The following is a 144179-nucleotide window of genomic DNA, read 5'->3' as shown; positions in this document are numbered from 1 at the left end:
TTGTCCCATATTGCGTCACTTACCGCATTAGTCTGGGAGCTGACCTTGGAATGAAATGTTGTTGTTCTTATTGTATGAGTAAAGGGCAGGAGAACTGAACTTAACCTGTACTGATTGAGAGCATCAAAAGAAGGGGACGGAAATGTGTTTTGCTTGATCGTCTCTGAGTCACAAGTACTGTTTGACCTGCCCCTCTCCTCTGTTTAAAGATAGAGCTGATTAGGCTCCATATATAGTCTTTTGTTAAGTGACCACTACATCTGAAATCACTGATAATCAGGTCTAAGTGCTTAGTTCTGCTGTGGGGACAATGTTCCTGTGGGTACAGTGTTTTTGTGTAAGAGACAGCACAGACTGCACTAGCAGCGAGGTTCCCCACTGAGAGCTCAGCTGAAATCACTGAGAGCTGGGTGGAACCTCAAGAGACCAAATCACAGAGGTCACAGTGGCAGATGGCAGCAGAAGGTGATGGCAAAGGGCCATTGGCAACAGAGCGATGGAGTGAACAGTGGCACAATGAACAACAGTGGCCAGAGCGAACAGTGAGCAGCTGGAGGAACAAGCCCCCTACCTGGGAGGTGTACGCATGTGATAGCACCTCTGAACTTTGAGTCTTCACTGACCAAGGACAACACCGGTGAGTGGGGTGAGGTGGAGGGAAAAATGAGGGGCACATTAAATAAACATGTGTTGGACTATATTTTAGTGACTTTGCTCCAGAATGCTAGATTTGTGACTGGGAATGGAAACTTATATAAATGTGTTTCCTAGTAAGCCAAGATTTTTAAAATGTATTATTTGCCAAGGTTGTTATCTCACATCGTTGATATCTTGAGAGGTCATTGTGTTGTGGAGTTTCTGTACTAAGCATTTTTATTATTATAATAATTTTTACATAAGAATGGTCCTACTGGGTCAGACCAGTGGTCCATATAGTCTGGTATCCTGTCTTCCAACAGTGGTGAAGGCCAGGTGCTTCAGAGGGAATGAACAGAATAAGTAATCAAGAGATCCATCCCCTCTTGCCCATTCCCAGCTTCTGGCAACAGGCTCGGGACACTCAGAGCATGGTATTGCATCCCTCCCCATCCTGGCTAAGAGCCACTGATGGACCTATTCTCCAGGAATTTATCTAGTTCTTTTTTTAATCCTGTTTTGGTCTTCACAGCATCCTCTGGCAAAGAGTTCCACGGGTTGATTTTGTTGTATGAAGAAGTTCTTCCTTTTGTTTTTGTTTTTTAAAACCTGCTGCCTATTAATTTCATTGGGTGACTGCTAGTTCGGGTATGTCTACACTACCCCGCTAGTTCGAACTAGCGGGGTAATGTAGGCATACCGCACTTGCAAATGAAGCCCAGGATTTGAATTTCCCGGGCTTCATTTGCATAAGCGGGGCGCCGCCATTTTTAAAACCCCGCTCGTTCGAACCTCGTGCAGCGCGGCTACACGGGGCACGAACTAGGTAGTTCGAACTAGGCTTCCTAGTTCCAACTACCGTTACTCCTCATTCCATGAGGAGTACACAGAAAAGTACACAGATTTGATTCTTAACAACCGACAACAGCGACTACTAGGTTCTACTCAACCTCTGCGTAGCTTTTACAGATGCCTGTCCTATAAAGCACCAACAGTTGAGTGGAGTGAGGCACTACCAGCAGTGGGGCTGCCATGTGCTCAGGACAGAATAGAGAACTTGAACACAGAGTGGAATATCATACGACAAATGAATGAAGATTTGACTTCAACTTCTTTTTTTATCATCACTAGTGGCTTGACTGGATCTTTGTGCTATGTTTCCTGGGATGAAAGAAGTAGGAATTCATCTCTTGCTACTCCCAGTTACAACAGCTACAGTTGAGCGCTCTTTTTCATCATTGAATAGAATTTTGTATTCTGAAAGAAGTCACCTTCTGTCTGATTATGTGAATGAACCAATGAGCATATCAGTTGAAGGAATGGAAGTACCGTACACACGAGATGCCACCGAAGATGAACGCATTGCATTCAAGAAGTTCATTAACAGAGTTGTGCAAAATTATAACAAGAAACCAAGAAGGATGTAGACTTAGTGATTCATAGAAGGCTTGAGTAGCCTTCTTTAATTTGTGTGATTTTAAAACATGAGTTAAATCTAATAAAATGGTCATGAACCATTTTTCAGTTTTTACTATGGTGCCATACAGCCCACCTTCACCCTCATTGGCCCTGACACCCTCCCTCCCAATTTCAATTCCTGGGGAAAACACTGACAGCACCTCTCAGACCACATTTTGCTTTCACACAACTTCTTTGCATGGAGAGATGACATTCACACGTTCTTCAGCAGAGGGAGCCTTCTCAAAACACTGCAGGCCAGATGAAGAATTTGTACTTGATTAAGCAGTTCATAAAATGCTGGGGTGCCTTTTGGGGATTGGCAGCCATGGCATGTTAATGCGTCTCCCTGCCTACAAACGCTGCTGCTGGAGTTCCCTGGGGGTGGAGAAAAGAGCTGAGTTGACCAGGACGTGTTTGTACCTTTCTAAAATTTCACTCAGCTTGAGTCAATGAAAATAGTTAGCTCAACTGTAAATCCTAGTGAGTCATTAGCTGGTGCTCCTATAGTATTAGCAATACTATTTGGGTTTGGATTTAAAGAGAACATGCAGTAGTGAAAACCTAAGAACCCTCCCCGTCTTTGTAATTAAAAGAATAATTTTGTTTATAGATCATGTTTTGTAAGCAGCCAGACACCCCTTCCCCCCTTCTGCTTTTCAACTGACCGAAACTTCTAATTTTTTCAAGACTTCTGTGATGCAGAAAATTTGTCATCTCTGCAAAATGAATGATAGGAAACAAGTCAAAGACAAAGCCAGGTTACAACTGCAGCTGTCTTCTTTATATACCTGCTGCAATCAAGTTGCTGACACATGCTAGGGATGTGCAGCACCAGGAACCGGCCTAGTACAGGGCTGGGGGCAGGAGTCCCCCGGGCGGGGGGCTGATCCAGCCATACTGGAACTGTCCTCAGCCCAGATCCCACTTTAGTCAGTTAACTAATTCAAAGTTAGCTTGACCTAACATTTAACCAGTTAACTGATGCATCAGGATTTTACATCCCTGCCACATACTCGGGCAGATGATGCCTTGTCTGCTTTCAATATTGTAGCAAACAGAAAGGCCAAGAGTTGCAAACCTCTTCTCTAAGGGGACTGACAAGAAAACCCCGGTTGTTTGCAAATGCTAGAGATTGAGAGAACCCTTAACCTTTCCCCTCTAAATTAATCATTCATGTCTTTGTCCAGGGCTTGTTGGCACAAACGGGATTCTTGGCCAGGCTCAGGAAGATGGAATGGTCCATTTCTGAAGTATTTGGGAAAGAAAATGCGCCAGAAATAAAATGCCATCTCTGGTTTTCTCTTCGCCAGTGCCTAGAGATCTATGCTGCAATCAGTGTTCACCCCCAGCCCATGCCTTTCCTTCTTGTAAGTGCGCACACAAGTTTCATTGGGTCGCAGTGGGAGCAGACATCATGCGAGGATCACTCTTGTGGCTGGGATAGACTCCCTCTGCTTCTTCAAGCACCCTAAAGTGGTGGATATTGTCACAGGGCAGGGATGCTCCCCAGCTGCCAAGCATTCAGTGCCATGCCTGGTCTCCTGGAGGAAGGTTTATCATCCAAAAATGGTGCCTGACCCCACCCTTTGTCCTAGGGTTTCACAGCCTGCCCTCCCAAGGGAGGGAGGGAGGAGGGGTTCTGGTGATCCTGCTTCTTTCCAACCTGCTGGGCTCCCTTTCTGGAACACCAGCCCCAGGGATGCCTTTCCTGGCTGCTTGCTTCAGGGACCCAGCCCAGGAGCTGGCTCCATTCCCCAGGCACAGACTTTCCCTAGTAACGCCACCTCTCCCTGCTCTCTGAGGCTATGTCTAGACTGCAAGCCTCTTTCGAAAGAGAGCGTCTAAACTGCACGTTGAACTTTCGAAAAAGCGGCTTGCTTTTTCGAAAGAAAGCATCCAGTGAGTCTGGATGCTCTCTTTCGAAGAAGCCCTATTTACATTGAAGAACGCCTTCTTTCGAAAGAGGAACTTTCGAAAGAAGGCGTTCTTCCTCGTGAAATGAGGTTTACCGCCATCGAAAGAAAAGCCGCGTTCTTTCGATTTAATTTCGAAAGAACGCGGCTTGAGTCTGGACGCAGGGGAAGTTTTTTCGGAAAAAGGCTACTTTTCCCGAAAAAAAACCCCTGAGTCTGGACACAGCCTGACAGACCTATATAGCACCAGGCGCAGCCCTGCCTCTCTTAATTAGCTCCATGAGGCTGGCCTACCCTGACAGAGGGGAGTTGAGTGTGGTCTACTCTCAGGGACCAATGTGATATTTTTAGGACCACAGGTATTGCAGACAGAAAAGCCTTTGGCATTAGATCACTGAATTGTTCCCCTGCCCTGCCATGATGGCATTCAGGAGAAGGATACAGCCTATCAGGGTGATGCCATCTGTGATCTTAACCCAAGGGCCAGGCGTGGAATACTGTACTATGAAAGCTTCCTCTCCATTCTTTTCCTGTTTGCCTCCATGTTTCATTGCCTGTCTCTTTCTCTATCACATTACATGCTCTTCTTCCTTGCTCACCTTGGAACTCGGTCGCCTCTTCCTCAAGGCCAGGTCTATGCCATGTGATAAATTTGATTAAGATGCACAACTCCAGCTATGGGAATTGTGCAGCTGGAGTCGATGTACCTTAATCAAATTTCTTCAGTGTCCCTGCTGCGGGAGGCTAATGGGAGAAACTCTCACTGACCCCATGGCATACTGGGGTCCACAGCAGTGTTCCTTCTAAATTGTGGGATAGCATAGATTAATCAGCTCCACCCAGGGACATAGGGCTCCATGCAGGGAGCTGACTGACTGGGTGGGGCTGATTAAATCACCTGTGAAGCTGTGCTGCCCACAGTTTAGAGGGAACAGTGGTCAGCAGGTGCCACAAGAGTTTGATTTAGTTGGTCCTTACTAGATCCGCTAAATGGAACCCTGGGAGATCAATCTCCAGAGCCTCAGCCTTCCTGTAAGGATCGAGCAGGCCTGCTGCACTAACTCTGTGCAGACCAGGCCTGACTCTGCTGCTCTAGGAAGTGTTTCCCCTTACCTGGCTTTTTTCTTACTTAGCCATGTTGGGAAAGAAGCTGGAAAGGAGGCAATTATGGAGGCTGTTGAGAGCCCTTCTGCCTCTGTGCACCAGCACGTTCAGCCAGAGGCCAAGGCTACGCTACAGTTGACCTAAGGTATGTCAATGTGCAGTCACTGCAGTAATTAAATCATTTTGCTTGTCCACACTCCTCTCCTTGCTTTGGCTATGCATCCTCACTTGGCACACCCCCACTGTCAGTGGGGGGGCCGCTTCTGAGAGGCAGCAGCAGTTGTAAGCATGACATGACTATGAGTTTGCACTGACATGACTATGCAGACTTAAGCACTATGCCTTCACAGAAGTTATTAGGTAAGTGTAGCAGGCAACCTGCATCAGCAGGAGCAATGTTGTCATGTAGACCGGTGGTTCTCAAACTATGGTTGTGACCCCATTTTAATGGGGTTGCCACGGCTGGCTTAGACTTGATGGGGCTGAAGCCCAAGTTTCACCATCTGGGCCTAGAGCTGCAGCCCCAAGTGGTGAGGTTACAGACCTCTGTCCAAGGTGGTGTGGCTCAGGCTTTGCCCTCATCCAGGTGGCAGGGCTCAGGCTTCAGTGCCATCTCCTGGAGTCACATAGAAATGCTTGTCGCCAGAGGGGGTTGCAGTGCAGTAACGTTTGAGGCACCTTGGTGTAGGCGCTGACAGAGTTCAGTTGATGCAAACTGCCTGGCATAGTCCTAACTCTGTAGAGCAGACCAGTCCTGACTAAGCTGCTCTGTGTGTTTCCCCTCTCCTGGTTAACTCAGGCTATGCTGGCAGCTGGATCAGATGAAAATATTCTTTTCCAAAGAGGGAAACTGCTGCCACTTCCCGCACCCCTGTTAAAACCAATGTGTGGGTTCCTTTCCTGACAAGCCAACCTGTGTTGGGATCCAGTGCAGAGTTTGGAGACCCATAGCACAGGGATGGCACAATCATATTTTTAAAGAGGCTCAAGGCCCATGTGCAAACATGCTTACAATTTTGTAATCCTGTTTTTTCCCATGCGGATAGCTAATAAGGTTTTTTTTTATTAAAGTAACTACTTTAATATTCCAGAATGGATAAATGCAAATGCACCTCCATTTGCATATGCATCACAGGCCTAACTTTAAACATGCAACCCTAACATCATCTCCATCTTCATCTATTGTTCCATTGAAAACCCTTCACAAGATACAACTCACGCAGATCCACCTGCACGAATGCCTGTACTCTATTCTCTTCCCTACATCAAGCTTGCAAAATCGTGGCATACTCCATGTGATCCTTCCAAAGGGTCATCTCTTCAAACTAGCTGAGCTCTGTTAAGCTGAAGGAGATCCCTCTTCTGCAAGAGCAACAAATGCAATGAAGTTTAAAATGTACTGATACCTCAAATATCATACCTGAATCTACTCCATGGGCCCAATCCAGCTTCCGTGAAGTTAGCTCAAGCTTCACATTAGCCACAGCATGATCGCCAGCCAGTTCTCTAGACCTCTAAATATGAAGCGGCGAGCTTTTCATTCTGCTTTGCATTAACCTGTGTCCTATTCTTAATATCATCAGAAAGGGAAGTGAAGTTTGATATATGCAAAAATGTTTGCCCTTGGGCAATATCTTTCTAAGCTTTTTATGGACATGAACAAAGTCTTGACACCAGTGTGTAAGATCCACTTAGTAGATGGGGAAACTGAGGCACACAGGTAAAGTGACTCTTCAGAGTCTCAAAGTAAACCAGTAGCAGAACAGGGTACATGACAAAGCAGAAATGTTCCCTCTAATCTCTTATATCCCTGTGCAGTTTTTTCCGTCTGTGTGGAATACATTTTATGTGCACTGAGGCATGGGCAAATGAGCACCACAAGTAGAAACAAAGCCTAGCTGTTGGTGCTCCACTAATCAGCTGGGTGTCATTTGAATCTCTCCTGCGAGGCCAAACAAACATGCAGCTTACTGGGAACACTGCTCAGCAGTCCTCGCTTTCTGCTCTAGTCACTTTTGCACACTCTTGCTGTGTGACTGAAGAAAGTTATTCAGCAAAAATACTACAGGCAGTCCCCGGGTTACGTACAAGATAGGGACTGTAGGTTTGTTCTTAAGTTGAATCTGTATGTAAGTCGGAACTGGCATCAGCCGCTGCTGAAACTGATCAGTTTCAACCGCGGCTGAATCTGGACGCCAGTTCTGACTTACATACAGATTCAACTTAAGAATCCCAGGCGTCCCCAAGTCAGCTGCTGCTGAAACTGATCAGTGGCTGATTCTAGGAAGCCTGGGGTAGAGCAACTCATGTAGTTTCAGCAGCGGCTGACTTGGGGACGCCTGGGGCAGAGCAGCTGGGGTGCTGCTGGGTTGCTCCAGTAGCGCGGCTCCTCGGCACTACTGGACCAACCCGGCAGCACCCCAGCTGCTCTGCCCCATGCGTCCTGATTCAGCCGCTGCTGAAACTGACCAGCAGCGGCTGAATCAGGACGCCTGGGGCAGAGCAGCTGGGGTGCTGCCGGGTTGGTCTGGAGCGGCGCTGCGGGACCAACCCGGCAGCTCCCAGCTGCTCTACCCCAGGGGTAGGCAAGAAAAGCCTGGTCTGCTGGGGGGGGGGCACTAGCTGCACCTCCCCCCCCAGCAGACCAGGGAGACGGGGGTGGCGGGACCGCCCAAGTCCTCCACGGCTTTGCTCCGTCTCCCTGGTCTGCTGACCTGGGAGACACGGAGGAAAGCCGCAGAGCACGCGGGCAGCGGGACAGTCCAGGCGCGCCGCGGCTGTCCCACTGCTGGCATGCTCCGAGGCTTTGCTCCCCATCTGCCTGGTCTGCTGGTCAGACCAGGGAGACGGGGAGCAAAGCCTTGGAGCACGCCCGCAGCGGGACAGCCCAGGCGCACTTGGGCTGTCCCGCTGCGGGCGTGCTCCAAGGCTTTGCTCCCTGTCTCCCTGGTCTGCAGGGAGACGGGGAGCAAAGCCACGGAGCATGCACGCAGGGGGACAGCTCAATTGCGCCCGGGCTGTCCCGCTGCGGGCATGCTCCGAGGCTTTGCTCCCCATCTCCCTGGTCTGCTGGTCGGGAGATGGGGAGCAAAGCCGCGGAGCACGCCCGCAGGGGGACAGCTCAAGCGCGCCCAGGCTGTCCCGCTGCAGGCGTGCTCTAAGGCTTTGCTCCCCGGCTCCCTGCAGACCAGGGAGACGGGGAGCAGCTTTTCTCGCCCTGGAGGACAGGGGCAGCGGACTGCGGCGCATCTGGGCGTCCCCACTCCCATCCTCTGGGGCGAGAAAAGCCCCGTTTGTAACTGCGGATCTGACATAAGTCGGATCCGCGTAACTCGGGGATTGCCTGTATAAAAAATGAAACTCCTATTTAGATATCAGCCTACTGCAAAGTTTCATTAACAGCTGTATTGCTTAAAATAATTTGGAAGTAAGCAGTTTAAGGAGTCTGGCATGTTGCTTTTACACTAAATTAAGAGGTTCTGATCATAGTTTGCGTGCTGATCCTTAGACTTTTAATTTTGATGCTATTTTTTATAAATTCAACCATCTGATTGAGCTTCAAATAAAAAACAGCTAGCAATAGGCAGCGATGTCTTGGTTGCTGTCAGCAATCTTGTTTTGCTAGAGGCCATCTATGATTTTGAGCCACAATACTGCTACATTATAAGTACTCCAGGAATTAATTTACATCCCAAGTCTACAGTGAGACAGCCACAATATATATGATGTTAATCTTTAATAGCTTTTGGCTGCAGTGGATAAAAATTATAATGTTCTGATTCAGGCATGCCTTTAGTGAGTGCACAGTAGATTCATTTCTAGGACTCGGGAATGAAGAAAGGGAAAAATACAAGATTAATTTTTGTTATTGAGAAGCACAGAAGTGAAAACAATAAAAGTATATGTCAGGTATTATAAATGAACACTAAGATGTTGGCACTTGGAATTGCCAAAGTATTTATTTTAGCTGTGCTCTCTAGCACCACTGTTTGTCAGTTATATTCAGAGGTTTAGATTGTGTACCTTTTAGGTTCAGTTGGACTGCTGGCTAGGAAAAGAGACTTTTCAATTAGAACATGGACTTTAACCTGCCACAGGCTCTGTTTAAACAGCCACTCTGACCTATTAGCACACTTGAAGCATGTGGCCCTCTTGATAAAACCGAGGAATTAACAAATGGACGGTTTCACTTTCCTGACATTTGTGTGTAACAATTAGGATACCAGTTGATAGTGAGTGTAATAGGACAACCAGCCAGCAGATGGACTGTGGTAATAAATTCAAGATACCAAGGCACAGTATAAGGGACAGCTGACTGAGCCACTCATGTTGTTTTGCTTTCTCAAACAGGTGGTAGTGGTTTTTTATTTTTTATTTTTTTTTGGCCAGGACCTGGGTTTTTAGTGTTTTGATTCCTGCTTCCATGGTAGATGCTTCTTTATACCTCTGTTTCTGGCTGCTATAAGTATTTGTTTTCCTTCATCCCAATTCTCCTTCTTAAATACTTGCTTTTAAAAAAGCAAAACATAAATATATTTTTATTATTATTTTTTACAATGTGTAAAAAATTAGAGCTCTTATATGCCCTGGGATTGTAAAGTAGTTTGCTGGCAGTTTAAAGGCATTGAGAGGTTGGTTTTGTGCATACGTATGTGAGAGACACACACTTCTGAGATGGTGAAAAACACCCATTGGTGAATTTAGTTATACAGGATAAGGACCAGACTCCTCCACCTTCAGGGAACCTCCCCCTTCACGATATAAATGCCAAGGGGCAAAGAGAAGAGATGCTATTACACTGATATACTTGTGGCAGCAGCTGAGTTTTCAGGATACTGGATGCGTTTTTTGCTAATTTTTTGAAGAGGGGCTTTTGTTGAGGGGCCATTGCCTGAATAGGTCCCCTGCTCTAACAAAGGCCTACGGGAACAGCTATTCCAAACAACCAGAACTGGTGCTGGCATGTAACAGGCTAGCTAAGCGCAGCAGCAATTACAAGCTGGTGGAGCTGCAATCTGGACTGTGAGGGCAAGAAAAAATAATTGGGAATAACTGGCAATTGCTTAAACATTTTACTAGATGTAAACAAAAAAATTACAATCCAGGAAGAAGACTATATTTATTAACAAAAGGGTCTGATTTAGAGGGACTGTGAATGCAATTATAATATACAAAACAAATGGAAGAAAAAGAAAGCCAACAATAATAAATAAATCAGAAGTGTCAAATTGTAGAACATCGATAAGGAAAGCACAGGAACACAAAGACAAATGCCAGTAGAGGTAAGAACAATAAGGAATTTTTGAAGTACATCAGGAGCCAAAGATATCCCAACATTAGAATTGGTCCATTACTAGATGGTCTTGATAGAATTGTCAATAATAATGCAGAAAAGGCAAAAGGTGGTCAATAGAAAATATTTATTTAGGGAAAAAGATTTTTTCGTGTCCTGTGATTATTAAATACTTTGTGCTGCAACCATAACTAAAGATCATGTTAATCAGCAGCTGCTAAAGCTAGACATTTATAAATTTGCCCAGTCAGATAACTTTCACCAAAGAGTTTTAAAAGAGCTGGCAGATAAATCTGCTGGAACATTAATGTTAATTTTCAGTAAGACTTGAAACATTGTATAAATTCCAGAAGACTGGAAGAAAGCTAATGTACCAATGTTTAGAAAGGTCAAATGGGATGACCTGGGTGATTACAGGGCTGTCAGTCTAACACTAATCCCAAGAAAGATAATGGTGATGTTGACATAGGACTCAATCATTGAGAATTTAAGGAGGGTAATGTAATGAATGCCCATTAACATGGGTTCATGAAAAACAGATCCTGTCAAACTACCTTTAATTTGTATTAAAAGTTTGGTTGCTATGTAGCAATGTTACTGTAATAAACTTACTTGTGTGAACTGTTTGACCTGGAAGTGCACAGTATTATGGTTAAAAAAAAATTAGAACAACATAAATTAACATGACACATTACATAGATGAAACCCTAGCTAACTGATAGGTCTCAATTTCATTGTAAATAGGGAATCACCATCATGTAGGTTTCCAGTGGAATCCTACAGGGATTGACGTATGGCCCTGTACTATCTAATGTTTTTTATCAATGACCTTGTGAAAGTATAAAGAATTATATTGCAAGAGAAAGATGAATTATACTGTAATAATAGAATAAGTTCAAGGAATACTGTTTGTCCCTGAACAGGAAAGAGAAGATTATGTTAATGTTGTTTGTAGGTATTCTGGATGGATCAGAGTGGAGCTAGGTGTGTCTGGGATAACAGGAAAAGGAACATTAGGTGTTAGACAGGAAGTAATTGAGATAACTAGTGAGACATGGGCAGGAGATTGCTGAGGCTTGATATGGAAATGAAAATATGTGATTAGTCTCATGGGAATCATGTAAGTTCTGCCCCCTTTTGTAATCTTGTTAATTTTGCTTTCTTTTGTCTGTATAAATCAAGGGGTTTGAGCCTTGTACGGTGCTCACATTTTCTGGGTGTATTAGCAGAGCGGCTTTGCTAATAAACAGAATGGTCTGACAAATTTGTGAGTCCTGAGTCTGACTTTGACAATTTGGAGGTTCCACCGAGATGGCAACCATCTTCACTGGGGCTGTATGATCCCTGACTGTCTTGCAGGACGACTGTGGCAGCCGGCACCTGGGCATTTGGCCTGAGCGGTCCTCCGCCAGAACGGAAAGGTGCACAACCACAGCGAAGTCTATGCCATCAAACCTGTTGGATCCCACTCTGTTCTGGTAGGCATCCCAGGATCTGACATCAGGACTCGGGTCCGGTAATTATTTCTGTTTTGTCTGGACTGAGGACTGTCCTATCTCTGTGTCTATCTGTCCTCCCCGTGGAGTGTTTGAGTCTGGTCTCTGTCTCCGTCTGGGGTTTGGCTGACCAAGGGGCTCTGACAAATTTGTGAGTCCTGAGTTTGACTTTGACAACCTGAAAGAAAATATAAATTGGTCACTGATACTTTTCAGATGCCCAAAATTGGAGGTGTGATAAATAACAAAGAGGACAGGTCACTGAAGAACAATCTCGATTCCTTGGTAAGAGGGGCTCAAGCAAGCTATATACAGTTTAATATAATTAAATGTGTATATATCTAGGAACAAAGAACATAGGCCACACTGGCAGGATGAGCAATGCTGTCTTGGGAAGCAGTGACTCTGAAAAAGATTTGTGGATTATCGTGAATAATCAGCTGAGCATGAGCACCTTGTGTGACACTATGGCCAAAAGGGCTAGTGCAATCTTTGGATGAATAAAAAGGGAAATGCAGTCTAGTTCTAATGTCCACAATTCAACAAGGATATTGATACATTGAGAGAGGTCCAGAAAAGAGACATGCAAATGCTCAAAGGTTTAGAAAATGTGCCATATGGTAACAGTTAATGAGCTCAACTGATTTAATTTAACTAAGGAAAAATTAACAACTGATTTTTAGCACAGTTTATAAGTGTTCACACGCAGAACAAATACCTGATATAGTATTTCTTTTCTCTGCTAGATTGGATAATACAATTCCATGGCTGGAAGTTGAAGCTAAACAAATTTGTAAATTTTTAGCCCTGAATGTAAGTAACTATTGAACAATTTCCCAGAACTTGTGGTGGAGTCGCAGGCAGTGGCAATTTTTAAATAAAGGTGGGATGTCTTTCTAAAGATAAGAATAATTTGGGGGCAGTTTCATGGTCTGCGGTGTATGAGAAATCAGACTAGATAACCACAATGGTCCCTTCTTGACCTTGGAATCCATGAACCTATTACAAAGGCCCTGCATTTTGTTCAGAGACACTTTGTACACTGTCCCATACTGAGTCTAATTATCTGCAGAAGAATTAATTAAATTACATATTTATTTGCTGCTTCTAAGAAATGAGCACTTTGCGCAGATCTTGTAATGGGCCATTAAAATAGTCTGGTATTTGAGGTACTAGATTTCCTGCAAACATAGGAAACTCACAATCAATAGTGAAATTAAGTATGATTTAATCCTCCCCCTTTTCTGCTTAACTACTTTCAATGTAATAATTAGGGTGTTACACATGAAAAAAATTGCTGTTTCTCTTCTGAATGTGCAGTCTGGGAAATGCATAGATTTAGAGGAAAATTTACCAAATTACAATCTATGCTGCTCTGAATTGTCTCTGTGGGTTTGGTAATTGTAGGAACTGCTGCTCATTCTTTAAAAAAACAAACAAACCAAAAGACCATCAGTTACCTGTGATTGCTAAGCTGGTCACCTTGCCTAGCAATAACATTGCTATTAGCAGATCCAAATTGTATAGTTGCTAAGCAATGGCTAAATTGATGTTTGGGGAGGATACACTGGCAGCCAGAAAATCCAAGTAACACCCACTGGGAGTGTGCCAGCTCCTGGAGCCTGTGGGGGAGCCTATCCTATGGACTACAATAATCACAGTCTCTATTGCTCTCTAAAACCATTTCCTGGCGGAGCGGCACAGAAGGGACTAGACACTTCCACAGAGGCAATAGGAGTGCACGGGGTGATGCGGACAAGCTGTTTGCCGGGATGGAACAGCCTGACTTAGCCTAGTTTAGTTTCAGTTTTAGGCTTTGAGGTTGGTCTGGATGCTGAGAGAAGCCATACAGCTACAGCCCAGGGGGCTACCAACCCTCCAGGATTGTCCTGGAGATGCCAGGGATCAAAGATGAACTTTTAATTAAAGAAAATACCATATGATGAATCCTTCAGGAATTAATCCAACCCAGGTTGGCAACCCTACCTCGGATTTAGTTGGGATTGGTTCTGCCTTGGGCAGGAGGCTGGACTTGATGACCTCCTGAGGTCTCTTCCAGCCCTAGGATTCTATGATTGCATTTGTGGGGAGTAGGAGTTAATCTTGGAACTGATATGCGGTCTAGTGCCCGAGTCAGGCCGTTCCAGCTCTGCAGAGATCAGGGTCCAGGAAGGCAGAGATGTGACCTGGGACTGGCTCCTCACAGCACTCCAGCTAGCGGAGCCAGGAAGGCTCCCTTTGCCCTGCCTGACTCAAGGGCAAAGAGGCTGTAAGAGGATGCTGTCAGTAAGCTGTCTAGCATTCAACCAAACTCTGGACTCCACCTCAGCCTACCTTCTGCTTGGGAGGGAGCTGGGACTTACAGAGCTGTGAGGAATTGTTTTGTTAATGGTTAGTACCTATTAATGAACTCCAACCCTTTTCTCCTTCACAGACTCATGTCCTGGTACCAGTGAAGTTCCTCTTTGCTCTATTGGGTTTGGTGTTGTCTACATATTTTTGAGGGGTTTGACACTCACCTTTTCAGGTGCATTAATCATGGGATGCTGTGCAGCAGGCTGCTGTAGGAGGCATGCAGGTTCCCTGCTGGGCTCCTGGTGGGGCATCTGCATTCCAGCCTGTGCTGCCCCTCTCTCAGTGCAGTTACTTTCACCCTAGGTGATAGTCTTCTCCGAACTGAGTAACAAAAGTAGACCACCAGCCTCATTGCTCGGATCGGTCCTATCTTGGTAGATACTTTCCAAAGTCAGTTATAACGACTGCAGCAATTTTAAGACAACTGCCAAAAATCTCTCATGAGAGAGCCAGCAGGTTTTCCCAGGCTGGACTAGTTTGAACAGTATCCCCAGTGTATCTTCTATCTGTTCTCAAGACATTCAGTCCTTTTGGACTCTTGCTGAAATTTATGGCTTTTTAGTGTGTTTAGAAGAATCTGCAGCTCATTCTAGTGCCCAATGGTGTAGATGTCCTTTGTAGTGTCTATGGGAGAGATTAGGGCTACATCTAAACTGCATTGCTTTTTCAGGATCCCAATGATCCTTCCTTTGTTCCAAGGGTGCCTGGTCCATCCATCACCATGCTTGTATTGGGAGACCCCAGGTAGGGTGGGTGGGGCTTTTTTGAATTTTTTTTTCAAAAGAACGGATGCGCTCTTTCACCATCCCTGTAAACCTCTACAAGGCATAAGAGATGGCTTGAAAGAACACTTTTTTCTGAAATTTGGCGCTATATAGACGCGTCAAATTTTGAAAATGCCTCTTTCGAAAGTAAATTGAAAATGTACTGCAAATTGCGTATCTTTTCCGATTTAACAGTGCAGTCTAGACGTAGCCTAGGGTTACACTTTTTTCTGAGCAAGGATTGTTCTCTACCGTGTCTTCCACAGAAGTTTGCAGCTCCGTTAAATGCACAAACAGCCATCTCTTTGGGGTTCAATTTATAAGCATTTAACTCTTCTAAGAGCTGTGACTTTTATAACCTGAACATCTAAAATGCATTTGATAGCCTACCACAGAAATCAAGATAACGTATACGACTGAATACTTGATGCCTATTTGCATTGGTGCCTTCATCAGCCATGTATACGTGTTTTCAGAATATGGTGAGAGATTTCTTCACTTTTGCAGCTGCTGAATCTTTCATTTTTGCCCTGTATACTCCTAGAGAGTGAATTGAGACTTTTTTCCCTACAAAAAGCGCACATTTGCCAGTCTTTTTCAGACCCAGTGTCCAACTTCAGGATTAACAAATTACAATGCACTTACCATTGGCCTCCAGTTGGTAGTGTGTAGTATCTCTTGCTTAAATTGAAAGTATTATGCTGCAGCCGTGCTGGTTCACATAAACGGAGTTGTCTTTGCTGAAAAAACTGAAGTCCTCTGTACCAGCAAAGATTCAAGGACTACATTGAGAACACTAGGCATGTACACGTCTCCATACCAGCACAGATGCTACACCCCATATCAAAGACATCGATCCCACCCATATTCTGCACTTCAGCACAGGGGATTCAATCAACTCTGTCCTAGACAGCGTCCACAAAAACAGCCCCTCCAAAATACCTGAGTGCCTAACCAGCAGAGTAACTGGCAGCAGGTAGGGTTGCCAGGTGTCCAGATTTGAACTGGACAGTCCAGTATTTGAGCTTTCAGTTCAGGAAACAAATTGAGAAAATATAAATGTTGGTATTTTCTAAATAAGATATAATGTAGATTGTGATGTAATGTCAAGTATGTCCGGTATTTTTGTTGAAACCATCTGGCAACCCTAGCAGCAGGTTTGATGTGTTGGTTGAGAGTCTGCATGCCACCTCACTTATTGGTCACCACCAAGAAGATGGCTACATATTTCATCACCGCTTAAGACTATACCAGCGATGATGGGCTGCCATCACTACAGATCGCTGGGTCTTAGAGCTAGTAACATCCGGCTACTCAATTCCCTTTGCTTCCTTCCCTCCTCCCTCCCCACCCTTTCTGTCTCTCTTCAGGCACCCCCTCATGAGATCATTTTAAAACAAGAGGTTCTGCGCCTCCTCAACATCAGAGCTGTGGAGAGAGTACTGGAAGAATTCAGGGACAAAGGCTTTTATTGCCATTATTTTCTCACCCAGAAGAGATCCAGGAGGATGGAGACCTATCTTAGACTGCTTTCTATTCAACCGACATCTTCATAAACAGAGATTCAAGGTGGTGACTCTAGGCTCTATTATCCTGGTGCTTGACCGTGTGGACTGGTTTGTGTCCCTTGATCTACAAGACGCTTATTTTCACGGCACAATTCATCTGGCATACTGGCATTTCCTTAGATTTATCATCAGATCTGAGCATTTTCAGTACCGCATCTTACCCTTTGGCATGTCTTCGACACCCAGGGTGTTTTCAAAGACATTTGCAGTCATTGCGGCATACCCTCATCGAGCCAGGATCATCATGTTCTCCTATCTCGATGATTGCTGAGTCAAAGGCCCATCCTTCACAGATATGCTCCAATCTATCAACACAACGAGAGCAGTCTTCAAAGCCCTGGGGATTATCAATTTCCAGAAATCTTCCATGACACCGCAACAATCCCTGGAGTTCATTGGCACATGTCTGGATTTTCTACTGCCCTTCGATGCACTCAGCAGGTACTTCGTTACAGACCATGAGCAGGAATTACACCGTCGAGTACTCCAAGACATTTTCACCTCTGGGGGTTTCCAATCATAGACCTATTTGTGACGCTTCGCAATGCCCACATGACTGTTCCAGAGTGGGAATGGAACCAGGATCCCTGGGGGATGCCATTTCTCCTCGACTGGAGCGGGTAGTTACTCTACGTCTTTCCTCTGACTCTAATCCTGAGAATTCTGGAAAAGATCTCCAGGGATGCTGCAACAGTAATCTTCATGGCCCTCATTTGGCCCCATCAGACCTGGCTCCATCACCTCTTTTGGATGTCTCCTCACCCACCTTATCTTCTCCCCAGATGTTCTGACCTGCTGACTCAACACCAGGGTACCTTAGTTCACCCTCAGCCTGACCTCCTTTACCTCACAGCGTGGCTCCTATTTGATTCCGGGATGAAGAAATGAGTTGCTCCCACAACGTCAAGCTGGTCCTACAACAAAGCAGGAAACTCATCACCTGAACCACCTACTTGCATAAGTGGTGCAGGTTTGCATTGTGGAACATGGACAAGGGTCTGGACCCGATGTCTGCTCCGATCTATCGCATTCTTGATTATATCCTGCATTTGAAATAATCGGGACTGACTCTGCCATCTCTCAAGGTCCACCTTGCTGCGATCATAGCTTTTTGAGACACAGTGGATGGATATTTGGTGTTTGCACACGCCACCATCAAAAGGTTCATGAAGGCGTTGGAGAATCTCTATCCACCGCACAGAGCGCTGCCACAACAGTGGAATTTAGAACTGGTCTTGGACGCCCCCACACAGCCCTCCTTCAAACACCTGGCCACTTGCCTTTTACCACTATTAACTACCAAGGTTGCTTTCTTACTAGCCATAAGATCTGTGTACAGAGTAGGAGAACTTGTTCTTTCTGCTACACCTCTTTATACGCTGTTCACAAGCCACAGTGTGATGCTCCGCTCTCAACCGGCCTTCCTACCAAAAATGAACTCTGACTTTCACATCAACAATCTGACCATCCTTCCAATTGTCTACCTGAAACCACACACTTCCTCACAGAATGCTATACTTCACACACTAGATGTACACAGGGCACTGGCCTTCTACATTGACAGAGCTTGACCTTTCCGCAAATCTCAATGGCTGTTGCTTTCTGTGGCTGACCATTCTAAAGGCGAGTCTCTCTCCTCACAATTTATCTCCAAACTCATTGTTTCATGCATAGGCTGATGCTACTCCATACATAACAAGCCTCTTCCAGAAACAAAAAGCCCACTCTACCAGGGCAGTAGCAGCTTCTACAGGTTCCTTCGAGGGAGTCCCCTATGAGACATTTGCAGAGCTGCTATGTGGTCTTCTAGCCACAAGTTTACTATGCTATCCACAACAATGTCATTAGTGACTCAGCAGTTGTCTCTGCAGTATTATCCACAGTGGTGAAACGATAATTCTGAATCCCGCCTTCCTTCTTGTCTGGACACTGCTATTAAGTCACCAACAGTGGAGCACCCACAGGGACACGACTCAAAGAAGAGGAGGAAGTTACATTGGTGCAGTAATGATGGCTCTTTGAGATGTGTCCCCCGATGGGTGCTCCACAACCCGTCATCCTCCCCGCTTCAGAGTTTGTTTTTACTTGTGTTTTTCAGATACTCAGTCATCAAGAGGAACTGGCAGGAGCTGGACTGTGCACCTCAGAAAATGGTGCAAATGGCATGAAGCGCCTAATGCGCATGTGTGTTCTGGCTGACAACTGCTAATAAATCTCCAATCTCTGGCACTGGGACAACCCGATACCAACAGTGGAGCACACACGGGGACACACCTCTTGAAGAACTGTCATTACTGCACCAAGGTGGGTAACTTCCTCTTCCTGGGGCAACTCCCTCATCTGGGCGCCTGCAATCTACCCACTAATGAGCTGCAAGCACAGAGCAAGGAGTGACACAGCCCTGCAGCAAACAGTATTTTCCTCCTCTTACTACCGTAGTCTACACTTTAAACGATTTAAAGCAATGATCTATTTATGTATATACTGCCCTTTGTCTGGAAAAATTAGTTGGAAGTTAACCCCCCGCCATTTACATTAATTCCTAAGGAGAAACTGGTTTCTTTTAATATTGTTTTGCTTAAAGTTGCATTTTTTGAGGAAAATAACCATTGTGTTAAGTGAGCAGTTACTGTAGATTCCATATGAGGAGAGATTAATGAGACCGGGGATTTTTTCTTCTTGGAAGAAACAACTAAGAGGGGATATGATGGAGACCTGTAATATCTTGACTAGTGTGAAGAAGAAAATAAGGAAGTGTTATTTACCTCTCCACTTAACACAAGAACCAGGGGTCACCCAAATGAAATTAACAGGCAGAAAGTTTAAAACGAACAAAAGGAAGTATTTCTACACAGTCGCTAGTGGAACTTTTTGCCAGGGATGTTAAGGCCAAAAATGTTAGCATTCAGAAAAGAATTAGATCAGTTGATGTAAGTTAGGTCCATCAATAACTATTAGCCGAGATGGGCAGGGATGCAACGCCATGTTCTGTGTACCTAGCTTCTGTTCACCAGAAGCTGGGAGTGGACAATGCGGGATATATCAGTCAATGGTTCCCTGTTCTGTTCATTCCCTGTGAATCACCTGAAATTGTCACTATTGGATACTGGGATAAAATGGACTCTTGGTCTGTCCTAATATGACTTGTCTTATGTAAAAATGAATTGTAATAAAGTTTAGTAGAGAAAGTGACTTGCAATCCAACACCAGCCCAAACCGATTGCTTGGGCAGCACAGCTCTGTCTGCTGGATACTGAGGCAGCATAGGTGTGTGCATATTAATACAATCTAGTCCTGAAAACTCTTCACCCGCTACTAGCTCATCACCAGCTGTCAGAGGAGAGCTCGTTCAGACCCTGCTTACAAATCATAATGTGAAATGATCCGGCCCATGTAGCTGAAACAAATGCATGACATTGTCATAAATAACAGCTGTGTGAGGAAGCTAACCTTTGTCCATTCTTTTCAAACCCATTGTGCTTTCTCAGGTACAAATATGTTCTCCTATGCTGTATATATTTTTAAAATGGGTATTAATGATTCAGTTTCCATTCAAATTTCCAACCAGCAATTAAATTGGCAACACTGCATGTAGTGTGTGGTGGGGGAGGGGGAGAAAGGTTGGGAAAATTCAAGGAGGTCTACACTCCAGTTGGGAGGATATAGGGCAATCCCCTCACCTTGGGAGTCTCCAAGCTCCACAAAAACAACTTAGAAGCCAGCCCATGTGAGGAGGTGGGAGAAGCCACTCCAAGTAGCAAGCACGGGGGAAGATGCTTGTGCCTCCCATTGTGGGCAGGGCTACATGAAGGTTGTGGCACTCAGCAGTGTGTTCCAGGGTAGGAGATGGTTCCTAGGGCTGAGCTATCAATAAACCGTTTCACCCCTAGGTCACAGACTTGAATCTGGCCAAGGTGAGTCATGAACAAAAGTTACTACAGGTTGAACCTCTCTGGTCCAGAAGCATCTGTTGTCCAGAACGATTTTAGTTAGCACTTGTCATAGGTGTGGCCAAGTTTCCTGTGGTTCCATAAAGTTTGTTTATAGCCACCAGTCCTAGCTCTCAGTGTTTTATGCTGTTATTTATCTCTAATTTACCACTAAATGTCCTCTTCACAGCCCAGTAAACAGTGTAAGTGTTGGTAATGGTGCTAGACAATATTGACCTCCTGTGGTCCAGAACATTCTTTTGTTTGGAACCAGTCAGGTCCTGAGGGTGCCAGATAAGAGAGGTTCAACCTGTATCTCGTGTTACTTTTCCTGGACTGTGTTACAGCAGTAGATTTCACTCTACTTCTCAATGGACTTGTCTACATCTCACAAGGTACCACATTTAGCAAAGGCAGTTGACCTTTTTGGTAGTCTTACCTAAGAGGTCAAGAACTGAACAGACCTTGGGACTATAACCTCTAGCTAGGTGAGAAGAGGTTTCCTTGTCAATGTTGGGAACCTTACATTCACGCTGTCATGACTCTGGCATGTGGTTATTTTGGTCTGTGCAATGTCCAATTGGGAATGTGTCTGAGCGCCGGAAAAGTCAGGACTGTAACATTTTCAAACACAGTATCAAACTAACTCCTAAAGCACAGCCTGCATTTTATTTGTGGCTATTCTGTATTCTAAATGTGTCCTCCTGCAGGATAATGGTGCCCAAAGTTATGTATTCCTATCACCACACTTGTCTGTGTGACTTAAGTACCTATCACTATGACAGCTAAAGTGTGTGCTTTGCTATTAGCATGCAGTGTAGTTTACGGGGTACAAATCACTATAAGAAAAAACCAGTACTTCATTAAACACCTTATGAGTGATTATCTCTATGGCCCAGCCATCCCCTTATGCCAAGTTCAATTCAAATCTAAAACATGGTCAGATAAAACCAAAACATACTGACTCTACCCATGGGCTACGTCTACACTGGCACCCTTTTCCGGAAATGCTTAAAACGGAACAGTTTTTCGTCATAAGTATTTCCGGAAAAAGCGCATCTACATTGGCAGGATGCTTTTCCGGAAAAGCACTTTTTCTGGAAATGCGTCCGTGGCCAATGTAGACTCACTTTTCCGGAAAAAAGCCCTGATCGTCATTTTCGTGATCGGGGCTTTTTTGTGGAAAAGACTACTGTGCTGTCTACACTGGCCCTTTTCCGGAACAGTTTTTTCCAGAAAAGGACTTTTGCCCGAATGGGAGCAGCATAGTTTTTCCGGAAAAACACTGACAATTTTACAGTAGATGGTCATTGCTTTTCCAGAAAAGCAAGTGGCCAGTGTAGACAGCTGGCAAGTTATTCCGGAAAAGCAGCTGCTTTTCTGGAATAAGTGGCCCAGTGTAGACACAGCCATCAAGTTTTGGTAGGAGATTAACTGAGCCTATATCTCAAATGAGTCTGGGCCTTCTAGGTACCTTGCCTAGGGGTATTGCCATAACCCTTCACCCCATAAACAGAAAAGGGCACACTTTCCCCATCCCTACACCTAGACTGGGATTCAAAGGAACATTGGTTACGCCACCTGCAGCTCAGAGGCAATGTTCTTAAACGTGTCCATTAACAAAGGCCCATTTAGGCTAAAGGGAGGCAGTGTGGCCTAGTGCAGAAAGCATTTAGGACTCAGGAGTCCCAGCTCTGTCCCTGGGCTGTTGGATGACCGTGGGGCCATGATTTGCCCCACCCTGAGCCTGACTTTCCTATTTTGTATAAAGTGGACAGTGATGCTGACCACCCCTTTGGAATGAATACTTAGAGCTAAGGATGAAATGTATTAATGGATTTATAACAGCAGCCTAGAGAATTCTAATGGACGTCATTTGCAGGGGCTCCATAGGCTCTAGCATCCTTTGGAAAGATTAAAAACAGAAGAGTTGTTATCTATAGCTATTAAAAAACATACCCTGGTGCCAGAATTCATGTACATAAATGGCAAAGCTTTATGATCCATGTGCACTATCGTATGTAATAGGAGGCTTACTTTTTTATTGTAAATCCCTTCTTCCCTTTTCCCCGTTATGTTGCATTTTATTATTCAAGAGTTTTTGAAGAAGCTTGGTTAAATAGCTGGCATTGATCCCAGGTGGCATGGAATCTGTCGTCTTCATTATCGAATTGTTATGCAGTGTGAGATTGCTTTTAATTATGGCTAGACACACTTCAGTAGCATGGACCTTTGTGTGCTACCCACTTTCAGCTGGATGGGTTTTAGAACATTCTGCCCTGCAGCTTGTCTGTCTGTCTAATGTCTTGCTCTTAGCAAGATGAAATGTGCTTAGTGTTGTTTAAGTCTTCCTCAGAGGCTTCAGTGTATAAAAAGCAGCCTTTGGGATGAGGGAGTTCATTATCTTAAAATACTTGCAAGTAACACATGTCACATCGTGGTGTAATCAAGTGTTTGCAGTGCTGCGGGGACAGTACATTATGCACAAAGGAAATTGCCCAGTAGAAGCAGAGTTTGCAACTCCTGAACACGTTGGAGTCTAAATTAGAGTACAGGTTGAACTTCTCTAGTTCAGCACTCCCAGGACCTGACCGGTGCCGAATCAGAGAATTTGCTGGATCATGGGAGCTCAATATTGTCTAGAGCATTACCAACACTTTACTGCTTACTGGGCTCTGAAAACACATTTAGCAGTACAGCCTCTCTCCGACTTACGAACCGGTTACGGACCAAGCAATTGGTCGTAACTCAGTTTGTTTGTAAGTCGGACCCCATAGAGTTACATGCGATCGCGCTGTTCGTAAGCGCAGATTGCGTTCGTAACTCAGGGTCTGCCATTTATGACATTTTTGGTCGGAACTGCGAACAGTCATAAGTCGACCGTTTGCAACTCGGGGACCGGCTGTAAATTAGAGCTAAATAACAGCACAGAACACTGAGAGCCAGGACCGGAGGCTGTAAACCAGCTTCCTAGGACTGTGGGAAACTTGGCCACACCCATGATAAGTGGACATCTGCTGACTAAAATCATGCTGGACCACAGATCAAAGAGTGCTGGATTAGAAAGGTTCAGCCTGTACTGGCAAAAGGAACTAATAATTTTCAGATATCACTAATTTGCTTTATGCTCCCAATTCAGCAAGATGCTTAAAAGCCTGCCTACCCTTCAGCATGTGAATAGTGTCACTGAGTCAACCGGGCCTGTCATATTTAAAGTTAGATTCATGTTTAAGTACCTTACTGAATCTCAGCCTGGAATCTTGAGTCTGCCACTGGAAACATACCAGTAAATTTGCCAGGGTGATATAAAATTGCTAATGAGAAAATACACCAAAGGGCAGTGCCTGTACAAGGTTGGGTGTCGCTTTATTATCATGAATAAGGCTGTGGCCAAGAGCTGTTATTTCTCACATGGAAGTACACTTATTTTCCCTAGGGATACCACTTAAATGGAGTTATTTTGGTGCAATAGCCTCATGCTATTTTCTCATAAGATTTACTTTGTGATATTATCTGAAACCTTCTTGGAATGAGGCAATGTGGCAAGTCAAACCATGTCACACTGCGACCCATCCATTCCATGTGGTGATCAACAGGCCCACAATACTTGATCCTGCATGTTCTTTAAAAAAGTTTTTATTATTATTATTATTATCATCATCATCTTTTTTGGTGGTTCTTAGTATGCTGTTCATTCCTTTGTGTATAGTGCATTGCTTCTATTTCATGGATTTTAATTTTTTCCCCTTTGGAACTGTTCTCTGAAACACAAAATATCTCCCAACAAATAAGGAATTGTCTATGCAGTCTGTTAGTGGACAAGTCTGAAGTGTAACGCGTAAGTCCTCTAGCCTACCGCACACTCACTGGCCACATGGACCTGCACATTTTGAAGTGTGCTTGGACATAGGATCCACATGAGTTAGTGTCTGGCCAGCCAGGCCGCTGTAAGTTTACAACCTGGCTTGTTGTATATGAACAGACTGTGTAGATGTGCCTGATGTATGAACAGACTGTGTAGATGTGCCTGAAATAAAGTAAGTAGCCTCTTGATAACAATGAGCGCTGAGGGCTAGGGCCAAAGTTTTTCATGCCTCTGCTAGAATTACCCATTCCTTTCTCATCAGTCTCCCTTCTAGAACTTAAGTACAGTATTCCTCCTTCATTGGTTTGACTTTCTCCCCCTGCTTTCCCCTTTCCCTGCCGCTTGCTTATAATTGATTACATTTCAGTGGCAGATGAAACAGTAAAGGAACTGACAGTTTGAAGGACTTGTCGTACCCGTTTCATTTTCTGCTGCTAATAGCACTGCTTATATGCTCTTTGGCAGCAGTTGCATTAATTTGCATGAGAGCCACTCCATCTAATTTAGAGGCATAATTGGTGAATCCAGTATCTGTAGGAACCCAATATTTCACTGTCTTGTACAGCTTTGTGTATTCAGTGACTGCTCATATCTATTCCACAACAGGCAAGTGGGATACATGCAAAATGGAGTGCATTCATGCTTCTTCAAGAAATTGCGTGGCTATTCTGCTGGGATTGAAGCAGCCTTTAAAGGGTTGTCAAAATAGAAGTTAGCTGTGTCAAATGTTGAATACATAAGAAAATTAGCTGTGTAGTAGGCATTCCAAAGGCAACAAAGAGTTATTGTTGGGCATTTCTGCAGAGAGCTTCATTCCTGTGTGTGGCACCCTGGCTTGACCTCTCCAGTCCCTGGAAATGTTGCAATGTTTATCTCCAGGGAATAAGGTTTTCTGTCCTCTTTTTTTCTTTAGCTGGCTTTGCTGATTCTCAGAGAACTCATGGGCACTAATGAGCTTGAGCATAGTAAATGTGATGTGAGGAAAAAATTCATAGTCTGACAATGTGTGTATCAATTCAACACCTTCATCCAGGCTCTAGTACTGCACCTGATCAGCCATTACTCTGTTTTCAGAGGGACTTTTTACTGAGTTGGCTACACTATCTCAGGACAGTGTTGGGGAGAATTATGGGTTCTCAGTCCCTTCATAATAGGTCTGCTAGAGTTATTTCCCAGCTGTGGAGCTTACTTTGGATGAGAAGAACAACCCACGCAAGCCCCTTGAAGCAGCATCTCATTGGGCCCATCCAAAACATCACATACTGGTCCAAAATACCATTTTATTCATCTAACCATGAACTCTATCTCTTTTGATTGGCAACCCATCTGCTCACACTGCCCTGATTGCAAAGGATTGTGGGACTTGAGTTATTTTTTCTCCTGTTTTTGGAGTGTAGGGATATGGCTTGATAGTGAGGAATTGGGCAGGGAGTGCATGAGGACCAAACCAGCAGTTGGTGGTGAAAGAAAGTGAGAAAATGAGCTGCACATTCTCATTCCTGCTCGGCCTCTTGCTACGTTCTAATGCCCCATGAATTTTATTTTTCTCTCGACTGAGCTGTACCGTGAGATTTTCTTTTTATCCCAGTGCCAGGGAATCTGCTTTAATGTGTAAAACAGTATCCTGTCTAACTCATGAGCAATTCTATGGCTCATATTCCAGAAAACTCTGATTACCTGTGAGTATGATAGAGCAAATTGCACCTGGGCTTAGTTGAGTTGAAGTTGTGAAACTCAACAATTTGTCCCTTTAATGTTTCAGTTATAGTACAAAAAGACTTTACTTAAATGGGTGAGGGGTGTGCGTGCATAGCAGTACCTCAGCCTACCAAAAAACCAAGCCCGATCTGCTTTTCAGGCACTAATTCATGTTTGTAAATGGGTGAGCAGAACTTGGATGGAGTAGAGCTGCCAGAGACATAGGGTTCCGTGTCAGTTACTCCATTGTACACCCACGTCATGTACTTACGTAGCAATTCTTTTCCAGGAGATTTAACACCTGGATACTTACTGGTACCCTGACAGCTAAAGCCATTAAACTGGAAATGCCAGGTGTAACATCAACCACTCTGAATATAAGCAAAGCTGTATTAGGTGACCTAACATGATAAATATGAAGCATATGTATCCTCGTTACCTGCATTTTTGTTCTGTAGAGCAGGATAGTTTGTGGGTTTTGCTTTGTTTAGAACCATCAAAAATGCTCCTCTCTGGTAGTGCTAAACGATGCAGATGCAGCACTTAGTGGTGTATCTGCTTTATTTGAAGAGGCAGAGAGGGATCTCCCCAGTAGGCATTTGAATTAAATGTTTCTAACAATGAAAAAATTGTTTTAAACATTCTAAGTGAAAATGGCTTTCCCCGTGCATTTGCTCAGGTTTCACTGGCATGGGCTCTGTTGTTACCCTGCCAGCTTGTCAGTAATTATACTCTTCTCAGAGAAACATCGTAGGCAAAGCTGAAGTTCCTAGCGTAAATAAAGGAGCTAGAGCAATTCCCGGCTTTCCCAAAATTTCCACATTTTTGTATTGTATAGAGGGCACAACGTCCGTGTGTCTTCTCAATTTTAACAGATTGTATTGCAGTGCCTAAGCCTCTGATATGCTGTGTGTAAGTGTAATTTCTTTATATAAAAAAAAAAGGAATATGAGCCACCTCCATTCCTGAATCCGGGGGGGAAGTGGCAGCAGTGATGTTAAGTAGCTATAATGTATCCAGGTGGCAGAGAGAGAAAGTGAGTTCTAGTGAACAAAGGGAACTAACTCAGACTGCTGAACCCGCAGGTGCCCCGAGTTCCTAGCCTGCAGGAACCTAGACCACACAGTGTTACTTAAAGTACTGGCCTAGCTGGAGCACTCCACATGTGGATTGTTGCCCATCCAACAATAACAACTGAATAACTGCACATGCTGGCACATAGTCTGTGTGGGGTAATGTGGCACCTCACAGATGGGAAAAACACCCAAGGGATCTAGCGGACAAGCTGGTGTATGTTTGTTTCCTGCTGGGTAGGAGTCCACATAAAAACCAGCAAGCACCATAATCAGCTCTAATTGGCACTTTTTGTCAGCCTTCCCGGTACACTAGGCATAGGGAGACACTATCCTTTCCCTGCTTTGTCCTACTAACTCAGAACTGAGCCACACTGCTGGGTATGTTGCCACTGACCAACGGGGTGCCTTGTCTGCAGAGTAGAAGACTGCATTCGCCAAGGCTGGCGTTCCATTCCTCTGACCCAAATTAGCGGATGTATGGGGAGAGGGATTTAAACTTCACAGTGTTGCAGGAATATATACAGCCCAAGAACTGATTTCTTTCCCCTTTCCCTCCTTGCTGCTATCAAGCACTGAACAGATGGTTCACATACATTATCCGTGCTCCACTGACTCTGAATCGTGTGTGCGTCAGTATGATAGACACTGGTATGGAAATGCAGAGAAACTGTCCACTGCTTCATCTTCGTCTGCCAGTTTAATTATCTCCAGTACTTGGATAAGTCAAGCTCATTTTCCAGGCAAGATGATGTATTTTCTGGGAAGAGAAAATAAATTTCAAAATGATGGATAACTCTGACCTGTTTCAGTATTTAGCACAGTGCTTGCCCCACAACTGAGGAATATAATTGGAGTAGGGCATTGTACAAACTGTATAATATAGAAAGGGAATCAGGACTTTCCAGTGCTGAAATGCAATAGGGCTTTTGACCAAAAAATTGAACTCCTTCTGAATCCTCAAAATTAATCAAGGCAGGGAACATCCCTATGTGTATACAATGCCTAGTATCAAGGAACCTCAGTATAATTTATCAGTCTCCCAATATAGCAGAGCAAATATGTTGAAATTTTACATTGATCATCCTCAATTCATTTAGAAAGCCATTTAAGCTCTCTTACCTGCAGGAAAATAAATCCAGTAGCATTTTTACCTAATAAAGTGCAACACGGTCTAGAATTTTTGCACCAGGGGAAAACTTCAGGTCTGAAATGCATGTGTTTAGCAATTTAAAACAGTGATGGGCAAACCTAGGCTAGTGAGCAGCCCACTTCATCTCAGTGGGCCGCAAGATTGTTGTAACCTAGACAGTCTCCCAGGCCAGGGTAGTTTTGCCAACTGTGCTTGTGCACCTAGAATTTGTGGGATGTGCTGATTGACACCCATTCATGGGGGGGGGGTGAACGCGCCTCCCCCCATGATACCTCAAGCAAGGGTGCTCTGGCTGGCTGACTGGGGGAAGACTGGGGCTGATTTCCCCACCTTCCCCAGGCGCAAGGCTGGGGGCAGGGCTGAGCCTCACTCCTGGGGTGGGGGAATCAGCTCCAGCCTTTCCCGGGCCAGACAGAGTATGAGGGAAGGAGGCTCAGACAGCATGTTGCTCCTGCCTTCTCTTGGCTGGCTGGAGCATGCTTACTTGGGGGACCAAGAGAGGAGGGTATGTTTACACCCTTGCGGTCCACATTTACAACCCCCCCCCCCGCAGAAATTCCTGTGTACGGACCTGAGATTGAACCATAGCAGTGCTTGGGCTGCAGAGGAAGCACAAGTCTCAGTCAGAGTTGTATGCAATGACCTTGTACCTCACTGGTGCGCCCTTACTTTGTGTGTGTGTGTGTGTGTGGCACTTCAGTAATGCTGGTAGGAAAAAATACCATACTGACAGAAACGAGCAGAATCCGGCAATACTGTGCATAGGCAACAGTTAAGTCTTGCAAGCAGCACACGGAGCCCTGATGGGCCGCATGCTGGCCGCAGGTTGCCCACCACTGGTTTAAACTTTTGATATCAGCACTTGAGAGCTATCTTACTGGTTGAACTGAATGGACCAAATTTTCCAAAACTAGCTTTCAAATGTCCACTGGAAATATGAAAATAGCACCTGCAGAGACTATCTGATTGGTGTCTGTACCTGTGGTATACATGCAAATTCCTACGGCAAGATGTTCGATTTGGAAAATCTGTCAGTCGTAGCCTAAAATATTTGCTCTCCTGTTCCTTGGCTGAGCCCAAATGACTGATTCTGAGCACACACAATGCCAAAACCTGCACGGAGGGTGCTTTGTGTGAGTAGAACAGAGTTTGGCTCAAAATACATTTTAAGAAGTCTCTGCTCATGCCAAGCTGCATCGAACATTTCTAGTCTGTGATGGTTTTGCATTGCTCTCAGTGAAGTAAGAGATGTTTTGAGCTTTACTGCACCCGAAGTGGGATTCTTGGTGTACAAAATTGAACTAAGGTGTGTATTATCAGTTTACTAAATGGATGGTATTTAAATCTAGATTGGGATATAAGAAAAAATCAGGTGAAAATGAGGAAAATGTTTATCTTCTCGTATTTATTTAATCATTGGCCTTACCTGATGGTTCTACTCATTTAGTTCATTCATAATGGAAACTCAGGCTTGAGGCTTTCCTCCCATTTGATTTTATTAAGAAACTAGCTACCAAGTCTAATTTCTCCCCAATACTGGCTGCTGCTAGGGCTCGCTGTCTCAGGACTCTAGGTTTCCTCTTCCTAAGGGGCCTTTATCAACGCCCTTAAAATTGAATGCATCAGAAGAACCTATTTAATTCTTTTCCACTAGAGTCAGTATCTGCTAACGGGAATTACAGGCAAATGATGCCAGCCTGTTTCAATCCCTTAAATACTTGCTGGGTTATCGATACAATTTCTTGTGACAATGTGTTAGTCTCCTGTCATGTTCCACATAAAATGTCTGGAGGAGGAGCAGGCGGTGTTGGTGGCTGCAGCCCTCACTTACTAATTTTTAGCCCAGGAGTTACAGCATGCACACGAGATGTGGGAGACCCAGGTTCAATTTTCCTTCGCAAGGGCACCATTTACAGGAGGCGTGGGAGGGCAGTAGCCCCTGCTTCTAAGTTTGAATCTACTGGATTTTATACTTCTGGTCTGCTTAAAGCTGCATTTCTTGACTCCAGGGGCAGTTCTGAAATGGAACGGAGTCTGAGCTGCTTGCACCTTTGCCTTTGGAGCTGGGAGTTTGTTGTAAAAAGAAAAAGGTGGGTGATTTAGAATAACAAAAGGCTGGACATTCCAGTAATTGAAGGACTGTTAGATCATCATGAAAACATGGCTGGGTATTGCACTTAAAAGATAGGTGGGGAATAGTAGGAATAAATGTTGTGCTGCAGGTATTTGGATTAGGATTACTGTGTTAAATTTACAAACATTCTTGAAAAAGGGGGGGACAAGGACTACTGTAATCAAAAAATGACTACAAGAAGCTACAAAGGGATTTCACAAAATTGGGTGATAGGGCAAGACAAAGGCAGATGGAATTCACTGTTAAGTGCAAAGTAATGCACATGGGAAAACGTTACTTTAACTATAGATACAAAATAGCTGCTACCACTCAAGAAAGAGAGCTTGGAATTAGTGGGTAGTTCCCTGAAAACATCTATTCAATGTGAAGTGGCAGTCTAAAACCTAAAAAGCTAAAGGAATATTGGGACTCATTAGGAAAGGAATATACAATAAGCCAAAAATACCATAGTGCTCCTACATAAAGTCATTGGATGCCCACATCTTGGATACTATATGCAATCTAATAAAAGATGTATTGTATTTGGTAAAGGTACAGAAAGGGTAACAGAAATTATTAGAGGTAAGGAACAGCTTCCATATGAGGAAAGATTAACAAGACTGGGACTTTTCAGCTTGGAAAAGAAATGACTAAAGGGTGGCGGGGGGGATATGTTAGATGTCTAGAAAATCATGAACGGTGTAGAAAAATAGAGTAAGAAAATGTTATTAATTCCTTCACTAACATAACACATCAAGCTGACCCAATTAAATTTATAGGCAGCAGATTTAAAACAAACTTACTAAATGATTGTGAAAAATGAACTTGTGCAACTGTTTGCCAGGAGATGGTGGAAAGGCCCAGACTGTAACAGGGTTCCAATAAGAACAAAATAAGTTAAGAGGAAGGCCCATCAATAGCTACTAGCCAGAATGGGCAGAGATGTGTCCCTAGTTTCTGTTTGGCAGAAGCTGGCAATGAGTAACAGGGGGATAGATCATTTGATGATGCCTCTTCTGTTTATTCCTTCTGAAGCACCTGGCATTGGCCACTCCTGGAAGATACTGGGCTAGAAGGACCTTTGCTCTGACCCAGTATGGTCATTCTGATGTTCTTATATAGAGCTGAAATGTATCTGTCTTCTTGCTGTAACCCAATAGACTCCACATCCCTTCCAGAGCTGAGGTAGAGCCCAGGCATCCTGATGGGGTGTGTGTCTCCACAAAGTTAGTAACAAAGTAAGACTACACATTCAAATGTTAAGGCTAACCAGTGTCCCTTACGTGACTTGCCACAAGATGTCAGACTATGTTAGAGTGAGAGCTGAGTGGGTCTAATATTTATTTAATTTTCTTTTTTATATAGGAATTAGATACAGTGCTCCTATCAGCTAACTACTAAGTTGTCTGCCAAAAAAAGTAGAGTTTTCCAGTATCTTGGTAGCTCCTGGATAGAAATGATGCATGTGCGGTGGATGACAAATGGGGTTGGTTCCCTCCTCCCCATTTGCTGCTTAGCTTGTACAGAGCATGCTCAGTAACACTGCTAAAGCCTCTGTCCTCAGTCCGCATCCCATGCTTTTATTCCCCCCCATAATGGCATGCACAGGTTGGCACCCCGCTACCAAAATCTGAAATGAAGCCCCAGTCTCTCCCCTCTTGAGGGACCGAGGTCTACCACTTAGCTGTGGGATATCTTATGCGGTTCTCCTGTTCCACTCCAGATAAATATATAAATAGTCATTGGGCAAAAGAGAATAGGAGAGACTCTGATCTGGTTGTTAGGACACCCATTTATCAGAGCCAGGATTTAGTCCCCCTTCTCCAATCACGTTTCATTATTGATCGCCAGTGGAACCGCCTCAGCAGGAGAAGCTGAGGGAACTCTGCATCAGACTAGCTCATAGCAGAGGGCACTCTGTGGTGAGGTTGGAGAGCCCTGTTCAAATCCTCTGCTGCCCTCTGACGAAAAGGGGAAATTGACTCAGGATCTCTCCCACAGCCCAGGTGGATGGCCCCTCTGGGCTAAGAATTGTAAGGTGGAGAGTGGCATCACCACCTCTGGCCAGGTTTCAAATAGGATCTTATCTGGTAGGTGTGCTCAAAAGCTACCTATCAGATTGAGTCCCACTTGTGACTAAAGCAGCTAAATGCCTATCTTCCCCTGGCTTGTGGATTGCTCTGGGATTAAGGTGGAAGAAGGTACATGGCTGTCATGAGTGAGGCAGCTGCGCTCATACCCAGAGGCAGAAATTTAGGTGCCAAGTGAGTTTAGGCACATAGAAGGTTTGCCAGGAATGTATGGATTGCCGTGGTGCCAAAACTACTGAGTTGGATGCCTACACCCAGGATTGAGGTGCTTAAACATGGGGTTTAGAGATCTGACTACATTTATGGATCTGGACTCTGCCTAATTCTACCTCTGAATTATCCTTATAGCTTTTAGAAGCTATCTTTCCCTTAATTGGTGGATTTGTAGTGTCTTGTAATTGCAGTCAGTTTGGGAACATTCTTAATGCTCAGTTTTCCTCTATGGGGTGGACCACATATTTGGGACAGACTTAATAAAGGTTTATTTTAATCTGAGAGTTATCTAGTTTGTAACTTACTTTAATTTTTTTAAGAGGAACATTTATAAAACCTATATTGCCACATTTTGCAACTTTCTCTGTTAACTCTAGAAATTTTTCAGATTGTTCACATGCTATTTTGGTAGCAAATACGATAGTGGTAAATGGGAAAAAAATAGAGAGTTCAAAAGTGCATGTCAATTTGATGGAATTTACTTTCTGCATTAAGTACTTAGGTTCCTCCTGTGAGGATCCTTGGAAATTTCAAATTATGTATTCAATTGTAAAACTTGGGCTTTTCAAATTGCTCAGTTTTGCTAGTAATCAGGGAGCAAAGAAAAAAAGCCATGCAATTTACACACAAATTCAGCATGAATTCTAAATATTCACAAAGGATTTGCTAATGACTATTTATTTAAAAGCTTTCAGATTATTTATTTTGAATATAACTAACACATGTAAGAGTTTTACAATTTATCAGGGTCAGTTTGCAAACTAAAACACCTCATATACATTGTTTGCTGGTCTGCTGCGGCCAGGCTGTAATGCAGTCTTCACAAGATGCAATTGTGCCTCAGGTTTCAGTTGTTTTTTTAGATAGCTAAGCACATGACATCGTATTTTAATAAAAAGAGGAATTAGAGAAAGGTTAAGGATCTTTCCAGTGGTATGTTACATGTAATGAATTTGCTTTTTATGAATAAATGAACATAGAATCATCACTATTGATTTGGGAAAGGGTTTCTTAATCTAGGGATTGTGAATTTTTCCTCCTTAACCCTCAAGGAACTGGGTCAATAGCTCGTGAGCAGAGGGTGGAGGCTGTGGCAGTGCAAGCCTCTGTGGCAGACTGCCCTGCCAATGTGCCTCATCCTAGTTGTGAAGGGACATGAGGGTAGTTGAAACCTCTAGGGTCTGAGAGGGCAGTTGAGTCTTTGATCATTGTTTCTTTAGACTTCTAATAAGGGTATCAGTTAATGCCGTCTCCAGAACATTCCTTTAATAGGAATTGGAGCAGGAGCCCCTAATTCATTTACATGGGTCACAAAATAGCCCATGTGTGATATTAGTATTCATTTTTTATGAACAGGCCTGACAATGGGACTAAAAATCACCACTAGAACTCATTTTTAAGGAAATTGTGCTTTTTAAATTGGTAATTTTCGAATATTCTAAATTTAAAATCTGAATTTATTTTTAATACTTGCATAAGGGATGTTCCTTGATTGATGAGTTTTACATTAAAGCAGAAGTCAAGCTGCATTTTGAACAGCCAGAAAATCCTGACGTTGTTTTATACACTTTATTGTACTAAGTGTATCTAAAATGTTATGGGGAATTGGAATAGTTGACCTAACAGATCATTCCCAGGTCTGATTTCTATACTAATTCACATCCACCATTCAGATCCACCATTGATCTCATAGATTAAAGCTTTAAAATAGTAACTTCTGAAGTGCAGGAATGAGAAAATAGGAATGACCCTTTGTTATAAAAAGAAATGTGTGGCTAAATATGTTGCATTTTGAACAAACTTTTATTGAAGATGTTCTAAAATCAACATAATAAAGAAACACTGGCTAATTTGATCATATGCTAACTGGAGTATAAATTCAAATAATCACGTATGAAAAAAGAGAGGAAGCCAAAATAAATCAAAACTCGGTTCTCCAAAAAGTTAAAGTGGGGAAAAAAAGCAATCTATTCCATGAATAAATTCATAATCTGTAAATTCAAAGACTATTATGGCATTATGCCATTAGGCAAAGTCAACCTTCTCCTTAAAATAAAATGTCTTTTTCTTAATTCTTTCATCTCTCTGTGCCCCAATAATCACCTCCCATCAGCTTCTGCTGGAGATCTGCTCCTGCTTTGTAGCCTTATCTACATGAGTTGGAGACAGGAATGGGAGTGGCTGGAAAACAGGCTGGATCTCATGGAGGCTGCTTTCAGTATCTCTTCCCTGTATAATTGGACCTGCACTCACCTCCATTGAGCGAGGGGAATTTTCTGTCTGAATTATTTTGCAAGAGAACTGGCAGTTTCTGCAAATTGAAATATCCAAAACTTCTTTAAAATTTTCTATTCTTATTTTTTGGATAATGTCAAGAAAGTGAACTTAAATATTTTGATTTCAGGACTATCCAAGCATTTTGATTGGGAAAGTGTCAAAATAAAATCTTTTGCTGTCTTAGAACATAAGCCTTTAGGAGTTTCTGTTCCCCTGAAAATTTTAAAATGTTGACTTTGTTCTGAGGAGAGGCGAAAACAAATGTTGCAAGTCAAAATTTAAATTGCTTTTCAGTTCACTCTAATTCTCAGCATCCTAAAAGGCGATGAAAAGAAAGAGACTTAACCAACTAGTTAAACAGGAGAAAAAAAGATGGAACAATGCAACAAATTATAAATTCATAGATGTGAGAGAGAGAAAAAGAGAGAGAGGAATGAGAAATAATAATGCCAGCTCCCGCCTCCTCAGGCATTACTGGTCAGAGGTGCCAGTACTCATCACGTTAACTCTATCAGGCTTGAACATAAGAACGGCCATACTGGGTCAGACCAAAGGTCCATCTAGCCCAGTATCCTGTCTGCTGACAGTGGCCAGCACCAGGTGCCCCAGAGAGGGTAAACCGAAGACAATGATCAAGCGATTTGTCTCCTGCCATCCTTCTCCAGTCTCTATCAAACAGAGGCCAGGGACACCAATTCTATCCCCTGGCTAATAGCCTTTTATGGACCTAACCTCCATGAAATATCTAGCTTCTCTTTAAACTCTGTTATAGTCCTAGCCTTCACAGCCTCCTCTGGCAAGGAGTTCCACAGGTTGACAACACGCTGTGTGAAGAAGAACTTTCTTTTATTAGTTTTAAACCTGCTACCCATTAATTTCATTTGGTGTCCTCTAGTTATTCTATTATGGGAACTAATAAATAACTTTTCTTTATCCGCCCTCTCCACACCACTCATGATTATATATACCTCTATTATATCCCCCCTCAGTCTCCTCTTTTCTAAACTGAATAGTCCCAGTCACTTTAACCTCTCTTCAGATGGGACCCATTCCAAACCCCTAATCATTTTAGTTGCCCTTTTCTGAACCCTTTCCAAGGCCAAAATATCTTTTTTGAGGTGAGGAGACCACATCTGTACACAGTATTCAAGATGTGGGCATACCATAGTTTTATACAGGGGCAGTAAGATATTCTGTGTCTTATTTTCTATCCCTTTCTTAATAATTCCTAGCATCCTATTTGCCTTTTTGACCGCCGCTGCACTCTGTGTGGAAGTTTTCAGAGAACTATCCACGATAACTCCAAGCTCTCTTTGCTGATTTGTCATAGCCAAATTAGCCCCCATCATACTGTACATATAGTTGGGGTTATTTTTCCTGATGTGCATTACTTTACACTTATCCACATTAAATTTCATTTGCCATTTTGTTGCCCAATCACTCAGTTTGGTGAGATCTTTTTGGAGTCCCTCACAGTCTGCTTCTGTCTTGACTATCCTAAACAGTTTTGTATCATCCGCAAATTTTGTCACCTCACTGCTTACCCCTTTCTCCAGATCATTTATGAATAAGTTGAAAAGGATTGGTCCCAGGACTGACCCTTGGGGGACACCACTAGTTACCCCTCTCCATTCTGATAATTTACCATTTATTCCTACCCTTTCTTTCCTGTCTTTTAACTAGTGCTCAATCCAAGAAAGGGCCTTCCCTCTTATCCCATGGCCATGTAATTTACACAAGAGCCTTTGGTGAGGGACCCTGTCAAAGGCTTTCTGAAAATCTAAGTATACTATATCTACTGGATCCCCCTTGTCTGCATGTTTAACCCCTTCAAAGAACTCTAATAGATTAGTAAGACATGATTTCCCTTTACAGAAACCATGTTGACTTTCCCCCAACAAATTATGTTATTCTACATGCCTCACAATTTTATTCTTTACTATTGTTTCGACTAATTTGCCCTGTACTGAAGTTACTTACCGGTCTGTAATTGCCAGGATCGCCTCTAGAGCCCTTTTTAAATATTGGTGTCATGTTGGCTACCTTCCAGTCATTAGGTACGGAAGCCGATTTAAAGGATAGATTACAAACCACAGATAATAGTTCAGCAATTTCCCATCTGAGTTCTTTTAGAACCCTTGGATGAATGCCATCTGGTCCCGGAGATTTGTTAACATTAAGTTTTTCTATTTGTTCCAAAACCTCCTCTAATGACACTTCAATCCGGGACAGTTCCTCAGATTCATCACCCACAAAGGATGGTGCAGATTTGGGAATCTCCCTAACGTCCTCAGCCGTGAAGACTGAAGCAAAGAAATCATTTAGTTTATCCGCAATGGCTTTATCATCCTTGATTGCTCCTTTTATATCTCGATCATCTAGGGGACCCACAGGTTTTTTAGCAGGCTTCCTGCTTCTAATGTACTTAAAAACATTTTGTTATTTCTTTTTGAGTTTTTGGCTAGCTGTTCCTCAAAATCTTTTTTTGCTTTTCTTATTACATTTTTACACTTGATTTGACAGTGTTTATGTTCCTTTCTATTTATCTCACTAGGATTGGACTTCCACTTCTTAAAAGATACCTTTTTGTCCCTTACTGCTTCCTTTACATGGTGGTTAAGCTACGGTGACTCTTTTTTAGGTCTCTTGCTATGTTTTTTAATTTGGGGTATACATGTAAGTTGGGCCTCCATTATGGTGTCTTTAAAAAGTTTTCATGCAGCTTGCAGGGATTTGGCTCTAGTCATTGTGCCTTTTAATTTCTGTTTAACTAATCTCCTCATTTTTGTGCAATTCCCCTTTTTGAAATTAAATGCTGAGGCAGTCTTCCCACCACAGGAATGTTAAATGCTATTATATTATGGTCACTATTCCCAAGCGGTCCTGTAACTGTTATCTCCTGGACCTGATCCTGTGCTCCAATCAGGACTAAATCGAGAATTGCCTCTCCCCTTGTGGGTTCCTGCACCAACTGCTCTAAGAAGCAGTCATTTAAGCCATTGAGAAATTTTATCTCTGCTTCTCTTCCTGAGGTGACATGTATCCCAGTCAATATGGGGATAATTAAAATCCCCCATTAGTACAGAGTTCTTTATTTTGGTAGCCTCTCTAATCTCCCTCGGCATTTCAATATCAGTATCGCTGTCCTGGTCAGGTGGTCGGTAATATATCCCTACTGCTAATTTCTTCTTATTGGAGCATGGAATTACTATCCATAGCGATTTTATGGGACATGTTGATTCATTTAATATATTTATTTCATTTGATTCTACATTATCTTTCACATGCAGTGCCACTCCGCCACCCACCCGGCCTGCTCTATCCTTTCTATATATTTTATAACCCAGTATGATTGTGTCCCACAGATTTTCCTCATTCCACCAGGTTTCAGTGATGCCTATTATGTCAATCTCCTCCTTTAATATGAGGTACTCTAGTTCACCCATCTTATTAGTCAGACTCCTAGCATTTGTGTAGAAGCACTTTAAAAATTTGCCACTGCTTATTTGTCTGCCCTTCCCTGATGCATTGGATTCGTTTATATGCGGTTGTTTGTCTGCTCTGGCCCATGGTTTGTCCTCTCCCCTCCTCTCTTTCTGACTACAGCTTAGAGAATCTCTATCAATGGATTCTCCTCTAAGAGAAGTCTCCCTCCGATTTACGTGCATCTCCACACCAATTGGCTTTCCCCCATCTCTTAGTTTAAAAACTGCTCTACGGCCTTTTTAATGTTTAGTGCCAGCAGTCTGGTTCCACCCTGGTTTAGGTGGAGCCCATCCTTCCTGTATAGGCTCCCCCCTCCCAAAAATGTCCCCAGTTCCTAATAAATCCAAACCCCTCTTCCCTACACCATCGTCTCATCCATGCATTGAGACTCTGAAGCTCTGCCTCCCTACCTGGCCCTGTGCGTGGAACTGGAAGCATTTCCGAGAGTGCCACCATAGAGGTCCTGGATTTCAGCATCTTTCCTAGCAGCCTAAATTTGGCCTCCAGGACATCTCTCCTACCCTTCCCTATGTCATTGGTACCTACATGTACCATGACCACCGGCTCCTCCCCAGCACTACACATAAGTCTACCTAGATGCCTCGAGAGATCCGCGACCTTCGCACCAGGCAGGCAAGTGACCATACGGTTCTCCCGGTCATCACAAACCCAACTATCTATGTTTCTAACGATCGAATCACCCACTACTAACACCTGCCTCTTCCTAACTGGCATTCCCTCCCCATCAGAGGTATCCTCAGTGCGAGAGGATACCACAACATCCTCTGGGAGGAGGGTCCCAACTACGGGATGGTTTCCCTCTGCTCCCATTGAATGCTTTGTTCCCTTGAGACTTTCATCCTCCTTAAGAGCACTGGGGCTCTCAGACTGGAGGTGGGACAGTACTACAGTGTCCCGGAAAGTCTCATCAACATAGCTCTCTAGCTCCCTTAGCTCCTCCAGTTCAGCCACTCTGGCCTCCAAAGTCCGAACTCGGTCTCTGAGGGTCAGGAGCTCCTTGCAACGGGTGCACACATACTCCACCCGCCCACAGGGCAGGTAATCATACATGTTACACTCGACACAATAAACAGGATAGCCCCCACTCTGCTGCTGAGCTTCTGTCTCCATTTTTCTTATGAATAAGTTTAAGAATAAACTGGGCTTCTTTTTAAATCTCTGGAATATAGATTATTATAAGAGTTATGTTTTAAAGGTCAGAAGTCACTAGTGCCCTCTAACCTCCCTCTCCAAACTCCGTTAGCTGCTCCTGTTTGCAAGCTTCCTGGTCGCTGATTCACAGGCTTTTATAGCTCTGGAAGCCCCTCCCCCTGAGTCTCAGCCAGTTAATAGAGGCTTCTAGATTTCAAACCTTTTAGAAGCTCCTTCAAACAAACATCCAACAGCAGTTTGAATTATATATTGACTGTAATCTGAGGGAAAGGCCATAATGGTATGGACCTGCTTGCAGAATGGAATAATTAGCAGCATCCATTGGAATTGAGAATGTGAGCAGGAACAAAATGTTAGACTTGATTTTTATTTTGCACTAAGGTCCCTTTTGTAACCTTCTGGCACTATAAAAAGGCCTTAAAATGGGGGAAAATTATAGGGAGCAGACCAACCCTTAAACCCCTTTGCAGTGCTAGAGCAATGTAAACCTTAGTCTTAAAAAGACTTAGGCCTGGCTTGTGGCTTGATGCTACAGGGCTAAAAACAGCAGTGTAGATGAGTCTGGGGATAACCGTGTTAGTCTGTAACTTTAAAAACGAGTAGTTCTCTGGCACCTTAAAGACTAATAAATATGTATGTATGTCTCATGAGCTCTCAAGGATCATACTACACACATGTGCACTCACACACTTATATAAAGTGTGTGTGTAGTATCATTAGCCTTGAAAGCTGCAAAGCACAGTAGCAGCCAGGGGGACAGGTCTGGCAGTGACACAATCCCTTCCTGGTCTGGGTGATCTCCAAAATGTGTCCGCTCCATCAAGGAAGTCAGACCTGGAACTGAACAGCACAAGTTCTTTCTTCCAGCCGCATATTTAGTCCACAGCACGATGCTGGCCCCTTGCAAATTGTGCTGAAGCCATGTTCATTGCTCAGTAGAGCAGATGGCTTAGCAGGGAGAAAGCTTGCAGCAACCCTGCCCCATTCACCCTTCAGTTACCATTGGTTATCTGGGTGGCACTGCTGCCCCCGGTTGTAAATCAGCCTGTGGTTCTTCCACAACCAAGGGACTTGGGCGCATATGTTTCATGGGTCCTACAGCCCTGGGCACTGTGAATAGCCTTTGATCTTGAGAGAGATTCAAGGACAAACTTTCGTAGCACTAAATTGGTTTCCAAGGCGATGTCCATATCTTCTGTTGGCATGGAAGCTGGGAATATTCCCCCTAAAACCTGGGGGATGGAGGAAGCTGGTCTTAAAGGCAGTGGGGGCTCTAAAGGCTGTCTCTACTTGGAGATGAAGGGTATATTAAGATGTTCATGGCAAACTCATTTTAGCTTTTGAAATCCAGCTTTATGGGTACCATCCATAATGTTGGTACTACACACTCTTCTGAAGGGGCAGGAAGAAATGCTGTGTGCTTGGAAAAGCCATCCAGAGTGCTCCTTGTAAATGGTTCTTCCTGTTGAGTGCTGTGAGAGCCACACTGGCCTGAGCTCAGCTCCTTGCAGTGACTTAGTGTTAGTCAGCAAGCCTGTGGAGGAGCGAGATGCCCCCAACCGATGAGGCTCACTTTCAAAAACAAATCCTTCCTGAAGCAAATGCATTCTGCAGCTGGGAACTTCAGCATTGGAGTAAATTGTATCTATTGTACATTTGCAAAATGGAATCTCTTGTGGAATGTGTTCTTTCCATCCAGAGGCAGTCACAGCAGCCTGCTAGAAATGTGCTGATGCTGTCCTATAGGAAACATGGGAAGATCTGCCTTCTGCCTGCTATGCTTACGCTGTATGAAACAAATGAGCGAAGTGTAACGTGCCACATGTTTAAAGAATTTCCACTCTAATTCCAGAATGGTGAGAGCTGAAGAATACTGGAATGCTGATTGAGGGCCTGATCTCCTTTGGCCTCAAGGGACTTTGGATCAGGACCCTATAAACTGGCTCTTCTCATCTGAAATGGATAAGGCTGTCATTCTCAGATATGTTTAACTGACTGGGCTCTTTCTGCCAGCGAGGGCGGGGGATCTTTGCAAAGCTGACACGCTGAATGCTGCCACTGAGGTTTAGAGGTCTGTACTTCTGTACGCAGAGAATTTGATTGTCTGTCTGCAGGATAATGTTTGAAAGATCCAGGGATTAGGCTATTGGACAGAGGGTGGGTGATGTCAGAAAGATGGAGCTGTATCTGTGGAAACAAGAATAAATAAAAAAGAAATTGTGCTGTAGCAGGAGGTACGTGAACCCTTTCTACTCATCATTATTTACAGAGGATCTTTAAAGCAGCTTAGCATCATTACATGGGTTTCACCTGAACACAGCTGAGCCTTACAGTCTGCTGAAAACATCCTCCTGTTGTTTGCACAGAACATAAACTACAGCTAGAGAGCAATTCCCTACCTCCTGAAAAGACAATGGTACATTCCTTAGATTGAGAGTCCCAACTGAATCAGTGGCTGTGCATTTAATTCTGGTCCCACCTTGCACAGCTGTAGGTATCATTCAGCATCCTTGCAATCGGCTGGTTTTCAGAGATAAGTGTCGTCTTTTGTAAACAACAACCTTCTTGGTCATCCCTCTTGCTAATTCTCATAGAAAGTCAGTGGCTGTGTGCAGGAAAATCAGGTGATAACAGAAGCACTGTAGCTGACACCCAGAGAATGGATGGTGTCAGCAGCAACAGGACAATGTCGTACAGTCGATGGAGTTATGACAGGTATTGTGCGTCTTAATTTTTTACCTTGCCTCTTTCTGGTGTGATAAGCAAGGCAAAGCTATTAGACTCCAATTATTAATAATGACTACTATTGCCTTGAAAATTAGAATCCTACTTTAGAAATACGGGTCTTCTAGGTACGCACGGCTCTTTCTGTTAGACCTGATGTTCATTGAAAATTAGAATGTTTGTTTCACCTATTCTTTTAAAGTGAGGTTAGTTCCACTAGGGTAGCACAAGGTAATGATGATATTATTTGATGTGGGGTTAGCTATTTCCATACAGATATTTCCTGGACTTGTTCAGAACATACTTCGAGGATTTGATGACAATTGTTCATACAAACCTTGTTAGTTTCAGTTCAGAGTTAATACTTGGACTTTCCATCATTAAAAATGATAGAGCCAAAGATGTGCAGGTTGCAAGGACTTCAGATGTTCTAGGTTGTGGTGGAATAGTGATACTTTCAGGCAAGAAATCGGAAACATTCTGTATTACAAATGTGCAACACAGAGCTGAAAATACTGTTTCAGGTGCTCCCAATGAGGCAATTAGAAAGGTTTAGACTGTGTTTTGTGTCAAGATACACTAATTTACATTCTTCCTCAGCCATAGAATGTATGATGTTAAATTTTTGTCCAATTAATTTGCTTTTTACGTGGATACAAGGTAACTTGCACAAAGAGAATTGAGCATGATTCATGATTGTGATTTGATAGTCTTTTAAGGCATAGCTTGAAATAAAAACACCCTCCATACTTATAAACAATTTTAAATTAGTATACTTTGGGCTGGATTTAGGACTGTCACCACAGTGCTTCAGTATGATAAAAACAATCTAAGAAATAATCCTTGAAAGGTCTCTGAACAGAAAAACAATGCGTTGAATACCACCCCTTTTACCTATGTGTAAGGTTAAATGGTGTAAACATGCATACATAGTGTGTACCTCCTTAACTTGGACTGAAATTCCAATATACATCACTAGAAATGTAGGCATATCACTTTATATGTGTTTCACAATGTATCCGAGATCATGTGGAGGAGACTGGGAATGTGTGTATATAGATATATTTATGCAAACACACATTTGAAAGAATGAGTTATACAATATGCTGTGTTTGTATGCATGTAATCCTGGTGATCTCCCTCCTCTCCCTCCCCCATAGACAGCAGACACTTTTTCATCTCTTATGCCATGTCCTAAGTAACAGCGTCATGGCACTGATATACTTGATTCTAATCTGTGTATGCCAAGTTTTGCAGTTGTTGTTCTACCTTCATCTCCTAGTATATTAACAGAAATTTCAAGAGAAATAGTCTTAGATGTGTTTCCTTTGTGGCAGTGCGATTGATTTAACCATGTTTAATGCTTTAGAGTCAGTTAGCCAATTCACTGTCACACATGAAAACTGGAAAGTCTCTATTGCTATTTATTAGCACTGCATTCAGTATGTGTGCTGTACTCATGTCTGTCTAGATTCTTTGCTTGCTATATTATATTTTGGGAAGAAACATAATATTTCCATGTCTTACTTGCCTTGTTATGAAAAATTTCAGAAACACAAGGTATATGAGCCAATGTCTGTGTAATTTATTTTCACCCAGTTGGTAATGCTGGAGGGTTGAGGAAGTAATTGCTGCTTTTTCAAGCATATCTCCCTGCTGAAAAATGGTGCACAGATGTATTTGTACATTGAAACTACATCTATCTTATGCCCTCTACAATTGTAACAAAGATTGTTTCTTTCTGATATCACCTTATTCTACTGTTGGTTTTATTTGAGGCATTGTACCTGATCCATTTTTGCAGATCTCATTGAATGCAAAAAAAAAGCTCTCAGGAGGAGACTGCTTATTTCTATTAGCATAAGAATCATGTCAATGAATAAGCAGGTTCTGTCCATGCTAATACAGTATTATTTGTTCATGTGGCTATTTTCTATTTGTTACATTTATACAAGTGACCAACCAGGGCAGAAGTCAATGTGGAATTACTCAATATAGGTCTGTGCTGTTTCCTTCTTACAAGTGAGAAACACACCAAACATAAGTATGGAGCGTGTTCCAAATGTACTTTTCTGGTAGACTCTTCTACCATCTCCCCTGTTTTTATATCAATCTTATGTTTCCTTATGGGCCTCCTAGAATTTCTACCCTAAGCATTCAAAAATCACAAGTCAGGTCTACAAAAAGGAAAGGATTGTCTTAAAGATCATTACATACATTAAAAACCACTTGAGGTACTTTTTAAATTTGGATTTTGAACATTTAGAGTGTTCTTAGGTCACATCATATTGAAAAGGTTGAGAGAAAAATTATTCTCTAACTTCTGAGGATAGGACAGGAAGCAATGAACTTAAACTGCAGTCAGGGAGGTTTAGGTTGGACACTTAGGAAAAGCTTCCTAACTGTCAGGGTGGTTAAGCACAGGAATAAATTGCCTATAGGAGTTGTGGAAGTCCATTTCTGGAGACATTTAAGAGCAAGTTAGACAGACACCTGTCAGGGATGATCTAGATGGTGCTTGGCCCTGCCATGAGGGAAGGGGTCTGGACCTGATGATTTTTCAAGGTCCTCTCCAATTCTATGATTGTCAAGCTTTTCTTTGTGGCCAAGCGGGCTAGAAAATTGTTAAAAGAGAAGAGTCTCTCTAATCACTTGCCTACAGGAACTGGGCCTTTAAGAAACAAACTCAATATGTTAGACTCATGATGAAATCATGGGTTTTGGACACACTGGTATAGGGGGAAGTTCAAATTCTACAATAACTGGTAACTATACTTGATTCCTACTGTGGGGAGGCAGCATGACCGTGGGCAAATCAGCTCACTACACTCTGCCTTGGTTTCCCTCTCTGTAAAATGGAGATACTGATCACAAATTTAAAGCACTTCTGAGATCTACCAATGAAGAGCACTGTACAGCCATGGGGTTTTTATTTCCCCTTCCAATATGAAAAGGTAAGAAAAACGCCACAATATTTTTCAGAGAGGAGGGGAAATAAAAGGCCTACTGCTCAACTACTACCAACAGTTAGGAAACATTATGACTGTCTGTCTGTCTTCTTACTTCTACGATAAGTGTACCACAGTAATTCAAAAATCTAAAGACACTTTTCAAGTGTGGCAAACCTTTATGTAACAAAGCTGAAGTCACTGGCTCTAGGTCTTCACTGCTCTGTAAGAAACCTTTTAAAGTAAATGTCTAAGGAGAGTCATGGTTCAGTGGACAGAGCAGAGTCCGGCGCAGAACTCCTGAGTGTTAATCTCAGTGGGTATGCCTACACTGCCTGGATACTTCGAAATAAGCCATTCCGGAATAGTTATTCTGAAATAGCTTATTTTGAAATAGCACGTTTACACTGCAGGGAAGCCTCAAAATTAGTTTGGGGCAGGTAGCATGTAGACATGCTATCTTAATTTAGAGCCTCAGGAGGCACTGGGGAGGAATAACTTAGAATGGCTCTGGTGAGGGGCTATTTTGAAATATCAGCAGTGGAGAGTCTACACAGGCCTTATTTCAAAATAGCTATTTCAGAATAGGCGTTCTTCTTGTAGAATGAGGTTTACAGATTTCGGAATAAGCCATCTGTTGTTTCAAAATAATTTTGAAATAACGGAGTGACTGTGTAGATGCTCACATTATTTCGCAATAACACTAGTTATCTCAAAATAATGGTGCATTGTAGATGCATCAAGTGTTGATGCGGTCTCCTGTGACTCTTGTGATGCTAGGTGAGGGTATGTCTGAACCACAGTCACAGGGTGTTATTCCAGCCTGTGCAGACATGCCTGAGTTAGTTTTAGTTTAGCTAGCCATGGAGCAGTCAAGCCACAGACTAGCTGCCTCTGTAGTTACCCAGAATTCTGGGCAGAATTGTACAGCTTGCATGAAAACCTGAACTGCTGCAGCTTCCCTGTTCTAGTACTCAAGAGAGGTACATTACAGCTAGTTTGAATGTGTCTACATGAACCGTCCGTGCACTCTGACTTCAGTGTTGGCATTCTCTCCTTTCCCTCATCTGTAAAATGGGATGGCAACAATACCAGTCACCCTTGTAAAGGTGTCAGGAAGGCTATTTAATGTTTATAGGCGATAGTTGTGGCATTTCTCATTCTTTCTACATGGATTTCTCTGTACTCCTTTATTTTACTTTGAATTAGCAAACTTAAATAGTAATTTCAGAGGGAGAAGAGGTTAAAGGCAATACTGGAGTAATCAACCTTAATACATTTCCTTCCCAAGCCAACATAATTATAGGGGTTTTCCCTGCTGTATATGTCATTCGAATTTTAGTTAGGCCTCTTCTCTCACACGATAACTTTTCAGATAGGGGACTCTTTTTGAAGTTAGTAGTGTACATATGATTTCAGAGATTTTTTTTGAGATTTTTTAAAAAAAAAAAAGGTTCTGAAGCCCAGCTAGAATGTCTGACATGGGAGATTACCAGCAGCAGTAAAGTGGAATGAACGTATCTGTCTTCTCAAATGATATGATTTGGGATTAGAATGCAAGTCCCCTGTTCTGCCACCGACTCACCGAGTGACCTCACAAAAGCCACTTCTCCCTGAGTCAGTTTCCCTATATGTAAAAATAAGGGTTTTAACGCTCTTCTCACCAGGGATGAGTTAAGGTCTGCGCTGTACTTTGAACAATTAACGCTGATTTAATGTGGAATATTGCTATTGCCAAATGTAAATATCACCATGTGTTTTCTGTTGGGGATAAACACAGAATTGTCTTTGGTGAAAAAGCAAGAACATGGGGATAGGCTGCATCTCCCATATATACTTTACTTTCATTTATTTATGAAAATATTTACTTATGGAGCTCCTGCCAGAGGATGTGGTGAAGACGAGGACTTTAACAGGGTTCAAAAAAGAGCTAGATAGATTCATGGAAGTTAGGTCCATCAATGGCTATTAGCCAGGATGGGTAGGAATGGTGTCCCTCGCCTCTGTTTCTGTTGAGGTGGGTGACAGGGGCGGGATCACGTGAGGATTGTCTGTAGTGTTTTCTCCCTCTGGGGCATCTGGTATTGGCCACTGTTGGCAGACAGGATACTGGACTGGATAGTTCGGTGGTCTGACCCAGTATGGCTGTTCTTATGTTAATGATGATAGGGAACACTGGTCATTTTTCAACACATTACCTGACAATCAGCATGCACTGAGCAGATTTGGATGCACTCCTGCATTGTCCCTAAGTGCACTACCATGTCCCTTCCCTGTCATTTGCAGAAGTGTCTCTTCTGAAAACCTGAAAGGGGCCATGTGACAGTGAGGGGGCACATGGCTAAGTGCAAAGGACAGTCATGCACATTGACAAGTAAGCATTTTGATCATCAGAATGTTGCTGCACATGCTTAAATCATGGGACTGCTTAGTTCTTATTGTGGGTATGCATGGATTTTTATCTGCAAATTTTAGTCTGCTTTTTCAAATGTGCTCTCTGGAGTTTCAAGTTCCAAACTTCTTACCCACTACTTTGAAGAATTACTGTGTAGGAGCAATAATGCTCATCCCTGTGTGTGCTCTATGGAGTAAAAAATAGGAAAATTCAGAGAGTGGGCATATTTTCAAAGGGTGGCCAGCAACCATTTGACACACATGGCAAGGAGTGTATTTCAATGAAGACCATAAATGAGTAAATATGGAATCCATATTTCCCAGTTGTCCCTTCTTTAGGAAGAAGGAAAGGAATTGTGACCTGGAGGAAATGGGGAGAAGGGATACAGAGGATTTGGATGGTGGCCTAGGGCAGGTAGTTGCGGGGGAAAGAGGGAAGGAGAGAGGGTGAGGTGCCAGAGGCAGGTTCTGGCTGGGAGGTGCTTACCTAGACATCTTCCAGTCAGCAGCTCTGCAGGAACCTGAGACAGGCTCCCTGCTGGTATACTGGGTGAGCTGTTCCACGTGACTCTGGTCCAGCACAGAGGTACAGTGAAGAGTGAGGAAATTGCATTTGCTGCCCCTGTCTTCAGCAAAATTTCTCAGCTCCTGTTGGACAGAAACTGGGTGGGGACAGCGTGCAAAGCTTTCTCCTCCTTGCCCAGACTGCATAGCAATTAGCAGCCTGCTGTTTAAATGGCTGCAGATGCTCTGTAGTAAGCATGATGGTGAGGCAGATGCAGGCTGGATCCAGTGGCTTGGCAGGCAGGATTCGACCAGCTAGCTGCTTCTTGACCACTCCTGGTGAAGATCATCCCTGATAGATGTCTATCCATCCTGCTCTTAAATATCTCCAGTGATGGATATTCCACAACCTCCCTAGGCAATTTATTCCAGTGTTGAACCACCCTGACAGTTAAGAAGATTTTCCTAATGTCCAACATAAACCTCCCTTGCTGCAATTTAAGCCCATTGCTTCTTGTCCTATCATCAGAGGCCAAGGAGAACAATTTTCTCTCTCCTCCTTATGACACCCTTTTAGATACTTGAAAACTGCTATCATGTCTCCTCTGTCTTCTCTTTTCTAAACAAAACAAGCCCAGTCTTCCCTCATAAGTCATGGTCTCTAGACATTTAATCATTGTTGTTGCTCTTCTCTGGACCTTCTATCAATATTGCTATATTAGAAAACAAACTGAAATATTTTTCTAGGTTATACTTTATAACATTTTCTTTGTCTCAGTAAATTTTTAAAAATTATGTTAGTGGAATCAAGAAATTTATAGAAATATTTTAAAATTGGAGCTTCACAGTTCCACCAATTAAAGTAAGGGATTAGTTTAACAAATTTCCCCTTTCTCTACATGTAAAAAACAGATTTCTCGGTAAACACCTTCTCCCCACAGTTTGTGGAAATCTGACATGCTGGGTCAGCTATTTTAATCACAACATTTTAAAATTGGGCCAGGAGAGTTGTGTCTCTTTCATGAACTGGTGATTGTGATTTGTGCTGTGGCTAAGAAACAGGTAATCGGTTCCTTTGTAGCTCTACAGCATTGATGTTTTTTTTAAATAAACAAACACTCAACTTCCCAATCTCTTTCCAAAATGTCCTAATTTTTGGACAAGTCCACCATACATGACACAATCTGAATGTTTCATTACACTCTCTCTAGGATTTGCCCCATCTCTGTAGCAAAGATGTATTTAACCTTAAAGGGTGGAGGGAAAGAGGTACCATTGGCAGAGGATTTTAATATAGCTTTCTTTTATAAGCATGAATACTTAAGTAGAGGGACTGCTGATGCAAATACTTTCCCTGTTCTTGTCCTTAATTTCCATGCCAAAGTCCACATGTCCATGAATGTGCACTCCCTCTCTCACATAATTTAAAATTGTATAGTAGGTGAGAAATGACACTAAAGTTTCATGGGAATGATGAGTAATTTTTTTGATGTTTAACAATTTTCTGCTTTTCCTTCTAAGTGGATGGATTGAAATGCATTTCAGTGTAGGTATTGGTACAATGGGACTTTAGTATCACTGGCAAGATACTTGAACCTCTTCAAACCATCTAAATGCAACTTCTCTAGGTAATCAACCACATACCATTAAAATCTGGCAGCATTATCAGTATTAAGTTTCCAAAGGGCTTTTTTTAAGACTGAGTTTGATATTACCTACTTTGGATGTCAGAGGTGACAGATATGGGCTTTGTTTTTCCACATATGTTATCCCTTGCAGCTATTGTTGCGCACTCATATTATTTTTGGCCTAGAGATTTTTTTTCCCCAAGGAATCCTGTGGTCTTTGATTGTCAGCCAATGTTCTCCTCCCAACTTGATCCAGTGCTTATTATAATTTAGAGTTATTCAGTACATAGAATCATAGAACCATAGAGCAAGTCCAGCCCCCTGCTCTCGGCAGGATCAATTCCAACTAAATCAACCCGGCCAGGGCTTTGTCAAGCTGAGACTTAAACACCTCTAGGGATGGAGACTCCACTGCTTCCCTAGGTAACCCATTCCAGTGCTGCACCACTCTTAGTGAAATAGTTTTTCCTAATATCCAACCTAAACCTCTCCCACCGCATTTGAGACCATTGTTCCTTGTTTTGCCATCTGTCACTACTGAGAACAGCCTTTCTCCATCCTCTTTGGAACCTCCCTTCAGGAAGTTGAAGGCTGTTATCAAATCCTCCCTCACTCTTCGCTTCTGCAGACTAAACAGACCCAACTCCCTCAGTCTCTCCTCATAGGTCGTATGCTCCATACCCTTAATCATTTTGGTTGACCTACGCTGGACCCTCTCCAATGCGTCCACATCCTTTTTGTAGTGGGGGGCCCCCCGAACTGGACACAATACTCCAGATATGGCCTCACCAGAGCCGAGTAAAGAGGAATAATGACATCTCTGGATCTGCTGGCAATGCTCCTCTTAATGCAACCTAATATGCCATTAGCCTTCTTGGCTACAAGGGCACACTGTTGACTCATATCCAGTTTCTCATCCACTGTCACCCCCAGGTCCTTTTCTGCAGAACTACTACTTAACTGGTTGGTCCCCAGCCTGTAACTATGCTTGGGATTCTTTGGTCCCAAGTGCAGGACTCTGCACTTGTTCTTGTTGAACCTCATCAGATTTCTTGTGGCCCAATCCTCCAATTTGCCTAAGTCACTCTGGACCATATCTCTGCCCTCAAGAATATCTACCTCTCCCCCTAGCTTAGTGTCATCTGCAAACTTGCTGAGGGTGCAATCCATCCCCATGTCCAGGTCATTAATAGAGACATTGAACAAAACCGGTCCTAGAACCAAACCTTGGGGCACTCCGCTAGAAATGGACCACCATCCTGACACTGAGGCGTTGATCACTACCCGCTGGCCTGGCCTTCTAGCCAGCTTTCTATCCATCTTACCATCCATTTATCCAATGCACATTCCCTTAACTTGCTGGCAAGTATATTGTGGGAGACCGTATCAAAAGCCTTGCTAAAGTCAAGGTAGATCACATCCACTGACTTTCCCATGTCATAGAAGCTAATCATATGGGTCAGTCACGACTTGCCCTTTGTGAATCCATGCTGACTATTCCTGATCACTTTCCTCTCTTCCAAGTGCCTCAAAATGGATTCCATAAGGATCCCTTCCATGATTTTTCAGAAACCAAGGTAAGACTGACCGGCCTATAGTTCCCTGGATCGTCCTTCTTCCCTTTTTTGAAGATGGGCACTACATTTGCCTTTTTCCAATCATCCGGGATCTCTCCCGATCTCCATGACTTTTCAAAGATAATAGCCAAGGGCTCCTCAATGACATTTGCATACTCCCTCAGTACCCTTGGATGTATTAAGTCCATACTCATGGATTTGTGTACGTTTAGCTTTTCTAAATAGTTCCTATCCTCTTCTTTACCCACCAAGGACTGTCCATCTTCATCCCATCTTGCGTCACTTAGCGCATTAGTCTGGGAGCTGACCTTGTCCGTGAATACAGAGGCAAAGAAAGCATTGAGTACTTCAGCTTTCCCCACATCATCTGTCACGAGGTTACCTCCTTCATCCAGTAGGGGCCCCACACCGTCTCTGATCACCACCTTCTTGTTAACATGCCTATAGAAACCGTTCTTGTTATCCTTCACATCCTTTGCCAGTCTCAATTCCAATTGCGCTTTTGCCTTCCTGATAACCCCCCGGCATTCTCGAGCTATACATTTAAATCTCTCCCTGGTCATTTGTCCAAGTTTCCACTTTTTGTAAGCTTCCTTTTTGTGCTTAAGTTCACCAAGGATTTCCCTCTGTAAGCCAATCCGGTCTCCTACCATGTTTGCCTCTCCTGCTATGCATCGGGATGGTTTCTTTCTGTGCCTTCAATAAGGCTTCTTTAAAATACTGCCAGCTGTCCTGGACTTCTTTCCCCTTCATGTTAGCATCCCAGGAGATTCTGCCCATCAGGTCTCTGAGGGAGTCAAACTATGTATCTGATTTGGTTTACCCAGTAATAAGATTTATGGTAGGTAGAGCTAGTTCCCAAATTTGCCATGTTCTCTGTAAGACTTTTGTGTCCGCAAATGCATTGGCTTATTGTGGATTGCTAAGATGCAAGGAGTTTTCCTGGGTTGGATGACTGGTAACTTTTGGAAAAGAAAAATAAGTTGAGACAGAGATTCATTTTGGCTACTTGAGCCTAACCATGAGATTTTGTACTTTGACCTGTTTTCCAACACTATTATAATTTTCTTAGTCAGAGGTGTGTAGTAGGGATGTAATAGAATAGTCGATTAACTGATAAGCAAAAGCTTATAGATTAATGCTATAGATTACCCACATTCCCCACCCTCCCACTTGCAAGTAAATTTTTCAGCAGACTGGCCAGCAGCCCGTCTCTGTTCTGGCTTGCAACAGGTCCAGGGCCTACCCCTGCTGCAGCTCTGCATTTAAAGCATATTAAGAGCCGGGCAGACAGGCAGCCCAGCTCAGTTCTGCCTTGTGCTAAGTCTAGGAGCTCAGACTACACCCTAGACAGGGGCTACTGCCACCTCACATCACTGCCTTTTTATCAGAGGCAGCAGCACAGGGTGACAGGCAGCTTTCAAACTGGCTCCCCTCATGGACCAGCTGGCACCCCATGCTGCTGCCTCTGATACAGTGGCAGCACCATGGAGTGGCAGGGTTCTTCTCAGGCTCCACCCCCAGGGATTATAGAATAGTGGATTAACTGATAAGAATTCATGAGGATACTCAACTATTCAATGAATCGATATTTAACATCCCTACTGTGTAGTATTATAGACCACATGAAAAAAGCATGTGAAAACGTCCTCATATTTTAAGGAGGACTCACCCATTCATATTTATCATTTATGGCTATTTTGCAAGTCAGGATCCTCAGCAATGACCAGTATTCATACTTATCATAAATCTGTTTTAAAGCCTGAAAAACTACCAAATTTCAGGCTTTTCTCTTGCAATTCAGGTAATATACCTGATGATTTCTCTCAAATGTCATTATATCATCTGCATATCAGAGTAGTTTGGCTGACCTGTTTCCTGTTTTTATTCCATTTGTAATATAACAGCATCATTACCAGAATGACAAAAGGAGGTGATATCTTGGTGTATATCCCTAGAAAGGGGAAATCTTTCGGATAGGTGCCATTTATCTCTTATTGCAGTATTTAGATTTGAGTATAAAAGAAATATTTGATTTTGAAACTTTAGAAACTGCCATTTCACTCTGTCAGAAGCCTTTTTGGCACCCAGTAATAGAAATAGATTCATTAGATTGATGAAATTTGTTAAATCATCTAATAAAAATCAGATGCAGAACTCTGTGCACGATGTCTGCTAACTGTCTGTTAAACACAAAATGGATTTTATCTCTGAAAATATATCTAGGTGCTATTTTTCAATCTGTTTGGTAAGACTGAAGCATAAAGCTTAGTGTATTGAATAACAAAGAGATGGGCTTATATCACAACTGAATAGGTCTCATCCAAGTTTTGATAATTGGGCCTCTCTCTATGTATTGAGGCTTTTACTCTTTCCTCCTCTTATTAAGGACCTCTGCCAATTGTGCTCTGAATCCTGGAGGAAACCCATCTAGGCTTATAGATTTACTATGTTGAGTGATCTAATGATCTCTGTAACTTCATCAGGTGTAAATGCTCATGCTATACCTGATCTATTTTAGGGAGCTTTGCACTAATTCTGTGCTTTTATTTATTTTATTTTTTGGAGGGGGGGAAGAGGATGTGCTACCATAAAACCTCCTGTAGAAATTTGTAAATGGCTCATGTATATCCTTTGAACTTGCAAATGGTGGTGACGATTTGGTTTCTTCCATCTGAAAATCTGGCTTTTATTATCTTGTATATTTGTCTAGTAGCAAGTAGCCTATTCCTTTTGTTGCCTTTTTCACAATACTGTTACTGTTTTGTCTCAGAGGGGGAGCCGTGTTAGTCTGTAGTCTGAAAACAATGAGGAGTACTGTGGTACCTTAGAGACTAATAGATTTATTAGAGTATGAGCTTTCATGGGTAAACCCACTTCACTGGGTGAATTGAAGTGGCTTTTACCCACGAAAGCTTATACTCTAATAAATCTGCTAGTCTCTAAGGTGCCACAGGACTCCTTGTAGTTGTTGTTGTAAATCTGACTGCCATTTCAGCCTTCGCTGTTTATAGAAGGTTTAATTTACCTCTAGCTTCAATTAGTCTCTTGTTCACGCTCTGGGATTGTTTTGTCTGTTGTAGCTTTGTCTTTCTACTTCTCTCAGGAGGTTTGGCTGTTTCTTCTTTTCTAACTTTGATAACATGGGATTCATTGCTGAATGTATTACATCTGAGCTCCAGAGAGCGCTCTTCTTAACCAGGCCCGTGTTCCTTTTTTCTGAAATATAATTATTTCTCTAATGTTGTGCATTCTTTCCTGATCACATAAGAGAGGAATGTTTAATTCCCATTTGTTTGTTTTTTAGGTGTACCCTCTGTTTCTAATGAGAAGCCAGTTGGTGCATGATCAGACCAGCAGATTCACCCTTATTTAACCAGAATAGCATGGTTAAACATTGCTTTTGGAAGTTAATAGCATATTGATTCATGTTTGCATTTGCTGTAGGACTGAATAAAAGGAATGGTCTTCTATTTGTGCTGGGGAATCTTCAGGAGTCACATAAATCATATGTACCTACTAATAGTTTCAACTCCTTGCCTGACTGTTTCTCTCACTATTTGGGGATCTGATATAGAATCATAGGACTGGAAGGGACCTCAAGAGGTCATCGAGTCCAGCCCCCTGTCCTCAAGGCAGGACCAAGCTCCATCTACACCATCCCTGACAGATGTCTATCTAACCTGTTCTTAAATATCTCCAGAGAGGGAGATTCCACCACCTCCCTTGACAATTTATTCCAATATTTGACCACCCTGACAGTTAGGAATTTTTTCCTAATGTCCAATCTAAACCTCCCTTGCTGCACTTTAAGCCCATTACTCCTTGTCCTGTCCTCAGAAACAAAGAGGAACAAATTTTCTCCTTCCTCCTTGTGACACCCTTTTAGATATTTGAAAACTGCTATCATGTCCCCCCTTAATCTTCTTTTTTCCAAACTAAACAAGCCCAGTTCATGAAGCCTGGCTTCATAGGTCATGTTCTCTAGACCTTTAATCATTCTTGTGGCTCTTCTCTGTACCCTTTCCAATTTCTCCACATCTTTCTTGAAATGTGGCGCCCAGAACTGGACACAGTACTCTAGCTGAGGCCTAACTAGTGCAGAGTAGAGCGGTAGAATGACTTCACGAGTTTTGTTTACAACACACCTGTTGATACAACCTAGAATCATATTTGCTTTTTTTGCAACAGCATCACACTGTTGACTCATATTCAACTTGTGGCCCACTATGACCCCTCGATCCCTTTCCGCCATGCTCCTTCCTAGACAGTCGCTTCCCATCTTGTATGTATGGAACTGATTGTCCCTTCCTAAGTGGAGCACTTTGCATTTCTCTTTCTTAAACTTCATCCTGTTTACCTCTGACCATTTCTCTAACTTGCTAAGGTCATTTTGAATTATGTCCCTATCCTCCAAAGAAGTTGCAACCCCACCCAGTTTGGTATCATCTGCAAACTTAATAAGCGTACTCTCTATCCCAATATCTACATCATTGATGAAGATATTGAACAGTACGGGTCCCAAAACAGATCCTTGCGGAACTCCACTTGTTATCCCTTTCCAGCAGGATTTAGCACCGTTAACAACAACTCTCTGACTACGGTTATCCAGCCAATTATGCACCCACCTTATCGTGGCCCTATCTAAGTTATATTTGCCTAGTTTATCAATAAGAATATCCTGCGAGACCGTATCAAATGCCTTACTAAAGTCTAGGTATATGACATCCACCGCTTCTCCCTTATCCACAAGGCTCGTTATCCTATCAAAGAAAGCTATCAGATTAGTTTGGCATGACTTGTTCTTCACAAACCCATGCTGGCTATTCCCTATCACTTTATTACCTTCCAAGTGTTTGCATATGATTTCCTTAATTACCTGCTCCATTATCTTCCCTGGGACAGACGTTAAACTGACCAATCTGTAGTTTCCTGGGTTGTTCTTATTCCCCTTTTTATAGATGGGCACAATATTTGCCCTTTTCCAGTCTTCTGGAATCTCCCCTGTCTTCCATGATTTTTCAAAGATCATAGCTAAAGGCTCAGATACCTCCTCTATCAGCTCCTTGAGTATCCTGGGATACATTTCATCAGGACCTGGTGACTTGCTGACATCTAACTTTCCTAAGTGATTTTTAACTTGTTCTTTGTGTAACCTATCTTCTAAACTTACCCTCTCTCCGCTTGTATTCACTACGTTAGGCACACCTCCAGACTTCTCGGTGAAGACCGAAACAAAGAAGTCATTGAGCATCTTCGCCATTTCCAAGTTTCCTGTTACTGCTTCTCCCTCCTCACTGAGCAGTGGGCCTACCCTGTCCTTGGTCTTCCTCTTGCTTCTAATATATTTATAAAAGGTCGTCTTGTTTCCCTTTATGCCTGTAGCTAGTTTGATCTCATTTTGTGCCTTTGCCTTTCTAATCTTGCCCCTGCATTCCCGTGTTGCTTGCCTATATTCATCCTTTGTTATTTGTCCTAGTTTCCATTTTTTATATGACTCCTTTTTTATTTTGAGATCATGCAAGATCTCCTTGTTAAGCCAACCTGGTCTTTTGCCATATTTTCTATCTTTCCTGCACAGCGGAATTGTTTGCTTTTGGGCCCTTAACAACGTCCCTTTGAAATACTTCCAACTCTCCTCAGTTGTTTTTCCCTTCAGTCTTGCTTCCCATGGGACCTTACTTACAAGTTCTCTGAGCTTTGTCAAAATCTGCTTTCCTGAAATCCATTACCTCAATTGTGCTGGTCTCCCTTCTACCTTTCCTTAAGATCATGAACTCTATTATTTCATGATCACTGTCCCCCATACTGTCTTCCACTTTCAAGTTCTCAACTAGTTCCTCCCTATTTGTTAAAATCAAATCCAGAACAGCTTCTCCTCTGGTAGCTTTTTCAACCTTCTGAAACAGAAAGTTGTCTTCAATGCAGTCCAGAAACTTATTGGATAGCCTGTGCCCCACTGTGTTCATTTCCCAACATATGTCTGGATAGTTGAAGTCCCCCATCACCACCAAAATGTCTACCTTTAGGATCAGCACACAGCTATGACCCGACAAGCGGTTGCAATATCCTCTACTCCAAATTCTTCCAAGAGTTTTAAAAAGAACTGACCTTTGCTGCATGGGGTGCTTCCAAAAGTTATTTTGTTTCCAATTGCACCTTTAATCAACAAGCATTTACTGTATTGGTGATTACTATGAATAAGTGTTTACTGTTGTGGTGCCTAAGGGCCAACAAAGACTGGGTCTCCACATTGTGAGGCACTGCACAAATATATACTTGATCTCCTTAAGATTTAAAAAGTTAGGTCAGCATAGCTATGATGGTCGGGATGTGGGGATAAAAAAATCCCCACTCCCGTAGGAATACTGCCTCCTCAGATCAGGTTAGCTAAATCCTAAGTTCTTTTCCTTCAACACAACTTCTTCTAGTTTAGGGGTATGTTGGAAAAGCCATGTAGGTTAGGGGAGTGAGATTTTTTCCAAATCTCTGGCCAACGTAGCTGTGCCATCTAACCCCTCGAGCAGATGCAGCTGTGTTGATGAAAGAGGCAGATTCAGATTGCTGTAATGTCATTTGATGAGGTAGTTTTCCTATACCAATGGAAAAGCCCCTTTTGTTAGTATAGGCTGTATCTACCTATAGGGTTATTCTGGTATAGCTGCATTGACATTACTGTGCCGGGTAGTGTGGACATAGCTACTCAGTAGTTACAGGCCCTGTCCCAAAAAACTTTCCATTTAAATAGCCAAGATACTCTCAGGACTGGGGGGGAGTAATACATAGAGGCCCAGTGAACAATATGATGGCAGGAAATATGTTAGTTCCATGATTTTGAAGGGGGTGGGCTTACTTTAAAGAGAATCAGCTAAATGGGGGAGAGAAGAAGAGACTGAAGTTGGCAGGGGAAGAGGGGCAGGTGAGGAGCAAAGCTGAGGTAACAAGGCTGTCAGGCAGCAGAAGGGGGAGGGTTGGAGCAAATGACCAAAATTATGGGAAATTCTCTGAATGTCCAAAGCTTGACAGCATTGCCAATTCTCATGATTTTGTGTTGTCTCATAACTTTTCTTAAAACCTGGAGTCACATGGCTATTTCAGCCTATGTATGATTGTGGAGAGAGCTTCACCCAGGGCACCTAAAAGCTCAAAAAGAAGATTACAAATAAAAGAATGCCAAACCTATTAGTTTGTCATCTCATGATTTTAGAGTCAGTCTCATGATTTTTGGTGAGCCTGACTCATGGTTTTTGGACATTTGGGGTTGGCAATACTGCATGGGCCCTAGTACTCCCAGAGTGAGAGAGAGGTCTCTCCATGCATGCACGCTTCTTGGTGCAGCAGGAAGGAGGGATGAAGTATGGATCTTTTAAATGGAATGATGCACGCTTGGAGATCATTGCTACTCCTTTGTTTGTTTCAAGGCCTGGGGGAGACGTAGGATGTAGAACCAACTGCCCCTTCATGCATTTGATATGTTTCACCTTGAGATGAGTTTCCTGTAAAAAAACAAACAAAAAACAGGCATCCAGAGCCTCAGCTTTAATAGTTTGAAGGACTTGTCTTTTTCATACTGCTGCTGCTCTGTCCTTTCATATTTGTTGCAGACCAAGCCTGTGAAGGCCTTACACTCCTCTTAGCAGGTAAATTTTGACAGTTTGATCCAATCCATTCAAATATTTCAGAGACTGTTTTAGGTGTCAATGACCAGAACTCCATTGATTTTTTTGGGGGAAAACTGGAAAACCAAAAGGGGGGAGGAAGGTTGGACACATGAAGCCTCACCACCTCATTACCACAGCCACGGTTTCTATTATCTACAACTTTCCAGTGATGAAATATCTGGCCAACGGCAACCAGTAACAATTTCCAGAATGATACCCCATCTCAGGTCTGCCTGTCCTTGCAACAGCGTTTAACATGTTGACACTCCAAAATTACTACTTTGACAAATACTAGAGGTGAGTGTGATGTTGCACCCACATAATCTAAATTGAAATATGCTTTTGAATATGAATATGCTGAATTTAACATGTTTTATTCTGGCTCAGCAGGATAGGATAGTGAATGCCCCAGAGGATTGGTAGGCTGGCTCAGTGATATGATCAGCACTGACAGTCTCCAGGGGATCTCTGTGACCAAACCTGTTGCAGTTAGGAAGGGCTGGGTGCACACACAGCCCCTGGACATATGGGGAGAGGATGAAGGACCCTGGTATGCGAGGAGGGAAAATGTGAGGGCACATAGAACCACTGGTAGTGGGAAGCACAGAAGAATTTGTAGGGAGTCAATGGAACAAAAGGCAGCTTGTGAGGTGAAGGAAGGAAGTCCTGGTATAAGCAGGCTGAATATATTGCACAAGTTTGCTGAACAATAGATTAATACCAGTTACATGATTGTTTCTACAAGGGAACTTTATACATTTTTACATCATAAACATCATGGGGCTTGTAACATTCAGATTCTAAGATGAATACTATTTGCTGAGATCTGCATTAAAAAAAATTTACTCTCCAAACTGCTGTTACTACTTTTTCTCCAGTTCCCTCTCAACAGAATCAGTACAAACATAACAAAACAATACAGCAGTTTTTTTGTTTTTCCAGCTTCACCCCACCCCAAACTCCCAGACTACTTATAATATAAAATTCCATGCACACACACACGTTTGCCTACAATATGGGGATTTCCCACAGCCTTAGATATAGCCAGCTGACTAGCACATTCTACTGGTGTGGTAAACTCCTTTTTTGGATCACAACTCCCCTGCTTAGCGGGAGCTGAGACAGTTTTCTTGAGAGAACAAATGTCTGGGATCTGTTGCCCAGAACCATATCTCAGACCTCTTCCTCCTTTATAAATCCTAACTTAAATCAGATGTATGGTGCCACCCTGTCTTCACCCCCTTTCATTGTTGTCACTGCACAATTCATATTCTTTCTCCCCAACTTCCTCCTGGTGTATCCATAATAACCTGTTCCATAAGTGGGTCTTTTCAACTTAAAAAAGCCCATCAAGGATGACTAAAAATTCAAGGGCTCACTTCCTTCCTCATGACAGTTACCATCTTGTCTTGGCTAGCATGTGGAAGTGTAAATTGAAAAGGATACTATGCTTGGTATTTTAAACTCGGCTGGTAAAGATGGCTGAAAAATGCCTTTGTTCCACTCTTTCAGATTTATCCTTCAACTTTATGCTTGGCTTTTCTGTTCCCGTCTTTTATCTGTCTCCTCCCTGTTTAGCAAGTTGCCTCTCTGGATTTTGGGCCATGAATCCTCTTGGGTTTCAGGGCTACTTTTCTTTAGATTTAATTTCATGAGGTTTTTAACCCTTTTGCTTTTCTCCCATATGACACGTTGCTGTCCTTGATGCATACCTGTGTGTGTCACCATTTCAGGGGAACAGCACCTGCCTTCCCTCCTCCCCCCATGGGCCATTCCAGGAGTACCCAATGAGGTCGCAGCACTCTAACCATCACCTGTCTCTGGGCAGGGATCCATATCCCACTTCCCTCTGACTGAGGGGCTTAGGGCATCCCAGCTCCCAGCCTTACACTGTGATAGGCAGACTGGCTTGCAGTGGATAATGGCCATTCCCTGTGTGTTACTTTCTGAGGACTATATATTGGGTACTGCCAGTGGGTGATGTTCCCACACAGCTCTTTTTAAGTAAGTGTGTTTTATTTGAATGCAAAAAGCATTACAGAGAAAACATGCAAGGAAACCATACAAATTCCTATACACATGCTAAAAGCTTACCAGAGGTCACTCTTCAATCTCATGGCCTGCTAGTGGGGCAAAGTCTTTCCAACCCATATACAACGGTTGGGATCCCCACTGGACAGAAGCATCTGTTGGATCAGAAAGAAAACTGAGTCAGTTTGAACCTAACCATTCTTATCCATTGGTCTCCAGAAAATCAAGTTTGAACCAATACATGCAAGCATCTGCAGAGGTCATACCTCTCTGGAGATGTTTACAGCCTAAGTGATTCACCTTGATCCAGGCAAAATATGGCTCATGGGCTGCATCCGGCCCACCAAGCCACTGCATCAGGTCCACCAGCACAGAAGGAGCCTCAGCCCAGCTCCTGCCTGCCCTGTCTCATATGCTGCTCAGAGTAGCTCTCTGAACACTGCGAGCCTGAGGTGAGAGGTGGGAGAGGCTTTGCACACTGCCCCTTCTCCCAGAGCAATCTTGCAGCTCCTATTGGCTGGTTTCCAGCCAATTGGAATTGCCTATTTACAGGCCAGGCAGCACACAAAGTAGCCTTCCCCACTCCCCCTGGACAGATGGAAACATGGTTGCATCTGTTGTAGGGAAGAAGGAGCTGGAGAAGTGGAGGTGTGTGTGAGTAGAAGGAGGGTTTGAGGAAGGAGTAAAATATGGCCTATCAGCAGCTGATATTGTGAATGAGGTTTAGTTAGGTGGAGAAGTAGAATTGCTTGGTAAGGAAAATGGTAGAACTGAAAGCTACGAGAATGTATTTGTTAATGGAGGAAGTTAGCCTGTCCATGAGAGTGCTGCCAGAGATGCTCTATGGTGTAAAAGCAGGAGTAGAGGAAGCAGATGTTGAAAGCGAGCTGAGTTTGGGATTGGTGGGATGAAGACTTTTCAATGGGAGAGAAGGGTTTAGGAGTCCAGGGAGAGGAGAGTTCAGAGCATAATCAACCACCATCTCAAGTGTGACAGGGTGAGGCCAGAGGGCTAGATTGGAAGAGGAGAGAGGTAGCTCTAGAAAATAGAAACAGCCCTTGCTAATTAGGACTGGGTCACTTCAGGGCAGCCAGGCACAGCTGACCCAGAGTTACCACAGGAGGAGAAGGAGCACCAGAGATGGGCCTGCTATGAATCAATTAAGGCCAGTTGATCTCACTTGGAGCTGTGGGGGGGCCTTTTAAAAAAAGTGGTCCCTGCTGGGGGAAGGTGAGGAGAGTGGGAGAGAAAGTTGGAATGAGCCAGAGAATTTAATAGACAAGGAAAGACTCAGAGTTGCTGATAATGGGAATGCCCTTCTGGCGGAGGTACAGAAGCCGAGGCATGGGGCCTGAATACCTGTGAGAGAGTGAACTAAACAGGGGTCTGGAGCCTAGGAGTGGGACCATCCTGCTACACGAAGTAAGAGAGCTGAAGAGAAGCATAGAGAAATTCTGCTGTAGCTCTCTAAATTTATATTGGATTATATTTGTCTGTCTTACAAATATTCTTATCAGAATGGAAGAATGCATTATTAATTACATTCTGTGCTTAATAACACAGGTGGTGACAAATCTGCATCTTATTTATGATATTTTTAATCAAAACTTTGTTTAAAAAGATATCAATAGTGGTGATGATCGATCTTCAGCCATTACTGATACCCCTGTTTGAAAGAGCCTCTGTCCTTTAAAACAGCTCCTTGTCTTCTTGGAAGTAAGTTCCACTGGGTAAGATAGACTGCCTATAAAAATACTGCCTCTCTTCCAGGAAGGAGGAATTTTAAAAGGCCAGGAGTGAATAAAAGCTAATTTATTACTCTTGCAATAATTGGGAACAAGCCTTAAGGTTATTTAGCAAAAGCTATTAATATGAGTGAAACGATTCCCATTGTCTTCACTGAATTTTGGATGAGTCCTTTAGCCTGAAAGTTGAGGGTTGTAATGATCTCTTTTTTTTTTAAAAATTTTCTGAATCTTCTGAATTCAGAGTTTTTTCATCCAGACAAAGATACTGTGGAACAGAGATATCTGACATTTCAAGGCCAACTTTGTAGTACTTTGAGTCTGATTACACTGTAAAACAGGAATAGTAGCATTCCATTTAAAAACTGACTTTACTATTTAAATATTTACTGGGCTAAAACCAGGAAAAGTAACAGGTTAATTCTAGCACCTGAGAAACTTGCCTTTGATGATGTTTGAATAGCAAAATCCCCCAATTGCCAAGAAAATCGAGGAATTCTGTGCCAAGATAGGGCTTGTATTAGATAACTTCCCTCATACTTTTGGGCTGCATCTAGACTGGCAAGTTTTTCCACAAAATCAGCTGCTTTTGCGGAAAAACTTGCCAGCTGTCTACACTGGTCGCTTGAATTTCCACAAGAACACTGACTTCCTACTGTCAGAAATCAGTGCTTCTTGCGGAAATACTATGCTGCTCCCATTTCGGCAAAAGCCCTCTTGCGCAAATGCTTTTGCGCAAGAGGACCAGTGTAGACAACGTGGTTTTGTTTTGCGCAAAAAAGCCCCGATCGCGAAAATGGCGATCGGGGCTTTCTTGTACAAAACTGCATCTAGATTGGCATGGATGCTTTTCCGCAAAAAGTGTTTTTGCGGAAAAGCGTCCGTGCCAATCTAGACGCTCTTTTCCGCAAATGCTTTTAAAGGAAAATGTTTCCATTAAAAGCATTTGCGGAAAATCATGCCAGTCTAGACGTAGCCTTGGAGAATCTGCTACAGTGGATTTTTTGATGGTTCACAGAAAAAAATCTATTAAAAGCCTTACATGAATTTGAATATGAGTATTTTCAGGGGCACCAGCTAGTGCACCAGCTTGTTATTTCAGCAGAAAACCTGGGGTTAAATAGTTGAATCCAAAAAGTTTTCATTGAAATGGAAAATATTTGACACACCTTATTTGGTATTAATCTTTTTGAAAACTTCATCAAATGTCACAACTTCCACCCTCACCATTTGAAAACTGACATCTAAAAAAGCCTCCGCTTTCATGCAAAGGTGGCTTTCAGGGAAAATATGAAAACACAGTTGTCACCATTACAAAGGCAACATTTACCAGCTGTTATCAGTCTATTGCATCTGAGATCCCACAGCTATTTCCTAATCTCAGTATAAAGAAAACCCCGTGACATCTTAGTGTCTAGTATGGTTATTGCTGAATTTCCACTGGTGACCACTGTAGCCATTTAGCTGAATTTTGCAACTAAGCAATAGGTCAGGGAGTTAAAATTACCCAGCATAAAAGGGGGAAAATGTTTGTGTTTAAATGTAATGAAAAAATGGCATCTGATTTTGATAAACATTTACATGGATGTTCATGTCTGGAAAGAAAATGATTAAAGATTTTCATTGGCAAACAAACAGAATGCTAGGTTATAGATGATCATAAATGATACATATAGCATGAATAGTTTTGTGGTGTTTGGTTTTTGCACCCAGGCCTGGGGAAATCATGTTTGCTTTTTTTAAAAACATATTGTAGGAATTAAGATAATAAGTAATTGCCGTCTGTCTATAAAGAATCATTTAACACACACAACACACATTCTGTGGTTTTACAGCATGCTTGAAAGGGCTTGTAATTCTTAGTCAATAAAGAGGATCATTGCCGCTGCTAAGAGTAGCTTCTATAATACGGAGTATTTTACAGTTTGAAAAGACTTACTAGGAAAAAAGTGAAAGCAGGTTATTTTTTCTTAAAATTGTAACAAAGGCGTTAGTAAATTATCTGGATTATATTTACTTTCTGCATTTGTTTCTTTGAATTCCTGTTCACCATAAATACCACTCTAATACTCCTGCTACTGAGCAGGGTAACTACAAGCTGGCACTAACCCCCAAAGATCATTCTAACTATTAATACTAATTCTTTTTTACCAGTCTTATTGGCATATATAACAGTTCAGGGTGATCTGTTTTCATGGCTTATATATAGTGAATAGTTAATACCTAATCTGTATCATTTAATGTTAAATTGTCAATTATTTTTCTTGGGCTGAATATGGTTCAACACCTCGGGGAGATCAAGTGATTGCAGCCTTCACACATTTGGCCACTATTATATTTCTACCCATTCATCAAGAGCTTGTGTGTTTTTTCCCACCCCAATATCACCAGATTCCTGACAGTCTTACACAGCTGGTTTCACATTGTACAGTCCTCAGCTGAACCTCAGTTTAGTCCTAGGTGCCCTGAGAAAACCCATCTTTGAACCAGTTCTCTGCCTGCTCTCTCCTCCACCTCTCCCTCAAGACTTTATTTCTTAGAGTCATCACTTCATTTAGATGAGTGGGAGAGCTTGGTGCTCTTCCTACTGTCATGCTGTTTTCTGTATTCAGTAGAGATAAGGTTATATGGCACCCTTCCTAAGGCCTCTGAGGAAAACCATAGTCACCAAGAGATCCGCCTATATGTGTTTTACCCTTATGCCCCCAGAGAGACCAGGCAGCCTACGCATACTCAATGTCAGATGGGTTCTTGCTTTCTGCTCTGATGGGTCTAAGACCTTTTAGCCCTCCTGCCCCCAGGATTATTTGTATGATTTGCACAGTGGACAAAGGAACTACCTGTTTCCACTCAGACAGTTATGGGCTGTATTTTAATCTGTTAGGACTCCTCTCGGATGTAGGCCACTGACAGTGACCACATGATCACAGTAACTCATTCCACATCTAGAGCTCTATGAAAAGACCTTCATGTAACAGAAATCTGCAGGCCTGCAGCTTGGTCTTCCTTCCATATCTAGGCCAAGTCTCATGTTGTTTTACCCACATTCAGAATGGCACTATCGCCAAACTGTCTTGGACTTGCATCCTTAGCACGCTCTGTGATTTATTGCTTGGGAGTCTCCTACAGGGGAGTGCTGAGAGGGACAGGTACCCGCACGCAAAAGAGAGGCTGAGTGTAAGTTGTGTTGTCCCTATGGGTGTTCTGCCTCCTTATGCTCTTGTTTGGAGGAACATAGTGCTGCTCCGCACAGGTGCAAGCCCATTGATGCTGCTCTGCATTCTCCACTTGAGTGGACCATGCACTCATCCAATGGTGAGGCACCCATATGGACAAACCATCTGGAAGAACCCAGTTCACTGTAGGTATGTAACTTCTGCCTGCCTGCGAAGGCTCTACCAAGTGAGGACTTCTTTAGGGTGAGTTTGGGGCTTTCTAGAAACTGTGACCTGAAGCGATACACCGTGTGTGTTACGGTTGTGCCTTGGCCCCACACAATTTCTGATGAAGGGCTGTCACATCTGAGGCCAAGTTTGGCTGCAAAGTGCTTGATTTCATTTCTTGAACCTTAATATAGAAACTAGGGCATTTATCTATGTATGTATTTATTTACTCGAAGATTTACCTAGCAATTAATATTAACAATTAATGTTTGGTTTTTGGAAAGTAAAAAGGAAGTGTGCATGCTTCATTTAAATCATTACTCTGCAGTGGGGCTGGGGCTGAGGGGTTCAGTAGACAGGCTGCCTTGAGGACAGAGGATTCCCCCCTCTCACCTCAACAACTTGGGTTCAGGTGAGAAGTTTTCTTTCTCCCCACCCTCCCCCGGCTGTTGCTGCAGCAGCCATGGAGAGGAGGAGTGCATGTTCTCCAGCTGGGGTCAGTCCAGGTTAGTTCTGCCCCCTGCTTCCCTTAGAGTGAGAGATGTAGTAAACTGCACTTCCCTTGATCAGGGAGCAAGGGGAAATAGCCAGCAATGTTCCCATATAAATCGGAGATGGGGAGAGTGGGAACCTCAGCCCTTCCACCCTCCCTAAAGTGCAGCTGTGGAGGGTGGGAGGCTTGGGGCTAGTGCAGTGTCAGATGGGGGTGGGGGTGCTCCCCCCTGCCAGCCCCTTTCACCTGCCTGGTGATTGTCTCTTTGCTGTATAGTTTGACACGCAGTCCCATTCCAGGCACAGCAAAACCTTTATTTTGCCTTAAGTTATAAGAGGAAGTTGTGCACTGAACTTGGTGGTCCTAGCTCTTACCGTTCAGGAGTTCTTGAACAGACAGACACACATACATACATACACACAAACTCTCTCAAACATATAGTAGATTTTGCAAGAAATATGTCTGATTCAATAAGATGTAGGGTTTATAATCTGGTCTAGTTTCTGAAAAATATTTCAGAACAGTTATCCCACACCTGTAACATTGTGTTCAGGTCTGGGTGAGCTGACTAGAAAGATGTAGTCAAAGAGTGAGTTCAAAGAGAAATTAATGTGAATGAGTGGCTGGAGGAATGAATTTATAGAGTACTATAAAAGAGCTAACTAAGTATAGCTCAGCTAAGCAATGACACTGGGGAGAACATAAATCTGCAGTAGCTGAGGGGTACAATAAAGAGGGAGATGAATAATTTAGGGTAATTTTAATGGAATGAAAATCTGCAAAGAAATAGTCTGAAAAACATCTTAAAATACGTGATGAGGGAATGAACAGAACAGGGCAACTTTTTCAAGTGATCCCGCCCCAGTCATCCAGTGCCAGAGTCTGGCCATCAGGGAGTTAGCCATTGGAACATGGCGTTATGTTCCTGTCATCTCTCTCCTCCATGAATTTATCTAATTATTTTTGAAGCTTGTTGCACTTTGGCCTTCAAAACCTCCCCTGGCAACAACTTCCATAGGTTGACTGACTGTTGTGTGAAGAAGTACTTCCTTATGTTTGTGTTAAACTGGCTGCTTGTTAATTTTATCAGGTGACTCCTAATTCTTGTGCTATGTGACGGGGTAAATAACACTTTTCTATCCACATTGTCTGGTCACCATTCATCTATCCTTACCCCTCTTAGTATCTTCTCTTACAAGAGATGAGTAAGCTGACAGTCCCAGTCTTTTTAATCTCTCCTCATATGTTTCATACCACTCACAATTGTTGTTGCCCTTCTCTTTCCCTTTCCTAATGTACAGGCAGTCCCCGACTTACGCGGATCCGACTTATGTCGGATCCGCACGTACGAACAGGGCTTTTCTCGCCCCGGAGCTCATGGGCAGCGGGTCGCCACCAGTGTCCTCTGGGGCGAGAAAAGCTTCTCCCGGTCTCCCTGGTCTGCTGGGGGGGGGGGGGGTCCAGCAAAGCCGCTGGACCCCCCCCCCCCAGCAGACCAGGGGGACAGGAGCAAAGCCGCCCAGGCGGCGGGGGTCCCGCCACCTGGGCGGCTTTGCTCGGGTCTCCCTAGTCTGCTGGGGGGGGAGGGGGCGCAGCTAGTGCACCCCCCCCCCAGCAGACCAGGCTTTTGTTGCGGGACGCCTCGGGTAGAGCAGCTGGGGTCCTGCCGGGATGGTCCTGTGGGAACCTACCGGGCAGCGCCCCAGCGGTTCTGTCCCAGGCTCCAGATTCAGCAGCTATTGAAACTGATCAGGCTGATTCCAGGAAGCTGGGGGCAGAGCAACTCTGCCTCCTGCTTCCTGTTGTCAGCCCCTGGTCAGTTTCAGTGGCAGCAGCTGAATCTGGAGCCAGTTCTGACTTGCATACAAATTCAACTTAAGAACAAACCTATAGTCCCTATCTTGTATGTAACCCGGGGACTGCCTGTATATATTTGCAATGGAACTATGCTCAGTATTCTAGGTGTGAGTGTACCATGGATTTATATCATGGCATTATTGGTACTTTGTTGTACTATCTATACCTTTCCAAATGGTTCCCACTGTTCTGTTAGCTTTTTTGCCTGCCCCTGCACACTGACTGGATGTTTTCAGACATGTTTTCCACAATGACTCTGAGATGTCTTGGCATGGTCACAGCTCATTTGGACCCATCATTTTCTATGTATACTAGGGATTGTTTCCAGTGTACATTCATTTGCATTTATCAGTATTGACGTGCTTCTGCCATTTTGTTGCCAAGTTCCCGGGTTTTGTGAGATTCCTTTGTATCTCTTTGCAGTTAGTTTGGGACTTTGTACTATCTACAAATTTTGCCACTTTACTGTTCACTCCCTTTTCCAGATCACATATGAATATGCTGAAAAGCTCTAGTTCTAGATCTAAAAGGGATCTTGCTATTTATTTCTCTCCATTCTGAAAATTGAACATTTATTCTTACCTTAGTTTTCTATCATTGAACCAGTTACTGATTCGTGAGGAGACCTTTTCTCTTATCCCATCACTGATCAGTCTGCATAAGAGCCTTTTATGAGGGAACTTGTCAAAGGCTTTAGGACGGCTACAGTGGAATGAGACTGGTATTGCTTGTGATGTTCATAAACTAACCCTAGTGTCAACTTGCAGATGAATTAGGATTTAAATATATCTACATTGGCGGAATAATCTTACTCTGGGCTTTATTGAGCCTAGCATGTATATGATAAAAAGCATCCTATTGTACAACAAAATGTATCCTTTAGGCAAATTTGCCTTCCTAATTCATAATGTGGATTTTTCTGTTGCATTTTTTTCCACTCATTCTGTGTGTGGTAACTTTGCAGATACCAGCAAAAGCTTCACAAGTACAATATGCACTGAGAGATACATCATGAAAATCCTTGAGGAGAACTTGACATTCTCTTGGAATTCATGCCTCCGTCTCTGATGCAATGAGATGCTGGGTGACTTATGGCTCTGCCATCCCTAGTTCTGCCTGGAGCCTCTCTTCTCACTTCCATGCATAACCCAGTCCATCAAACTGCATTTGTCTGCATGGTTTTACACTACAGAAATTTGTTGGTCTTCAGAATGCTTTTGGAACACTGGAAAAAGCATGCGCTGTGGTGGTGTTTATGGAGGACGATGACCCTTCCTCCCCTCCCTCCCCCCCAATAGTCACTGAATTTTGAAACCTAAATTGTAGACCTGTAAGAACATTTTGCTTATAAATTGTCTCCTTCCCCTTTGTCAGTCTGTCACTAACACTGACCTCAATTGTGGGGAATAGTGATGTGTTAAGCAGTTAAGCAGCATCAAATAGTTTGTCAGTAAAACTCTAACAGGGCCTCCAGGTGCTTTTGTAGGCCTACTTCCTCTTCAGCAGATACTACTTTTACCAAATCGTTCAAATTTACCTTCACATTTGCTGTCATTTTGCAAACTCAATACCACTGAGTGTAATGTTTTGAATGATCTGTATGGTGCATAAAAAGAGCAATGTTACAGGATGTTTTAGAGGTAGAGTATATGGCAAGCAGATTTTTTTAAAATGGGAGTTTAAGTAAGGTGCTATACTGAACTTCCACTGGATTGTTGTCGTTAGGATTGTGTGGCTTGTGTGAATCTACCACATGGCGGTGATAGTGAAGGGGTTATTTGACTATGAGGAACAGGTTGGATCCTTTAACTGTTCATTTGCATTGCTTACAGCATTTTTATTTATTTGAAGGCATAGAAGTGTTATAAAGAGAGTCCCACCATGTCTCTCTAATGCCATTTGTCAGAATTCAGCTTATGTACTAATACTGACAGTTATTTCTATTTATTCCCCATACTCTTTGCATTTATGTATAGCTATCTAAGAGGCTGAGCAGACGTCTGCACTAATTTCTCTTGTAGCTCTCAAGACCCTCTTGTCATTTTTCATGTCCCTCAACCCCCCAACATCTAACCCTCTGCTCAGGTCACTTGGTTAATATAAACCTGTGGGGTGTTTTTTGTTCCCTTCTCCCTTTGAACTTAGTTTAAAGGTCTCCTCACTAGGTTGGCAGATCAATGCAGGAAGATGTTCTTCCCCTTGTGGCTAGGTGGACACCATCTCTTCCCAGCAAACCAGTTTTGTGTAACAGCATCCCATGGTTGAGGGAGCTGAAGCCCGGTCATACATTCATCTCTGGGAAGCACAGGTCTCTGCTAGAGCCCTGATCCTCAACAGAAAGGCTGGATGACACCACAACATATTTAAATGCTTGCTTGATCAGGAGCCAAAATTTGTCAAGGTTTGGGTTTCGATTTCAAGCACTCTGTAAAGGTGAGATGGGTTCAGATTTGGGGTTCCAGTATGACTCATTAGAGGCCCTGCATGAAAAATTTGGATGAGGGTTTGTGTGTGAATTTTGAAAACCAAATCCCTCCCCTCCAAGTTTAGATGAGACATTGTCTCGAATATTGACTTTATGGTTATCCCAGTGGGTGTACTGCATCTAAAAAGGATAGCAAGTCCTTCTTACTTTGGGTGAGATATTTGGAATTACTGGTAGCCTTAGTGTGTTCTGTAGTAAAAGCTGTCAATTATATTCATATGAGATTTGTGTGCAAGAGAATAGCTAGTAAAAATAGACCTAAGGGAAAAATAATCCTACTGTAGCTGAACTGATTATTTTTCTTAAGATTGGTTAACAAATCTCAGACAAGCCCTACTTCATTCTACTGTCCTTCATGTGCCAAATTTTAGCTACAGTGAGTGTTCACAGCTAAATCCCTGTTTATGAAAGCATATAGCATGTACCTATGGCTATCCATAAGCGTGCTCTTACATGCTGGTTTGAAAAGAGAGATTTGCTTGAGTTGGGGCCAGAAAGAGACACTTTCAATGGATCCCCAACAAAACCAAAAGGGAAGAGATTCACAGAAAATTGTAACTCTTTTCTCCAGGTTCTTGAACCCTCCTAATGAAAGTCAAAGAAATTTGTATCCTAACTAATGAATTTTCATTGGATGGTTTGAAATGGTTTTGGAAAGCTTTGGATAGGGAATTGCATCCTTTTGGGTTTTCTACTAAGCTCTGGTAGTTTGATTTGAGCAAGAGGTTCGACAGCAGTTTTCCATACAGGAGCCTTTATTGTACATATGTACCGTTTTTTAAAAAGCATAAAGGAAAGAATGGGGTAAAACTCAAATAAAACTTTCTTGATGTATCTATTTATAAGTTACATTGAGATACGGTGAGTTCTGACTGCATTCGATCCATGAGCAGCCTCCCATGAGATGAAAGAAAGAAGTGATAGAGAAATCTCATTAAGGCAAGCATTGCTATGTAGCATGCTTTTTAGGGGATCGGCTTTGTTACAGCATGTTTCTGTATTGACGGGTCTAGTCTTTGCACAAGTAGCAACAGACTAAAGCGATGGTATTTTATGTTTGAAGTCCTTACTTCACTATTTAGATCCATCCACTATATTACAATGGTTGGCATTTTTCTGCAATATTGTTAATTGTTTCTGAATCAAACCCAAAGTCTTAATGACACAAGAACTGGTTCTTCTGCATCCCCTTGGTAATGAGTGCTGTTGTCATAATTACAATGATTCAAGACCAGACCTGGCCAAAAGTTCGCAGGCCCAAGGCACCATGGCTGAGCTGTAAGGTCGCGCAGCTCCCAGTCAGGTCAGTGAGTGAGTGGGGCTGGGAGCTGGCAACATGGCGCCCAAGGCAACTGCCTCACTCACCTTGGCCAAAGGCCGGGCCAGTTAAAGACCATATTCAGGGAAACAGCTTTCTCCTGAGCTTTCCAGTGCCACTCGTGAACAGACTGGTGCATGAATGACTCCCTTTCATTATCTCCGTTCTTCTCAGGATAAGAGGAGACTTTAGCCAACACTTGAATACCCAGCATTTTACCACAGAGAGCAATTAGATATGAATGACTGACTTGCAGATGATCAGTGCTCCTTTACCTAAGACTGCTACTCCCTGTGATGGGGTATCTGCCCTGCACTGGCCCTTTAAGAGTTAAAACCCAGCCGTGAGGGCGGGAGCCATGGAGCAAGCAACTGGGGCAGCTGTGGGCTGTATAGATAAGGAGGGAGGAAGGGAGAGAGACTCTTGCTCTGACTGGGGAGCAGGAGGGACCTGGCTGCCAGGGAAGCAGAGGGCACTACAAATGCTGTTTGTTTTTGTTGATGTCATGGTTTGAGTTTGCATAGTACTGATGTAAGAGGTAAACATGGGGACTGTTGATTTCTGTAGTTGGAAACTTTCTGTTGTCATCTTTATAATTTCTAGTTTTCTTATCAGCTCTGAACTTCTTCAGTTTATCCTCCTCTAGGCTTCCCCTGTACCTATTGCCATTCTTCTCTTTCATGCTCTTCCCTTCTGATTCAATGGCTGTTCTCCCTCCACTAAGGGACCCAAATTGGGGGGTGCAGCCCCCTGGGGGGGTGTGAAGAAATTCCAGGGGGGGCATGAGGCGACCCAAACCAGCCCCATCAATCTCCCCCCAGAAAGAGCCCAGACTGTCCATCTGCTCGGGTTGGCTGGGGCAGACTTCAAAATGGCCACCTTAAAAGGGCAATGCCTGCTCTGCTCTTAAAAGGCCACTTCTTTTCCTCAAGTTTTGCTGCAATTTTGGGGGGGAGGGTGTTTGAGGGTTTCTCAAATAAAAAAGGGGGTATGATGCCGAAAAATTTGGGAACCACTGCACTAGATACTGGGCTGCCGGCATGAAACATCAACCATAATTCGATGGCATCTTCACCCATAGAATATGAGACATCCAAGGGTGATGACACAACAGTTCATCATATTCAGCTGTACCCAGATCTCAGATTGTCATGTGGAGGGTTGAATCCTCCTCTGGATTAACCTGTGCCATTCTCCTAGCATATTAACAGGCAATTGGCCAAAGCAACATAAATTGTAGACATGAGTCATCTTCTGAAACAATGTTGCTTTGTAGCCACCTACTGATGTAATCATTTTCACGCTGTATGGTGACCAGTATTTTAGTTGCTGAGCCATTGCTAACTAATGCATATTTATCCTCGGGAGACTGAAAATATCAAACAGGGTTTTTCCCAGTTTTTTTAATACTGTGTTTTAATAATCCTACATATTCTCCGCTGGGATTCCCCAAGCCATGAAATGCTATAACATAAGACGGCCCCGCTTCTTTTTGTGGAATCTGCTTAATAAAAGACAACCAGTGCATGACAATAACTTTTTCTGCTGGCCATTTACCACGTGTTTAGTCAAAAGCAAAGGATACCGTGGCTGGGTTTATATGGTGCCATTTAATTAAATTAAATATTTTATCAGCTTCATGAGCTGTACATTTAATTCTGAATAATAAATCAGGCAATATAAATGGACATCAGTTTGGCTTGTAAATAGCCTGGATCCTGGACCTGGATCCCCCTTTAGTTGGTTAACTGGTTAGATATCAGGTAAAGCTGATGTTTAGCCAGTTAACTGATAACATCCCTAATAGGAATATGATCAAGCATCAATGCAGTATGAATTTTTTATATTGATGCTTGAATTTTTCCATCTGGGGGAAAAATTCTTATCTAACCTTATTTCACACATAACAAAGCACAACTCATAGGAATACTAGCCAGCTAATGGAGATGTATTGAATAAGACTATAAACCTAGTCTACCTATCTGTATAGGTAAGTGAAGAATAAAATAGATGGATTTTCATTAGCTCTAATTATTAGCCCTGTTGAACTTTTTAGAATTGAAATCTCACTTTCCCAGGCTCATTAAAGGTTTTATCCTAACACATGCTGATAAAAGTGGGCATCCACTTTCTAACTGATAGATGATGAGGAGAAATCTTATGGTATAAACAAACATTATCAGCCCTAGGTCAGGTGTGAATGGGCGAAGGTTATTAGGCAAACTACAGTCATACTTGCTCAAAAGTTGGTTCAACCCAACCTGAACATTTTCAGCCTCATGGCTAAATTTAAATGTTTAGTTTCTTGGTTTTAAAAAAATCTCTTAAATAAAGAGGAAGGACTAAATGCACAGAAGAGGCGATTATTCAGCTTTGTCCACATATTCACTCTGCTGACACCATTATTGGACATAACCAAGCGAGTTATAAGATCAAGAACACATATTCCTGCGCATCCAGAAATATAATTTATGCTATCGTGCCAAAAGTGTCCGTCTGCTATGTACATTGGACAAACGTCTCAGACACTTTGCCAAAGGATCAATGCCCACAAAAGGTATTAGACAGGATCACAAGGAAAAAACAGTTTCTTGCCATTTCAACCAGAAAGGACACTGTCTCAACGACTTAATTACCTGCATCCTGCTTCAAAAGCCTTTTAAGACTGCACTTGAAAGAGAATCCTCTGAACTGTTATTCATGCTTAAATTCGACACTTTACACCTGAGTCTGAATAAACAATCTAATTATCTTACCCATTACAAAGATAGCTTCCCCAATTATCACCTCTAATATCATTAGCTCACTGACATTTACCTCCCCCCCAACCCTCTTCTGTTCTGAAATTTGATTTGTCCTTTTCATATGTGTTCATTTTTTTAATTGTACCCTTTGGTATATATGGTTGTGACAATTTTCTTCCACTATTTGATCTGAGGAAGTGGGTCTGGCCCACGAAAGCTCATCACCTAATAAACCATCTTGTTAGTCTTTAAAATGCTACATAGTCCTGTATTTTGTTCCAGTGTCTGGGTCACTCACTTGGGAGGTAGCACTCTAGAGCAGTGGCTTCAACCTTGGCCTCCTGCCTCTCAGGTGAGTGCCCTAACTACCCAACTACTGGGAACTCTGAGGTGCAGAGCGGCCCCCGACATTTTGGCACCTGAGGTGGGGAGCTCAAATGACACCCCCATTCCCCCTCACTTGGGCCAAAACTTTGAAAGGTCTCAATTCTGTCGTCTTCCTGTTCTACTCCTCTCATGGTACTGATCTGCTACCTACATATGCACCAGCAGCAGACACAATTTTCTACACTCTGGGTCCTAGTGGTGCCGCCCCCACAGTCTGGCACCTGAGGCGGCTGCCTCAGTTTGCCTTATGGTAGGGCCAGCCCTGCTGAGGTGGGTCTCAATGTCTCCTGTTAAAGCTGTTCCATTTGGATTATTTATTTGTACTTTGGGGCAGAGACTTCAACTTGGGTCTTTTCCACTCCAGGTGAGTCCCCTAATTTCTGAGCTATAGACTCTCCCAATTGAAGTATGTTCCATAAGACAAATGAGAGAGACTCACCTCAGAAGCATAATCCGGTAGACCCGAGTAAGAAAAGCAATTGCATCTGCAGGGACTAGGATAAAATTGCTAAGGAGGGCACTCCTCGTGCTGTGGTGCAGAACGGGCCAAAGTCTGCACTCCTGAGTCACTGACAACACTCATTACAGCCTGGGGGAATTTTGCCTGAGTCAAGACTGCTGGAAGCCGCTACAATGGCTGTAAATAGTATGTCATCCAAGAGGGATAATTGATCTCTATAGCAGAACCTTTTTTGGGGCAGGGGTTGCTGACCCACAGATAAATCAGTCAGGATTGCATACAAGTGAGAAGAAAAAAAAATAAAACAACTCTCACTGATGTGGCCCAGGACTGAGAAGAAAGACATTCTTCACATTTCCTCACATAGCAGAGCCGGGGGGGGGGGGGGGGGCAGGCTAGTATTTTGTGTGCTCCAGCCCTGTGGGTTGGGTAGCAAGAGTACTGAAGTGCCGGCATGGGCTGCCCAATGCTGGGGGGAGCCCTGAACCCCATGGGTTGGATCCAGACAAGCTGTGGGCTGTACCCCCAGCCTGAGGTTTCCTACCCCTGCATTATAGGTATGCCAGGATGTCCCAGCAGAGCTGTAAAAACAGAGCAAACAACTTGAGCTACAGTATGGCTTTGTCTCTTGAGCCCAAGACGTCAGGGAGAGAAAGCCAGGACACTTGCTGGTCATATTAAGAATTTGCGTGCTCTGTTATCGAATACGTGAAATGCTTCAGAGTTGATACTAATGCGGTGCTGTCTCGAGTGTCTCTTTCTTCCTTAACAGCCCTCTTCTGATACCTGCCTGGTCAGTGAGTCAATTTAATATTTTGAACTGTTCAAAAGAGCCCAGCAAGTGTAAAGACCTGGCAGTGAGTCAAGAATGCAGAGGAGTTATCAGGAATGTGAAACCCCACATATGAGCAAGGCTTCACGTCAAACACAGTGCCTGCCTTGATATTTACAATAAATACAACTAAGATGCCCAAAAAATAGTGCATGGGACCAAGGCAGATTAAGTGAGCTACCCAAGGTTACACAAGAGGGCTCTGATGGACCTAGGAAATGAGTCCAGATCTCCAGACTTAACCACGCGACCATACTTCCCTCCCATTCTCCCCTTGACCCTCCACCAAAGAGGGGAAAAAACCCTTTGAGCCTGAAATGCTTCTTTCCATCTGGGTTCATTTTGTATATTGGTTTTATTAATCTGATGTGGAGTTTTATGTTAAAGGCTGTGGTAGCACAGGCGATGGATGTTGCATCATCATATGATATACTGGTAATATGAGGAAGCACTTTTTAAAATAATGCTTTAATACATTTGAGAGTTCAGTGTTGACTTGTTTCCCAACAACTTGGTAGATGGGGGTTGTTCCTAAACATGTCAGTTGCCTAAGTTAATTAAATAAGATTTGAGTTTTCTCTCTTCCCTGCTGATAGAATTTAAGGACAAGAATAAGTAGTACAGGGGAGTACAAGGGAACAGGGCAGATAAATAGGCGAATGAATAATTCTGAGTTGGCTTGGTAGAGCTCTAGTAATCACATCCTACAGGATTTTATGGCAGGCTTTCCTCATAATTCCCCAGGGCGCAATTATTACAATGCTTGTCAGGTGTGTACACTGCATTTTAAGATTTCAAAGAACCAAGCAGCAATAGTAAATGCTCTGGTTTAATGAAATCTCAAAAAGATTGAGCAGGAAGTCAAATATATTTATCTCAGGAATCACCTTGTGACTTGCATATACAAAAGGCAGGAATCTGAAGATAAGCACTAGAGGTCTGGCTATAGTATATAGAATACTTGTTTCATTGTCAAAGGAACTGTTTTCCTACTTTAAGTTTCTACATAATACCTGACAAACACCTCTAAATATTATCAGTCTTTTCAGTGTCTTCCCTCTCATCCATTTGTACTGGCTCCTGTTAGTAGCCTGTCAGTTTTTTTTATAAACATGAATTCTCAAAAGTTGGCCTCCTTTGTTTGAAATGTTCTTTGTTCCTTAAACAAGGGACCAACACAAAACTAGCTTGTTTGCTTGAATGTCACTGACAAACGAAATTACTTCACTTGAGGAACATGTTAGCATTTCCCAACCTGATCTTTTCACATGATCTGGATTTAAACTCCAGTTCACTTGGTTTTTTTCTTATAGCACAGATGAGTCAAATGAAACTGTAATGAAACTGCTGGAAAGGGATAACAAGTGGAGTTCCGCAAGGGTCTGTTTTGGGACCCGTACTGTTCAATATCTTCATCAATGACGTAGATATTGGGATAGAGAGTACGCTTATTAAGTTTACAGATGATACCAAACTGGGTGGGGTTGCAACTTCTTTGGAGGATAGGGACATAATTCAAAATGACCTTAGCAAGTTAGAGAAATGGTCAGAGGTAAACAGGATGAGGTTTAATAAAGAGAAATGCAAAGTGCTCCACTTAGGAAGGAACAATCAGTTCCATACATACAAGATGGGAAGCGACTATCTAGGAAGGAGCATGGCGGAAAGGGATCTAGGGGTCATAGTGGACCACAAGTTGAATATGAGTCAACAGTGTGATGCTGTTGCAAAAAAAGCAAATATGATTCTAGGTTGTATCAACAGGTGTGTTGTAAGCAAAACTCGTGAAGTCATTCTGCCGCTCTACTCTGCACTAGTTAGGCCTCAGCTAGAGTACTGTGTCCAGTTCTGGGCGCCACATTTCAAGAAAGATGTGGAGAAATTGGAAAGGGTACAGAGAAGAGCGACAAGAATGATTAAAGGTTTAGAGAACATGACCTATGAAGCCAGGCTTCATGAACTGGGCTTGCTTAGTTTGGAAAAAAGAAGATTAAGGGGGACATGATAGCGGTTTTCAAATATCTAAAAGGGTGTCACAAGGAGAAAGGAGAAAATTTGTTTCTCTTTGTTTCTGAGGACAGGACAAGGAGTAATGGGCTTAAAGTGCAGCAGGGGAGGTTTAGATTGGACATTAGGAAAAAATTCCTAACTGTCAGGGTGGTCAAATATTGGAATAAATTGCCAAGGGAGGTGGTGGAATCTCTCTCTCTGGAGATATTTAAGAACAGGTTAGATAGACATCTGTCAGGGATGGTGTAGACGGAGCTTGGTCCTGCCTTGAGGGCGGGGGGCTGGACTCTATGACCTCTTGAGGTCCCTTCCAGTCCTATTATTCTATGATTCTATGATAGACCCTTATGTGAACTAACCTAATCCCTGTGGCTGATTGAGTCACTGAACTACAGTACCATTCTGAATATCTGTCTTGTAAACGAGCAGTTGAGAGCTTCCCAAATGACCTATCCCTAGACTACATAAGAACAACCCAGGAAACTACAGACCAGTCTGTTTAAATTCTGTGGCAGGAAAGATAATGGAACAAGTAATTAAGGAATTTATCTGCAAACAACTAGAAGATAATAAGCTAATAGGCAACAGCCGTCATGGATTTGTAAAGAACAAATTATATCAAACCAGTCGAGAGCTTTCTTTGATAGGATAACGAGTCTTATGGATAAGGGAGAAGTGGTGGACGTGGTATACCTAGACTTTAGTAAGGCATTGTATACAGTCTTGCATGATCTTCTTATCAATAAACTAGGCAAATACAGTTTAGATGGGGCTACTATAAGGTGGGTGCATAACTGGCTGGATAACCATTCTCAGAGTAGTTATTTACAGTTCACAATCATGTTGGAAGGGCATAACAAGGGTGGTTCCACAGGGCTCTGTTATGGGACCGGTTCTGTTCGATATCTTCATTGACGATTTAGATATTGGTATAGAGAGTACGTTTATTAAGTTTGCAGATGATACCAAGCTGGGAGGGATTGCAACTGCTTTGGAGGAATAGGGTCAGAATTCAAAATGATCTGGACAAACTGGATAAATGTTTCTGAGGTAAACAGAATTAAGTTTATTAATAAGGACAAATGCAAAGTGCTCCACTTAGGAGGGAACAATCAGTCCCATACATACAGAATGGGAAGCGACTGTTTAGGAAGGAGTATGGCAGAAAGGGCTCTAGGGATCATAGTGGGCCACAAACTAAATATGAGTCAACAGTGAGACACTGTTGGGGGAAAAAAGAAAACATGATTCTGAGAGGCATTAACAGATGTGTTGTGAGCAAGACATGAGAAGTCATCTTCTGTTGTATTCTGCACTGATTAGGCCTCAACTGGAGTATTGTGTCCAGTTCTGGGCACCACATTTCAAGAAAGATGTGGAGAACTTGGAGAAGGTTCAGGGAAGAGCAACAAGCATGATTAAAGGTCTAGAGAACATGAGCTATGAGGGAAGACTGAACGAACTGGCCTTTCTTTAGCTTGGAAAGGAGAAGACTGAGAGGGAACATGATAGTGGTTTTCAGGTATCTAAAAGGATGTCACAAGGAGGAGGGAGAAAAATTGTTTTCCTTGGCCTCTGGGGATAGGACGAGAAGCAATGGGCTTAAATTGCAGTAAGGGAGGTATAAGTTGGAAATTAGGATAAGCTTCCTAACTGTCAGGATAGTTAAACAGTGGAATAAGTTGCCTAGGGTGGTTGTGGAATCTCCATCTCTGGAGATAATTAAGAGCAGGTCAGATATTGATTGGGCCACTTGGAATCTCCACTTTAGAAGAGTTTTTGGCACCAAACACAAGATATGGGACCATAAATCCATCACTTGACCAATCAGTGTTTCAGACCAATTTCATTGTGGAGAATCCCTTCTGTATTTTGAGGAAAAGGAGGCTTTGTAGGTGGTAATTATTTTTAAAAACCATCTCTTTGAAGCTGCCCCGAGATATGTGATGTTGGAGTCCCCACTGTGCAGAGTGCAGTTGAGGAAGGCAAAGGTGTCTAGAAAAACAATATAATTTTAGAACCATGTCATAATAATCATTTGTGTGTTGTGATTTTTTTGGGGGGTTATGAATGAGAAAGTTAATTGAATAAAATTACTGAACCATCTACTCAATGACTTAACATTTTTAATACATTGGGGAAATAAATCCATTATTGGCACAGCTTCTAGTGCTGGTTGAATAATTAAAAAAATTATCAAACATTTTAAAAAATCTGAAAAATAGTTTAAATAAAACTAACTGTATTCATTAATGATTCTCCTCCTCTCATATGCCTATTTATATATGTACATACTTTTCCTAAAAGAGCAAATACTTAAAAAAAAAAAAAAATTAAGGCGCAAGAAACATTTATAGTTGGTAATCACACTGATGCATTTGTTACAATTTCTCAGCTTGAGAGAGAGCGCTTCATGGCATGTCTCATGGATACAGCATGGTTTTAAAAATATAATAATAACACTGCTTATTAGTTAACAGCAAACACAATTTGAAAATTGTTGGCAATCCAGGGACTCTGGCAATGTTTGACAAATGACATTTCTAATATCATCTTTTCCTTTTTTAATAAATTTTTCTTTCTTCCTGAAATGCTAAGAGGGATGAGTTCAGTAACATACTATGGCATAGAATCATAGAAATGTAGGACTAGAAGGGAACTCGATACACCATTGAGTCTAGTCACCTGCACTGAGGCAGGAGTAAGTATTATCTTGTAGAATACTTGCTTTTGGTGTGAGTGAGTTTGCTCAGCTGTTTGAAATTTTGTTTGTTGAATTCTGATTTCAGGTGACTGCAGGTTCAGTTTCAGCTGCTGTGGCAGTTGGGACTGAGTGCCTGACCTTTTGTTCCCTTAATTGCTCTCTTGATTGCACCTGGTCAGCCTTCCCCTGTGTGACTCACGAGGGGCCAGGCTGGCCTAGGCAAGCAGGCTTTAAAAGCCAGAGGCAGAGTGACCAGGGAGCGAAAGCGGACAGGAGCTGCAGACGGGAGTTTAAGAGGAAGTTTGACAGAGGGAGGCCTTCTATGGTCAGGAAGACCCGTAACACCTGTGCCAGCACTGCTTCTATCTCCTCCACCTGCTCCTGTAGCCAGAAAGAGTGCCTGAGCATGGATGCCTCTACCCAGATCCTGGTGTGGTTTTGCAGGGACTGTGGCTTGCAATTCCCACTTACTGATATCCAGGCTGGGAAAATCATACAATGTGAAAGGTGCCTGCTGGTGGAATCTCTTAGGCAGCAGATGGGAGAGCTACAGGAAGAGGTGGCTAGGTTGAGGAGCACCCGAATCCACGAGCAATTCCTGGACTGTGTTCATGAGGAGACAGCTGAGGTAGCTCTCCTGGTACACAGGACTGCAGACACACCACTGGTGGAGGAGGAGACGGCTCAGGGTGGACACTGGCAGCTGGTTACTTCTGGCAGCAGGCAGTGCTCCACTCCTGCTCCGAACCCTCCTGCCATGGTAGTAGGAAACCGTTATGCTCTTCTTTATACAGGAGCTAAGGAATCACCCCCTACAACAGAGAAGGAGAAGCCTCGTACCCCCAAGGCTGGGAGGTCTGCTACCACCACTGTGAATAGGAACCGTCAAGTAGTGGTGGTCGGAGACTCTCTTCTGAGGGGGATGGAGGCGCCCAGCTTTCGCCCTGACATTTCATCTCAGGATGTATCCTGTCTGCTGGGGGCCCGTATCTGAGATGTTACGGAGGCATTGTCGAGGATTATCCAGCCCTCTAACTACTATCCCATGCTACTCATCCATGTGGGCACAAATGATACTGCAAGGTGAGACACTGAGCGGATCAAGAGTGACTACAGGGCTCAGGGCTCAGTGAAGGAGTTTGGAGTGCAGGTGGTATTCTCTTCTATCTTTCCTGCCGCAGGTAGGGGCCCGGGCAGAGACAGGTGCATCCTGGAGGTGAATACCTGGCTGTGAGGATGGTGTTGCCAGGAGGGCTTTGGCTTTCTCGACCATGGGATGCTATTCCAGGAAGGACTGTTAGGCAGAAATGGCATTCACCTTTTGAGGAGGAGGAAGACCCTATTTGGACACAGACTGGCTAACCTAGTGAGGAGGGCTTTAAACTAGGTTTGATGGGGACAGGTGAGCAAAGCCCATGGGTAAGTGGAGAACATGGAGACCTAGGAGATGGGTGGGAAATGGGAGGGAGCATGGGCTATAATGACAGAGAGAAAGGAGGGTCAGGGCAAAACTGGGAGGCAAGGTCAAATCAGTCTCTTAGATGTCTATATCCAAATGCGAGAAGTATGGGTAATAAGCAGGAGACGGGCAGAGATGCTTAATGACTTCTTTGTTTTGGTCTTCACCGATAAGTCTGAAGGAATGCCTAACATAGTGAATGCTAGTGGGAAAGGAGTAGGTTTAGAAGATAAAATAAAAAAAGAACAAGTTAAAAATCACCTAGAAAAGTGAGATGCCAGCAAGTCACCAGGGCCTAATGAAATGCATCCTAGAATACTCAAGGAGTTGATAGAGGAGTTATCTGAGCCTCTAGCTATCCTCTTTGGAAAATCATGGGAGACAGGAGAGATTCCAGAAGACTGGAAAAGGGCAAATATAGTGCCCATTTATAAAAAGGGGAAATAAGAACAACTCAGGAAATTACAGACCAGTTAGTTTAACTTCTGTTCCAAGGAAGATAATGGAGCAAGTAATTAGGGAAATCATCTGTAAACACTTGGAAGGTGGCAAAGTGATAGGCAACAGCCAGCGTGGATTTGTAAAGAACAAATCATGTCAAACCAATCTGATAGCTTTCTTTGATAGGATAACGAGTCTTGTGGATAAGGGAGAAGCGGTGGATACCTAGACTTTAGTAAGGCGTTTGATATGGTCTTGCATGATATTCTTATTAATAAACTAGGCAAATACAACTTAGATGGGGCTACTATAAGGTGGGTGCATAACTGGCTGGATAACTGTACTCAGAGAGTAGTTATTAATGGTTCTCAATCCTGCTGGAAAAGGTATAGGAGACGGAAGTGTTGAGAGTCTCTGGGTAAGGCTAAAAGGGATTAAAAACAAAGGTAATGACATGCTAGGCGTCTACTACAGGCCACCTACCCAGGTGGAAGAAGTGGCTGAGGCTTTTTTTAAACAACTAACAAAATCATCCAAAGCCCAAGATTTGGTGGTGATGGGGGACTTCAACTATCCAGATCTATGTTGGGAAAATAACACTGCATGGCACAGACTATCCAATAAGTTCTTGGACTGCACTGGAGACAACTTTTTATTTCAGAAGGTTGAAAAAGCTACCAGGGAGAAAGCTGTTCTAGATTTGATCCTAACAAATAGGGAGGAACTGGTTGAGAACTTGAAAGTGGAAGGCAGCTTGGGTGAAAGTGATCATGAAATCATAGAGTTCACAATTCTAAGGAAGGGTAGAAGGGAGAACAGCAAAACAGAGACAATGGACTTCGGGAAGGCGGATTTTGGTAAGCTCAGAAAGCTGATAGGTAAGGTCCCATGGGAATCGAGACAGAGAGGAAAAACAACTGAGGAGAGTTGGCAATTTTTTAAAGGGACATTAAGGGCCCAAAAGCCAGCTATTCCGATGTGTTGGAAAGATAGAAAATATGGCAAAAGACTGCCTTGGCTTAACTACATGATCTTGAATGATCTAAAAATAAAAAAGGAGTCATATAAAAAATGGAAAGTAGGACAAATAACAAAGGATGAATATAGGCAAACAGCACAGGAATGCAGGGGCAAGATTAGAAAGGCAAAGGCACAGAATGAGCTCAAACTAGTTACGGGAATAAAGGGAAACAAGAAGATGTTTTATAAATACATTAGAAGCAAGAGGAAGACCAAGGAGAGGGTAGGCCCACTGGTCAGTGAAGAGGGAGAAACAGTAACAGGAAACTTGGAAATGGAAGAGATGCTCAATGCTCAATGCTTTTTTAAGAAAATCCTCTAATGATGATTTCCAAAATCTGCCATGGTATTTTGTTCCAGTGCTTACCTACCTGACAGTTAGGAAGTTTTCCAGAAGACTAACCGCAATTTTCCTTGTAGTAATTTAAACTTCTTCTGTCTTCAGTATATGGAGTACAATTTATCACTTCTCCCTTTTTATAACAACTCTTTATGTACTTGAAGACTATTAACACGTCCCCCCTTATATTTTTCTTTTCCAAACTTACTTTTATCAATCTTTCCTTGTAGGTCATGTTCGCTAAACCTTTTGTTATTTTTTTTTGCTTTCCTTTGGGCTTTGTCCAATTTGCCCACATCTTTCCTAAAGTGTATCTTGCTTACAACATTCCTGCTAATCCATCCCAGAATGTTTGCTTTTTTTGCAATAGTGTTACATTATATCCTATTTAATTTGTGATTCACCATATCTCCCAGATTTCTTTCTGCAGTATTCTTCCTTAGGTAGTTATTTCCTATTTTCTACATGGGCAATTGATTATCCCTTTCTAATAAGTGCAGTACTTTGCATTTGTCATCATTGAATTTCATCCTGTTATTTCAGACTATTTCTTCAGTTTGTCAAGAGAACTTTGAATTCTAATCCTACCCTACCAAACACTTTGCAGCCCCTCCTGTCTGTATCTTTTTCCCCCCACACTTTATAAGTGCAGTCTCTGTGCAACTTATTTATGAAGATACTGAATAGAAAGAGAGCCAGGACAGATCCCTGCAAGACCCCTCTTGATATGCCCTTCCACCTTGACTTTGAACCAATGCTAACAATAGTTTTCAAGCACCCCCTTCATAGTAGGTTCATCTAGGCTATATTTCCTTAGTTTGTTTTATGCAAATTTGATAGTATCAGCAGCCTTTTTAAAGCTTAGAGATATCACATCTTCCACTTTCCAACTATCCACAAGATTTGATACCTGTCGAAAATGGATATTGGGTTATTTTGACATGATTATTTATCCATGCTGATAGCTGCTCATCACCTTTTAGGTGCTTACAAATTGTTTCTTTATTTGCTCCATTATCTTTCTAGTCACCAAAATTAAACTGCCTTTTATGTATTTCCCTGGGTTGTCCTTATTCCCCTTTTAAAAGAGAGGTATTATATTTGTCCTTTTCCAGTCCTTTTCCAGTCCTATCAGGAAGTTTGACAGAGGGAGGCCTTCTATGGTCAGGAAGACCCGTAACACCTGTGCCAGCACTGCTTCTATCTCCTCCACCTGCTCCTGTAGCCAGAAAGAGTGCCTGAGCATGGATGCCTCTACCCAGATCCTGGTGTGGTTTTGCAGGGACTGTGGCTTGCAATTCCCACTTACTGATATCCAGGCTGGGAAAATCATACAATGTGAAAGGTGCCTGCTGGTGGAATCTCTTAGGCAGCAGATGGGAGAGCTACAGGAAGAGGTGGCTAGGTTGAGGAGCACCCGAATCCACGAGCAATTCCTGGACTGTGTTCATGAGGAGACAGCTGAGGTAGCTCTCCTGGTACACAGGACTGCAGACACACCACTGGTGGAGGAGGAGACGGCTCAGGGTGGACACTGGCAGCTGGTTACTTCTGGCAGCAGGCAGTGCTCCACTCCTGCTCCGAACCCTCCTGCCATGGTAGTAGGAAACCGTTATGCTCTTCTTTATACAGGAGCTAAGGAATCACCCCCTACAACAGAGAAGGAGAAGCCTCGTACCCCCAAGGCTGGGAGGTCTGCTACCACCACTGTGAATAGGAACCGTCAAGTAGTGGTGGTCGGAGACTCTCTTCTGAGGGGGATGGAGGCGCCCAGCTTTCGCCCTGACATTTCATCTCAGGATGTATCCTGTCTGCTGGGGGCCCGTATCTGAGATGTTACGGAGGCATTGTCGAGGATTATCCAGCCCTCTAACTACTATCCCATGCTACTCATCCATGTGGGCACAAATGATACTGCAAGGTGAGACACTGAGCGGATCAAGAGTGACTACAGGGCTCAGGGCTCAGTGAAGGAGTTTGGAGTGCAGGTGGTATTCTCTTCTATCTTTCCTGCCGCAGGTAGGGGCCCGGGCAGAGACAGGTGCATCCTGGAGGTGAATACCTGGCTGTGAGGATGGTGTTGCCAGGAGGGCTTTGGCTTTCTCGACCATGGGATGCTATTCCAGGAAGGACTGTTAGGCAGAGATGGCATTCACCTTTTGAGGAGGAGGAAGACCCTATTTGGACACAGACTGGCTAACCTAGTGAGGAGGGCTTTAAACTAGGTTTGATGGGGACAGGTGAGCAAAGCCCATGGGTAAGTGGAGAACATGGAGACCTAGGAGATGGGTGGGAAATGGGAGGGAGCATGGGCTATAATGACAGAGAGAAAGGAGGGTCAGGGCAAAACTGGGAGGCAAGGTCAAATCAGTCTCTTAGATGTCTATATCCAAATGCGAGAAGTATGGGTAATAAGCAGGAGACGGGCAGAGATGCTTAATGACTTCTTTGTTTTGGTCTTCACCGATAAGTCTGAAGGAATGCCTAACATAGTGAATGCTAGTGGGAAAGGAGTAGGTTTAGAAGATAAAATAAAAAAAGAACAAGTTAAAAATCACCTAGAAAAGTGAGATGCCAGCAAGTCACCAGGGCCTAATGAAATGCATCCTAGAATACTCAAGGAGTTGATAGAGGAGTTATCTGAGCCTCTAGCTATCCTCTTTGGAAAATCATGGGAGACAGGAGAGATTCCAGAAGACTGGAAAAGGGCAAATATAGTGCCCATTTATAAAAAGGGGAAATAAGAACAACTCAGGAAATTACAGACCAGTTAGTTTAACTTCTGTTCCAAGGAAGATAATGGAGCAAGTAATTAGGGAAATCATCTGTAAACACTTGGAAGGTGGCAAAGTGATAGGCAACAGCCAGCGTGGATTTGTAAAGAACAAATCATGTCAAACCAATCTGATAGCTTTCTTTGATAGGATAACGAGTCTTGTGGATAAGGGAGAAGCGGTGGATACCTAGACTTTAGTAAGGCGTTTGATATGGTCTTGCATGATATTCTTATTAATAAACTAGGCAAATACAACTTAGATGGGGCTACTATAAGGTGGGTGCATAACTGGCTGGATAACTGTACTCAGAGAGTAGTTATTAATGGTTCTCAATCCTGCTGGAAAAGGTATAGGAGACGGAAGTGTTGAGAGTCTCTGGGTAAGGCTAAAAGGGATTAAAAACAAAGGTAATGACATGCTAGGCGTCTACTACAGGCCACCTACCCAGGTGGAAGAAGTGGCTGAGGCTTTTTTTAAACAACTAACAAAATCATCCAAAGCCCAAGATTTGGTGGTGATGGGGGACTTCAACTATCCAGATCTATGTTGGGAAAATAACACTGCATGGCACAGACTATCCAATAAGTTCTTGGACTGCACTGGAGACAACTTTTTATTTCAGAAGGTTGAAAAAGCTACCAGGGAGAAAGCTGTTCTAGATTTGATCCTAACAAATAGGGAGGAACTGGTTGAGAACTTGAAAGTGGAAGGCAGCTTGGGTGAAAGTGATCATGAAATCATAGAGTTCACAATTCTAAGGAAGGGTAGAAGGGAGAACAGCAAAACAGAGACAATGGACTTCGGGAAGGCGGATTTTGGTAAGCTCAGAAAGCTGATAGGTAAGGTCCCATGGGAATCGAGACAGAGAGGAAAAACAACTGAGGAGAGTTGGCAATTTTTTAAAGGGACATTAAGGGCCCAAAAGCCAGCTATTCCGATGTGTTGGAAAGATAGAAAATATGGCAAAAGACTGCCTTGGCTTAACTACATGATCTTGAATGATCTAAAAATAAAAAAGGAGTCATATAAAAAATGGAAAGTAGGACAAATAACAAAGGATGAATATAGGCAAACAGCACAGGAATGCAGGGGCAAGATTAGAAAGGCAAAGGCACAGAATGAGCTCAAACTAGTTACGGGAATAAAGGGAAACAAGAAGATGTTTTATAAATACATTAGAAGCAAGAGGAAGACCAAGGAGAGGGTAGGCCCACTGGTCAGTGAAGAGGGAGAAACAGTAACAGGAAACTTGGAAATGGAAGAGATGCTCAATGCTCAATGCTTTTTTAAGAAAATCCTCTAATGATGATTTCCAAAATCTGCCATGGTATTTTGTTCCAGTGCTTACCTACCTGACAGTTAGGAAGTTTTCCAGAAGACTAACCGCAATTTTCCTTGTAGTAATTTAAACTTCTTCTGTCTTCAGTATATGGAGTACAATTTATCACTTCTCCCTTTTTATAACAACTCTTTATGTACTTGAAGACTATTAACACGTCCCCCCTTATATTTTTCTTTTCCAAACTTACTTTTATCAATCTTTCCTTGTAGGTCATGTTCGCTAAACCTTTTGTTATTTTTTTTTGCTTTCCTTTGGGCTTTGTCCAATTTGCCCACATCTTTCCTAAAGTGTATCTTGCTTACAACATTCCTGCTAATCCATCCCAGAATGTTTGCTTTTTTTGCAATAGTGTTACATTATATCCTATTTAATTTGTGATTCACCATATCTCCCAGATTTCTTTCTGCAGTATTCTTCCTTAGGTAGTTATTTCCTATTTTCTACATGGGCAATTGATTATCCCTTTCTAATAAGTGCAGTACTTTGCATTTGTCATCATTGAATTTCATCCTGTTATTTCAGACTATTTCTTCAGTTTGTCAAGAGAACTTTGAATTCTAATCCTACCCTACCAAACACTTTGCAGCCCCTCCTGTCTGTATCTTTTTCCCCCCACACTTTATAAGTGCAGTCTCTGTGCAACTTATTTATGAAGATACTGAATAGAAAGAGAGCCAGGACAGATCCCTGCAAGACCCCTCTTGATATGCCCTTCCACCTTGACTTTGAACCAATGCTAACAATAGTTTTCAAGCACCCCCTTCATAGTAGGTTCATCTAGGCTATATTTCCTTAGTTTGTTTTATGCAAATTTGATAGTATCAGCAGCCTTTTTAAAGCTTAGAGATATCACATCTTCCACTTTCCAACTATCCACAAGATTTGATACCTGTCGAAAATGGATATTGGGTTATTTTGACATGATTATTTATCCATGCTGATAGCTGCTCATCACCTTTTAGGTGCTTACAAATTGTTTCTTTATTTGCTCCATTATCTTTCTAGTCACCAAAATTAAACTGCCTTTTATGTATTTCCCTGGGTTGTCCTTATTCCCCTTTTAAAAGAGAGGTATTATATTTGTCCTTTTCCAGTCCTTTATCATCTCTCCAGTCCCCTGTGAGTTCTGAAAGTTAAATCACTAATCCCTTGGCCGTCTCACTCTGCAACAGGAAGAAAAAACCTTGAGAGTAGGAGCTAATTTGATTAATTCAATGGGGTGTAAGAGTCTTCGTAAGTGTCTGAATCTGAGCCTCTATTTTTCAGCTGTGAGCTCTTTTCTCTTTTCCCCCATCTCTCGGCTCTACGACTATGTGTACAATATAGCTGGGATTGGGTGGACAGACTGCTCCTGGGGCTTGAGCTAGCACACTATAAATAGCAATGTGGACATTCTAGGTTGGGTTTTCAAGCCCACCCACCCCATAGGCTTGAGAGACAGATGCTAACCATGCAGCAAGGTCTGTGCTGCTCTTCATAGAGTGCTAGCACAAGTCTGCCTGGGCTGAGACACTCACTTCCAGCTGTAGGGTAGACATTACTCACTGGTTTCAGCTTCCTTCCATAGTGGAGTTTTAGGCAGAGAAGAGAGAGTATTTTCTTACTAGGGGACGTTTTGGCTTCTTATCAGCTCGCTGAATGGTGCTCTGTTCCCTTACCACCTGAAAGCACTGCCCACCGAGCCTGTGTCTCCCAAGAACCTGAACATTGCACATCTCTATCTCTAAACTAGACATGGTTCAGTTATAACGTTCATACCTGGACTTAAACTGCCTCAAAATTCAGGACCATCTAGGATGTGGGATTTTGTTCTGGATCCTTTCTAAATTTGACTAATTTGAGACTTCTCTTGTAAGGGTTGTGTAGTCTGGTTTTAAACAATCTAACGACTGGATTTTGTGTTAGGGACACTACAAATTTTACTGTGGGTGAGGCCTCATCTGTGCTATCTGTAACTGTGGGTTGTAGTCATGCTCTGCTTGGCTTGTAAATGGTGAATTTTTTTCTCAAGATGTTATATGAAATCACATGTAAAAACGCCCTTATTTGTTTTCCCATACACACTGAGCAATCTTATTTCCCAGCAGAATGACTCATTAAAAAAAAAAAAAAAGAACAATCCAGAATAACAATAGTAATATTTCCATGAGACCACATCATGTCTTATTTTGTATGATGATGCATCCAATGGTGTCTTATAAAATGGCATTTTCCTCTGTAGACTCCTATAAATGTCAAGTCAAGGGACAAAAATAATGTTACATAGCTAGGCACAACAGATTAGGAAATGGCTATCATTTTTATGTTCATAGTGTATTTCTTAACATGTTAGTCTTGCTCATTGTTTTTAGCCAGGCTCATAGTGGTGTTTGTCTTCAGATTAGCTGACAATACCCTGCTTAGTATTTTCCCTGTCTAGTCCAAAGGCTTCAGTCTTTTCCAGCTTAATTTTTTGGAGGTATCCTACAAGTCCTGAGGGCTGCTTCTCCTACAGGAAAGTGCCTTTTGACAATATGACAAATCCCAAGTGTGGCTAAAGACCGTTGCCCTGACGATTAGCTGTTGATGAATCAGATGTGTTGTCAAGGCAACAGCATTCAGCCCTGACTGGAAAATGCTGAGACAAGGCCAGAGCCTTCAGGTTAGACAGACATCCAAAAGCTCCCTTTTTGCACTTGTCTCTTTCATACCTTAATGTCTTTTGGCCTGCACTACAGACCAAAACAGAACCCAGAACTATGGAGCAATAGAACAGCAATGGGAAATGCCAGACTGTACACCTCAAACAAAAACTAGAAGTGAATGCGCTCACCACAGGGCAGTAATATGCAGTTTGTATGATGGCACAAATGGGATTCGTGTGTTCAGGTGTGGATGCAGGAAGATAAAGGGTACACTGAGTGCTATCTGGGGTCCTACAAGAACACTGCAACATCTTATTATCAAATCAGAGAAAAATTGTCAAAAAATAACGTCATCCTCTACTGTTGAAATTACATTAAGAATTGCTTAAGATGCAACACTGCCAAAGATGGTACAATAACCTCAGAAAAGGGAGCTTCTCTAGTCTCTGCAGGACTGCTGTCATCTTACAAAGAAAAATGTGCTCAATTGTTGGGTGTTCATATTTATTTATACAGCATCAGAGTTATCCACAGTGCTTTATGGGCAATTAGAAAATGACTGGTTCCTGTCCCAAACGGCTTACAGTTTTGGGGCTAAATTTTGGACCTCCATCACTGAGGCTGAAAACTTGTCTATATAACTCGTGCCTGTGCTTTACAAATACAAAAGTAGGCACGTGCCCTTTAACTAGCCTAGCACAAGTCGTAAAATTTTCATTTGCAAAACCCACTGTGGACAAAGCTCTTTATAGATGAGAATTCTAACACATGTGAGTCCAGGTGTTCCACTTACTTGAAGTGTCTGAACAAACAGGTGTGTGTCTGCCAGGGTTGCCAGGTGTCCGGTTTTGAACCAGACAGTCCGGTATTTGAGCTTTCTGTCCAGGAAACAAATAGAGAAAATGCCGGACATAGAAATGTCCGGTATTTTCTAATTACGTTTTTATTATCATGAGTATCAGTACGTAGTTGCACACAGCCTGGCTGGTAGACATGCTCACACTGCGTGAGCGTGTCTACCAGCCAGGCAGTACTCAACTACACAGTAGCAAGGAGGGGAGATGGAATCCCTGAGGCCAGACTCACCCACACATCTTGCCGGGACCATGCGGGGGACAGGCAGCAACCCAGGAGCTGCATGTGCCCGGGCCAGCACCACTTCCTGCTGACTGGTTCTCCCCCTCCCATCCTCTACCCCCTGCTCCCCACCGTCAGCTCTGCTGGCCAGTTCTCCCCCTCCCCTCGATCTCCTCCAGCCAGCCCCACTCCCCTCCAGGCCGGTTCTCTCTCCCCCCCCCCCCCCCCCCCCATCTGAGATCACGTGTGTCTGGTTTTTTTTTTTTAAACCATCTGGTAACCATAGTGTCTGCATCATGCAAAGTTCAGGGTGTGTGTGTGTGTACACACACTAGGGGCTGCCAGTGGCCCACCAAACCACCAGATCCAGCTTGCAGTTCCTTGCCAGAACCTTTAAGCAGAGAACAGCTCACACTTGAAAAAGTCAGCTGTTCTCTGTTCTGTCCAGCTGGCGAGGAAGGAGGGAGGCCTCTCATGTTGTTCCTGCCTCCCAGCAAAATCTCTTAGCTCCCATTGGCCAATCTCTCAGTTTCCAGCCAATAGGAGCTGAGAATTTTTGCTCAGAGCAGGGGCAGTATAGAAAGCCTTCTCTCTTCCTCCTCCTCCTCTTTCTCATGCCCAGAGCGAAGCCAGGTGAAGCAGCGAGCAGCCTGCAGCAGACAGTCTGCCTCAGGTTTCTGCCTCCCAGCCAGAGTCTGCCTCTGGCATCCCAGCCTGTCCCTTCCCCTCTGTCTCCCTCCACATTCCCAAATCCTCTGCTCCCTCTTACATCCATACCACTTCCCAAATCTGGCACCCCAATCTACTGCCCCAGATCTCAATCCCCTCCTACCCTAAGTCACATCCCAAACTTCTGCATCCTAGCCCCCTGCCCTGAGTCACAACTGCCTCCTTCACTCAAACTCCCTTTAACACTATTCTTCCTCCTGCACCCCAATCCCTTCCCCCAAGATCCCTTCTGCACCCAATCTCCATTCCAGACCCCGGAATTCCTCCATTAATATTCTGGAAGGGTGCGGCCCTTGACCACTTTCCAAAATCTTGGAGTGGTCCCCTGTCAAATTATTATCCACCTTGGTGTATACATATACATGTGTATGTATGTGGGTCTGGTAAACTCTGGAGACCTTCCATATATGAACCTTATTGTACTGATCTGACTTGATAAAGTCGAACTTAACGCTGTTGCTATTATTTAATGCTCAAAGAAAACTTCCCTATTGTTTCTCTACAACCTACTGCTATAGTGCATATGGCTATTCTATTCCAGTGCTTCCTAGGAGGGAGGTTGTACTTGTTGGTTTCTGAAGTGGAGTTCCAATTTTGTAACCAATCTGTTGTTCTCAGTTTCTTCTGATATGCGGAGTCATTTTGAACTGTCTTTATCTCCAGATAAGGAAATTTGGGCCTCTAAGGAGGGTTAAAAAAGATGATAGCGAAAAGAATCAGCTTTAGCAAAAAATAAAGTACTACTTTTTCTATTTGAGAAGCCAATACTTGACAAAAACAATGGCTATAGTAGCTTAGAAAAAAACCAGTTTTAAGCATACCTGAGCTTAAAAGAATTTTTTTTAATAATCACATACCAGCTACTGAATATAATAGACCAAGGGTCAGCAACCTTTTCAAACTAAAGAGCCCAACTAAATCAAAATTCAGAACAAGTGGTCAACAAAGAGCCAGTATAAGAATGCCCATTTGCATGACAGAAAATATACAATTTAATATTATTGATAATTGACTTGATTGATAACAGCATAAATGAAACATTGTACTCAGACATTATTTAATGGAATGTCTGCTGCTGGGGGGTGCACTTTGTGGATGTGGGGGAGTCAGAGTTGGAGTTTATTAGGGGTTCAGGGCAGGGGGTTGGGGTGTGTGGGAGATGCAAGAGTCCTGTGGCCAGACAGGGGCCAGAACATGGGGCCTTCCCCAGGATCTGGACCAGGATGCTGAGGCCAGATGGGGGCTCGGCCCTGATTGGGGCCTTGTTGGCCAGACAGAACCCAAGCTGGGCTGCCTTGGGTGGGCTGTTGCAGCATTTGTGGGGCTGTGCCACAGGGTCTGACCCAGGAGCACAGTGTCTGAGGACAAACCGGGGCTGGAGCCAAGCCTCTGCGGCCAAATGCATCTGCCATCACCAGTCCTGCTCGCTATCCCAGCTTAGATTGTACATGCGTTCGCTAGAGCTCACCCTCAGATGGCCCTTTAAATGAGCAGAGTCTCTCTACAAGCTCTTGTTGGAGGGCAGCCAGTTCCTACTGGGGTGCACCGCCTCACTTTCACCTCTTGTTAAATGTGAAATGTCTTCATGGCTGAGGATATTGAGGTGTTCCGCAAACCTGAGCCATTCTTTTTAGGTGACAAATCTGAGGAATTGTCCCAGCTTGAGGTGTCATTAGAAGAGGCTTTGGAACAAATCGATAAACTAACAGTCACCAGGACCAGATGGCATTCACCCAAGAGTTCTGAAAGAACTCAAACATGAAATTTCTGAACTATTAACTGTGGTTTCTAACCTATCCTTTAAATCAGCTTCTGTACCTAATGACTGGAAGATAGCTAACATGACTCCAATATTTAAAAAGGGCTCTAGAGGTGATCCTGGCAATTACAGACCGGTAAGTCTAATGTCAGTACTGGGCAAATTAGTTGAAACAGTAGTCAAGAATAAAATTGTCAGACACATAGATGAACATAATTTGTTGGGGGAAAGTCAACATGGTTTCTGTAAAGGGAAATCATGCCTTACTAATCTGCTAGAGTTCTTTGAGGGGGGTCAAAAACATATAGACAAGGGGGATCAAGTGGATACAGTGTATTTGGATTTCCAGAAAGCCTTGATAAGGTCAGTCACCAAAGGCTCTTACTTTACTTAAGTTGTCATGGCATAAGAGAGAAGGTCCCCTCTTAGCTTTGCATCTCCCCATAGAATTTTTCTTTAAGGAGATACCCTTCAGCCAAAATAAAATGTACATGGCACCAACCACCTCTAGCTATCTGGAGGATTTTCTTGAGCCACTATTGGTTTGGCTTACATTTAGAGCCTCATCTAAAGCCCATTGACTTCCCTGAGCTTTGGATTGGGTCCCTCATGTTTGTAGTTTTATGCTCCTAGGTGAAAACTTCAATTCTACCTAGTTCTCGATCAAATGTATAAGACGACATGGGATTTTGATATTGCTGCAGTATTCAATGGGAACAGTAGAGTGATTTGTGCAATAGTTTAACATATGTTTGCTGCTTTCAAATGTACTTGATAGTGTTTTTGCAGCTAAGTATAATCAGATCTGATTTTGTGGAATATGAAGCTAATATAGCACTTTAGGATTTCCTATATATATTCTAATAGCAGGTTTAAAAGCCTTCATCTTAATAATGCATGTCAAGGCAGACATATAAGTAGTCATAATTTTACCTCAAGTAAAATTGTTTTCTAAATTCCTTTTCAGCCAGCTTTATTTATTTCTCTTTCTATGTGACTTGCAGTAGTGCTTATTGCCACTGCATTATAATTTTGGTTGAAAATTGCTTCAGTAGGAACTTTTTGTATGTAAAATAAAATAAACATGTGAAATCTGTTGATGCCTGGAATAACATGAACTGTGTGAGGTGGTAAAGTGTCGTGTACCGTAATGGAATAAGCTAGTTAGAGAAGTGGCAAGGGAAATTCTGAAATCCAAATTGCACTTCAATGAGGCAAGTGCCGTGTCTGTACATTTTGTTTTTATCTGAAAATCCACATTGCAATACTAGAGCAACACTAACACAGTCGATTAACATAATGAAGTGTGTAGTCTGCATTCAGTGCAAAATTAGGATGCTAATTAATCTGTTGCCATGAAAGAATGTGGTGCTTCTTTTCAGTTAGAGTCGAGGGACTCACTTTAAATATCCCTTGTTCTTCACTTCATGAACTCAGTTGTTACATAGTGTTTGCATGGTCTACTTGGCTGCAGTATGCCACCCAGAAGAGGCTGCATTTCAGTGATGGGTGCAATGATCCCTGTATATAGATTGCTAAACAATTTGGAATGAAAGGGGCTGCCTAAATAAAGGTAAGAGATGTCTAACGTGGTGCATTTGATGTGAAATAAGTCTGAAGACAAGAACTGCAGCAATTTTCAGAAGCTATTGCCTTTCTTGCACCTACCTACAGCTTACAATAAAGAGCCCTGTTCAGTAGTCTGTATCGGGGGGTACGTCTACACTTGCTCCCTAGTTCAAGCTAGGGATGCAAATGTAGCCAACCAAAATTGCTAATGAAGCGGGGATTTAAATATCCCGTGCTTCATTAGCATATAATCTCGCCCACGCGTTATTCTGCTCAACAGCTAATACGAACCAGGAAGTGCGCTGTGGGACGTGTTAGTTCGAATCAAACCACTTGGTTCGAACTAACGTTACTCCTCAAAAAATAAGGAGTAACGTTAGTTCAAACCAAGCGGAATAACGTGGGGGGGCGAGATTATGCTAATGAAGCATGGGATATTTAAATCCCCGCTTCATTAGCAATTTTGGTCAGCTACATTTGCATCCCTATCTTGAACTAGGGAGCAAGTGTAGATGTACCCAGGGTGGTTTGACCCATGTGGCTTGTCTGCACTGCAGTTAAAAACCCACAGATGGCCCGTGTCAACTGACTCAGGCTCTTGGGGCTGAGGGATTGTTTGCTTGTGGTGTAGACCTTCAGGTTCAGGCTGCAAGGTGGAAGGGCCCCAAAGCTCAGGCTGCAGCCTGGCCCAGATTAGCTACGCTACAGTTAAACTACCCCTTATCCTGGAGCCCTGTGAGCCTGAGTCAGCTGGCACAATCCAGTAGGAGGTGTGGAAAGACTTGCAGCTAGCCAATCCTGATTACAGAATGAGGCACACCTGGGTTGGATGAGAGAATTCCCCACCCAGGAAGACAATCTGCCACAGTGAAGGGAGAAGCTCAAGACATTGTGGTAGTCTGCAGGGACTGATGAATGGCTCCTGCAGGGAAGCCCCTGGGACTAGCACAGCTGGTCCAGGCAGAGAGCCCTGGGAGGAGGAAGGAAGACTTTCTGCTATGTGGATTTAGGAATGAACATTGCAGGTTTTGAGTGTTACTTTAGGTTTATTTTATATTAATAAGCTTAGTGCCAAATAAAGGTATTTTTGACCAACAAACAGTTGGAAGGGAAGTTTTATTTGTACAAATCAAAAGGCAGGTTTCCTGTGATGTCTCTTTAGGCCATCATAGGCATGTCTAGACTACGTTTTACTTTCGAAAGAAGATATGCACATTTGGAGGGAATTTGCATATCTTCTGATCGCTTTTTCGAAATTTTTTTCGAAAAAGCAAGCAGTCTAGATGCAGTTCTCAATTTTTGAGGAAGAAGGATCTTTCGAAAAAAGGGTTTTTCTGAAAGAACCGCATCTAGACTGCTTGTTTTATCGGGGGGGGAAAAACCCTCTTTCAAAAAAGTGATCGGAAGAAGATATGCAAATTCCCGCCGAATTTTCATGTCTTCTTTCAAGAGTAAAACGTAGCCTAGACGTGCCCAAAGGGATGCATGGGAGATGGTGAGCTCGAACAGGGTTACCATTGATCTGGGTTTGTCCTCCAATCTTCATCCAGGAATAGTTTTGAACTCTGAACAAATGCCTGCATTTTCCTTGCCTGTCCTTTTCCCAGCATCAGTCCGGAGAACTTCAATTCCTGGAGTGCCACAATAGTGATGGGCAAGTTGACTGGTTTGCCACCCTTACTTTAGAGCTGTTTCTGGCTGTTGCACTCCTGAAATGGATCCTGCTTGTAAAGTGCAACTCAGGCACACCTCTTGCAAAGACATTCATGGCTACTGGACCAGCCATCAACTGCTGCTGAGGGAGATAAGCTCTGCAGAGAATCTGTATGGGCACAACAGGAAAGGACTGAGCACATGTAAAAAGGTTCATTCAAATTTGATTTATATTTTGAGGCCTTTACACTTGTTGTTTATAAGTGCTAGTCAAAGTAGAAAGAAATTGGGCAGTAGATACTATGCCCCTGTGAGCATCAGACCTAGTCCCAGAAAGCCAGCAATGGACACTTGACTTCCTTATTGTAGCAGGTGCTGGAAGTAGGGGTGCAGGGCTGCAGTAGCACTCTCAGGCTTGAAGTGGTTTCCATCATATACAGGGTTTACAGTGTTTGTTCAATGGCTTTCAGCGACCTGACTACAAAAATTGTTCCAGTGCCTATGCAATGTGACCTCACCCCAGCCAGCAGAGGACATTCTCCTTTCTTACTGCCTTGCTTAATGCAGCAGGATGTAGCGGTGACCACTGAGCTAGACACTATACATGTTCTTGTAACTTTTGACTGGGGGCCACTAAAGAAAATTTTGAAGTGGCCCCAGGTTGCCTTGGAAGGGGTGGGGCCCAGACACTTCATGCTCCCCACCCACAGACCCTGATTAATGTGTGGGTGGAGGAGCATGTGAAGTCTTTGCTCCTGTGCTGAGGTCAATCAGGACCTGGGGGCAGGGGGAGCATGCAAAGTCTGCCGCCCACCCTGCAAGGGAGCACTGTGCTTAGTCACCCACCAGCTGAACAGCAGCTGGCGGTTTACTCTAAGTGCCTAGCCCCTGGCAGGATGGGAGGAGACTTCGTGCACTCCCCTTCCTCCCCTACCCCCAGGAGCTGATTGAAGTGTCCCAGGGAATGTCTACACTAGCTCGTTAATTCGAGCTAGATAGGCAAAAGGAGTTGCAAATGAAGCCCGGGATTTAAATATCCCGGGCTTTATTTGCATGATCCCATCTGGCCGCCATTTTTAAATCCCCCTTAGTCGGAACGAACTGCCTGTGGCTACATGCGTCAGTTTAAAGTTAATCCGAACTAAGTCTTTAGTTCGGATTAACTATTACTCCTCATATTTAAATCCCGGGCTTCATTTGCAACTCCGGTTGCCTGATTTGCCTATCTAGCTCGAATTAACGAGCTAGTGTAGACATATCCCCACGCCCTGTCCTCTGGTACATGGCACTTAGTCAACTGCCAGGGTTGACTCTAAGCATTGTGCGCTCCCCTGTCCATAGGCCCTGATTGGCCTGGGAGTGGGGGAGCAGCATTATTTCCACAGGCCTGATCAGCATGCTTGGTAGGCCAGATCCAGCCTGCGGAGGCCCTTTTGCCGAACCCTGATTTATACTTTGGTTCAGGATGTCAGATTTGCACATGATTTCCAGCTCAGTGGTTTCCCTCTGCAGTCTGTTTTTGAAGGTTTTCTATCACAGCATGGCAATTTGCAAGTCCCAAACTGTTTGCCCTAGGAGGTTAAAGGGTCCCCCCCCCCGGGGGGGGGGGAATATTGCCATTCTTAATGTCTGCTTTGAGTCCATTTATTTTGTTGCATATGAACAGTTCGGTTTGTCTGATGTACATGGCAGAGGGGCATTGTTGGCACAGGATGGCACATGTGACATTAGTGGATGTGCATGTGGCTGAACCTTTGATGGGATAGCTTACGTGACTGCTTGATTTCAGACCTGTCATGTGCACGGCTTGGTGGTCATGTTTATCGTTGTCAGATGTGAGGTGAGAACCTCAGAGGGTGTAATATTGCACAGTTCCTATGTCAGTGACAAATGGAGGATGGGCTGAAGCTCTGTCTTGTCTCTCTCTCTTGTCAAGGATACAGCATGTTGTCCAATTATATACTATATAGCTGTCATTATTTCTTCTTCGTGGTAGTTTGACAGATCCCTGCAAACACATATTGACTGGCTGACAGCCGTGACCACTGTAATAAGTGTGTTTTGCAGGTTAGGAAATACACCGCAACTTCTGAACTCTGCTTGTCCCTGATCTGGGAACGCCTATGGTTTGGAGCAGGAGGTGGCTTTGCTCACTGGTGTTCCCCCTTGCCTCAGATGGGGGAACAGCAGAATGCAGAGCCACTTCCCTTGAGGTTTTCCCCACTTTCCTGTAGCAGCGGGGGCAGGTGTGCCTGGGAGCAGTGGGGAGTGCAGAGTTATATGTGTCCCCAGGAGTGGGGTGGTACTTACTCCCAGGCCCTGCAGTGCCCTCCCTGGCCTGACAAAATCTTTAATCTGGCATACCCCGACTCCTAGCGTTGTCGGATTAAAGAGGTTCAAGTGTGGTTTATTCCATTGCAGGTACATTGAATCTTTTCCAACTCCAAGCTCGGACACCTTTGCAAGGAGTAAAGTGAAGGTCTAAGCCCCAAGGCCAACAGGTTTGTGGGAACAGAAATGCTTTGTTTCCCTCTATAAGTGACATGGGAAAACTGGGCTGTGTCCTTACTGGCTGCTATGTTAATTTGCTTGTCATCTTTTTCTATTGCCCAAATGTGGTAGGGCCACGTTCTGTCCATTTCTTGCCTTAGGTAAGTACCTGGACTACTAGCCACACTGAGGTAAGTTACTCTTGTAGGAAGTGTGTAGTGGAGCCAGGACTTGAAACTAGATCACCTATTGCCAAGGCTAGGATCCTAGACACCAGATCAACCTTCCTTTCTAAGGTACAGTTGCATAAAGTTAGTTTCGGTCAAAACCACTTCGTCATGCAATTTTCTGATCTTTATATCTCCATCCTGTAGGTGTCTTTGTGGGAGGGGAGTCTAGTGCATTGTTTGCTATTTGTTGTTAGGAAACAAACCTTTAAGTACACCAGACAGAGTAAATCCCAACATTTCATCTAAGTTGCTATATGTTAGCAATAAAAGTAATTTCTTCCTACTCTCAGAGATTCAACTTGGTACTTGGTGTGGAACAGGGCTGGCTTGCCATGCTTTCTTTGAAGCAACTGTTGTGCTGCGTAATGTAAGCTTTCTTTACAAAGACACACAAGCCTCCAGCTCTTCAGGTTGGAAAGAAAACCTTCTACATTTTAATGCATGGACTATCACTTACAAATTTTTTCTTGTCCCCTTCTAAGGAAATATGATGTCTGGGAGTCTGAATCTCATTGTTTGATTGTAAAATATTTATTTTACAATTCAAATCAATATTTAGCCTGAGAGAGCTTTATAGTTGAGCATGAACAGTTCAAAAAAGAAACTTCAGTCCCTCATCTAACGTAGAAATTGGATCAAATAGTTGCTTTGTGTTGCTCTTTACTCATAAAACTATAGTGTCTGATTCATACTCAGTTAATGGAATATGTCTATGCCAGAAGAGCAAATTTAAAAAAAAAAAAGTGCAGTGCAGTCAAAGTAACTGGATACAGAATTAAATTTCTTTTTGTTTTTTTTAGTAATAAACTATATACTAGCAGCACCAACCAGCATTATCATCAGTAAGGAGCTATCCATTTTCCCCCCTGTACTTCACAATTTTAATGGCAGTCTATAATTTTGACTACAAGAAGGCCCTGTGGGTTACATTCTGCAATGTGCTAAAGCACACCCCTCATTCAAAGCTTTTGAATAAGCTCTTTGTATTGAAGAGAAATATTAAATTTTTAGATATTACTGAACCTGCTTCTCATGCTTTTAGGTAGGCACATGTTAGGTTCCTTGTATAACTGGGTCCTGAATGATTAAGTTTTCAGGATCAGTAGTTTCAGTTTAGAAAAATGATTTGCTTAAAAAATGAGTGAAGCCACTTCAATTTCTAGGAATGTGTTAAGGGTTTTGTTTTGTTTTTTATTTTGTTTGGAGGGAAAATTAGGCAGCAGACCTTTCAAGCCATTTAGGAGCCCATTGATTGAAATGGGAGTTTGATGCTAAAGAACTTTTTAGGATCTGGGCCATACTCTTTTGACCTCATAACTTGAATATCTTTTTTAAAGTACATTTTGCAGACTAATTGCAAGCAATTTCAAAAAAAAAAAAAAAAAGTTTGGTGAATGCTTTAGCTATTCTCCTTTGGTGGAGGAGAATAGGTAAATCAGACAGTGTTTAAGCTATGTTAGTACCAGTAACAAACTACTGTAATCATTTCCTTCTGCTTCTAAAATATGCTCTTCATGATATGCCAAGGGGCATTATGCAATTTCATAATATATGTAGCTGAAAAAAATTATACTGCCAGTTAGATCTGAAATATGAAATCATGCTGAACTTGAGCTTTGTGAAAAGCACCCGTATAATGTGAGTAGTTATAATGATCTTATTACTATAATGTCTTTTATCCCAAAATGCTTTAGAAATGGAAATATCCAGGGAACAGATATCCAGTTGCCTCAGTATTGATGTCTGGGCAGGTGTTTAAAAGGAACAATTCACAAATCTGTTTTTAACATACTTGTGTGTCATAGATGTTGACTCATATAGGGTGTGTCTAGACTACAGCGTTTTTTCAAAAAAATGCCCTTTTTTCAAAAACTTCCCCTACATCTAGACTGCTGCCGCGTTCTTTTGAAAGTAAATCGAAAGAACGCAGCAGTTTTTTTGACCATGGAAAGCCTTTTACGAGGAATAACGCCTTTTTTCAAAAGTGCTCTTTCAAAAAAAGGTGCTATGTAATACAAACTGTGCTTTTTCAAAAGAGAGCATCCAGACTGCCTGGGTGCTCTTTCAAAAAAGCAGCTTGTTTTTTCAAAAGTACTGGTTCTGGTCTAGATGCTCTTTTTCGAAAGAGGCTTTTTCGAAAGATACTTTTGAAAAAACCTCTTTCAAAAGAAGCTTGCAGTCTAGACATGGCCATAGTGACTAAACCAATGCCATTGATTCTGCACTGTATTGAGTTCAGTGGAACCATGCTGATGTAGAATTGGACCTGATCCTATTTGGGATGACACCTAAAGGACCTTCTCCAAGGAGCTTAAAATTCTGATTTAGTTATGATAGCAAGGAACACCTTTGTCTGGTTGAAAATGCAGTGGTGGGGTGGAGAAAGCAATGGAACCTGAACAGAAAAATGGGAGTTACCATAGGATCTTTCATAACCACAAGCAGGCACGAGAGCTGTCTTACATCCAGTGTAAAAGAGAGGCTCTCCAGTACTACAATGCCCCCTTCCAACATGCATAAACATTGCCAGCCCTGCTTCTTTCAGTACCTTGGTGTTTCTTTGAGGTTTCTCAAGCAAAACCAGGCCTAACTTTGCATCACTACTGAGCTCATCACAGCAAAAGGTGCAGTTGCATTTTACCATCAGAGTTTTAAAAATCAAAACAAAAGGTGTTCAAAGTCAGAACAGCATTCTGCTTTGTTTGGCTAATGATGAAACACGCTTTTTTAATTTCTCAATTTCTCAGGCTATGTCCACACTACATGCTTCTTGTGCAGGAAGCCTTTTGCACAAGAGTTTTTGCGCAAAAACTTCTTGCGCTAGTGCATGTCCACACCTCAAAGCACATCGCAAAAGTGATGTGCTTTTATGCAAGAGAGCATCCACACTGCATGGACGCTTTTGCGCAAGAAAGCTCTGATGGCCGTTCACAGAATGGCCATTAGAGAACCTGTGCTTTTTCCCTTGGGAGCATCCACACTTGCCTTTTTGAGCAATAGCTGTAGTGCAAAAAGGAGTTATGCCTCATAAAAGGAGGTTTACCTATGCTGGAAAAAGTCCTCTGTTCTGTTGATTAACTTGCACAAAAGCTCATTTGAGGTGTGGACGCTCCACAGATTTTTGTACAAAAACCTTGCAGTGTAGACGTAGCCTCAGTGTCCTAGAAGCTCTACAAGGAAAGTAAATCCATACATTGCTATTAGGAACCTATCCATATTACTTCATAATCTATAGCAACCATTACAAACCGTGACTGAACAGAATATTTGTTAGCATAAAAAGATCACCTTCCTAATAAAAAAGGCTCAGAGACCAAAATCCATCTTCTTTACTTTGAGTCTCAGAATTTCACTCTGCATCAGCAACATGTTCAACACGTTGCTACATTCTTGGTGTGTGTGTGTGTGTGTGTGTGTGTGTGTGTTAAATTAGTATTGATGTTGAAGAGGAGGTGGCAGTTATGTATTGTCAAGCTCAATACAAGGCATAGTTTGGTTGTCGTGGCCATTATTTCTGAAATGTATCTCACCATGTTGCCAGCCATGTGACTGGAGTAGATTCCGCTGTGCCATAGTAAGTAAAGATAAAGGCTCCCACGCACTTTATCAAAGCAGTTAAGCTTATGACTTCAACAGGGCCTCAGCACATGCTTAATTGCTTCACTGAATCAGGGCCAAAATGTGTTAATACATTAAACATACAGCCACCCAGGAGAGATTCAAATGCTGCCCAGCTGATTTAGCAGAGCACCCACAGCCTACCACATCTGGCAACATGTGTTTCTACTGATGGTGCACATCTGCACATGCTACAGTGCACATAACACAATTTATTCCATAGATGGAAAGAAAAAAACAGAGGGAACATTGGTTCAGGGGTCAGTGCCGTTCACCATATTCATAAGCAATCTGGAGAAAAGTAAACACTAAGGAAGTACATTTGCAGATAATACAAAATTACTCAAGATAATTAAGTTCAAAGATTGTGAAAAGTCAAAGTGATCTCCTAAAACTCTGTGACTGGGCAAGTAAATGGCAGATGAAATTCAGTGTTGATAAATGCAAAGAAATGCACATTGGAAAACATCTCAACTGTTCCTATAAACCAACATGGTCTAAATTAGCTGTTACCTCCCAAGAAAAAGGTAGTCATTGTGGACAGTTTTCTGAAAATATCCACTCAATGTTCATCAACAGTCAAAAAAACTAACAATGTTAGGAACCGTTATGAAAGATCACAATGCGAGCATATAAATCCATGGTACGCCCATACCTTGAATACTGTGTGCAATCCTGGTCACCCCATTTCAAAAAAGATGAATTAGAACTGAAAAAAGTTCAGAGAAGGACAATAAAAATGATCAAGGTGTGGAACAGCTAGTTTCCATATGAGGAGAGATGATAAAGTCTGGGACTGTTCCTCTTGGAAAACAGACAACTAAGAGGAGGTATGGTAGCAATTTATAAAATAATGGATGGTGGGAAAAACTGAGTAGGGAAGTGTTATTTTCTCCTTCATGTGACACAAAAAGCAGGAATCATCCAATGGAATTAAAAAGCAGCAGATTTGAAACAAGCATAAGGAAGTCCTCCTTCCCACAATGTAGAGTTAGCCTGTGAAACTTGTCATCAGGAGGCAAAAAATATAACTGAGTTTAAAGAGAATTGGTTAAGTTTGGATAAAAGGTTATGTCCATCAATGCGTCCCTGGCCAACTTGGCAAATAGCCAGTCTCATGCTCTAGTTGCTAAGCCTCTAACTGCTAGAAGCTGGGACTGGACATCAGGGGATGGATCACTCAAGAATTACCCTGTTCTGTTCATTCCCTCTGAAGAAGGGAGATTTGATTCCCCCTAATTTGGTGTCTGCCATTGTCACAAGGCAGGATACTGTGCTAGATAGACCTTTGGTCTGATGCAATATGACTCTTCTTATGTTCAAAGTAACCTGTAGCCCAAGCTGCTTGGAATGGTAGAATTTGCCTTCTGCTTTTTACATTTTATTTATTTTGACCTTGTATTCCAGATACAACAAAAACCGACAGTAGCCACATTCTGGCTGTTCTTGGCAGAATTTACACTTAAATAAACAGACTATAAAAACATGATTTTGTTGGAGACTTCTATTTATTCTCTGCCAGCAAAACTCCAAAGTCACTAATTACTTCACAGAACATCATTGCCAAATCTTAGTATGGGAGATTGACTTCAGTGAGTTAGATCAGGCAAGGATTGAGCTAGATACTGATTCCTTTTCTTCTCTCTATAATCTAGGGTGACTAGTGTAAATAATCTCTCTATTTATACAAAGTATGGGCTTCAATGAACTATGACTAAGCTACAAGTCTGTACCTTTTTTAATAAATATGTGAAGGAACAAACCAATTTTTATTTGAAATGTTACATTTAGGGTTACTTACTGTGTTAATAGTGATAATTACATTTCTGATATAGGCACATCAATAAGATCTGACTTTTAAATAGAGCGATCACTGAAAAGATTCGGGGAAAGGTTATAGTCTTCTTTTGTCGAGCCCTTTTACTCTAGTCTGCAGGACTGGAGAAAATTTGCATCCTTTTTACTCCTAAACTTCCTCCCAAAAGACAAATGTTTGCATTGTTGATTTTTGTTGTTAACTGGGCGGGCATATGCTAATTCAGTTAGTGCTGTGGTCACCAACCAATAGATCTTGGAGCCTTTGACGGGGGAACCTGACTGGTTTGGCCAGGAAGTTCTCAAGCACTGGTGCTTTAGTTGCCCCTCTACCCACCATCCTGCTGCTCCTGCTCTCTCCCTTGGAGCATTAGGGGGCACTAGGGAGGCTTCTGCTTGTTGTGCAGTGTGCAAGAGGAAGAAGGCTGGGGAATTGGTGTCAGGGTGTCCCTCCCCCCACTTCTGTACCCGGTCTTCAGAGAGAAGAGCATGGAGGGAGCTTGGCAATGCAAATCTCTGTCACTGTCTTGCACTGGGTGTGTGTGTCTGTCATTCTCGCAAACACACTCACTGTCCTCCCTTCTCATCTCTGGACCCAACACATACATGGGGGGATTGTTGTTACATCTTTTACTGCTTGCAAGGTGGGTTATTTTGGTTTTGACTGGTCTGTGCATTTCATCATTTTCATTTCTCTTATGCTTAAATTTAATTATTTGAGCAGTGAGTTCTAAAATGCCCAGCCTGTCCGGGCTGAAGTAATTATCCCTGTGGTAGTTGTGCTCCTGAAAGTGGCTAGCATGTCCTTGAAGCCCCTGAGAGATGCAGAGCAGGGAGTCTCCATATGCTGCTGTCCTTGCCTGCAGACCCCACTCCTGCAGCTCCCATTGATCAGTAATGGGGAACCATGGCCAGTAGAAGCTGTGGGCTTACTGCCTGCAGATAAGAGGCAGCACATGGCACCAGCTGCTTTCAGGAGTGGTGCAGGGCCAGACCAGGAGTAAGCCTGCCTTAACCCCACTGCTCCACTACCCGGAAGTCATCTCAGTTAAACCCAGCCAGCACCTGCCACCTGGTTCCTGTGCCAGCCCTGAACCTCCTCCTATACCCAACCTCCTGCTCCAGACATGAGTCCCCCTGTACCCAAACTCCTTCCCAGAGCTTGCACCCTGAACCGCCTCCCAAGACCAGATCTTGCCCCTCAACCTCCTACCCCGCCTGGTGAAAGGATGGAGGAAGAAGGGAGATGAAGCAGAGCATGATGAGTCCTCAGAAAAGGGGTGGAGCAGGGGCAGGGACAGGGACATAAAGAAGGGGCGGGAAGGAAGTGGGACAAGGGCATTTGGGTTTGAGGTAAATCTTACGTTGCACTTAAAATGGAAAAAATGATCTTGTGGGTAAAAAGCTTGGGGACACTGAGCTAGTGCACTCTCAATAGCATTTTTTATATCTTCAAGAAAAAAAAGCTAACATCCCTCGTGGTCGTCTCTTCTCCTGTAGGACTGGCCCTCACATACAGGTAGAGTTGTTTCTTCTAAAGCTTCTCAGCTGCCCCACTGACAATGGGGGAAATTGTTCAGCACAGTCACAGGTTTTCCTCTGTTCTAGTTTCCTGGTGTACAGTTCTTGGATAAAGCACCATTAATTAACCCGGGTGTAGTTCAGAGGTTTCTTATATTTTGGTAGGAAGGCTTTTGTCCAGGAGTCTTTGAATTGGTGACCTCTCCAGTTCGGTGAGATGTTCAATAACACGACAACATTAGGTATGTGCTCCTTGAATGCATTAAGGTTTTTTAAAATCAAGCCCTTTATTTGTCTCTGCTCTTCCTTTAACTCATTTTGATTGTACATAGTCATGGCTTGATGTTGTGTAGTGTTTGAACTGATATATCAAAGAGAATTTCCAGATTGTGTAGACTTAGATATGCATTGGGTAGGGACTAAGGAAAAAAGTGTATTTTCAAAGCCCCACAGAGAAGATAGAATGACCTAAGTTGGTTTTTTGCCTCACTGTGAAAGGGCGAAGGGTACTGTTTCAAGACTGTATCTGGAGAAAGTATACGTATATCTCTGATACATGTTCTAAGTACCAAATTTTCTGTTTTGCTTCTAAACCCTGATTTTGTGTTATGTGGAAGTCCTCTCTGAAAACACCCACTTAGATACAGCTTTCTAGACTTCTTTCAGGAAAAAAAATGTGGTCTGATAGTCTCCATCCCCATCAAAAGATACACTATTATATTTCAGTAATTCTTTCAAAGAGCATATCTACCTCAGACCAAGTGACCTAATGGAGTAGCTCAGTTGCCCACCTCTGCTGAGAGGATTCAGCATATTGATACTAGTAATTTGGACATAGCATCTTAAATTTAATTGGTCCTCAGACTGAGACTGAATTATTGTATCTTCTAAGAACCACTTTAAAGGGACCTGGGATTATAGCCTTATAAAAAACCCTACAGACCATTCCATGAAATTAACCTTATTAAAGGGATATTGCTTCCCTCTGTCTTTAAAATACTACTGTGGAAACTTTCTATATTATACCTGTCCAGTCTCTTTACTCTCTCTCTGAGGAAATCTGATTTTTATTATTCTTTTTAAGCTTAATCACTGCTCTGTAGCTCTTTCCTGGCCTTTTATCCCCAAATGGAAAGTGGAGGTTCCTGCCCTTAAAAAGTGGGGGAGATGGTATAGCTCTTAGGTTCTTTTCTTTGCTCTGCCACTGACTGGATATGTGACTATCATGGGCATGCTATGACCATAACAGTGACCATGAGCAGAGCTTTTTTCTGCGCCTCCATTTATACATCTGGAAACCCAACTTGAACCTCATCAGTTTCAGAAGAGGGAAATAAGAGTTTTGATCTTTACAAGAAAATGACAGGAAGAATTAGTGTTAAAGGTACAATCTTGGCAATCTCTGGCCCTGATTCTTCATTGCTTGATACCTTATGATGTTATTTGCACCTGTGTGATTTAGGCTACGTATACACTGCACAGTTCTTCCGGAATAGCTTATTTCGAAATAGCGCATCTATACTGCAAGGAAGATTCAAAATTAGTCTGGGGCAGGCTTCCCTAATGTAGACATGCTACCTCAATTTAGTGCTCTAGAAGGAATAATTTAGAATGGCCCTGGGGAGGAGCTATTTCGAAATAGCAGAAGTGGAGCGTCTACACACCTTATTTCAAAATAGCTATTTCGGAGTAAGCATTATTCCTCATAGAATGAGGTTTACGGAAATCAGAATAAGCCATCTGTAATTTCAATATTATTTCAAAATAATGGAGTTGCTGTGTAGACGCTTGCATAATAATTTTGGAATAACGACTGTTATTCCAAAATAACACTTCTGTGTAGATACACCCTGTAAGTGTGAAATGTAATGGTGGGATGTGGTAGTTTCACAAAGACTCTGTAGTGTCAGTGACCGCACAAGGTATAGCACAGTAGAAAATACAGCCCCTATTTTTCTATTGTTTCAAAAATATTTTTTCTTCCCACGGTTGCTCTGTGAAGGAGCTAGGCCACAGGAGACACTGTTTGTCTATACAGAGGAAGCAGAGAAACACCCATGTACAAAGTGTTGTCAACTGCACAAAGTAAATCAACCTTCAAAACAAGAAAAATATTTCTTCTATGCTTTGGTGGGGCTCTTGTAACAAGTAAATGGAACATTTTTATGAACAAGTGGGTGCTTTTGAGCTGTGTCCTTTTAACCACTTCACAGGTGTTTTGTGAGCTTTAACGTTTGTACAGTGCTTTGAGAAGGAAAGGTGCTACATACGCCCAAAATCTTAATGATGAACAGGGAAACTGGTAGCCCCTCTCTCTTAGTGATTCATGATTAGTCCTTTTAGGATTGGAGAAAAAATAGAATGTGTTTATAAGGACAATTTTAAACCATGTTGAACTATTTGAATTTTCATCTCTAGCAAACAAATCTTCTAAGCTTAAGCTGTAGATCATTAGGCATTAGATTCAAGGCTGACCAAGTGACTGATGCTGCCTGATACTATTCAACACCTAGAAATCTGTTTGGTTTCCATGCTGTTTCTAATCAGTGAAATCAGTATAAAAGGGCAGTACCAGAACTGGTTCCTTCCCTCCACTCCATCTTAGAATCTGTCAGTTCAGTGCCCTGCAGATAGAATTCGTCTGGCATTTGTTGCTAAGAGGAAAGACTAGACATCTGTTCTTCTAAGGATTGGGAAGGAGGCCCTCATGAGGAGGGGAAATATAATCTGGTTATTATGCAAATATATACTCGGGTGATAACAAGATCAGTATGTTAAGAGCAATGTGAGATGACCAAATCAAACTCTATTCCTGATTTACAGACAGCCTAATATATAACTTTTTCTTTAGACTCCTCGGGGTTGTTACATGCCACCATAGATTCAGGAAAACTCCATGCCTATGTTAGTCATGCAGTTGGACCCATAAAATTGTGGACAGCTGTAGGAGGAATGGCTAATAATTAGATTGTAAACTTGTTATGGCAGGGATTCTCTTTGTTTGGGGCTGTTGGATGCTGATATGCAATCTCAGATGGGTTCCTCAGTGCTACAAATTGTAAATAAAGGCACAATTTCAGAGTCACATGATGGAAAAGCCAAATGGTGTGGTATTCTGACTGTGCCTATACAGATCGTAGACAATAGAAATAGAAGGTGATATTCTGAACAGAGCAAGTCTAAACTTTCAGAATTTTGAAGTTTTTTATTTTATTGCACATTTGATTTTTGGCCTCCCCGTCCTTCCCATCCTTCACTAGCTGAAAAAGCTTTCCAGACCACTAGACAGCTGGATGTAATGTCTTGACTATCAGTGTTTTTCGTTTCATCACCCTTTGGAAAAATTCCTATGACTGTTGTTCTTTTCCATCAGCTGTAGCCCAGAGTAGTGAACTTTACCATTGATATTCGTTAGGATTTTAAGAGAGAGGGAGGTGATTGTGTCTAGGGTGTTGTCAGAGCAGAAGGAATGCCAATACAATACTCCTAAAAACTTAAAGCTGACTTGTTGAGCTATGAGCCTGGTCACATTCATAAGAGTGAGTGTGTGTGTGTGTGTGAGAGAGCGCGTGAGAGTGAAAGTGAGAGATAAGACTGGGTAGCCTTAAAACAGGAGATGAGAATGGCTTTAAATAAAGAAAATCTCCTCTCTTTCTCTCCTCCTGACTAGATAACACAGGCAGGATCTTGGAAAAAAAGAATGTTACTTGTGCTAGAAAGTCACAATTTTTTTTTACTGCATTTCAAAACGACTCCAATGTCGTACAAAATGAAATATTCCTCCCTTTGACACAGATTCAGCTGTGAACTAAAAAATAACCTTCAACCAGGCTCGTTGACAAGGATGACAAAGGGGCCAACTGCCACAGGAACCTGGGGCTCCTCATGGCAGCAGCTGCAGCCCCAGGCCCTTTAAATTTCCTGCTAGAGTGCTGTGTCATGCGCTCTGGGTGGCACTGATGGCCGGGGGCAGAGCGGAGGGAGTGAGGGGAGAAAAGAGGGATGGCACTAAGGGCAGGCTGCCTCCCCCCTGGCCTGTCTGCCTAAGGCCCCACCACTTTCAGGGACATAGAGCCATCCACCCCCCTGCACCTTACCCAGGGGCCTGCAGAAACTGTCAGCTCCTCTACCTTCAACCCTCCCTTCCTGCTGGGAACCAGACCAGAGGCGTATGAAGAGGCTAATGAAACAAATGGTTGGTCTGAAGCCTCAGCAACCATAGATTGATAATGAAAAGTGGAGGGAATAACCTGGCCCATCACCTTCCTCCTGTGGCTCCTCTCTCTCCTTTAACTGCAGCACAGATCAGAGAAGAGGTGAAGGGCTAGTTCAGAATGCCCTCTGCTGAGTTGACTGAGTAAATTGGATATGATGGAAAGAAATTGCAAATGCTGCTACTGTCATATGTATTTTAAGATATTTGCTCAAATAGCAGAGTCTGCATAGATGACTGTCCTCATACCTCAATGTGGAGACTGGTGCCGAAGGCACCGCTAAACAAATGTTAAGCTAATGGCTCAAGATGCCAGTTTCAAGAAAGGACTGTACAAAGAGGGGTGGTATCCAAAGCATACTGTGGGGAGACATGGACCACTGGTTCCTCCTCCCTTGCCCAATGAAATATATTTGGTGAAAGTGTGCTGCTTTCCTCAGAGGCTAATTTGAGCTTGGACTTGAAAACCGACTACCTCCAGCATTCACCTTTGAGATGAAGATGGAGAATTTGGGGGAAGGGAGAAAGAGGTGCCGGGATCAGAGAAATCGGCTAACAATTTTCTAGACAAGAGGTGCTAGAAAAGGGTATGGAGAAAGGTCAAGGTCAAAGGCGTGACGGATGCTGTGAAATGCCCACTACCATGATCGGGAAGACCAATTTAGCCATATGCCGTTCTGCTACATAGATCAAGGAAAGTTGACAACTCGTTCCAGAGTTTTCATTGCTTACTGTAAAAAGACCTTGACGCTCACATCCCAGGCTGATACCTTTCTTCCAGTATGTACAAAAACTTGTCTTGATGTTCAAGTTACGTTAGAAAATAGGGTTAGGCTATTCAGAAAGCCTTAGCTGGCATCTTTGCCTCAGGAGTCTTTGGGGGCCTACAAAGCCTGAGGATTTAATAAGTAGTAGTACCTGTAATCATTCTAGTATTATAAACCTAGCAATGCTGGGGTCTTAGTGGTGTCATTTGCATCTTCCTCCTCACCCTTCATGAAAACTTTGCTGTAGAGGCAGTGGTAGAGTTTCTGGGTCACTCCTTGCTCATGTTGGCAGAGGAGTTCAGTTCTAGTCTCCTATAAACATGAAGCAGCTCAGGGGATGTAGCATTGAGTCAGTCAGTGGGAGACTCTCTCTGATGTGGAAGCAATGCTGGATTTATGAACAAGATAAGATACAGTTTAGGGCCTGAGATTGAGGGGCCTCTAAATTAAAAAAACAAAACAAAATATTAGTTGCATCTTCACCTACGTACCCGTGGATATGCAAACACAATTTTATTTCTATTTTGATTGTCCTTTGTTAGAATAATACACATTTTTGGTAATACTATGGGGCCTCTTAACTTGAATAGCATAGGACCTTAGCATATCTTAATCCAACCCTGAGGAGAGCGGGGGGTGGCAGGAGTAATCCCCCCATAGGCAAATGTCAGTTTTGGGGGTGAAAGAAAGCAAGAGTATAATAGTATTATTGCATGTGTGGGGAGTGCAGCACAGGACTGAGTATTGGTGTTCACCCATGAGAGAAGGGGTATCAGTTGGCTGGTACAGCAAGTCTGTTACTCTGAGATATAGGGGTTCCCAAATTGCAGTATGCAGGACATCTCCAGGGGGCATGTGGGAGAAATTGTATTATAGTGAATTGTATTTATTTTATGTATAACATTTTTCATAATAGGCTCCTTAGACAAAGCTTTAAAACTCTGGGGATTTTTTAAATAAAATACTAGAAGATTTATCTGGTATTGCTTTGGTCCTTAATTCAAATAAGATTTTTGTTTTTTCTTCATTTAAATCATTGTCCTGGGGTGGGACTAGGGATGAGGGGTTCATTATGCAGGCTGGCCCGGTAGAGAGGAAAACTCCAGCCCCTCTCACCTCAGCAGCTTGGGGCCAGTTAAGAAGTGCCTGTCCATGGCCACTGCAGCTGCAGCGGGCACAGCTGGGGAGGGGAACTTGTCCCCTACCTGGGGGATGGACAGAGACACAAAACCAGACGATTTCTCTGAAATATATGGTAGGTAGCTGTCCCTTTCTCCACCTCTGCCCTCTGCTGGTCCCAAGGGATTATAGCTGTCCCCATCTCTGTCCCCTTGCTTTCCCCTGTGGTTATTTTGCAGTAGAAAACCCTCTTACTATAGTACAGTAAAACTCCAATAATCCGGCATCCAATTGTATGGCACTTCTGATAGTCCAGCATCAAAATGGCAAGAGCCTAGTGAGTGACCTTCAGCAAAAAATGAGTCACAAGGCAGCAGCGGCAGAGCTGAACCGAGCAAAAAGGGTAAAAAAAGGTTAAAAAAACTAAAACATTACAGTATACTGTATACAGTATGTACAATAAAAAGGATTAAAAACACTTTATATACAGTATACACTGTATACAGATATAACCAGTTTGTAGTGCCTCCTGATAGTCCAGCACATCCAATAATTGGGCACTATCTAGGTCCCAAAGTTTCCAGATTATCGGAAGTCTACTGTAATAGAGATGTTAGTCCTGTCTTTTGTTTCAGCAAGACCAGACTATGCAGCACTTTAAAGACTAACAAGATGGTTTATTAGGTGATGAGCTTTCGTGGGTCAGACCCATTTCCTCAGATCTGAAGGAAGTGGGTCTGGCCCATGAAAGCTCATCACCTAACCAACCATTTTGTTAGTCTTTAAAGTGCTGCATAGTCCTGTCTTTTGTTTCACCCTCTTACCAGACCCCTCTCTTTCCATGTTATGAGAAACAATCAAATTCCACTCCTATCCCATTATCCTGGCACAATCAAACTCTTATCTTTCCATAAGCTATGATAAGAGGAAACTGCATACCAAGTGTGGTGGTTCCCTTACTGTTTGGAAAGAGTTCTTGAACAAAAGGACTCACCGAAGCACATTTCTCAAATACAGAGTAAAAGATGGTAGCTAATTTACTTAAAAATGTACCAATGAGAACACAGACCCAGATGTATAAAGCCCTCACCTCCAATCATGGTACAGTGCTACTTCAGTTGCTAAGCAACTGTCCAGTCTCCTGAGCTCAGAACCTAGGGTTGTTTTTTTCCTCATTTGTATGTGTTGCACTGTTAATATATCTGTATGTAACAGTGACAGATGGCTAACAAAAGGCAGTGTGAAGAAGAACACAAAGGCTCAGAGATGAGGGCAGTGGCATACAAGTGGCTGTAGATTTGGAAGGGACTATGAAAAATGTTTGATAACTCCTGATGTACACAGTTCTACTTGGCTTTAATTTATTTTAGAGGGATGCTTTTGTTGTCTTATACTTACATTGCCAGTAAGGATCTATAGCCAATGGCCTCTACAGATCAATCTATTTTCCACCATACGTCTTCATATTGTTTAAAAAAAGCTACAGTCTTCACCTGTAACCTGCCTAACAGGCAAGTTAAAGAAAGAAGTCACATTTCTCTGCTCTTGTGAGAGTCGACAGTCTATAATGGTAAAACAATGCAGCTATGCCTATGATTTCCCCTCCCAGAAGCTGCAGAATGGTTATTTTGTGCTATCCTTTGATTGTGATTTACAAAAGTAGCTGGTGCGAGAATAAAAGCACCACCACCAACAGCAGCAGTTAAGGCAGGCCAGGTGGCAGGCTGAGGCACCAGCTAGAGAGCTGTAATCACTAGCATTATTTGGAGAGTCCCACTGGTCGGTCTGTCTGCCTTTTTTTTTTTTTGTACTACGAGCTCAGGAATAAACTCAGTAACAATATAGTAATAGCTATATGGAGGAGGACACATTTTCAATTGTTTGTGTGTGTGTGTGTTCATTTGTTTCCACATGTTTCACCCATAAATCACTCTGCAATTAAAAACTGTACCTGATGTCTTCATTTTCCTCTGGCTTGGAATTTTGCCTCCATCACCTCCACAAATACATCACGATGCCACTTTAACTTATTTACTTTTGACTGTATCTAGCAACAGACACGTAACAATGACAGAGCATTGGCAATATGGGAATCATATTACTTCCTTTGTGCTTCCTGGGAGCTTTAAAAATTGCCTCTTTTGCAGCATTTGGTTGAAATATCTTTTCAGTATGATTGTTGTGATTAACAATAGATGAGTTGGAATCCTGGGACTTTAAAAATCAGTGCAACGCCTAATGATAAACCTGAAAACATTTCACCCAGAAGTGTACCCTTCCATTGTTATAGGCACAAAGTTATGGATACCGTACTAAACCCTTTAAAGAGGCTACCAAATAGTAAAAAGGATTCTTTTAAACTAACCCTATATTGGCAGTAAGTAATCTCACCTTTCATGATCAGATGATGATTGACTGAAGGGCTGGGTGTGTTGCCAGTTCACATCCTACACTTTAAGGCCAGGAAAGATCACCTGTTGATCTATGCATTAAAAACATAATTTTCAATTTTTCTATAGTGTGGGCAAGCCCCAACAGTCACTGAATGCATCATGATCTAATAAGTTGACCAGAGGTCTCAGGTCATAACATGGTCTGGTTACTGGGTCTAACAGTTCCTGGGTCTGACCTTCCACAATCATCTTGGTCAACTCTGAACTCAAGTCAAAGATCAGACATCTAATACATGAGCTGAAAGTCAAGGAAGCACTGGTGTGTGACCATGTTTCCTGACAGACCATGCACAGGGCTCTATCTACTTGTGAGAGAGTGTGCATACCCTGCACAAACCACAGGGCTGGCCCACAACATTTTGGTACCTGAGGCAGGGAGCTCAAATGCTCCCTCGCTTGGGCCAAAACTTAGGTCTCAATTCTGCCCTCCTTCCTCCAGCACAGCATTCCTCCATCTCAGTGCATCTAGAGTAGAGAGAATACATATGCCCTAGCAGCAGATACAATTTTCTACACTCTGGGTCCTAGTGGTGCCCCCCACAGTCTGGCACCTGAGGCAACTGCCTCAGTTTGCCTCATGGTAAGGCTAGCCCTGACAAACCAGGTGGAGTTAAAACCCTGTGGGTGGAGGAAGTCCCACTCTTCCACCCAGACAGGGCATTCTCCAAATGCTGGAGCAGTATAAAAGAGCTGGCTATCAGAGGAGAAGCATCTCCAGTAGGAGTTTGAGAGCCCTGCCAGACACAAACCCAGATGACAAAAGCCAGGAACAAAAGCTATCAGCGCCAAAGGAGCTCCAGGGAGAAGCAGCTTCAGGGGAATCAGGACCCAGAAACTACATGGGACACCACCCCACCAACACCAATAGTGACCCAGGGAGGGTGTCAGTGTGACATCTCCCAGCCAGGGGAGCTCGGCATGTTTTGGTTGGACTATCCGCCGAGCGAGTGGTAGAACACTCTGCTACTTACAGGGCCCTGGGTCAGGATCCGGTGGAGGAGGGTGGGCCCAGGTTCCCCTACTGGGGCTGTTGCCTCCAACTTATTGATACTGCTCTAAGCTAAGGGCTCCCCTGTTATTGACTCTGGCTGTTAAACTGCGTTGTCCTGTGTTAAAGGGCCACCCGCTATTGACTCTGGTAAGTAGGCAATGCTGCGCTGAGCAAAGCGCTATCCCACCTCATTGACTCTAGCCATAGGGATGGGCTACCCTGACCTAAGAGTTACCCTGTGAGCAATAGCCTTAAGGTTGTACTATCCTCGACCCGAGAGGCATTTTTCATCGATTGAGACCTTGCCGATGACCTGGCGATTGACCAGGAGGCATTCACACCCTGGGTACCTGCACCCAGAGGGCCGGGGTGTGCATATCAGTGACACTACTGTTCATTTTATAAATATGAAGGTGGCATTACTGTAATAAATTCTGCTACTCCTGATGTAGCCATTTGGCCTGATCAGCTTCAGGTGAAATTAGTTTCTGCTGTGAAAAAGAACTGGGCCAAAACAATGAATCATCTAGCCCAGTATTCTGTCTGTCTATGCCAGATGGTTCAAATGAAATTAACAGATAAGGGCAATTTCAAGTGACCCATCTTCTGTTGTCCAGACCCATCTTCTGGCAGTCAGAGGCTTAGGGACTCCCAGAGCATGGGGTTGCATCCCTGATACCTAATTATTTTTTGAACCCATTTAAACTTCTGGTCCTCACAACACCCCCTGGCAACAAATCATGTGAAGTAGTACTTCCTTCTGTTTGTTCTAAACCTGCTGCTTATTAACTTCATGGGGTCTTGCGTTATGTGAAGGGGTAAATACCAATTTCCCATCCCCTTTGTCCTCTCCATTCATGATTTTATAAACTTCTATCATATCCTTTCTTAGTCATCTCTTGTCTAAACTGAATGGTCCCAATCTTTTTAATCTCTCCTCATATGGAAGCTGTTCCTTACCCCAGTCATTTTGGTTGCCCTTCTCTGAATCTTTTTTCCAATTCCAATGTGTCTTTTGAGATGGGGTGACCAGAACTGCATGCAGTTTTAGGGGCAAACCATTGATTTAGATAGTGGAATTGTGATTCTCATTCTATCCCTTTTTATAATGGTTTCTAAGGTTCTGTTGGGTTTTTTGACTGCTGCTGTACATTGAACGAATGGTCTCAGAATAGCATTCGGGATGACTCCATCATTCTCGAGTGGTAACAGCTAATGTGGACTCCACCATTTTGTACAGATAGGACAGGATTGTTACTTAATGTGCAATTCTTCACAGTGGCTGTGTCTAGACTGGCCAGTTTTTCCGGAAAATCAGCCGCTTTTCTGGAAAAGCTTGCCAGCTGTCTACACTGGCCACTTGAATTTCCGCAAAAGCACTGACTTCCTACTGTAAGAAATCAGTGCTTCTTGCGGAAATACTATTCTGCTCCCATTCAGGCAAAAGTCCCTTTTGCGCAATTGGCAATCGGGGTTTTTTTGCAGAAAAGCGCATCTAGATTGGCACGGACGCTTTTCCGCAAAAAGTGCTTTTGCGGAAAAGCGTCCGTGCCAATCTAGATGCTCTGTTCTGAAAATGCTTTTAACGGAAAACTTTTCCGTTAAAAGCATTTCTGGAAAATCATGCCAATCTAGACGCAGCCAGTCTGTTTGGGACTTAACTATAAACTTTGCCATGTCACAGTTCCCTCTCTCCCCCCACACACCCTTTTTCAGATCACTTTTGAATTTATTGAACAGCATTCATCCACAGGAAACCCTGCTATTTACCTCTCTGGATTGTGAGAATTGGCCTTTTATTCCTACCCTTTGTTTTCTGTCTTTTAAGCAGTTAATGATCCACAAAAGGACTTTCCCTCTTACCACATCACTGCTTGCTTTGCTTAAAAGCCATTGGCTAGAACCTTGTCAAAGGTTTTTTGAAAGTCCAGGTACACTATATCTATTGGATCACCATTGTCAAGGAGACATTTTTATAAGGACTTGATCCTATTAACAATTTAACATGCACGTCCTTGATTTTAATGAAACCACTCAGGTTAAAATTAATCCTGTGCATAGGTATTCAAAGTCTTAGGAATTAAAATTATTTTTATTAAAAACTTTCTAGTGGCATAAAAATCTTAGAGGCTGTTTGCTGTGAAGTGACGGAGCTAACAATGAAAAGCTATTTAGACCTTTAATCCACTACCAAAGTTATTCTGAACATTTTTACAAACAGGCCAAAATTTAGGCTCACAAGTCCATATTTATATATCCAAATAATTGCTGTGCACAAACCCCATTGACTTCAAACTGCAAACGCTGAGGTGGTATGGAGTGCTCCTAACTCTTGAGACTTGTTAGAGAAGTTCAATATTTTGGAAAATGGTTATGGTGGCAAACACAGCACTTGGTGTGTGCATTGTCACCTTTGGGTTGTGTTTTCTCAGTCAGGGTGTTCTTGGATTTGTCTTTGCACAGATGCTCATTTTAAGTAGAAAAATATGTAAAAGCGGAAAGTCTACTAACAATTAAGAAATTAAAGCATCCATTTAAGGAATTTAAGACTATAAAATGGGAAGGAGGAGACTAACGACAATTAAATCTGGTTTAATTTTTTTAAAATAGATTGCTTTAATGATTTTTTGGCGGGGGCTTTTTTTTTTTTCTGTGGGGCTGGGAAAAGCTTCTCTACCAAGAGAGTAAAGCTGTTTTCAGTCCAAGTGAAAACAGCAAGTGTCATAAGTCTTGAGAGCTTGTTCTTGCAAGATTTTTCAGTTTAAGTTTACAGACTCAAAGGAATCTCAGTAGTCTGGCTAATGTCCAGATAAGCACCTGAATTTTAGCTGTTTTTTTTATCTGACTAGAATGGCTAACCTTTTGGAGATTTGCCCAGCAGGTTATACAACACTATGCAACTGAGAGTGCTGCACATTGTGATGTTTTCTGCTCCTGAAGATCTTTGTCATTTTCACAATGGACCTGTTGTAACTGTGATGATGAGCATCCTCAACTATTGGCCTCATCAAGAGTTAAGGGAACTTGAAGCTTATAGGATTAACCTAAGGAAGCAAAATATCTTCATATATTGTAACCACAATTATCAAATTGTAGTACACAGTATAGCAGTCAAGGGAGCAGTCTGGCTACAATTACTCTTGGATATGCTTTTATAAGTAAGATTTAGAACACAGGAGCTGTTAAACTAGATGTGTCGGACCCAATGTGTGTCGGACCCAATTCCAGAAATTTGTATATCAGCAAAGCAGGTTATTGGTGGCCAAGCCTAGTGGTCAAAATAAGATTGGATCCAAAGGCCCATGCCGGGGTTGAGATGGAGTCAGAACCGGAAGCTGGGTTGAAGGTCAGACCTGGAATTGGAGTCCAAATCCCAGAGCTATGAGACCAATAGAATCAGAGTCAGAAGCCTCAGCCAAGGCACCCTAAGTCACTAGTCAATTCTGAAAATGTAAGAAATTATCTAGCAATGCAGTCAGGCTGAACAGAAAAAACTGGTGAACATGAGGTGACAAGAATGGATCAAAGGCTGCCCTTGAAAGAGTTACAAGTTATGAGCCAACTGTGGCAACAAATCTATGATCTCCCAAAAAGAGCGTGTATACTTTACATCCAGAAGGGGCCATTGTGATCATCTAGTCCAGTGTTTCTTAAACTGCAGTCAGAGGTATAAATGGCCACCCTTAAAGGGGCAGGTGACTTTTTTGCTCAACTTCCCCCCCCCAACAAAAAATCCTTGGTGTTCCTCATGAAAAAAATATTGTTTGGTGTTCCCCCATCTTAAAAAGTTTAAGAAATACTGATCTAGTCCAACCTCCTGCATATCTCTGACCACAGAACTTTACCCCACCCTCTTCCTGTTACAGACCCATAACCTCAGGCTAAGTTACTGACACCCTCCAATCATGATTTTCAAGATTTCAAGTCAGAGAATCCATCATGTACTCTAGTTCAAACCAACAAGTGACCCATGTTGCAGAGGAAGGTTAAACAAAGCAAAACAAACAAAAACCCAAAAGCAAACAAGGTTTCTGCCAGTCAGACCTGGGGTAAAATTCCATGCCAACCCCACCATATTGTGAGCAGTTAAACCCTGAGCATGTGGGAAAGAATCACCAGGCAGATACCTGAGAGAGAATTATGCATAGTAATTCAGGGTATATCTACACGGGGATAAACATGCATATGGCCCAGGTCTGCTGGCTCAGGCTCACAGAGCTCAGTCTCTGGAGATGAAAAAATGGTGTAGATGTTTGGGCTGGAGCCAAAGCTCTGGGGACCCTATCAGACGATAGTAATAAGTCTCATATTGTCCCTTTGGGTTAGCAGCTAGCAGGCAGGGAGAGTGGGAGTAGGGTAGCTTACCAGCTTGGCCCAGCAGTGTGAATATTTACTCTACACTATTGTTTCAATAGAGGCTAATTTTTAATTTTAAAACTGGCCTGGCTGCACTTCTGCTAGCTTTGAGCAGCTTGCTGGGTGGTAGGCACGGTCCAGTGTTGGTCACAGGGCTTCTAGCCTGTCTTTTCAATTCTGAAGGATTTTCAAGTGGCTGAAGTGGGATTGTCCTAATTCTGCTCTGGGAATGGTGCCAGCGGGAGATATGACTGTGCACGGGTTGCAGGAATGAGCTCTCCCTGCTTTATCTAAATAGTAAACAGTGGCATTTTCTTGTCTGATAAGTCTGCCTGGAAGCTGGTTTACTCCCTCTGCCATTAGAGATCAAGTCCAGCTGAGGGCATAGGTGAGCTGGTTTTTTGGTAAGCTGACCCTTCTCAGGACATGACAAACAATAGGGGGTCCGATATTAAAAATCCCCTGCATAAAAATATTTTCCCCTGGATTCCTCAGGTTTAGCTCATCCAAACCTTGATTCCTTAGCTCAAGCCTACCCTTTCCTCTTTAGCTGCAGCTATCCCCAGCTGCATCATGGGAAATGCTAGGAAATAATCTTGTGCTCTTCCTACTCCATCTTGCACTCAGACCTGCAACTGGAGTTTGTATTCAGAATGTAACAACCCCAGTTTCAGTAACTAGGTAGCTAACCTAACCAGTTCAATAGTTCAGACAGCTCTGCCTCAAGTCGACATTCTACCTACAGCACAAAAGGCCAAAGGTGATAGAAAAAACTTTGATACTGCGTATGTGTCATATCCTGTTACATTCAGGACTGAAAGGTAAATCTTTTGGCTGAGTTTAACCTTTTCATAGTCTGTTTAAAGATTAGTGATGGGTTGGCCTTTGACTTAAGCTATCGTTTGTTTATAAATTGTAAAGAGCTGCTAGCTTTGCAGCAGACCAGGTTGAAAATAAGCAGTTTGATAGAGCCAAATTTTGAATATAGCACAACAAAGGCGCTTGAAAAGCAGACTCCTTTGTATTGAAGGAAATACTGATAAGAACAAATTTGCTCATTGATGTGTGGTGGTGTTGCTGCTGGTCTCGGAAACTCCTGTGTACGTGACACCAGCAGAGCGTGTGGTTTCCTGATTCATAAGACCACAGGCTTGGTTTGGTGGCTAAGGTGTTTGGCCAGGCTTATGGTTGACAAAGCATGCTCCTAGTGCCCCAGCCGGTGGTTGTAGGCACATTGACGTGTGTGGCAATGACTAAGTACCATCTCATCAATGGAACAAATGCCGATCCTTAGGCCACTACAAAGGCTATGTCTAAATTACATTCCTCTTTCAAGAGGAATGTAAATGAGCTCAATTGAAAATGCAAATGAAGCAGGGATTTACAAATCTCGCATTTCATTTGCATAATCACGTGAGAGCACTTTTTCGAAAGGGTTTTTCGAAAAAAGAAACTGCAGCCTGCATGGAGTTTTTGGAAAAAAACTCTTTTTGAAAGAACCCGTACACCTCTTTTTTTCAGGAGTACGAATTTTTGAAATTTTTTTTAAAGAACCCTATCTAGACTGTCTCATGCGATTATGCAAATGAAGCATGAGATTTACAAATCTGCACTTCATTTGCATTTTCTATTGGGCTCATTTACATTCCTTTTTCAGAAGAGCAATGTAGTTTAGACGTGCCCAAAGAGATCAGAGATTTCCACTTTGATAGACTGGTACAAACATGTTACATATTGCACTGTAGATGCTAACTACCTCATTATACTTAGTATCTGCTAGTTTGAACAGAACATTCTCAACCATTATCCTGTCATTCCTCCTTATCCTAGGAGGGGTCTGTGTGTCACTACACCATTTTCTAGGAATATGATTACGCAGTTACTTGAGACCTCTGGCAGTTCTGTACCATCCTCTCAGGTCAGCTTACATATTCAGTGTGTTGCTATTCTGCCAAGGCCAGGCCTATTCTAGTTCACATACCCTGGTTTATACTGTTAGGTCTTTCTAGGGTCCCAGCAATGCTTACAACATGTAGTATGCACATTGTTGTTAATGTAGAATAGTGCTTATTTAAGTGTAGACCTGAAATACATTTTAGCAGTGATCATGCTCCCAATATTAGCCCTGGACTGTAAAGGGTGTTTGTGTTAATTCAAAGAGAAATTTATTTGCAGCTAGTATTTTTTTCAAGATGTTTTCCCCCCTGATGCTGCTTAATTTTTCCTTGTGCATGAAATAAAACCTGTTTTTCAATAAACGATTTTAAATATTGATAAAGAGCTATTAGTGGAATGCAGCCACTGCACAATAGATTGGGATTTGGATTCCTAAGGAGGAGTGGGGAAGCAGCAGACAGTTCAGGAACAATGATGGGAAATAGCACATTTCTTAATCACAATAGCTTTATATTGGGCTTTCCACTACAGGCTTCCAAGACTGATTACTGTCCAATGGCAGCTAAGATTGCCTGTGAGAGGGAGAAGTGAGCATTTTTAGTGACCTCTTCATACATGTCTAATGATACATTCACTTTGGTATCATCAGATATCTTGGCACTAGCACCTTTCATAGGAGTTGCTGCCATTTGGGAAGGAGAAATAGTGCCATCTGGAGGCTACTGTATGATTTACCAAGATCAAAATGCAGTGGGAAAAACACTCCTCCATGGGTACGTCTAGACTGGCATGATTTTCTGCAAATGCTCTTTTCCTCAAATGCTTTTAACAGAAAACTTTTAATGGAAAAGCATCTAGATTGGCACGGACGCTTTTCCGCAAAGGCACTTTGGCACAGACGCTTTTCCGCAAAAAGTGCTTTTGCGGAAAAGCGTCCGTGCCAATCTAGACGCGCTTTTGCGCAAAAAAGCCCCGATCACGAAAATGTCAAACAAATCTGAGCTGTCTACATTGGCCCTTTTGTGCAAAAGCTTTGTGCAAAAGGGACTTTTGCCCGAACGGGAGCAGCATAGTATTTCCACAAGAAGCACTGATTTCCGACAGTAGGAAGTCAGTGTTCTTGCGGAAATTCAAGTGGCCAGTGTAGACAGCTGGCAAGTTTTTCCGCAAAAGCAATTGCTTTTGCAGAAAAACTTGCCAGTCTAGACACTGCCCATGTCTCATTGGTGCACCTGAAAGTCTCTTTGGGTTCTGCTCCAAAGGAATGTACACGGTGAAGTGCACAAGTATATGCTGAGGTACTTTAACAAGTGTTCTTATTAAATTCTTACATGCCTCCTAAAAAAAATGTGATCAACACTTGGGCAATCCAGTTACAACAGGGTCCTACCTTTTAGTGCCAAACAATTAAAAATTAACCAAATAGTATTAAAGACGTGGTTTTACAATGTTGTTTGAAATTAAAGGTAACCGTATTACTTATGTAGGCATTATACAGAGCAAGGGTGGGGAACCCCTGCTTGGGGTTGTTGACCCACAGAAAGAAAAACAGGGCCATACCCAGTCTGGGGGTGGGAGAAGCAGAGGCTCAGGGCTTCCTATAACCTCCAGAGTGGGGCCAGAAATGAAGGTTCTGGGCTGTGGCAGTAAGCTCTGGGGGAGGGAGGGCTTGAGATGAGAGGTTTGGAGTGCAGGAGGTGGCTCTGGGCTGGAGCCAAGGGGTTTGGAGTGCAAAAGCAGGCTCAGGGCTGGGGCAGGGAGCTGAGGTGTGGTCTGCAGCTGAGGGTGTGGGATCTAAGCGAGGTTGGGGTGCAGAAGGAGGTTTGGCGTGAGGGCTCCGGAAGGGAGTGAGAGTGCGGAAAGGTGTTTTTGAGCTAGGGAGAGGATTGGAATGCAGGAGGGAGCAGAGCCAAGGGGCAGGCACTGTAGGTAGACTCATTCACAGCTGGTCATTAGAAATACGGCTGGATAGTGCTATTACAATATCTTAACTGGTGGGTTGTTTTAGCTGAAAGATGTGCTTATGATGTCTGGAGTGGCTCATGACCATGAATGTCTACCTAAGATCAGACTATCAAAAACTGCGCAAGCTACCCAAAGTAGTAGGATTTCACCAAGCCAGTAACACCTGTGAACTCCTAGATCACTACTCCAGTCTTACTTGGGAGTCAGACTCTCCCTTAGATCATGGATTTTCAAACTTTTTTTTCTCATGACTCAGTTGAAGAAAATCGTTGATGCCCATGACCCAACAACATTTGACTAGAGTATATGCTCTGGGGTGGAGCCAAGGATGAGAGCTTTGAGGCATAGGAGGTGCTTTGGGGTTGGGGCGCGGTTCAAGGTTGGGGCAGCAGGGACTTACCTTCAGGGGCCTACAGCAAGTTCCCAACCAATGGGAGTGTGGAGCTAGTGCTCTGAGCAGGGGCAGTGGGCAGAGCCATATGCACTCTTCCCCGCACACCACCTGGGGGCTGGGCCTGTTGCTGGCAGCTTTTGGGGTTCAGCTCAGTCTGTGGTGCCAAGACAGGCAGGCAGCTGCCTTAACACCCCCACTGGGCACCTGATCACCCTGTAGCAAGAGACCCAGTGCCTGACATTTTCCAAACACAACCTTAAGTCTGAAGCCTGCGACCCAACATCATTTGACTGGAGTGTGGGCTCCAGGGTGCCTAGAAGGGAACATTCACATTGCTTCCAGTTCCAAGAGACCAGTCACTTAACTTCAGATCAGTTGGCAACCGAGATTTTACATCAGACAGTGCCTGTAGCCCATCCAGTAGAAAACTGTTTCAAGGTTTATTTGTTAGGGAAAAGGAACAAGAGAGTTATTTACAGGTTGAAGCAAACAAACCTATATAAACACATGAGCTACTATCTAAATCTGAAGTGTGACAGAGTTGTGATTGTCTCTCAATTCCAAGTATCTTTCGGGGGCACCCAGGACGCTGGCCGTGAGGGTCTCCAGCTTCAGTTTAGAGTCTCTGACCCTTCAGAGCTCAAACAGCCAAAAAGATGAACATTTTTCCTTTGACTTTGTTTTATTTCCTTCATACAGCTTTCCAAGTCTATCAGAGCAGGGGCAGATGACCGTTTTGCAGGGCCCCAGGCAGCATAATTCTGCGGGGCCCCCCCCCTTTTGCCATGGCGCATGCGCAGTGATGCCATGCGCATGTGCAGTGGTGCCACGGCGCACGCGCGGGGCTTTCTGAAGCGTGGGGCCCGGGGCGGCCGCCCCGTTCGCCCTGCCCTATATCTGCCCCTGCAGATGAGCTTCCTTGTAGGTTGCATTTCCTAGATGAGATAGGGCCATTCACCAGTCCTGTGCATTGTGATGTTCCTTTATGATCCATCTGATTTTGCTATTTCTTCTGGATGGGCAGATTCCCATTCTCAAATTCATAAGTTCAGAGGCAACTTTTTCAAATTTACATTGCATGGAATAGACACATTGCAAGTGACATTAATGCATCTGGCAACTTGTAAGCATTTCATGGAATCGAAACACTAAATACATTCTTGTAAGACTAATAGCTATTTTGAGCTAAACTACTATACAGATGAACTGGGTTGGTCTCCACTTGAGTTTGTTAGTTCTTAACTTATACCTGCAGCCTTGCTCAGACTTGGCATCTGGCCTGCCATCATCAGATGAAATTTTTGAAAATACTGCAACAAAGATGGGGAAGTCAGGGAGAAGAAGAAAGCAGTTCCTGTAGACAGTGGTGAAGCTGGTGACATCTGTAACTCCTAAACATAACGCTCCATTCCCCAAACTTTAATATCTTCTTAGCTACATGCAACTAGACAACTTGCAAGTAAATCACCGGGTCTGACGAGCAATTATTTCAGCATGAATAAAAATAAACATCCAGAGTAGAAGTCTCTAGTATGACATGTTATTTTTAGGTGTTTAAAGGCTTTAAAGAAAATTAATTGCATTTTAAAATGCTGTCAACTATAAAAGCAGAACAAAGCTTTCTGTAATGACTGCAGAATTCTAAATCCAGCATAAGCCCCTTTAAACACTGTAAAAACATAAGCAATTGCTGCAGTTAAAAAAAGGGCTAAAACCTTTACTAAAGTTACTTTGGTTTGATGAGCACTCCCTACATCTATCTGCTCTCCCTGTAGTCCTGCATGGTGGACTGCCCATATACTTCTTACAAAAGATTCTGTGTTGCAGCAGCTTCCCTTAGAGTAGACTAAAGGACAGGTAGATGGAATTCCTTTGATTAGTTTCCTAAGTTGACAAAAGCAATTGCTGCAGAATGATGGTCTTTCCTGCTGGGGTCAAGTTTGCTAGTCAGTCAACATGTCCATCATGACAGATTTGTAACCAGACTGACATGGGTTGTGTACAGTGTTATTAATCAGGTGACCTGTGTTTTACAGAGGCTACACACCTGCAGGTCCCACTTACTTTAACGAGGTGGCAGATGCTTAGCATCTTTGAAAATTAGGGTTTTTTTAATGTCCAAATAGGTGGGTATAAATGCCTAAAAGGCACCCAAATTCAAAGCTTTGGGTCATTGTTCCTAACTGCATGGGTCCACTGGATTTTGTTACTAATTGTAAACAGGATGGGAATGCATTTGCCAGGCTGAAACTTGGTTCCACTGTAGATGGGACTGGCTGATCCCATCTACATAACCAGATTATATGTTCTTCTTCCCACTCAGGTCTGACAGTGTGGGGGGCAGGAATGTCCCAAAGTGACCATGTGACACTTTGTCATAGAGCACTAGAAACTGAGACACTATGGGCTAGCAAACATGAGCCTAGTTCTTCAGCTATTCTGCAGTGGGATCTCTCATTGTTTTCAGTGGGAGCTCAGGGAGGACTGACCATTAAAGATCTGAGGAATCAGGGATTGGGAATCAAGAAGTTTTAAGTGGAAACATCAAGTTGAGCACTAAACTGCAGTATTGCCAACCCCAAACATTCCAAAATAGCCAGTCCTCTCAACATTGCAATTTTGAAAAATTGGGTTTTTTATTTGGAGCCTTTAGGACTTGTGTTTTGAGGCTTTGCTCTGCAACCACAAGGGCTACACATGTTTTTAAATGAAAGCTGAAAGTTTCTCTCAATCACATGACTCTAGGTGCTGGTATTTTAAGAAAAAACTCAAGAATCACGATAAAATCATGAGAGCAGTGATATTACTGGGTTTCCTATTACTCCCCCCCCCCACTAGAGTGCAACAAGAACTTCCCACTGTCCCCACCCAGCCCTGCTGGGAAGTGTAGGGAAATAAATTCAGCCCCACCTTTGCCCAGCATTAGCCTTCTTCCCTTCAATTCTAACTGCCTGCTCTTGGCTCCTCCATTTTGTTTGCACTGGGAGTATAAGTACTAGGGAAAAGGATGGTCTTGAGGATCCTTTTGAATGCACTGGAAGTATAAGTACTAGGGAAAAGGATGGTCTTGAGAATCCACTGGAATGCTTTTGTTTAGATTTATTCCAGGCTCTGCCACATTTTTTGGAGTAAAGGATCTTTCAAAAAAAGGGTTTATTTTCAAAAGATCCCTGTCTAAACTGCCATTTTTCTATTGAAAAGCTCTATTTTAAAAAAACCCGCAGCTGCCATTATGCAAATGAAGCATCGGAAATTTAAATTCCAACTTCATTTGCAATTTCAAAGTGTCTAACTTAGATCCCTTTTTTGAGAAAGGGATGTAGTTTAGACATAGCCTTAGAGACTAACAAAACATGTAGATGGTATTATGAGCTTGTGTGTGTAGTCTCTAAGGTACTACAAGACTATTTGTTGTTTTTTAAGTTTTTCCATTTACAGACTAACTTGGCTACCCCTCTGAACCAACGTTGCCTCATATAGCTCTTCTTTACAGGACTCAGAGCAGTAGCCATGTTAGTCTAACTTAAAAAACAAGAAATGGTCTAGCAGCACCATAGAGACTGAAAAAAAACGTGTAGATGGTACCATGAGCTTTCATGGCCACAGCCCACTTCTTCGGATGAATTGAGTAAGGGGTCCAATGTACAAATAAATAGAGAAAGGGAGGGGATAGGGAGGGAAAGAGAAGGAAAAAAGACCATATTTGTTGTCATCTGAAATGGGCTGTGCCCACAAAAGCTCATGATCAGTGTTCCCTCTAAGATTTTCCATCCATTAGCAGAGTGAGTTTTGTCTTGTGCACCAATATTGAGGTCATGTGCACTTGTTCGGATGTGTGACACCATGGCACCTAAGTTATTAACAAATATCTTATATTCGGAAAATCAGAGGCCTCGTCCAAAATCAAATCATGGATGGTAGCATTGGTGAGGAATTTTGTGATGGAATATTATTCATTGTTTGCAGGAAAGGGTCAGTTTTAAGTAATTTTTCAACTTGTAAAATTATGGAAAAGTTTTGAATGTATCCATGTTATTTTGACCTTCTCAATACAAAAGTCTAGTCTTCTGGTACAGAATAACTTTTCATCTCAGTTTGTAAGAGAAGTAAAGTAAAACAGTTTACAAATAAAAAAATCAAAACAAAACATTTGGAAATCATGAAAAGTTTCAGTTGATTTCAGCTGGATTTTTTTTCTCCAGGTTTTTGGCTTGAGAAATTTGAGATTTCTGTTTTCATCCTGAGTTAGATGAGGAACATCTTCAGATATTTCAAATTTTCAGAGGACACAAAACCCATTTCCTGCTTAGCTCCAATGGATAACAGTTATATTATCTACCTTGCATTACACAAGATAAATCTTAAGCATGATCTTTTAAAAAGACATCATTGCAAACCCCTCTAAACTGTATTTATAGCCAATGAGATAGAAATTAAATGTCAGTTTGTCTCGCATTTCCCCCTTTATCTTTGTGTCCTGTCTCTCCCTGATCATCATAACAGGGACTTTAGGATTCAATGCTCCAGGAATATTCCCCTTTCTCCCATTCAGTTGCCATACTCCTCCCTAATAGCCATGCAAGCAAATTAAAGACAGGTAAGGTAAAAATCTGTAATACAGACTCCTAAATTGCAGATTCTCTCTTTATTGGCTTTCACTGCTGGAAATACAAACTGGAGATACAAATGCAAATTCATCCCAGGTGTAACACGACTGATATCCATGAAATTATTACCAGTGTTTAATTTGGCCGATAATATTCCCTTTGGCACGCTGAACATTTTAGAGGTAGAGATACTGATTTTTAAAATGGGCGAAAGTTGTAAAAGATGGACAATATTTATTGTTTTCATTAGAATTAACTAACTTCACTATTAAAAAGAACCCGAAAATTAAATATAAAATATCCAGCTGTCAAAAATCATGCCTAAACATAATGGAAAAATATTTCGGGAAGATTTCAAGTCATACAGAAGTTAATCTAATCAATACACCAAACTGTATGCATCTCTTCTTCCCCATGGCTGCTTTGGCAGCTTAAAAAGTTCCATTTTTGCTTCAAACAGATTTTTGATGACTGTTCAAAAAAGCTGTTTGAAGAGAAAGTGAAGCCTTTAAATGTTCTGAAACAGACGCTTGGATCACTTCCTCTTATTGACAAGATCCAGGAAAGCAATGCTATGGCATGAGCGTGGACTGTCGAGATTTTTCGCAAAATGGATTGTATGGGGCTTGCATACCCACCCACCATATTTTTGAGAACACCAGGGGGTGCATCTAGACTGGCAAGATGCTTTTGCGCAAAAACTTGCCAGCTGTCTACACTGGCTGTTTGAATTTGCGCAAGAACACTGACTTTGTAATGTACAAAATCAGTGCTTCTTGCGCAAATACTTTCACGCTCCCGCTTGGGGAAAAAGCCCTCTTGCACAAGAATACTTGCTCAAGAGGGCCAGTGTAGACAGGGAAGAATTGTTTTATGAAAAAGAGCCCCAATGGCTAAAATGGCAATCGGGGCTTTCTTGCGCAAAATTGCATCTAGACTGGCCATGGATGCTTTTGCGCAAAAGCACTTTTTGAGCAAAAGCATTCTTGCCAATCTAGACACGCTTTTGCAGAAATACTTTTAATGGAAAAACTTTTCCGTTAAATGTATTTCCACAAAATCATGCCAATCTAGATGCTGCCCAGGAGTGTAAAATGATGAATGGGTTGATGTGTTGTAGCACTTACACCACATTATACCATTAACTCACATCATCCGCTGCCCTTCCTTCAGCAGGGGCCAGTAACAACCAAATAACACTAAGCCAGACAAATCCCATTTCTATAAACAGAGTTTTAAAATAATGAGTACTATGTATCAGAGGGGTAGTGTGTTAGTCCATGGAGTACTGTGATGAAGCAGTGTTATGCTCATTATGAACTACCACTTGCATATGAACAGTTTGATTCCTATTAACTCGTGCTACCTCCCAATGCGGCATTGGTGGCAGCCACCTAGCCACCCCCCAACGCGGCCAGGGCCTCAGCCCTGGCAGCAGCCCCCCAATGCAGCCTTGGCCGCCAGAGCAGCTGCACCTTAATGTGGTCACGGCTCCAGCCCTGGCCATGAGAGCAGTCACACCACTCACCTTCCAGGTCTAGCAGGAAGGTGAGTACTGCTGTGAACCTCTGAGAAGGTGGACAGGCTTAGAACTTTGTGTGCAGCTGCACAGGCACACCTCATGGAGAACCCTGATCACAATACCATCTACATTTCTTTAGTCCCTCTAAGGTGTTGCAGAACTATTTGCTGTTTAAGTTCTTTATAGGAGACTGATTTACTAATATGATAGAAAGTTCACTCACTATCACTGGAAAAATGGGAATCACTATTTAAAAATGGTGCATACTGCCCATTTGTTTCTCAGCTTGTGAGATAGTGGAGCAGAACGTTGCCATTTGTCCTAGAGAACAAATTTTCTTGTGCACATCAGACAAGTGAAAGTTTGGTGGGAAATTTAGTAGTTTGTTGGAAAGATAGGGGCTTATTTATTTATGATGCCTGTCTGAGATGATGTCCATTGACCTGTGTCTGAGTCTGAGCAATGCAGATGAGGCAGTGAAAGATGTTCAACAAAAGGAAATCATAACATCCCTTATGGGAAAAAAATTATAGAATTTTAACAAGGATGAAGCCATTAAGTTTCATTTATAGAGAAAGTTAATTCTTTAGAAATTCTTTATATTTCTATAATTTAATAGAAAAAGAAAACTTTTCTACAATACTTATTAACTTTGCTATGGTACTTAAAGGCAAATTATATTTTCCTGTAGAGGGATACCTTGGATAAAGTTCTCTCATACGGAATAACTCTCCAGTTTATTCATGATTGCATAACTGGAGTCTTATGAGTAACATGGTAGCAGATACAAGCACTTCTGCAATTGTGTGTGTGTGTGTGTGTGTGTATGGCCTGTGCCTAAATATCTGTTATGTATAGTGGTTTTTTAATCACCATTAATCTACTGCAAGGATTTATTCTATGTAGTTTATTAGCTGTGCATCGTTTGATGTCTTTAAAAGCGGGTCTATAAAACAATAGGCATGAATCCTGTTCATGAACACATGCCAGTCTTGTAAAGCGAGGGCATTGTCTTCCTGCACATATTGCCCATAATGTGTTACCATGGGAACATCTCAGCTGCAATCATGCATGCCTTTAACATTTCCATGGAAACTAGAATCAGGATGCCACCCCGTGGATCAGCTATGCAACTGCAAAAGTGGCAAAGGCTGCCATTATAAGCTTGAATGTGTTTATATATAAGCAGAGATGGCCCAATTCAATCAGCGTTTAGGAAAAGGTTTGGCAGAAGCTCCTCCTATCTCTTCTCAGTTTTAAAAGTCAAGCAATTTCCTGTAAGTAAATATAAAGTTACAGACACCAAGACAATTTGATGGTCACTTTGAATCTTTGTTTTACATGAACACAGCTGGCCACTGCATTTGGATTGAATGTTCTGTGAAAAGGGATGAGGGGAAAACTTTCCTCAAACAATTTCTATTGTTGTCACTTAGGACACCTGTAGTATTTGCAAGGCAACTTGTTAAAGGGATACAAAAATCCTTTATCATTAATTTCCCTACTGTTGTTTCTAACACTGATGATTATTAAAATAATTTGAATATACTTAAGAGCCAATTTTCTCTTTGTACTTCAATTATCTTGCTGTAAATGAAAATAGGGTATGGTAGGTGCAAGGTGAAGAACAGCATTTTTGGCTGGGAAAAAAAAAATCACTACAGCCACAGAGCAGGAGTAACTGCCATTCTAGACAGTTACTCCCTAGGGAGGAGTTGCAATTATGGGGTTGCTTGTATTTTTATATGTGCAGTGGTGATGGTCGGGCTCTCAGACTTTATCATGATTGACTATACCTAAGTTGCCATATGGATATTTCCTCTGCCATTTGTGACGGACCTGGTCCACCTCTCCCCAAACTCCTTGGCAATTGCTTAACCTGCTAACTAGAGCAATTGATTATATGGAAAAGTAGTACTGGTAAATAGAGTTACTGAGGTATTAGCCTCTTTCTGTACAGCTTAACAAGTTGGAACAAAGAAGGTGCAAACACCAGGCAGCCAGCCTGCTTCATTGGCATATCAGCCAGCATCGTGGTCACACCCCCAGGGCTAACTTGCCTAGGGTTAAATCAGTATTTCATAACATGTGGCTGAGAATGCTACCATAGCTAATAACTAGTCACTATGGGATAACTGGGTGCAACTTGGACTAGGCCCTTTAACGCCATTGAGCAGGCCATTTGATGTTGACTTCAGAGGTGTAGTATGATGAATGGAACTGGAGAAAGACACTCAGGTTTCCAGCGGAACCTAGTTTGGTGTGTTAGCAAGAGGAGCAGTAATATAAGTAGTGTCCATGCTGGTATCTGCAGTATTTTATCGGTTATAATCCATACCACACAGTGTCTCTTCCTCTGGTGGCTGGACCAAGCATAGAGGTTGAGCCTGCTATACCCTTGCCTTAGAGGTTGGTGAGCCTTCTTGCAGCTGACTCGGGCAATAGAAGCCTACACTTCAAGCTGTAGAAATTCTGGTTTTGATCCCCACCATTGCTGATCCATCCAGAGTATGGCTTTTTCATTATTTATGTTTGCTGTCTGGCCAGTAGGCAGTACCATAAAGTTCTGTTGTGTTAGGTACTGTACAGAGTAAAGCAATGTCCCTGCCCTGGTATGCTTACAACCCAAATACACTAAAGAAAAGGTAGAGATAATGAACGTAACATACAAGCAGAATACAGAGCCGCAGAATGCATGACTACCAATTAGCACCCTTAAATAAAGATCTTTCCTACAGCTCTGTCTGCCTTTCACAACATTTACTGCTAATAAAAATTTGGGTGCAAGCTAGGGCTCATCGATTTCCTAATTTATATTATGACTGAACTTAGATGTTGGCAGTATGCGGACTGAAATGCAATAATATTGCAGGGTTGAGCTCTATTGCATTCCCCTGGCTTCTGGCAAATCTCCTGAGATCTTTGAACATGTCTGAGATTCACCCTGACAAAACAGGAAAGAAAAGATTTAGAGCACCCTGACCCCTGGCTTTTCAGAAGTTTTCCTCTCTCTGTCTTGGCAAGTTTTAAATCTTCAAATATTTTCCTACAAATCATGTGTCTAATAGGCAGCAGCTGTCATCAGAATTGGCCCTGACTTCACTGGTTGTGCATTTTGCAGGATCTGTTTGCATTCTGCCTGTCCTCTCACTCTGGATGCCATTCATTCTGGAGAACGTTTAGTCAGTGGCTGTGCTGGACCAGGGATGCCAACTCAAATTCAAGGGGAACAGTGACATTTGGAGAAGGATGTCATTTATTTTAGACAGTGGGAAACATCCATCCGCCACTAGACCACCACAACATCAGGATGGCACTCATTAAATGGATGTTGTCTTTTCCTGCACTTTGGCATCTCCATTTCAGTCTCACACAATACAGATCAGCGCACTAAAATGTGTCAAATTACTATTATCAATCATAAGTCAATTCACATTGACCTCAATATGCAGAAATGCAATAAACCTCCTCTTTCACCCCTCACTGTCAAATTTCAGGGTCTCCCCCCCCATGTGCGCGCGCGCGCACACACACACACACACACACACACACACACACAAAAGCTGAAACAAAATACAGGACTATGTAGCACTTTAAAGACTAACAAGATGGTTTATTAGATGAGCTTTCGTGGGCCAGACCCACTTCCTCAGATCAAATAGTGGAAGAAAATAGTCACAACCATATATGGCTGTGCACTTGAAAGGGAATCCTCTGAACTGGCATTCATGCTAAAATTCGACACTCTCCGCAGAGGGGCTGAACAAAGACCCCCAACTACCTTACCCATTACAAAGATAGCTTCCCCAATTATCACCTCTAATACCATTAACTCACAGGCATCTCCCCTTCCCCACCTCTAATATAATTAACTCATAGGCATTTACCTTCCCCCCCCCCTCACCCCCCCCGCATCCCCTGGTTGTGACTATTTTCTTCCACTATTTGATCTGAGGAAGTGGGTCTGGCCCACGAAAGCTCATCATCAAATAAACCATCTTGTTAGTCTTTAAAGTGCTACATAGTCCTGTATTTTGTTTCAGCTACCCCAGACTAACACGGCTACATTTCTATCACAAAAAAGCTTGTTTTTAAGTAATGTAATGGCAACATACTGGCAAATGTATATAACTGAAAAGCCTCCGAGACTAAACACACAGATGTGGGGGCCTTGTCAGGAAGCTATGGATTTGTCACATTCTCTGAACCAAAGCCTTAATTTTAAAAACAGAGAGCTCTCTTCTCCCCATATACATCTTTTGGTCAGAAATGCCAGCCTACCTTTCAGCTTTTTCTAGATCAGAAGAATTCTGCTTTCCTATCTCCATGGTGGATAACTAATTAGAAAACATTAGCTCTTTGATTAGTTGTCAGGAAAGTGGCACTCTTTCCATTTTGCACCATTTCACCTATCCCTCCTCCCCCCGCAAAAAAAATTGTGTTCAGCCATGAAGCCCCCAAATACATTGTTTTTGAAATTTCCTTAAAATGTCTGATCCATAGATCAGCTGCTAGCTTCAATACTGTTAAACGTAAATAGTTTCATTGGCCAGACACTCTTGTCTCCCTTACTGTGATGGAGATGCAGTGACAAAGTCACAGAAACTTGGCACTTTTTGAAAACATACCAACACAAATGCAAATACACTCTCAAACATTTGCTCTGAGTGCAGATTTACTTGAAATTCTGGCCAAGTTGATTCAGTCAATTGCAATGAACCATATGAGCGCTAGATTATTTCATAGCATAACAAGACAAAAACATAATTGACTAGTACCTTCAGTAACTATGGCTCTTTTAACCTACATCCTAATTTTAGAAAGAAATTTTTGACTCAGATGTACGTTGTATTTTTTTGTCACATACTCACTAATATGACACTGACCCTTTGACACCCAGAGAAGTTTAGATTGTTATGCTGTTGATTCAAGCCAAGTTAAGAAATGAGTATTAGATTATTACATACAACCCCTCCCCCCCCACAATACAAGAAAATCAAGACAAAAGCCAGTCTACTGAAGCCAGGGATACTCTACATTATAATATCCAAAATATTTTATAATATTTTGGATATTACAATGTAGAGTATCCCTGGCTTCAGTAGACTGGCTTTTGTCTTGGTATTATGAAAAATATTTTGGATGTAATTTGTTGTGGCAGGGTCAATCCCACTCCTGGGCCCCTGATCTCTGGTCAGTCCACATACTCACAGTCTAAGTCCTGCAGCACAGGTCCTGCTTGTCCATGTCAGCATTTGGGCTTCTGTCCTTGGGCTAAAAAGGGTGTTGGGGCTGATGCTCCTGGTGAGCCTGGGCTAGGTAACCACTCCTCCCCAGCTGTTGGCTGGGCTCTTAGGCTGCTTGGGTAAGAATCCAAACACTCCCTGCTGGAGCTCCGCTCCTCCCCTGTTGAATCTGGCAATGCTGCTGTTCACTGTATCAGCTTCTCTTCTTGTCAGTTATAGCTCCTCTCTACTTAACTCCAAACTCCTCTTCCACCTGCCCACCCCACTGGGAAGGCTTTTTAAAAGACCCCATGTCTGCCTGAAGTCAGATCAGCTGGCCCTTAATTGATTTATAGCAACCCAGTCCCAGCTGTTTCCATTCTGCCCTTAATAGCCCCAGGTCAGCTGTTCCTGGCTACCCTGAAGTAACACTCTCCCCCTCCCCCGCCACGTGCGCGTACAATCTAGCCCTCTAACCTGCCCTGTCACATTGTTTATTGAGAATTAAGTAACTGATACTATTTCAATCATCCGTTTGTACTATTCAAGAAAAATTCCCCACTTAATAGAAAATAATTATGAAACACTGTAAACTATATGCTTATTTTTCTGTTAATGATCAAGAAAACATGCTGTTTAAAGTTGGTGAGTAATTCACTTTTCTCTGATATCCATGCCAGTTTGTCTATCTTCTTATTGCCCATTTTTAGAAATTTCATTCCTGAACCAGTAATTGCATTTTCTGTGTGGAGTTCAGCTACCCATACACATGTCTTGGGTCTCTGTGTGTCACCACTCCCGGATTTAAAATCAGCCTCAACAAACACAAGCAGAATTCATAAGAACATAAGAATGGCCATACTGGGTCAGACTGAAGGTCCATCCAGCCCAGTATCCTGTCTGCCGACAGTGGCCAATGCCAGATACCCTAGAGGGAGTGAACCAAACAGGTAATAATCAAGTGATCTCTCTCCTGCCATCCATCTCCACCCTCTGACAAACAGAGGTGAGGGACACCATTCCTTACCCATCTTGGCTAATAGCAATTAATGGACTTAACCTCCATGAATTTATCTAGTTCTCTTTTAAACCCTGTTATAGTCCTAGCCTCCACAACTTCCTCAGGCAAGGAGTTCCACAGGTTGAGCTGTGTGAAGAACTTAGTTTTATTTGTTTTATTTGTCCGTCACCTTGGATGATGACTTGTAGAAATTAGACAGTATTTGTCATTTTAAAGTTCCGCGTGCCTTTTTTTGGTAAGATAAAATGCAAACTCAGACCAGGAAAGTACATACTTATGTTATCAGACAAGTCAGTGTATGAATTTTAGCTTAGTTTAGAGGAATATGAGAGATGGAACCAAACCAGAAACTCAGGTTGAACATATGTTTATGGAAAATAGAGCCTGTCAAACTAACTTGATATATTTTTGATAGATTATAAATTTGATTGATAGTGTTGACTTTGAGAAAATATTTGATTTAATGCTACACCATATTTTGATTAAAAACTAGACAATGTAAAACCAACATGACACACATTAAATGGATTAAAACAGAGTAGCTAATAGATCTGAAAGTGTAATCGTAAACACATAATTACCGTTGACTGGGGCTGTTTCCAGTGGGGGCCAGCAGGGATCAGTTCTTGGCCCTACATTATTTAACGTCTTTATCAATGATGTGGAAGGAAACATAAAATCATCACTGATCCAACTAGCACATGGCACAATAGTTGGGGACTGATAAACAATGAAGAGGAAAGGTCACTGATGTAGAGCGACCTTAATGGCTTGGTAAACTTGGCAAGCAAAAAATACTCATTTTAATATAACTAACCATAAATGTATCCGTCCAGAAGCACACAGCAGAGGGTAGAGTCCCAGGTTGGAGGGCTCTGTCTTGGGAAGCAGTGTCTCTGAAAAGGGTTTGGTTATTGTGCAGATGGTTTTGAAGGTAGTGGGGCTAGGAGAAGTATGGATGACGCAGGCCAGGGCAGATGGGCAACTTGTTTTCTATGGTTCCTTTATCTCTGTGTATGTGGATGCTCCCAGCCCCTGCTAATTCTGAATCTCCTGTGACCCTGCTTCCATAATGAGCATTCAGGAGATGCATTCTCGCTGAGGCTGCCAGGAATATCCTCTTGTTCCTCTGCTGCTGTGCTACACCAGGCCCCAATGGTGATTCCTGAAGTTGCATCCTCAGGAGATGGGGTGCAATGGTTGGGGTAGGGAGCAGAGCAATGGCAGGAAGGGTAGGGCTTGGGGCTGGTAATGGACAGGCCCATCCTTCACCTGCAGATGAAATAAACATCCTCACCAAAGATCCCAGGCCAATATGTACAATCTTTCTGACTGAAGACGGCCTATGGGCTGGGAGTTGGATACCCCAGAAAGGGTTGTAGAGGTAATAGACGCAGCACTGCCCCTTTGCTTTCAGGGGATGTTTCCTAGCTTGCTTGTGCCTTACAACGTAAGGACAAAGGGGAAAATGAACTCCCGTTGAAGAAACTACTTTTGCCTTTGAATCTCTCCTCCAAGCCAGAGCAACCCAAGCACTGAGATAGATCAGGCCATTCAGAGACTAGGCTCTTCGCAGCTTGAGACTGTTCCACTGGATTGAAGAGGTGGCCTGGTTAACTCAGACATGATCAACAACTGTGTGGCTGGTGCTTAGTCTACACCACATATCCAGGCTATGCCATTTGGGACAGCCTGCACTGACCACATAGGTGTGGAGTGGAGAGTTAAATTAAGCTCTAAACTATTCATTTTCTATGCCATGGGCACTCTCTTCCTTTGGTGATATCCATATAGTTATTAAATTGCATTACTAGACTAAGCTTGGTCAGAGCCTGGTTACCCCAAATTCGATGTCTTGCAATAAAACTCACTCATCATTTACCTCAAATATTGTAGTCCAGAGCTGAGTTAGACCAGAATATAAAATTGCAATAGACAGTCACTTTCTTGCCTTCCTTCCATTAGGACTATTTGCAAAATGTCCATCAAATGCTATTGGTTTCAAAAAGAGACACAATGGCAGCTTTTTTGTAATGGGAGCTCCATTATTCTGTATTTGAAGGTGCCAGTTAAACACTACAGCATCTTTCAAATGGCTTGGTACTACGTGGCTTTCTTACTCTAGCTGCTTCAAAAATTGATTTCTTTTGACTAAATTGTTACATGAAAATCTAGTTCTTCTTCCTTTAGTTTTTATACGATGTACAAGAGAAACTGAGAACATATGCATTTGGCCTCCACTTAGAAAAATTGAGCAAGGCCTCAGTGCTACATTAAAGTAGATGCAAAACATTTCTATTATCTTTAAGATAATGAGTGAATGCATCCATTTTAATATACTGTCACATGAAAAATAGGGTAGCAAAATGCAGTAGGATTTTTACTAAGGAGGTTAATGGTGTCAATTTGACATGAGTCACTTAGAATAGTTTCAGCTGATGATTTCATTTTTTTCTAGTTAACTCTGAAACCTTTGAAAAGTATTTGAGCTGGACTAACTGGAAAATGCTAATGCTATTTGCCCATTTGCAACAGGGCAGGTAGTATCCCGGTATGCAACTGTAATGAGGTGGTGTTTCATCCCTCTGAGGCAGAGTGGGAAGAGCAACTCTCTCTTCCCAAGTGGGTGGAGTCAGGCTGTGCTCATCTCTCTCACTGGAGGTTGCAAGGCAGAGCAGGAAGTATAAAAGGTGGAGCCCCTGGCTCAGTTGGGACAGAGCTAGGGAAGAAGGCAAGTGAGTGTTGCCTACTGCAGACTGCTGGCATCTGCAGCAGATGGGCCAGTGACTGAGGCATCAGTCTGGAACTTGAGACAGCTAGTTTCAATTCCCTGCTCCACTGCAGACTTCTACTGTGGCCAAGTCACTTAGCTTCTCTGTGTAAAGGTCAAGATGAGAGATCATAGAATACTAGGACTGGAAGGTACCTTGAGAGATCATCAAGTCCAGTCCCCTGCCCTCATAGCAGGACCCAGTCCTGTCTAGACCATCCCTGAGACATTTATCTAACCTACTCTTAAATATCTCCAGAGATGGGGATTCCACAACCTCCCTGGGCAATTTATTCTAGTGTTCACCCTGACAGTTAGGAACTTTTTCCTAATGTCCAACCTAAACCTCCCTTGCTGAAATTTAAGCCCATGGCTTCTTGTCCTCTCTTCAGAGGACAGGAAGAGCAAGTTTTCTCCCTCCTCCTTGTGATGTCCTTTTAGATACCTGAAAACTGCTATCCTGTCCCCTCTCAATTTTCTCTTTTCCAAACTAAACAAGCCCAGTTCTTTCAGTCTTCCTTCATAGGTTATGTTCTCTAGACCTTTAATCATTCTTGTTGCTCTTCTCTGGACCGTCTCCAATTTCTCCATCTTTCTTGAAATGCGGTGCCCAGAACTGGATACAATACTCCAACTGAGGCCTAATCAGCTCAGAGTAGAACGGAAGAATGACTTCTCGTGTCTTGCTCACAACACACCTGTTAATGCATCCCAGAATCATGTTTGCTTTTTTTGCAACAGCGTCACACCGTTGACTCGTATTTAGCTTGTGGTCCACTATAACCCCTAGATCCCTTTCTGCCGTACTACTTCCTAGACAGTCGCTTCCCATTCTGTATGTGTGAAACTGATTGTTTCTTCCTAAGTGGAGCACTTTGCATTTGTCCATATTAAATTTCATCCTGTTTACCTCAGACCATTTCTCCAATTTGTCCAGATCATTTTGAATTATGACCCTGTCCTCCAAAGCAGTTGCAACCCCTCCCAGCTTGGTATCATCTGCAAACTTAATAAGCATACTCTCTATGCCGATATCTAAATTGTTGATGAAGATATTGAACAGAATCGGTCCCAAAACCCTGTGGAACACCGCTTAGTATACCTTTCCAGCAGGATTGTGAACCGTTAACTACCCTCTGGGAACGGTGATAAAGATGATAGACAAGTGATGGTGATTTTAGCAAAAGTTGAATTGAAGCTGTAGGGATGCTTGAACAGTTTGTATAGTGGGGGTGCTGAGAGGAACCACTGGATCAAACTGTAAACCCTGCATATAATGGAAACCACTTCAGGACAGAGTGCAACTGCTCCACCAGCATCCCTAGCTTCAGCACCTATTTGAAGCTCTCATGTTCTATGTGCTAGATCCAAATATGCAGACAGGTATTGTGGGACAGTGGGAAAATGCCTCCCCACCAACTAAATGGGTGGGAAATTTGAGGTGGCCAGTGAGTAGCAATTGGGACAGCAGTAGAATGGAAGAAGAACCCATGTGAGGGGGCACAGAGCTGGCTTTCCCATATGGAGTCTCTCACCATTGGCTGACTTGGGGAGAGAGGAAGCTGATTTGTCCCTTCCCCTCCCCTTTCATTAATATAAACCCTAATCTGCCCCCTATGGTGCTTCTCTTTGCTCCGTTCCATAGTGCCACCCGCCTCCTCTTGTACTCTTAGCCCTAACTCTGTGTTTTGTGAATGCTGCGGGTCCAACTGATTGCTAGCTTGAAGGTGAGGAAAGGTTGTTTTTTTTTTTGCCTCCCCTATGACCAAATTGGTCGAGTTCTGAAGAATTTCCCCCCTTCCCACAGCACCGTGAAGGCACAGATACATAAATAGGAATGGGATTTAATAATTAGTTCTAGTACTTAGTAAGGATGTTTATTTAATCACAACTTGCAGCCAGTTTCCAGTGCAGTTAAAAGGAACAGTTCCCAGAAATAAATGACCTGGGATTTCACTGATGAGCCTTGCATTCATGAAAGAAATGATGAAAGCCACAAGGTCCCCTGAGATTCCCCCTTTTATTACAGTCTTCTGGGCCCTCGTTCTTGTGAGTCCTAGGGGATAGGCTGAAGAACATTTAACCCAAGTTATGTGATAGAATCACCATCATTGGAACTACTTAAAATACCTGGTAGGTGAGAGTCTGAGTGACAGGGCAGGTAGTAAGCACCCTTCCCCCGTGTGAAGTGTAATAGTTACAGTCTGCTGATGAAAATCCATCTCTGTGTTGTCCTCATTCATTGCCACATACACATCAGTTCAGAATCAAGGAAGAATCCAGTATCAAGAAAGCTGTTGGGAGACCTGAGAACAGGATGGTGGGACATGTTTGACAAGTAACTTTTGTCATGAGTGATAGAGATGCAACTGTATTAGTCTGGTCTAGCTGAAACAAAAGACAGGACTATGTAGTACTTTAAAGACTAACAAGATGGTTTATTAGGTGATGAGCTTTCGTGGGCCAGACCCACTTCCTCAGATCAATATATGGAAGAAAATTGGCACAACCATATATACCAAAGTGATACAATTAAAAAAAAAAGTGAACACATATAAAATTGACAAATCAGATTTAAGAACAGAGGAGAGGTGAGGGGGAAGGTTAGTGTCTGTGAGGTAATGACAATAGGTGTGATAATTGGGGAAGCTATCTTTGTAATGGGTGAGAGTGGTTATTAACTGTCAGTAGAGACATTTATTTGGATATTGTCAGTTTAAATGTGGTGGTTAAAGGAAATGGTAGGGATAAAATGTCTAAGGATACTTCTACAATGCAGCGCTATTTCAGGATACTTCCAGTGTCCCAAAATAGCTATTCTGTGTCCTGACAGTGCACCCATTATTTTGAAATATTTTTTGAAATAACAGG

At 42.7% G+C, this 144179-nt stretch overlaps 1 long non-coding RNA gene across 1 annotated transcript; it reads right to left on the bottom strand.

The window, feature by feature from the left end:
* Nucleotides 1-41402: 41402 nt before the first annotated feature.
* On the bottom strand, nt 41403-137941 carry LOC142829223 (uncharacterized). Its single transcript, XR_012903639.1, has 3 exons — nt 137504-137941; nt 61191-61282; nt 41403-41847 (listed from the first exon to the last, which is right to left on the bottom strand). It is a non-coding gene; the product is annotated as an uncharacterized LOC142829223 (long non-coding RNA).
* Nucleotides 137942-144179: the final 6238 nt, after the last annotated feature.

Source organism: Pelodiscus sinensis, chromosome 4 (genome assembly GCF_049634645.1).
Source record: "Pelodiscus sinensis isolate JC-2024 chromosome 4, ASM4963464v1, whole genome shotgun sequence".
NCBI classification, from domain to species: Eukaryota; Metazoa; Chordata; order Testudines; family Trionychidae; genus Pelodiscus; species Pelodiscus sinensis.
The sequence above is the reverse complement of the archived record's forward strand: the minus strand, read 5'-3'. Positions and strand labels throughout refer to the sequence as shown.